The 144,179-nt window shown below is 40.5% G+C and overlaps 1 protein-coding gene across 1 annotated transcript; it reads right to left on the minus strand.

Annotated features, from left to right (window-relative positions):
• Window positions 1–2,671: 2,671 nt before the first annotated feature.
• On the minus strand, window positions 2,672–118,258 carry PCYT1B (phosphate cytidylyltransferase 1B, choline). The gene is made up of 8 exons (XM_070943324.1): window positions 118,142–118,258; window positions 40,329–40,428; window positions 31,264–31,380; window positions 30,089–30,240; window positions 27,548–27,626; window positions 4,886–5,028; window positions 4,385–4,573; window positions 2,672–2,929 (listed from the first exon to the last, which is right to left on the minus strand). Exons 1-8 carry the CDS (start codon window positions 118,256–118,258, stop codon window positions 2,717–2,719), a joined length of 1,110 nt encoding a protein of 369 aa, XP_070799425.1. The 3' UTR covers window positions 2,672–2,716.
• Between the last annotated feature and the right edge of the window lie 25,921 nt (window positions 118,259–144,179).

Genomic DNA, 144,179 nt, shown 5'->3' on the forward strand with positions numbered 1-144,179 from the left:
AATACCACTCTATAAAGCTTTAGTAAGACCACACCTAGAGTACTGCATCCAATTTTGGTCACCACACTATAAAAAAGTTGAGACTCTAGAAAGAGCGCAGAGAAGAGCAACCCAGAGGATTTTTTTTATTTATTTAATTTGATTTATATGCCGCCCTTCTCCAGAGACTCAGGGCGGCTTACAATGCGTTAAGCAATAGCCTTCATACTTGTGCATATTTATACAAAGTCAGTTTATTGCTCCCACAAACTGGGTCCTCAATTTACCCACCTAATCCAGGATTAGGGGACTGGAGGCTAAAACATATAAAGAACAGTTACAGGAACTGGGCATGGCTAGACTAGTGAAGAGAAGGACCAGGAGAGACATGACAGCAGTGTTCCAATATTTGAGAGGCTGCCACAGAGAGGAGGGGATCAAGCTATTTTCCAAAGCACCTGAAGGCCAGACAAGGAATAACGGATGGAACTGAACAAGGAGAGATTCAACCTGGAAATAAGGAGAAATTTTGCTGACAGAACAATCAACCAATGGAACAGCTTGCCTTCAGACGTTGTGGGAGCTTCATCACTGGAAGCTTTCAAGAAAAGACTGGGCTGCCATCTGTCAAAAATGGTGTAGGGTCTGCTGGACGGGAGGTTTTTTTTTTTTTTTTTTTAATTTGATTTATATGCCGCCCTTCTCCGGAGACTCAGGGCGGCTTACAATGCGTTGGACTAGATGACCTATAAAGTCCCTTCCAACTCTGTTAATCTGTATCTGTAACTCAAATATTTCAGAAGAAGGTGAGGGCAATCCACTTTGTATTTTTGCAACAACAACAAAATAAAAAGATGTTTCCATGCAGGCATGGGAATCAGTTTGATTTGAAGGGCACTTTAATAGCGATAACTAGTGGGCTTTATTAAGCTTGATAGGCATAAAATAGGCAGGTCTGCTATAATACCACAAATCATTTCTTTCACTTGGTAATCTTAATTGTCATTTAAAAAATTGAAAGGCTGATGGGAGACATTTCAACTGTTAGTTGATCAGTAAGAACTAGTATTTAAAGAAGATTTTAAAACACAATAGGACTATTAAAGAGATCCAATTCCCTTGCAAAAAAGAGAATAGGCTGCATAAGGAGTATTCTGAAGTTTCAATCATTTACTAAGTGTTATTTTGCAAGGTAAATTTCTCATGTCTGCTTTTGAATATTAACAGTAGTTGTGATGCCAGTGACACAGGCTACTAAAAAGGATCTGATTACTTACAACGTTTAGTTATATGCTGCATATGTGTGTTTCTAGACATGTTTTCCCCAATGCACCCTCAGATATGTTAAGGGTTATGGGAAATTGTCCAACATATCTAAAAGACACTAAGTTGGGAAAGGCTGTTCTAGAGCAGGGGTCCCCAACCTGTGGACCGGCAAGCACATACACATGCACATGTATCCTCACTTGCATGAGCAGCAGGTCAGCGCGCGCACTCCGTTTAAGGAGCAACAGATGCATATGCACCTTGCTTGTGCAAATGGAGCTGTGTGTGCTTGCCAGCCACTTGCATGGAGCCATCCCTTCCCCCTCCTGCCGGTTTGCAAAGTTGGAAATGTTGGGGAACTCTGTTCTAGAATATATAACAGCATATAATAACCAAAAAAATGTTTCATTAAATCCATATGCAGAAAACAAAGCTGCACTTGTAATTGCTAAAAAGTTGACTACTAAAATCTAATATGACATTTTGACAATAAAAAGTCAGTTGTTATATATTGCTTTGCTTCTATAGAAAAATTACATATGGATTCTCAATGGAATTACATACACATTACCAAACATTTTACCAAAATGGGACAACACTCATGCCACCCTTGATTTCTTCCAGGTTTATTATCTGAAATAATAAATGGTATGCATTATCCACTTGGGTTCTTCCCCTGTAATAATATGTTATATGGAAAAATTGTTTTAAATGATATATAGTGTGTGAAATAAACATTAATGAATAAATTGAACCATGCTCTGTGAGTTAATTTATCAAATTCACCAGATATAAAATCATGCTGAATAATAATTGCAAAAGAAAAAAAATAGCTTTGGAGGACAGATAGTAATAAAACTGAACCCACCAATTTTTCCCATTAAATAACTTTCTCTGGTGTGTACAAAAGCCTGCTCAATAAGCAATATTAATTAAATTCAGTAGAACTATATTGTGTCCACTGTGAAAGACAGAGATTAATTCTAATGGCATGATTTTATCTTAGTGTTTCCTGGCACTGTAGGAGCTTCTGCTGTTTCTAGGCAGTACTTCATTTTATTCTTGTGAGATCCAACTTTTTAGTAGAGTGCAGAGTTATTCAAATTTAAATGTGCCTTCTCTAACCAAAAAGAATCTTTCTTAACATCATTTGCCAAATTAACCTTTCAACAAACAATCCTCACAACAGTGCAATAGCTTAAAGCAGCAAAAGCTGCAATAGCATAAAAAGTATTCATAACTGTTGGGAAATAATGGCAAGTTGTTACATATTCTGTCATCATATGTGACTTTTTTGACAGGCTGTCCTTTGGCAAGTACTACTTTATAGTTGAGATCTTCAGTGTTCCAATAATATCAATAACTTTCTTTTTCAGAAACATCTCATGCATCATTTTCTTTCTTCTAGTTTGAACTGTATGGTGAGCCATTGGCATATTTCTTCTTTCTTTTACTACAAATTTTCCCTTTTTTACTTCTCATCCTCATCACCTTCACTCATGCTGCTAATGGATGCTGAGGCAACCTTTGGGAAGGAAGGTGGTGAAGCCTTTCTGAAGAGCCAAGGGGAAGGAGGAGATGGGGAACGTGATGGGGAACGTCCCCGTGTTGGACTGCTTGTGGGACTTTGCCTTGGAGATAAGGCTTGAAGCATGCGCCCACTCCTCTCTTGAAACATCTGCTTCTGGAAACAAAGAAATGTGGACATGTATGGATACAGTAATAGATATATCCTCAGCTCACTCTCTTAATTCTGTTTTTGCCCAATAATCTTTTTATCTTTATGTCTGTCTTTATGGCTGAGTGAGATGTCTTTCCCCAAAAAATTGATGTCGCCAAATGATGTAGCAAGGTAGGAGGGATTTCAATTGGCAATGAAGTGGCAGAGAGAAGGAAAGGGTCACAAGTGAGCTTGGAGCACTGTTCCTACATTATTTGAATGCCTTACTGTGTTTCTGAGAAGAGGAAAAATAAAACATCAAGCAAAAAATTTCCTTCATCACAATGTGATGAGGCTTAACAGGGGTTAGCCTTATATTATTTCTAGATGCTACTAAATTCTTGGGGAAACGAGGATTTTTAGGTAGGAAAACAGTGGTTTTTTTAAAATAAAAAATAATGAAAAAGGTAAAAAACTAATCAAACACTTATGAACCAGAATTGTGAATAAGCACAACATCCATCCTATGCAAGTTCACACACTTTTTAAAAAGAAATTAAAAAGTATAAACCCAACCAAAATAATGCAACATAGAGCATTGCCTATTTTATACACAAGAAACATATTTTATAAACCTTTTCACGCCAATACCAATTACTGTTGTGCAGAGCAATTGAACTTCCTACTCCTTAAGAAAACAAATAAGATTAAACTGTAATGGATTGATTTCTCCATTTTTAATATGTTATATATTCCTATTTCTATCTGCTTGAAAGTGAATAAGAGTTCAAATATATTATTTTTTCTAGTTATAATAGCATATTAATACATGCACATGTATGAATCGAGACATGAATTAATCTTCTATATTTAATGTCAGCACTGAAAGCAATGTTTGAAAAGAAAAATTAACAATATTGATAGACTTAATTTGCCCCACAGCAATATCATTTATTTTTCTAGAACAATGCTATCTCAAGTTGTACCCTTAAGCTGATTATTTTATGTGGCCTCTAACTACAAAGGCTTTCATGCAAATATTAACTTCAGTAGGTACTGCCATGCTGAATTGTAGAAAAAGACCAAAAGATTTTTTCACTGAAGATGGTTTACCAATACAGTTATTATGAAATCAAATCCATTATATGCATATATATCCATTAAAATCAATATTACTGATTACTACTGTATATAATAGAGTGCTTTTTTATAGCATGTATCATGCTTTTCATTACAAACTGAGGTAAGAAATCTTACATTACTACTTAATATATCTTGCATGAGAATGGCCTGAGATTTAATCCCTGACAGTTTAAGAGAGTTTGTTCAACCTGATTTTGAATGTTGAATGTTGTTGTATTTTTGTTATATTGCTTTGAGTAGATAAAGCATACTTGATTTCTTCAAGATATTTGGGGGTGTATACGTCATCAATAACGTATAAACTATATGTATGTGTGGAAAAAAATTAATAAATACCCAAGCTCCATCTGGTCCAAATAGTTCTAAGAAGTTGCCAATAAACTCCCTAGACTTTTCTTCCCATTTCTGAATGAGATCATGGCTTTTTTCTTCAACTCTATTCACAAATTCTTTAGATCTTTCTTCCACATTCTTCACTTTTTCTTTCATCTTGTCTACTTGATTTTGAAATCGATATTTCTTCTCCTAATAAAAAAATTAAGGTAACATGAGAGATGAAGAAATTTGGTCACTATATACTGAAGTTCATATGAGTAACATTATATTAAATATTTACATAAACATCTTTGAGTATTAAAGAATTTTTTAAAAATTTAATATCTCAAATTTAATTAATTATGGTAAATTTAATGTTAAATGTTAATTTAAGTTTTAAAATATGCTTAGAGAAATGCAGCAAAACAAACTTCACTGTCTTCCTAGCCATGCCACAATCATTGCATAATCAATTCCACATTTTTTCAAGTACAGTGTAACTGGAATGATTAATGCACTTACATTTATAAAGCTGACATTCAGCTCTTTAGCAGTATATCCTCTTTGTAAGTTGCGACGGGCATAGACATCATAATCACGTACAATTCTAGTGATAATATCTGAAGTTGAGATGCCTTCAGTTCTCTGAGTTGGTACAAACATACCTTTTGAAAGGAGAAAAAGAACTATGATAAAATCTTCAGCTTTCATATGATTAATTATTTGAAAGTGCTTGATGCTTTGTCTCCTCTCATTTGGGTTAGTGAAAAACACTTTACATCGGACTATCCTTGAAGAGCATTTAACTTCACTTTTGGCATTTAGAAAGTCTATACTGAAAGGGCCTGAGGCTGAAGTGGTATGATTGATCCCATTTCAAAGGGATAGTGTTTAGATTAGTTGATTGTCCATACTTGTGATTTTATGGAGTTACATATTTTTTTTTATCCTTCTTAATCTGAATTATAGTAGTGGGAATTGTACCTGGCTCAGAATTGATTCTGACTGAACCATCCTAGAAGCTCTGTAAAGTAATAATAAACCAATAATTTATTGTTTGATAACAGTGACTCTGGAGAATTTACTTCATAGTTCAGAATAATCAACTATAATGACAAATGCTTATCAGTAATTTATTTATTTATTTATTTATTTATTTATTTATTTATTTATTTATTTATTTATTTATTATATTATTTATATACCGTCCTATTCCTAAGGGACTCAGGGCGGTGAACAGCGAACGATAAAAATACATGTAATACAAACGTTAATAAAAAACCAATTAAAATATACTAAACACTCTGGTCCTAGATAATTCAAGACATCCCAGTTTAAAATAAAATCAAAAAAGCAATATAAAGGGAAAGTTAGGCCAGGCCGGCCTGCTGAAACAGGAATGTTTTGAGGGCACGGCGGAAAGTGCGCAGATCCGGAATCTTCTGTATCTCTGGGGGGAGCTCGTTCCAGATGGTGGGTGCCCTCACAGAAAAGGCTCTCCCCCTGGGGGCCGCCAGTCAACACTGTTTGGCTGACGGCACCCTGAGAAGCCCCTCTCTATGGGAGCGTACTGGGCGGTGAGAGGCTATTGGTGGCTCTCTCATAATTGACTTATTATGCAATTTATTTTCATAACTTATTTCAAAAAATTTATTTCACTAAATTTTCAAAATAATTTCAGGGAAGTGATTTTTGACAGAGAAAGGAATTCTTGCATAATTTAATTTGGGGGACAGAATTAGTTAATGAAATATGGATACTCTCTAAGAAAAAGTATTTGGTCAAGAGGCCAATGATTCTGGGAAGAATAAATTAATACCTAATATGATTGCAAGAAATCTGCATGTCTTACCTAACTTTGACTCTGGTGTTTAGGGACACCATATTGATGGAACTACAATGGGCCATAAAATAAGAAATGTTAATATCATAAATTCAGTGTCTAATTATTGCAGAGGCAGACCCTCAAAAAATGACAGAAAATTTGCATATATATTCTAGATATTGTGAGCATAATTTTATCTCTTTAAATTATTTTATAGCAGAACCGAGTTGGACTAAATTATTTCTCTAAATAGAAAAAAAATATGCATTGATATATATGTTTGATGCCAAGTTTATGATTGGAATGTTGTTTCAGGAAATAAAAAACTGTCAAAGTGTCAACTCGTAAAGCATTCCTGGCCTGCTCTTGAGTTGCATAGGCAGGAGGGGAGAAAACTGACGGAGCAACATGGCAGCAAACAGAAGCACATTCCACGCATACCTTTCTCAAGGCTGCAGCCTAGGTTACCAGACCCAGCCAGAGAGGCATGTTCTCTACAGCCTGTGAAAGTGCTCCGTTGGAGAATGTGATTTATGACACATCCTGGGAGGAGGGGGGAAACAGGGTCATAGTTGGGACATAAATTACATGGGGCAGAGCTGACTCCACTTGGGTATTTGCCGAAGTGTTACTCATAATAAATAACTGGATGTCTTTTGAAACTTGGCTCGAGTCTCATGAATTAATTAGGGTATCTATCGGAAACCTGACACAAAGATGAAATTGAACAATAATCTAAATACTCTACTAAGAAGACCGTAAGTGGAAATTAGTACTGAAGTCCCTTCGGTTGTCTAAGAATGACACCTGAATTACTTTTTATTTACTATTTCTTTTCCTTTCATTCAATCTTATCTGATTCTTGAATAATGCCTGGACAAGACCCTGCAATTTTCTTGGCAAGATTTTTCAGAAATGGTTTGCCATTGCCTACTTCCTAGGGCTGAGAGAGAGAGAGAGAGAGAGAGAGAGAGAGTGGCTCACAATCACCCAGCAGGCTTTGTGCCAAAAGCAGGACTACAATTCATGGTCTCCTGGTTTCTAGCCTGATACTTTAACTATGACAAACTCTCAGTTACTGGTCATATGAGATTGATTTTACATAATTCTTTACAAAATTTGATATAGAAATATGTATGTTACTTGATTACATAAATGATATGCTATGTATAATTCTTACCATCATAAATGTAGACAGAATTGCACAGTCAGCCTCTATGTTGCTTGCTTGCTATCGGCTGCCATAGTAACGGGGCGGGGGGGAAGACTGGTATTTGGGTGGGGGAATGTGAGCTGGAGAGAGATGTCCTGTGTGAACAAAAAGGGAGGATTGCTCCCATGAGCTACTGCGCAAGTGTATGGACTTTTTATTTTTCCAGGTCAACCGTCCTGGAATACCAGATGGGTGAAAACATCTGAAGATGCGGCCCACATTATACCAATTGGTTTGGGAATTTGACATTTACCCTGGATCCTTGGGGGAGGGATTTGGGGATACTTTCAATATGTAACTTTCCTGCCTTTTGCTTCAGATCTTGCTTTTCTTTCATTGCTATCATTTCAATCTCAATAAAAGTACCTCTTCTCTACAAATATGGAGTTAGGGGTTTTCTTTCTTGGGTTTTGAAGGAGGCATGTCTGACATGCACTTTACTAAAAAGATGGAAAGATGCTCTTGACTTTGAAATGATTTGAAGATTCTGAACACTTAAAAAATTAAAATCAAAGAAGATTGCCGTGCTAAAAAGGGACCCCAGGAACTGCATGTTTGAATCTCCTTTGCAAAGATTTTGTGTGTATGTTTTCTGAGAAACTTACCTAGGCAGTTAAAAAAGCCTTATTTTTTGCACAAAGCAAGTCGACTCATGGCTACGAGTGGTTTCCATGGAGATAGAATTTGCATGATACAAGCTGCTCTTCCAGCCTAGCCAGCTCAATCGGCATTTGAAAAGTAAGTTGCAAAGGCGTGTGTTTTGTAACAGAGAGCTCAAGTAGAAAGCTAGCTAATGAAAGTCAAGAAAGCTGCTTTTAACTCTTGTTTGAAAAAATAATTGAAAAAGCACTCCCCTACAGAGTTTTTGCATAGTATTCATAGTCCAAACTGTATTCCAATCTCGGGAATTTCCTTAGGAATCAGAAACAGACGCAAACACGTGACAAAATCCTAGAAAAGGGGAAGCTAACAACCTGTTTAGTCCAAGCATTAGTTGGCTTGCTCTCTGGTGGCTCATCTGCAAACTACAAACCAGAGTTAAAGCACGCAAGCAACACACCCTAGTGGCCAAAAGGTGTACTGCATCAACCACACTGCACGCAAGCAATACAACCTAGTGGTCAAAAAGCAAACTGCAATGAAAGTTTGCACTGCACCCCAGTGTCAAAAAGCGAACTACAACTATGTCTCCAAAAGTTTGCAACGCACCCCAGTGGTCAAAAAGCGAACTGCAACGCTGTTTCCTAAAGTTTGCAAGGCACCCCAGTGGTCAAAAAGCGAACTGCAACGCTGTCTCCTAAAGTTTGCAAGGCACCCCAGTGGTCAAAAAGCGAACTGCAATGAAAGTTTGCAATGCACCCCAGTGGTCAAAAAGCGAATTGCAACGATGTGTCCTAAAGTTTGCAAGGCACCCCAGTGGTCAAAAGCGAACTACAATGACGTCTCCAAAAGTTTGCAATGTACCACAGTGGTCAAAACACAAGCTGCAATGACGTCTCCGAAAGTTTGCAATGTATCCTAGTAGTCAAAAAGCAAACTACAACAACATCACTTAAAATTTGCAACACACTCTAGTGGTCCTAAAGTATCCAGAAAACCCCCTGAGTCTTCTCAGTCATGGCTGAGGCCTCCAATGTGTCAGCAGAACTGTTCCTCCCACCTAATCTTGACATGAATGAAGAATCTGATGTCATGGAGTCTTGTCCAATCATGGCGGAAACATCTGATTCACCAGGAATGCCGATCCTCCCCCCACCTAACCTCGATACAAACCCCAATTTTGATGTCCACATTTCAAAGGAGGCAGCAGCACCTCAGAAAACCTGTGATCTGAGGCAGCATAGAAAGCTCATCGATGCCATGTGAGCGAATCTGGAGGATGAATGGGATAAGAAATATTGAAACCATACCAAATCCTGGGAGAAATTGATACTTCTACATGATACACCCAGAGAAGGGCTCTTCCCCAGGTGCATCCACTCTATGGATAATAATATGGATTTGCTGTACCAACAATGGAAAGATTGTGAATGCCAACTCATCCACATCCAATCGAAGTTAGAAGATCCAGAGCGCAAAAAGGACATACAACACATCCAAAAGTTAAAGAAACAGCACAAGAACTTCCTTTCAAACAGGAAAGACTTCCTCCATGCCGATCTTCAGCCTCATGCTGATCTTCAGGTGGAAATGAGTGAGAAGGCCAAATGCAAGGTATCCCATCATTCTCATGCACCACTCCAGAGGCCACATGAGACCGCCGCTCACTCTTCTGAGAAAGCCTCCTCACCCCAATGCTCACACACATCTGCCGCTCATTCTTCCAAAAACATGACAAACAAGAAGGCCAAGTCCATAGCAACCCATCGTTCACATATGCTATCCCATCATTCACACATGGCCCCCCTTTACAAGTCATCCCGTTCTCAGACGGATAGCAGCGTCTCACAGCAAGCTTCCACCCAGATTCCTACCATTCTTCAAAAGCATCTTCTCGTTGTAGCCAGAGGTCTCGGACCTTGATGGCAGGAAGTCTAGCCACCGAAGCTGCAAAGGCACGAGTCGAAGCTGTGGCAGCCAATGCCTTGAGCATGGCAAAGGAAGAGCAATTGCAGAAAGAAGAAACGGCCAGAGTTCAGGCCAGACAAAGGGAGGAAATGGCCAAAGTTCAGGCCAGACTTGACTATTTGAAGTACGAATGGGAGACAAAGAGAAAGGTAGCATGGGCTGAAGCTTTACAGGCGGAAGCTAACCACGCTTCACTCAATTTCAATACTGGACTGATGGAGAAGGAGAACTCATATGAGCGTGTCAGGGCTTATGTGGATGGCCAGAACTCCATACAACAGGGACAAGGAGGAGAACTTCAACCACCGGGTCTACAAACTACCCATACAGCTGATATCGTATGACTCGAACCACGAGACTCCTCCCTAGGAAGTGGACAACCTACCCCAATTAACCAAGACACCAGAGTACTCCATCAGTAGCAGTGAAGGCTCCTCAGCAGGCAGGTACTCAAGCAGCCGCGATACACAACCTCAATGCTGAGGCTAAGGAGTTCCTGCCAGACCTTCAAGGCCTCTCGAATGAGGTAGCACGGTCCAATGAGCACGGTCAGCCTGCCTGTCAGCATGATATACGACCCTTTCTGTAGCATGGAAAGATAACTTCCTTATGAAGTACTCTACAGGAAAACACCATGCGTCTTTGGCACATGCCCCTATCACCTTCTTGGGGCGTAGGTCATACAATGATTCTGAAGCCTGGAGAGACTCTACGAGAAGAAACGTAGTTCGGTCACCCTGATGGGGAAAGTTGGATTTGGCAGCTAGTGGTGTGCAGAAATTCTCAGACAATCCAGGAAAAGACTACTTGCTATGGAAGCTCATTTTCACAAGTACCATTCACGATGAAGGGTTGCGGCCGGCTGAAGAGCTCAAGCATATGTTGGCATGGCTGGGACCAGACTCTGCAGAAACAGTAAGTGATGTCTACACAGCCCATCTAGAGAGCCCGGTCACTGCCCTTAAGCGAGCTTGGAGAATGCTCGACTGACAGTATGGCGTATCTACATTAACGGAGTCCTCGCTCTTGGCTCGCGTCAACAACTTCCCGGACATCAGCAGCAGAGATCCCCACAGGCTGTGGAAATTCTCTGTTCTCCTCTCACAATCGAGGACAACACAAGAGGTCCCCAAATTGCCAGGACTTACCTGCCTAGACGAGTACATGATGCAAAAGCCTATCATCCAAAAACTGCCACGGGAGCTATGTGTAGAATGGGTCCAACTAGCTGCTGCTTATAGGGCAATGAACTCTGGAAACCTCCACCCCACTTTTTGCTCTTCTTGAAGAATTTGTTGACTACCAAACAGAGTTATACACTGACCCTGAAAGCTTTGGCATTAGAGAGAAATGGTTCCGAGCTACCAAAAGAACCAGCCATAACTCCCATCCGACCAAGAGCCCAGAGCATATTGCAAAAGGGAAAACCTCTGTGCCTGTGCGTAAAACGCAGGTCGGCACCTTGCCCACAAGGAACTCAGATGAGGAACCTTTGAAGAGAGTTCAACATAAACCTCTGACAACAAATGGAAATCTATTATGTCCACTCCACAAGACCTCACACACTCTGAATAGGTGCAGAGGATTCCGCCAGAAGCCTCTGGATGAAAGAAAGGATTTGTTTTCTGGTAGTGTTGGGAGGTTTCTCTGCTGTAAATATCTTTTACATTAGACAGAAAAATAATGATGTTAGAACTAAAAACGGCAATCCAAAAACAAAAAAAGCAATAAAACACCAGGCCCAGATGGAATCCCAGCGGAATTTTACAAAGAATTACAAAGACCACTGGAGAATTTAATATTACAAACATATAACGAAGTACTAGAGCGAGCAATGATACCAAAATCTTGGATGGAGGCACTGATAACCTTAATTTCCAAAGACAATGTGGAAAAGAAAAAAATCCCAAATTATAGGGCAATCTTGCTGCTGAATGCTGATTATAAGATATTCATGACAATAATGGCAGAAAGGATGAAACATATAGTAAACGAAATCATACAACCAGACCAGAATGGATTCCTACCCACCAGATACATAAAGAATAATATAAGAACGATAATGAATACACTAGAATATTACGAAATACATCCAGAGAAACAGGCAGCTCTGATATTCCTCGACGCACAAAAAATATTTGACAATTTAAATTGGGATTTTTTAATTAACCAACTAGGAGTAATTAATTTTGGTGAGAAATTTATTAGAACAATTAAAGCAATATACTCAAACCAGAAAGCAAAAATACTATTAAATGGACGTTGCTTACCTGAACGTCCCTTTTGTCCTCGCTGCGAAGACACTCCTCAACAGAACATGGGTACTGCTCACTCCTATTTGCATGGCTGGGGGTCAATCATATCCCTCTGGAGCTGGATACGCCCTCCTTCCTGCTCCTTCCCCAGTCTTTTCACGAAGACATCTTGGCCCAAGGGCATCAGGACGGATACGAAGGAAAATCACCAGATTGCAGGACAGGAACAGAACAGCTACAGAGGGAAATAAGAAAAAAGACCCCCTCCAAGGCCAGACCCAGCGAAGATAAGGGAGGGACGGAGTGTCTTCGCAGCGAGGACAAAAGGGACGTTCAGGTAAGCAACGTCCATTTTCCTCCTCGCTGCTCAGACACTCCTCAACATGGGACATACCCAAGTTCAAGAAAGAGGGAGGGAACTAAGCCGAAACCTGGCCTTGGGGAGAGATTACAGACTGTAAAACCCTTCTGCCAAAGGCAGCATCTGCAGAGGCAAACCTATCTAAACGATAGTGACTTACAAAAGAAGAAAGAGAGGACCAGGTTGCCGCCCGGCAAATATCATCTACAGATGCCTGGGTCACCCAAACCGCCGATGTTGCGGCACTACGGGTAGAATGGGGCAGGATACCTCCCGGGACAGGAACCCCCCGCAACTCATATGCCTTAGAGATACAGGCTTTGAGCCACCTGCCTACTGTTGCTGAAGATACCTTCTGACCCAAGGAAGAGGGGAGAAATGACACCAACAACGCCTCAGTCCTGCGGAAAGAGGCAGTCCTCTTAAGATATCGTCTCAATGCCCTTCGCACATCCAAGGTATGCCAGCGTCTCTCAGAAGGATGGCGAGGGTCCAGGCAGAAATTTGGCAAGACGATTTCTTGGGCCCGCTGAAAGCGTGTTTTCACTTTTGGGATAAATGCCGGGTCAAGTCGCAAAACCACCCAGTCGGGATAGAAGATACAGAGATCACTTCTCATAGACAAGGCCGCAATCTCGGACACTCTGCGAGCCGAAGTAATTGCCAACAAAAATGCCATCTTCAAGGACAAATAGTGAAGGCTGATCGAAGCTAGAGGTTCGAACGGTGGTGCAGTCAAGACCTGCAATACTAATGTAAGGTCCCATGTAGGGTAGCGATGAATCGGCGGGGGCCGCAGGTTGGTGACCCCTTGGAGAAAGGAACGGATTCTGGGATCCTGAGACAAGGGAACTTGACTATCTCCAGACAAGACAGTGGCCAGAGCCGCCACCTGACGGCAAAGGGTCGCCGGAGCTAGTCCTTTAGAAAACCCCGCATGCAGGAATCGCAGAATGTCCGGAACAGCCGCAGTCGTGGGGTCAACGTGATGAGCACTGCACCATCTCGCAAAGGCAGTCCATGAAGCGTCATAAATGCGAACTGTCGATGGTCGCCTGGTGGCCTGAATGATAGAAATGACATCTTCCGATAAATGGTCCTTGAACAGCTTTATGCGCTCAAATGCCACACGGCTAATCGGAGCCATTTTGGCTCCGGATGGCGTATAGCACCTTGAGTCAAGACGACCTTGTCAGGTGGAAGCCTCCACGGTGGTTCGACAGACAGGTTCTTGAGGTCTGCGAACCACTCTCGACGAGGCCAATATGGCGCCACCAGCAGTAGATTCGCCCGCTCTTGAATTACCTTCCGAATCACTTTGGAAATGATAGGCCCTCCGCCGCTGGCGACGGGTAACGGGAATAGAATCTTGGTAATTGAGTGTTGAGGGCTGTCTCAAACATGTCCACTACCGGCAGGCCGAACCTCCTCGACAGGTCCTGGAACAAGCCGGGGTCCAACCGCCACTCGGCGTGATCTATCTGGTCTCTGCTGAGCCAATCTGCTTCCTGATTCACAGTCCCAGAAATGTGTTCGGCTCTTATCAATAAGAGATGGAGCTCCGCCCACAACAGAAGCCTCTCCGCCTCCTGCATTAGAGTCCAAGAGCGGGTCCCCCCCTGCTTGTTGATATGGGCCTTGGTGGCCACATTGTCCGTTAGGATCAAAAGGTCTTGGCGATACACAAGATATCGAACCTGACCGCTCTGAGCTCTAGCCAATTTATATTGTGCAGTTTTTCTGTTGACGACCAGACACCCTGGGCTAACTGGGAGTTGAGGTGGGCCCCCCAGCCCCGCAGACTCGCGTCCGTGGTTAAAACTATCCGATTCGGTTCCAGAAAGGGAGAGCCCCTGCTGAGAGCCGGAGACAGCTACCACCGCAGGGAAAGCCGAACTGGAGCCGGTACTGTCACTTTGAAGAGAGATTCCGCTCGACCTTGCTTCTGGAAAGGAAGCAGGAACCATTGTAGGCGACGAAGATGGAAACGTGCCCAAGGGAGAATGTCTATGCATGATATTAGTTTTCCCAGGAGCTGGGAAAGCATCAGTAATGGGACAGTCCAGTTTAGCAGGATGTGAGACACAAGTTGCTGAATGCTGGCTCGTCTGTCGGGGGACAGGAGGACCACACACTGACTCGAATCTATCGTTGCTCCGAGGTGCAGAATACGAGTCGTGGGGGAGAGATGACTTTTGGTGAGATTCAAAGTGAACCCGTGGTCCTGAAGAGTCTGAACTACCAACTCCCGGTCTCGAATTGCCAGTTCGATTGAAGATGACAGGATCAAAATGTCGTCGAGGTAGCATGCCAGACGGACAGGAACCTCTCTGAGCGATGACGCCACCGCTGCCAGCAACTTTGTAAAAGTCCTCGGGGCGGACGAAAGGCCGAATGGCATAGCCCGATACTGAAAATGGTGGTCTCCAAACGCAAACCTGAGGTACTTTCTGTGCAACTGGTGAATGGGAACGTGCAGGTACGCTTCCTTGAGATCCACAGATTGCATTAGATCTCCCCGCCAGATGCAGCCGAGCAATGATTTGAGAGAATGCATTTTGAACCGACGGTATAATATGTGTTGATTGAGACGTCGTAGATTCAAAATGCCTCTCCAATCTCCCGAGCTCTTCAGTACCAGGAATAGCATTGAATAAAAGCCGGTTCGGAGCTGGTTCGATGGAACATGTTCTATGGCTTGTATCTGCAACAGATGTTGAATCTCGAGAGATAGTAGAAGTTGCTTGTCCGGTTGGGCCGGCCAAGGGCAATGAACGTAAAAGTCCTGTGGTATGGTAGTGAATTCCAAACATAGACCGTTGGTGACAGTTTGGACAATCCAGGCATCCGAGGTGGTAAGCGGCCACAGGTGGGAAAAGGCCTGGAGTTTCCCACCGATCGGCACCAGGCACGGTGAGTCACTTACCGCACCTGGCGTAGTGGGCAGAAGAAGATCTGAAAGGGCGTCTGAAGTTGGCTTGTCGGCGACCGCGGTCACGAAAGGACGCCCGATCTGAAGCTGGCTGGTACTGGAACTGAGATGATCTGTGATAAGAGGCGCTGCCAGCGCCTTGCTCCTGACGAAAAGGCTGCCGGTTATAAGGCACGTAACGCCTATCCTGGCGTCGGAATGATGTGGGCAGCACCTTCTTCTTATCCCGGTTCTCAACCAGTACGGAATCCAGGGACGGGCCAAACAAGGCAGGCCCTTTGTAAGGAGCCGCAGTTAGACGCCACTTGGACTTAGCATCAGCTCTCCAGTTACGGAGCCACAACAGACGTCTTGAAGAAACTGTTGAAGCCAAGGCACGAGATGCAAATTTAGCAGGGTCCAAGGACGCGTCAGCCGAATATTCAGCCGCTGCGATCAGTTTAGCCAGGTCTTGCTGCAAACACGCGTCTTCAGGTGGAAGCCTGTCCCTCAATTGATGCAACCACACCAGCGATGCCCGGTTGAAAAATGATGAAGAAGTAGCGGCACGGATGGCCCATGCCGCTGCCTGGTGCGTCTTACGAAAGGCCATTTCGGCCCGTTTATCCTCAAACTTGAGGCCATCCCCTGCTTCACCTACCAGAATGGAGGAGGACGTAAGACTAGCCACCGGATCATCAATCGTAGGCAACTGCAGAAGGGCATCCAGCACAGGAGCCGAAGCCTAAAGTTTCCGATCAAATGAATTTGGGCCAGAAAGCGAGGCGGGGTGGTCCCATGGCTTCTGAATGACCTGGCAGAAAAGGTCAGGACACGGAACAAAGTCATAGTCAGGTTGAGGCAGATTAAACAAATCACTGCTAGGACCAGGTGGAACAGAGGCAGCACCCTGATTTTTGTCAGTATCCATATTAGTGGCAGCTTTCGCTTTGCGTAGAAGAGAACGAAACAAGGAAGGCTTAAACAACCCTGGGAAGGCTGGCTTGTCCTGAACCTCCTCCTCGTCCAGGAGGAAATCATCCTCCCGGGCAGGTTCAGCCACATGACCATAAGAAGCAGAATGTTGTTGTCCACAAGGAGGCTGCATATGACATGAAGTAGCAGGAACACAAACTGGAATCGGAAAAACACCAGTGGTCTGCTGTAACCCCACTTGAAAAATATGAGACATAGCCTGAGTAAATAGTGATTGAAAATCCACAGGCTGAACAAAGGCAGGACCCGCTTCAGGGCGGAGGCCGGCTGCAGTGGGAGTGAAGGTAGCTTCAGGGGCAGACCTAGAAGCCTGAGACAAGTGGCTAGCAGCACTAGACGACCTTGACCTAGCTCTAACACCGGTCTGGTTAGTCTGAACCGATGGTAACCCCTGGGAAGTGGATGGGCAATCCTTGCACAAGTCACTAGAGATGATACCCACATTATGGGAGACCCTTGGGTCACAAGACTCCTCATGGCCTACAACCTCATCCACTGGCTCATGACAAGTAAGCAAGTGAGCCTGTTGTTTTGCCTTAGCAAATTGTTTTTCTAGGGTGTTGGGCATCCTTATCTGACTTGGAAGACCTGCAGGATTTTGCAGGTTTGGAAGTTTTAGACTTCTTCCCCTTGACCTGTTTAGGGGAAGGTACTGGAGAAGGAGAAGGACTCCTGTCAAGGTCTGAGGAAAGGGCAACTGCCTCCATATCATCCATAAGACCAACCCATCAACAAATCCAAATAAGTATTAAGAATCAAATATCAATGAAATTAAAATTAATAATTTTTTTCTTTCTTTTTTTTTTTAAAAAGAAATTCCCACAAAAATATATACAGGGATAAAATTTCCTTCAAGGTGTAATTAGTCAACAGTAATTATTTGGGTTTTTTTTAAAAAAATATAAATAAAAGGTAAGTACTTCCCTGAACGACGTCAGGCACCTCTCTCCAGACGGGTGGTAAATGCAGGTAGAGTCTGGACAGCGTCCACACCTGCCAACAAGCCAACGACCCTGGAAACCAAAGCCCAGGTCGCGGTGACAACAGAGCAGCTAAAATCAGCGGGCGGCCGTCAGTCACAAAATGGCGGCCCGTGAGGGAATCCACAAATGAGTCTCAAGCCAGGCGAAACAAAGCGCCTACGGCTGGACTGAAGCTGCAATCAAATCAGTCAAAAACAAATGTAATTCAGCCAAAGAGTTTGCCAGCCGGCAGGGACTGAAGTCGAGAGGATCTGCGATCGATGTAAAGCTCCGCAGTCCCTCGGCAATCTAAATAGCGGCAAATGGCGGGAAAACAAGAATCGAATAAACCGCCAGTAAAGTCAAGCCGCTAACGGCGGCCGGAGCCCCGAACCGCCGTTACGAGCCTGCAAGCCTCACCAAAGTGAAGGCAGGCAAAGCGCAGCACTCCCAGACACAAATAAAAAGTAATTTTTATAAATGTTAATAATCAAATGAATTACAGAGAACAGACACCCAAATGCTCTTTGCAAATGGCTGAGTGAAAAGACTGGGGAAGGAGCAGGAAGGAGGGCGTATCCAGCTCCAGAGGGATATGATTGATACCCAGCCATGCAAATAGGAGTGAGCAGTACCCATGTTCTGTTGAGGAGTGTCTGAGCAGCGAGGAGGAAAATGGAGAAATAACAGAAGGCTTCAGTATAACAAAAGGAATTAGACAGGGATGCCCCCTATCTCCTCTGTTATTTATTTTTTCAATAGAAACACTGTTGCAACAAATTAGACAGAATCAGGAAATCAAAGGATTAAAAATTAGAGGAAAAGAATATAAAGTACAAGCCTTCACTGACGACTTGGCATTTATTATAGAAGAACCCTTAGAGACTGGATTAATACTATTACAGGATATAAACCAATTTGGCAAAGTGGCAGGGCTCAAAATAAATAAAGAGAAAACTAAAATAATAACCAAAAATTTAACCAAAAAACAAGATGAAGAACTAGAGGAGAAAATGGGAATTTTAAGAGCAAAAAAAAAATTAAATACCTGGGAATATGGCTGTCAGCAAAATGTAGTACGATAAAAGAGGATAATTATAATACACTGATAAAACAAATACAAAAAGATTTGGAAAATTGGAACAAATTACAGATATCACTAACTGGCAGAATTTCAACAATTAAAATGAACATATTACCCAAATTGCTATACCTTTTTCAAACGATACCGGTAAGATTAGAAAAGAATTTTTTTGAACATATAAACAAAATAATATCTAAATTTATATGGGCAGGTAAAAAAAACTCGCATTAAATTTAAGATGTTACAGGATAGCAGGAATCATGGGGGTTTCGGTCTCCCAGACTGGAAGTTCTACTACCAGGCAGCAGTGCTGACATGGTTAAGAGATTGGATTCAACTTAAAAACAAAAGAATATTAGCATTAGATCTCCAAGGTTGGCATGGGTTTCTATGGGAAGGTAAAAATAAAACACATTCATATTTTCAGAGGCATATAATAAGGAATTCTCTATACAATGTCTGGGTAAAGATTAAAAAACACCATTATATGAAAATCCCAAATTGGCTATCGACAATGGAGGCAATGACACACCCAAATACAATAGACCTCAGTAAAATGGTAAGATACTTAGAAATTTTAGATGAGAAAGAATTAAAATCAGTGCAAACACTGAAAACACAAGGAATAAATATAGAATGGTGGCCCTACCTACAAATCAAAACAAGACTAAAAAAAGATCAAGAACAATTCAGCATATATGAAAAACAATTGGAGTTGGATAAAATTTTATTGGGAACAGAAGGAAAAATTATTACAAAATTATATAAATTTCTACTAAGACATAAAATGGAGGAGGAAGTTGTAAAAGAAACGATGATTAGTTGGGGAAGGAATTTCGGCCACAGCATAGAATTAGAGCAGTGGGACAAACTATGGGAAAGGAACTACAAACTCATAACAGCAGTTACCTATAAAGAAAATGAAAGAAAATACCTATAAAATGTTTTATAGGTGGCATTTGCCACCGGCGAGATTGGCCAAGATGTATCCCAACTTATCACCTAATTGTTGGAGATGTAACTATAAATTTGGAACATTCTACCATATGTGGTGGACGTGCCCCATCACAAGGAAGTATTGGTGTCAAATTCAAAAATGGTTGGAAGAAATTACAAAGCAAAAAATAAGATTTGAAACCTGAATTGTTTTTATTAGGAATACTGGACCTGAAAATGAATAAAAACCTTCAATACATTATATTGCACATACTTACTGCAGCAAGAATCACATTCGCAAAAAATTGGAAACAAAAAAATATACCATCAGATGAAACTGTAATTAGGAAAATTCTAGAATGCGCAGAGATGGATAAAATGACTATGGAGTTAAAAGGGAGAGAGGATTCGGACTATTATGAAATATGGAATAAAATGTAAAGTTGACTCGAAAATAGAAATCAGAACAAGAAATGTTTAACTTAATATTGATGAAACTTAAAGTAACTGAACAACATTAAACAAAGAGACATAAATATAAATGAATATAAATGTGTAGATAAGAACAAATGAATATTATAATGTGTATATATATATATATGTCGGAGTAATGCGGAGTAATTCTACTATTGAGTAGTAAATAGAAATGATAGAATAGAGAACTACAAAAGCAAAGTATGTAACTTGATACTAAATGCTGTAAAATTACCATTAATGTTATGTAATGTTCAATATGTTATGTTTTGACATGTTTTGTTTTTATATATGTGTGATTGTTTTTTGTGTTGTTTTTAAAGACAAACTGTTTAATAAAAATTATTTAAAAAAAAAAGAAAGGAAGAAAGGATTTGATCAGAGACTACAGAGTTTGCTTCAAGTGCTGTGAATCTAAGGAGCACATGGCCAAAGGTGCATTGTTACCTGTGCCAAAGCAACCAGCACTCAACCGCCCTGCATCCAGACTATGAGCCCACACCACGGCCGACTCCTACTCCACGATCGACTCCTACCCCCCTCCAACTAATGAGTCCCAGCACAGCAACGAAGGGCACCCAGATACGACAACGAGTGTCAACTGCACATCAGTATACACTGACTCACCATCTCCTCGCTCATGCCACCAGATCTGCCTAGCTAAAATCTATCCAGCTGGATGCCCAGAAGAAGCCGTGAAGATGTATGTGATAGTGGACATGCAGAGCAATCAATCGTTATCCAGGTCAGCTTTCTTCGACCGCTTTGACATCCAAACCGAAGAAACGCACTTCACAATATCAACATGCACTGGGTTACAGCACACGGCGGGGAGGAAAGTCACTGGATTCTGCATAGAATCAATAGATGGGAGTGCTAAATTCACATTGCCGCCACTGCTAGAATGGGACGCTTTGCCAGATAATCGCAGTCAGATTGCAATGCCAGAGGTAGCAAGCAATATACCTCACCTGAGACACATTGCTAATCTCTTTCCTGCCCTACACCCTGAAACCGAAATCTTGCTCCTGTTGGACCCCCCCGAAGCCTTTCCTCACCAGGCAGTGGTCAAAGGCCCAGCAGGCTCTCCATTTGCCCTCAAGACAGAACTTGGATGGGCTATTTTAGGACCGGTTTGTGTCGACCGGCTACAGGCCCCCCCTGACTTCTACCAAGCAGCTCTACACCAGGCCAGTCACCGACCTGGAACTGCTTTGAAGGAAGACAGAATTTAAAGAACTCAAAGATTGAACCTCAAGCTCTGGATGCTTTGTGTCTACCTCATTTTTTGCATTGTTTGATGATATAACTTTGTTTACTTTAGTCAATTAGATAGTTAAATTTACATTGTTTTATGCTATGCCTTGTTTATCTCAGTTAATGTGTTAATTAATAGTGGGATTTTATAATTCCAGGTGGAGAGTGTGCTGTTTAGGTAGTAAACTACCGTGTTTCCCCGAAAATAAGACCCTGTCTTATGTTTTTTTGAACCCTGAAATAAGCACTTGGCCTTATTGCCATGCGCTCAAAAGCCCAATTGTGCTTATTATCAGGGGATGTCTTATTTTGGGGGAAACAGGGTAGTTACTTTAAGAATTAAGAGCTGTCTCCTTAAGAGATTGCATTGTGTGAGATGTAGACAGAGATTGCATTATGGGAAATGTAGTCCATGACATGTGACCACATCTGGGTGTCTGATTGGCCACTGAGGCTCTCTGCCTGGGTGTAGAACAAAGCCTTGGCCATTACGAATTGCTACAGAGGAGTGAAACATGCTTTCTGAACAGGGGGACAGATCTACCGTCCTTTTACACTAGGAAATGGGACAGATTATGAATATATGGATGAATCTCACCTTGACTATAAGTCTTTGTTTGAGGATACCCGAAAATAAACTTGATCTGTATGAAAACCTGTTTGCTAGAGTTTAACTGTCTGTTCCCAGTGGAGCCAGATGTCTGGGAACAGTACAACAGGTTTTTCCTGTGGGTGAGGAAACAAAGCAAGGGAATCCATTAATGCTTTTACTTAACTTGCCCCACATTAAAATAATAAAAGCAGCATTTGCTGGCCTTGTTTTTGAGGCAGAATGCAGATTGGCAGAGAGAAGCACAATTTATGCCAGCCTACATTCCTGTTGACTATCAGGCTCAAAGAAAATACTACATTGTGTGCACAATTATTAGGCAAGTTGTATTTTGGAGGATTAATGTTATCATTGAACAACTACAGTGCCCTTTTTCAATCCAAAATGTTATGAAACTGCAAACCTGAAAATGTAAGAAAGTAAAAGTGAGGTTTTGGCTTTCTCAGGAAAATATCAATGTGTGCACAATTATTGGGCAGCTATTAATGTGTATCTAAATAAAAAACAAAAATGTGCCCATCTCAGTCGTTTATTTGCATCTGTTAAAGTGAGAATAATATACAAACAACTCAAAATGTACAAATAAAAATTTCTGACATTTAAAAAAAAGTCAGTGACCAATATAGCCACCCTTCTTTTCAATAACAGTCATAAGCCTTCCATTCATGGAGTCTGTCAGTTTCTTGATCTGTTGACAATCAACTTTTGTGCAGCAGCAACGACAGTCTCTCAGACACTGTTCAGAGAGGTTGTACTGTTTTCCTCAGTGGTGAAATGTAAAATTTGTTACTACCAGTTCTGTGGGCGTGGCTTGGTGGTAGGGGGGTAATATGACTGAGTGGGCCTAGCCAACCTTTTTTTTTTTTACTTTTAAAACCATTTTTTCTACAACCTCTTCGGCTGAAAAGGTTGTAAAAAAAATGCTTTTAAAGCCTCTGATGATCCCAGCTGAGCTGCGTGATCATCAGAGGCTTTTTTTTACTTTTAAAAGCATTTTTTCGGCCAAAGAGGTTGTAGAAAAATGCTTTTTAAAATAATAATAAAAAAAAAGCCTCTGATGATTGTGCAGCTCAGCTGAGCAATGGGGGGGGGGCAGGTATTTTTGCTACCGGTTCTCCGAACCACCCGCCTCCATTGCTACCGGATCAGGAGATCTGGTCTGAACCGGGAGCATTTCACCCCTGGTTTTCCTTCACTGTAAGTCTCCCATTTAAGAAAGCCCCAATAGGATTTAGGTCAGGTGAGGAAGGAGGCCATGTCATTATTCTTTCATCTTTAAGGTCTTTACTGGAGTGGAGTGGAGTGGAGTACTTCAATGCATGTGATGGAGCATTGTCCTGCATAAAAATCATGGTCTTCTTGAAAGATGCACACTTTTTCCTGTACCACTGCTTGAAGAAAGTGTCTTCTAAAAACTGGCAGTAGGGTTGGGAGTTGACTTTGAATCCCTCTTCAACCCGAAAAGGTCCAACTAGTAATACCAACCCATACCAGTACCTCACCTCTGCCTTGCTGGCATCTGAGTCGAAGTGGAGCTCTGTGCCTGTTACTGATCCAGCCATGGGCCTATCCATCTGGTCCATCAAGAGTCACTCTCATCTCATCAGTCCATAAAACTTATGAAAAATCTGTCTTCAGATATTTCTTGACCCAGTCTTGCCATTTCAACATGTATCTTGTTCAGCGGTGGCCGGCTTCAGCCTTCCTTACCTTGGCTATGTCTCTGAGATCATGCCCCAATATCTTAGCAATTTCAAAATGCTACATCACTCTGAAAGACTTTGTACAGTTTTTGACTTTTCAAAGTCAGTTAAATATCTTTTTGGGTCCATTTTGCCTGAGGAAAAGAAGCTGCCTAATGATTATGCTCACCTTGATATGGGGTGTTGATCTCCTTAGGCCACACCCTCCCTCATTACACAAATACCCATCACCTGATATGCTTATATCCATTAATCATTTAAGTTTATACAGCTTGGAGGTGGAAAATATGCATAAAAATGATATGGTCAAAATACTTACTTGCCTAATAATTGTGCACATAGTGTATAAGATAATCACAATACATTTGGTATTGTTCTAGCAAGTAACTGAATTAAAATAATATGGTTGTTGGTGTTTTCTATTGCCCGTCCGCCAAAGGATCAACTGTCCTTGATTTGTAAGATTTAAGTGTGAAGCTTAAAGAACTTAGAATATTAGAAGACAATGAACGTGTAATTCTGGAATTCTTCATTTTAAGAAAAATTAAAGCTAAGTGTAGTGCCACAGGTGTCTTGGACAGTTTTGATGAGCCTATGACACATCTGTCAAAGATAGCACACCAGTGTTCACTAATTCCCGACAACTATTTCAAAACACATCATGTAATCACACTAATTTTGGTACCTGCTGAAGCTTTGTGAGAATTGGGTTTCTCTACTAGGAATCATAAAAATAAATTATAGCAAAGAATCAATATACTTAATGCTTCATGTGATAACAGCAGCAAGGGAGCACCTGCAACTTCTGAAGGCAAACAGTTCCACTGGTTAATTGTTCTAACTGTCAGGAAATTTTTCCTTAGTTCTAGGTTGGTTCTCTCCTTGATTAGTTTTCATCCATTGCTTCTAGTTCTGCCTTCAGCTGCATTGGAGAATAAGTTGATCCCCTTTTCTCTGTAGCAACCCCTTAGATATTGGAACACTGCTATCATGTCACCCCTAGTCCTTCTTTTCATTGAATTAGACATATCCAAGCAATGTTCTTCATATGTTTCAGCCTCTAGTTCCCCTAATCATCTTGCTCTTCTTTGTACTCTTTCTAGAGTCTCAACATCTCTTTTATATCGTGGCAATCAAAACTGGATGCAAACTTGCTAAATTGTCATCTCTCCCACATTGGTCCAAATAGCCCAAATTATTGTATAGAGAGAAACTTTACAAACTCTTATTTGCAAGCTGCCTTAGTATCTTTATTGTGGAATAAAAAACAAATAGACTGAACTTTGTTTTTCCTGGAGTCCTTTCTGTACACCTTATGATGTTTGCAGTTTAGCTACTTAAACTCTTTCTGGGATTATTTAAGTATAGCTGATTCTCTCTTAAAGTGGGCAATTGTCCTATGCAACACAATCACCTTGGGAGCATTTACAATAAGTAGGATACTGAGAAAACATTTCACATTTAAGTCATGTATAAGGAAAGTATTTTAAGGAAGTATTTTCTTGTAAACAAGAAATATTTTACTTATATTTTATAGTTCAATCCCCTGCTCAAGGCAGGAGTCCTTAAGTGCTATGGAGAATAAGTTGACCCTTCATCTCTGTGACTACCCCCAAGTACTGGAAGACAGTTATCATTTCTCCCTAATCATTCCCTTCATTAGGCAAGACAACCCTTAACTGTTCATGGTATGGTTTAGCCTCAAGACCTTTTATCGTCTTTGTTAGTCATACAGTGATTGCTAGGAAATTTCTAGTGATATTTGTAAGTTTTAGAAGTATCTTGGAAAAAATGCCATAATCACCAGAATTATTAGCAAGCATTTGTCAAGGGCATGTCTTGCCTAAATATTATGCTGTTAATATTGTTAACATCATGTTGTTCGCCATGCCATGTCATGTTTGCCATGCCATGGCATGCGGCTTTTGATACCATCGACCATGGTATCATGCTGCACCGGCTGGAAGAGTTGGGGGTGGGAGGCACTGTGTTGCAGTGGTTCTCCTCCTTTCTCTCCGACCGGTCGCAGTTTGTGTTAGCAGGGGGGCAGAGGTTGACCTCGAGGCCTCTCATTTGTGGAGTGCCGCAGGGATCAGTCCTCTCGCCCCTTCTGTTCAACATTTATGTGAAGCCGCTGGGTGAGATCATCCGTGGCTTTGGGGTGAGATACCATCAGTACGCTGATGACACCCAGCTGTACATCTCCACCCCAGGCCACCCCAACGATGCCCTTGAAGTGATGTCCCAGTGCCTGGAGGCTGTGCAGATCTGGATGGGGAGGAACAGGCTCAGGCTCAACCCTTCCAAGACTGAGTGGCTGTGGCTCCCGGCATCCCGATATAGACAGTTGACTCCATCACTGACTATTGGGGGCAAGTCTTTGGCCCCCACTGAAAGGGCTCGCAATCTGGGAGTCCTCCTGGATAGGCAGCTGTCTTTGGAGGAACATCTGACGGCTGTTACCAGGGGGACCTTTTATCAGGTTCGCCAGATTCGCCAGTTGTGGCCCTTTCTCGATCGGGATTCCCTGTGCACAGTCACTCACGCCCTCGTCACCTCTCGCCTTGACTACTGCAACGCTTTCTACATGGGGCTCCCCTTGAAGAATACCCGGAGGCTCCAGCTGGTCCAGAAGGCAGCAGCGCGGGTAGTGATGGGAGCAACATGGTGCTCCCATGTAACACCGCTCCGGCGCAAGCTGCACTGGCTCCCGGTGGTCTTCCAGGTGCGCTTCAAGGTGTTGGTTATCACCTTTAAAGCGCTCCATGGCAAAGGGCCTAGCTATCTGCGAGACCACCAGCTGCTACCGACGACCTCCCATCGACCCGTGTGCTCCCACAGAGAGGGCCTCCTCAGGGTGCCATCAGCCAAACAATGTAGGCTGGTGGCCCCCAGGGAGAGGGCCTTCTCTGTGGGGGCTCCCACCCTCTGGAATCAGTTGCCCCCAGAGATAAGGAGAATCCATGACCTCAATGCCTTCCGTCATTCCCTGAAAACCCATCTTTTCCAGCAAGTCGGGTTGGCTTAAGAAGAAATTTTTAAATTCTTTTAATTAGTCTGTGATTTTTTAACTTTCGGGCCAAAATTTATATATATTTTTAAATGTTTTAATATTTGTATTCTATGTTTTTTATCTTGGCTGTACACCGCCCTGAGTCCTCAGGGAGAAGGGCGGTATATAAATTGGAAATTAAATCTACTGCCAAGAAATCTGCATGGACTGTTATAGCCAATTGCCAAGAGTCAAGACTGAGTTGAAAGCACTCTCTCACACAATTTTAATAAATTGTGGAAATGTGATAGATCCGTCATACTTTGACATTAGCAAAACATTTGTTGAAGTATCTCATGACATTCTTAGTAAGTTAGTTAAGCATAGATTGGACAGTATGACATTTAGGAGAACTGATAATGAATCAGCAGTATAATGTATACTTGCTGCCAAACAAGCAAGTATAATTAAGTCTGAATCGTTTCCAAATCACAAGAAGTAATCATTTCACTTTTTCTACTTTGATCAGATCCTACTTTGAGTGTTGCATTCAATTCTGGGAACCACACAACAAGAAGGATTCAAAGAAATTAGAAGGGCAATAGGGAAGCTAAGGGAAAAAAACTCTGAAAAAGTTGGGCAGAAAAAGTTTGAGGAGACTGAAACTACAACATTCTTCAAATATGTGAGGATGTCACACAAAGAAAGTCAAGGCTGTTTTCTTTTATTCCAGAGTGCAAGTGCAGAATAATAGTTACAGAAAGGCATATTCCAACTGAATCTTAGAAATATATCCTATCATTAAAATTGACTCAGCAGTGGAACAATTACCTAGAGAGGTAATGGGTTCCTCTTCAGTGGCAGTATTCAATAGAAGGCTATTTTGCCACCTGTCAAGGATGCTTTTTAAAATCTTTATTGTGGTCTTAAAACTTAAGGTTTTAAAAAGTCCACTGAAGTAAACATTTTTTCAGTCTGATGGTTATCTGAGACAATAATGAGGTTAGCTACTTAAAGAAACAGCAAAGTGTACCTACCTGCCTCCTTTATATGCTTGTAAACATCGTCTGAACCAGCAGAAGAATATGGAATATCATCATGGGCTACAAAATCAATCTAAAAATACAGAATAAAAGGAAATTAAGTTGTCCCTTACTTTGAAAACCTATTTTCCTTACTTACTAAACAAATTTTAAGTAAAGATATTTTAAATGATTGTAATAGAATTTATATCACTGTACAGGTAATCCCTGGGTTACAAGCATTCCCTTAGCAAACGTTTGAAGTTACGTAATAAGCGCCCCCTAGCGTTTACAAACAAGTCCTGAAATTATGTATATTGCAGCACCATGGCAGTTGTTCGCTCTTACTGCAGAGGCTCTGCAACATTCACCCTGCCTATTCCCCCCACCCCAGCCGGGTCTTCACAGGCACTTCACCTGTGGAGACTCGCTTACCTTGCGAAGATCTCTCTCATGCTTTCTTTGCCTGCTTCATTGCTTCAGGCTTTCGGTGCATTTGCAGAGAACAGAGGTCTAATTTACCTCAAATCATGCGAGATCAGTAGCATGAGATCTTGTGCTACTGATCTCACATGATCTCACGGTGCGTTAGATCTTGTGCTACTGATCTTGTGCGATCTTTTAGGCTTCTATTCTCTGCTAATTGTGGCTTGGATGTTTGCAAACGGAGGGAAGGCTTCAATCCTTCAGGCCTTCCCTCCGTTTGCCATTTCCTTGCCAAAGCAAGCAAGGAGATTGCGTTCCTGTAGGCTTTGGCAAAAAGCTTTTGTTGGCACCAAAGAGCTTGGGAGGAGCGGGCATGTCCCTCCAAAGCTCTGTTCCTACTGGCAAAGGCTTTTTGAAAAGGGCTGCCGAAGCCTCAAAGGATGCAATCATCAAGTGCTTTGCTGATGAGAAAGGAGGCCTGGAGGGCTATGCATGGCCTTCCAGGCCTCCTTTCTCACCAGCGATCTGCTTGACGAGGCCTCCAGCGATGAAAAAGGAGGCCCAAAAGACCATGCAGCCCTCTGGGCCTCCTTTTTTGTTGTCGTAGACCTCGTCGAGCCCTTTGCTGATGAGAAAGGAGGAAACTGGCAAAGAAACAAACTGAAGAGGAGACAGGTCTTCATAAGGTAAGTCACCCGGTGTGGCAGGATGGAGGTGTGTGTGAAGCAATTGTGGGGAACCCAGGGCATGGAGAATGAAGTATCTGTGGGTCGGGGGAGGCCTTGGGTTACCTGAAGTAGGTGGCCTGTTCCATCACTAGCCCCCCCTCATGGCCTTCCCCACTGTGAGATAGTGAGATACCTCATGTGCACTTAACGTGTTGCGCATTCGATTATTGAATATATTGGCGAAAGCAGGAAGTGATCTTGTTCAAAGTATGAGAGTCACTCCCATTAATCCTTGGGTCCATTACATTCATAACCCGAGGACTACCTGTATAGCACATGAAAATACAAAACCTTTTAGTTATATATGTAATATCAGTTAAAGAATCTAAGCTGTTTACAATTATATTAAGTACCACATCAGTAATACAAAATAGTCACCATGCTGAAACCTAAAGAATCATGCTAACTTATCTCAGAATATTTTAATGACATTTTTACTATTATACTTCTTAATATAATACAACTTAATAAAGTTATTCCATATAAGTGGGAGATCAGTCATAGCTATTTATATACTTGAGCTTTGTATATTATTGAGAAATGGATGACATAAACTTGTAATAGTAAGTGAAGGGTAGCTAACCTTACAATTCAATGAACCAGTATGATTTTTTATGGATATATGCTTGCAGTTTCATCCAAAATATGTAAATAACTTCTATATACAGCTTATAATTATAAGCCTTTTGGAGAAAATCCAGTTTTCTGCAACTGTATTGTTAATTTGATTATTAGGAGCTCTGGTTGTGTAGTGGTTAAGTGCAGTATTGCAGGTAAACTCTGCCCATAATCTGGAGTTCAATCCTGATAGGGCTCAAGGTTGATTCAGCTTTCCATCCTTCCGAGGTCGGTAAATGAGGACCCAGATTGTTGGGGGAAATATGCAAATAATGCTTACATTATAAACCGCCGAGAGAGCACTGTAAAGTGTTATTGGGTAAGCTAAATGTTACGCTATTTTGGACATTTGAGGGCTTGGAATGCTACAAGAAAGGCCTATTAAAGTAACAGATAAATGGATGGAAAGAAGATTTTATACAGTATTTTAATCCAGTTGCGCTATCATTGTTATTACTGAAACGGAGTTGATGTTTGAAAAGATATTTTCCCTTCTTCCTCAAATCTTAATTACATTTTTTAAAATTCTGAATGCATAGCATTTAAAAGAAGACAAGAAAAGGAAAGGAGATGGTTGCTACCATCACAGCTAAAAACAAAAGGAAAGAATTATTACCACTGAATTACAACCTGAACTACAGAACTAATATACTAGGGATGGTGGCAAAGGACACCTCAGTTTAGAGTTCATCTATGCTTTATAAACATAACAAATATGTAGTATTTGGCACCATCGCTAGTATGAAACTGGCTTATGAGGTTAAAAAAAAGAAAAGAAAAATACCTTATGCTTTTCCAAAAACTCTGCTGTGAGTGTCCATGGAGCATCTCTGATTACTTCATCTACATAGCGGCAGTGTCTGAGGGCCTCATAACGTTCTTCTTCATTCATTACAGTGAAACCTTTAAACTTATGTGTTAGATCATCACTGCAAACTGACATACATGCAAGAAGATTTCAAAAAGAGTAACCCTGATTCTGTAAAATTCAGTGCATCTCTTTGGCTATAAATTATTCAAATCTATTTTCAGAGTTTTAAGCCAATAGTTGTCATACCAAATCACAAAAGTAGCAATCTAAAATTGGAAAACATTTTTCAGTCCCTTTATCACATTTTCACAATTTCATAATTGAAAACTTGCTTATATTGGATGGCCATTACATTAAAAGCTATCCTAAGTTGGATAGCTGTTTCTCTGATTTGTTGGTCAGAAAAATTGCTAGCTGAGTTTCTTTCAGACGTAAGTCCCAAAGCTTTTCAATTGTGGAATAGTGAATCTTTTCTTGCAGTTATCTTAGCAGTACTAGCTGGAAAGTCTGAGATTTGTCTCAAGACACAGAGATAGCAATGAAATTGAGGGAAGCTAGCCTGGCCATTGTTTTATTTCAGCATTTCCACATTCTTCATGGCATTTCTTTTTTTGGATATTATTATTGTTCTGATTTCTTATGGAAATATCAGAATATCAGTCATAGGGACATGTTGTTCAATTGTCTTCTCTTAATACAAACAAATGGAAAAAGCAATTATATTTCAGTGTATAAATTTGGATGAAATGACATTCAATAGGCTCCATTCCACATTCCATTCCTCCATTGTTTTTAATATCTGAGAAAGAAGAATCCAAAAATGATCTTGATCATATGTAATATTGAATTTATTTCTTTTCTTATCTCAATTTCATAGGTTCTACAAGTTCTACAGGTCAGCTTTACAAACAGAAAAAAGATCTTCTGGATCAGAGAAAAATTATTGATTAACAAACTGTTTATGTGATATTTGTAAGCACTTTAGTTCTTTCCTACTATTTCTTAGGAAAAGGTTACAGCTAAAAACTTGCTTTTCAGTAAATTAAAATTAGAAAACTCACAGAACCGGTGAACCTGGACTTGTTTAGCAAATTATATAAAAGAGAATATCAGTCTAAAAGTAATCTTTGTTCAAATATCAGGCTTACCTCCTACTAATAAGTAGCTATTAGGAAACAGAGTTTTGGCTTGCATGAGAGCTCTTGCATGACCAGAATGGAAGAGATCAAATATTCCATCTGCATAGACTCTGACAGGTCTGTCCACTATGAACATAAGAAACAATTTCCATGTTAAACCAGATATTTATCTCAAATCTAGTCAGATTATAATGATACATTTTCTACATCTATTCAGAAATACAAGGAAGAGATTCAGGTAGGGTTGAGCTGCTTAAAAAAGTCCATATTAGAAAAATTGTTTTCCATGAATGAAAAAACCCCCCAAAAAACAGTGACTGGGTGATCTTGGCTGGGCTCAAAAACTAACGAGAGTCAGACCCAGGTTGCTACTTGGATAGAAGATCACCAAGAAATTTCAGGGCCCTAGATCAGAGTGGGAATTTGATTTGCATCCCAGAAGAAAAGATTGCTCCATTGCTCTATTTCATGGAGTCTGTACAACATCATCACTAGAAGATGAGTTTAGCTCAAAGAGATTTTCCCTAAATTACCAGATGAAAAAATGTTTACAAATGATATTTACATAATTGGTTTGCTTCTATATAGCAGAGCTAAAACAGAAAGCGCTCTTCAAAAATGAGAAACATATGCACACGTTTGTAACTCAAATGTTTATTTCTTGGTACTTTTTCATCTATGTACTACTAAAACTTCCTTTCCTGTAACCTTTAACTGGGTGATATGGTGCACCACAGGACAACCTTTTTGGACCAAAGTATATCAACTGGGATAATTTACAGAATGTGCCCGAAATCTGGAACCCATGACTTCTATGCAGTTCAAATTTGGCAAATTTTATACAATATTTTATGACACAAAAATTATCTGAGGCCCTGTAACTTTAACAATTGAGGCATTGTGGAAATTGATCAGGAAATATATTTGAAAAGATGATCCAAGGGATCATGCCTTAAAAGGTGAGTGAGCCTTGATAGTACAGGGGTTTAGTGCACCCTGTTATTAACACAGCTGCCTGCAATTTCTGCTGGTTTGAATCTCTCCATGGCTCAAGGTTGACTCAGCCTTCCATCCTTTCTAAGGAAGGTGAAATGAGGACCCAATTTGTGGGGGCAATAAGCTGACTTTGTATAAAATATACAAAAGAATGAAGGCTATTGCTTAACGCATTGTAAGCCGCCCTGAGTCTCCGGAGAAGGGCGGCATATAAATCAAATTAAAAAAAAAAAAAAAAAAAGAGAGCTGAATTTGTTATGGGATAGGATTGTGAGGGCAGCAAGCTAATCTGGCTAATTGTGTGTAGAATACAGACCTCTGTCGTCCCCAAAGGGGAAGAGTGAGCAGGAGGACCCAGAAGGAATAGCAGAGCTATTTCTGCTACCCCTGTCACCCCAACATCTGTTTCTGAGGTGATTGTTTCAGTATGCCTATTGGCAGATCTGCTTTTAAATATGTTCAGAGTTTTAATTTACTTATTTATTTGGTATGGCTGTCAAAACTGCAAAAAGCAATTCCAAGTGGCTAACATAGAATTAAAAACAAAACGAACAATAAAAATAAAGTCAGAAGGTCACAGAATATGATCTCAGATCCCAGGACACTGCAACTGTCATAAATATGAACCAGTTGCCAAGCTTCCGAATTTTTGATGAAGTGATCATGGAGATGCTGCAACGGTTGTAAGTGTAAAAAATGATCATAAGTCACTTTTTTAGTGCCACTGTAACTTTGAACAGTCACTAAAACATTGTATGGCAAGGACTACCTTTACTTTATTCCAGTTTTCCCAACTGGTGCCCCTTAGATGAGGGAGAGTGCTTTAGAGTCCCTTGGGAGTTGGGTGGCATAGAAATGTGACAAAATAAATAAATAAATAAATAAATAAATAGGATTGCCAGGTCTGCTTCCAAAAAATAGCGGACAAACGGGGGTGGGGGTGTTAAGTAGTAAAAAAATAAAAAAAATTTACAATTAAATTATATATTTTCTTACAAACATTTTAACACGTATTAAAATAATCACTTCAAAACTTTACTTAAAATTCAAAACATCAAATATATTATAATAATATGTAAAATATTAAATTACATTTTACTTTGCTGTCGTGTGTATTTTTTATTTGACTGCGCAGCTTTGATCAATTCTTTGTGTTTAAGGAATAATTCTTTAATTTCAGTACAACGTTGAGAAATATTAAAAAATATACAAAGTTCACTTCGAACTGATACAAGCAGTCAGTTATGTTTGTCAGTCCACAAATTTCCCATGACGCTGAAAATTCGTTCAACATTTGCATTTGATACTGGAATTGATGCACAATACTGGAACAGTTTCAGTAAACTCGGAGCTGGCTCTTTCTTGAAAAAGTACGTCCACTTATCAAGGGATGAATCACCCTGCAGATGAACATAAACTTCTTCTAAGGCAGAAATTTCATCGAAGAGAGTGTTGGGTGGAAGTTCTTCTCTCCATGGTGATAATAACCAGATGTTCGTCATTTCTTCTAAAGTTGGAGGATTATTGCGATCAATTAGATTGAAACAACTTAGCGTCTCATATACTGAATCGGTGAAATTATACCACTTTTCTAGGTACGCAATGGCTCTTTGATACACGTTGATGGCTTCTTTCTTGAACTTTTGCATGGCATTCTCAGGCAAATGTTTTTTATGTAAGGCAAATAAAACTTTCATTCCAAAAAACTGCTCATTGTATTTTTTTTTGCAAAGAATCACGCAGCTTACACATGATAATGTGAAGATCACATGCAAGAATTTTCTTGCTTTCTTTCAGCGTTAACAAGCTGAGAGTGAGAGTGGATTTGTAAAGTTATTTTAACCAGCTACAAAGTTGCTCTGCCTGTAACAAGGAGGAATAGGAGAAGAGGAAAAAAAAATTTTTTTTTTAAATAAGTTTGAGCTTGCTTCAGTTTAGTTTCTATCCCCAATTTGATTAAACCTGGGGGATTTTTTTAGAGGACTTTGTGGTGGAGGAAAAGGAAAAAGGATCTCCTTTTTCAGAAAATCTAACTTACGTGGCAGAATGGCTTCAAAGAAACAGGAAGGAAAGGCAGCAGGGGGGGGGTCCCCCACACACAAACCGGAACAGCAGCTTCCTCCTGCTCAGCAGAGTCAGAAAAAAGATTTTGATTTTGAAAGTTTAAAAGAATTTATTACTCAGGCTCTGGATGATAGATTTCAAAAATCTCAACAGGAAATTATGCAGGAAATTAATGAAATTAAAAATGTGGTGAAAGAGAATTATGGCAAGGTGACTAATAAAATATCGAATGTGGTGTCTGGCCTGTCAGAAATTATTATTAAAGTGGATTCCAAATTGGAAGAATTTAAATCAGAAGTCAATGCCAAAATTAAGGATACTGACTATAAAATTTCTGATGTTGATAATAAAATGCAGAGAGTTGAAAATGAAATTACAATGATGCAATTCAGGGCGATGGAATTCGCTATAAGGCTTAGAGGTATTAAAGAGAATGATAGACAAGATTTGAGACAGATTTGTGCTGATGCTTTGGCTGTGCTATTAAAAATCAATCCTGAAGAGATTCTTTACAAAATAGACAAAATTTACAGAGTGAACTCTTGGGTGGCCAGACAAAGACAATTGCCTAGAGATGTGGTGATATATTTTACAGACAGAACAATAAGAAATGATATTTTGCAAAAATCTTTTCTTTCCTCTGTGCAAGTGGAGGGAGCCCAAATTGGAATTTATAAAGAACTACCACCTAAGATGTTAAAAGATAGAAAAGACTTTGGTTTCTTAGTGAATGAATTGAAAAAACAACAAATACCATTTCAGTGGGACGCCCCAACTGGTATAATTCTGAAGTACAATGGAGAAAGACATCGATTGAACACTGTTGAGAAGGCGGAACACTTCTATTTTACTGTTTTTAAAGAGAGATCACCATCTCCACGTACATCCACTGTGTTGGAGATAAAGGAGAGTGACAAGGAGAAGCAACCTCAGCAAGAGATGGAAGAGCAGTTTAAGCAGGTGGAGCCAGTGGAAATGCAGGGTGCTACAGGAGGTTTTCTGGAGGAGCACCTGTTAGAATCTTCCCCAATTTTGGACCTGGCTCGGATGGTTGAAGTCAAAGACCAGCGTATAACTCGTGCAATTTCTAAGCAACTTAAAGAAAAGCAACAACAGGAAAGACAATACAAAAAGGGAGCTAAGAGTACTACACAAGGAAGTGAAGCCATGGGGGGAGCAAAACCGAAGATTTCGGAAGATATTCGGCAATTCTGCTCATCGCTTCAAAAAGGTGAAGATGACAATTAAGTTTTTATCTTGGAATGTGAATGGACTGAATTCACCACAGAAAAGGAAGAAGTTATTTACATATTTGAGACAATTTAATAATGATATAATTTGTTTACAGGAAACTCATGTCAGAACTCAAGATCAAAAATACTTGATAAACTCAAAATTAGGAACACATTTTATAGCTTCAACTTTGGAAAAAAAGAATGGTGTGGTCATTTATGTAAATAAAAGACTGTCAGCTAAAATTATAGAAGCAGATGAAGGTGGCAGGTTCATAGCAATTGAATTGCATATGGTAAATGGCCAAATTCTTCTGATTGGAATTTATACTCCTAACCAACAACAGGATCATTTTTATAAAACTTTACACACTAAAATACTGCAATGGGATTATAGATCTATTTTAATTATGGGAGATTGGAATGGAGTAATCGATTCCAAATTAGATAAAAAGAGCCTGGCGAAATCAAGGATTAGATTACCACAGACTTTTTTCGACATGAAAGAAGATTTGGAATTAAAAGATATTTGGAGAATACATAATCCAAAAGAATTGGACTATACTTTTTTTTCTGACAAACATAGATCTTTCTCTAGGATTGATTTTATTTTGTTATCAGATGATTTACCTGTTAAGACAAAAAGAACAAAGATTTTTCCAAGAACCCTGACCGACCATAGCCCAGTATGGATAGAAATTGAGATGGGAAAGATTGAGAGAAGATCATGGAGATTAAATGAAAACTTGTTTAGATATGAAAAAAATATAATAGAATTTAAAAAGCAGATGAAAGAATTTTTTGAAATAAATTTGAATAAGGGTACCCCAATCGAAATTGTGTGGGATGCGAGTAAAGCATATATGAGAGGGGTACTCATTCATATGAATTCTAAACATAAACTGAATCGACAAAAGAAAAGATCTGAACTGGAAGTAGAAATAAAGAACAAAGAACAGTTACTTATTAAAAATCCAACAGATGAAAGAATACGTGGTGCTATAAAACTTTTGAAAGATCAATTTCAAATGCTTATGGCGGAACAAGCTGCAACAAATTTACAATATGCGAAGCATAATACATTTTGTAATGCCAATAAACCGGGCAGATGGTTGGCCTACACATTAAGGAAGAAGCAAAGCATATGGACTATTGATAGTATTGATATTGGAGGGAAAGAAATTTTTCAACAAAAATTAATTAAAGAAGCTTTTGTAGATTATTACACCAAATTATATGCTAAAGATGATATGCAGAATGGACTTATAGAAAAATATTTAGAAAATAAAAGAGTCACCAAAATTACTAACCAACAAAAGGAAAGAATGAATTATCCTATAACAGTTGAGGAGATAATTGCAGCAATTAAACAATTAAAAACAGCTAAAGCTCCTGGAACGGATGGCTTGACTGCAGTGTATTATAAAACTTTGCAAGCAGAAATGGTGGAACAACTTAGAGACTTATTTTGTAACATACAACAAGGGGGTAAAATACCCCCATCATGGAAAACAGCTTACATTTCTTTGATACCAAAAGAGCAAGTAGGTCCTAAAAAAATGGAGAATTATAGACCAATATCTCTTCTGAATAACGATTATAAAATTTACGCAAAAGTACTAGCCAACAGGTTGATTGCAGTAATTCAAGAGGTGATTCACGATGATCAAGCGGGATTTATAGAGGGCAGATATATGAAGGACAATATAAGGCAAGTTATAGATTTATTGGAATATCTTGAGAAGAATAAACAGATCCCTGCAGTGCTGGTCTTCCTGGATGCGGAGAAGGCCTTTGATAGAGTGGACTGGAATTTTCTACTAAACACTTTAAAAAAGATGGACTTTGGGGATCAATTTATACAGGCAGTTTCAGCAATTTACCAAGAGCAAAAGGCACAGATTATTATTAATGGAAGTTTGACAACAGATTTTAATATTGAAAAAGGAACAAGACAAGGTTGTCCGTTATCCCCATTGTTATTTATTTTAACACTAGAAGTCTTGTTGAATACAATACGGGACTCGAATATCTTGAAAGGTATAGTGATAAGGCAAGAGGACTACAGAATAAAGGCATTTGCAGATGATCTGGTTGTTACCCTAACACAGCCGATGGAATCAATAATCCAGATGAAAGACATTATACAAGACTATGGCACAGTATCAGGTTTTAGACTGAACCAGAAAAAAACTAAGATGATAGTTAAAAATATGACACAAGATCATAAACACGAACTTGAAAGGAGGGCAGGTTTTGAGATTGTACCAAAGGTTAAATATCTAGGAGTTCAGGTTGCAGAATCAAATATGAAATTGTTTCAAAATAATTATGAGGTGTTGTGGCGAGATGTACAGAAAGATATGGAGACTTGGAAAAAACTGCAGCTGTCTTTACTTGGAAGAATAGCAGCAGTTAAGATGAACATTTTGCCAAGATTTCTTTTTTTGTTTCAAATGATTCCGGTGCTTAAAAGTGATAAACAGCTGAGAGAATGGCAAAGAGGACTGAATAAGTTTGTCTGGAACGAGAAAAAACCGAGAGTTAAACTGAAAATTATGCAAGATGTTCCAGAAAGGGGAGGCCTTAAACTTCCAAACCTACAATTATATTATGAAGCAGTAGCTTTGACGCAAGCAAGTGATTGGTTTGGAAGGAAAAAGACTGGAATATTGAATATAGAAAGTTTTGATCTTGAATTTGGATGGCATGCTTACTTATTTTATGAAAATAAAGTGGATAAAGTATTTAAAAGCCACATACTTAGAGACTCTTTGATGAGAGTTTGGAAGAAGCACCGACTCAAATGGGATTATAAAATACCGCTATGGCTGGATCTTGGTCATATTATGTGGAATACAAATATAATGTCACTCGGGGGGGTTTTATATAAAGAAGTTCTTTTTACAGATGCGGGCAGATGGCAACTGAAGACATTAGAGACACTGTTGGACGAAGGGATTAACCTAACTTGGTTACAGTATAATCAACTTCAATTGAGATGGAAAGAGGACCAAAAAATTGGTATTATGTTGCATGAGGAAGAATTGGTTAGACATATAAAAGAGAAAGGTCCAATGCATATTAAAAGGCTTTATAATGTTTTGTTAGAAAGGGATTCAGAAACTGAACTGGTTAAAGATTGTATGATTAAGTGGGCACAAAATTTTGCAGAACCAGTGATGTTGGAAACATGGGAAAAAATCTGGCTTCAGAACGTTAAATTCACACAGTCGCAGAACTTGAGGGAAAATTTCTATAAAATGTTTTATAGATGGCATTTAGATCCTAAGAAATTGTCGTGTATGTACCCTAATGTTCAGTCAAAATGCTGGAGATGTGATTGTTTAGATGCTACATATTATCATGTTTGGTGGACTTGTAAGAAAGTTAAGGCTTTTTGGATAAAAATTTGGTGGGTTATGCAGAATGTTTTGAAGAAAAAAATTCAGTTTTCTCCACAATTGTCTTCATTGGGTATAGTTATGGGTTTTACATTGGGTGAAACTAAGTTTATATTGTATATGATAACAGCAGCGAGATTATTGATAGGTAAATACTGGAAAAATGAAGCTTTGCCCACTATCGAGGAATGGACTTTGAAGATGGCCAGTTTTGCAGAGATGGCGAAGATCTCAGCATACCTAAAAGATCATTCACAAGAGACTTATGAATGGGAATGGAAAAAGTGGATAGATTATGTGCAGAACAAATATCAAACTAGGAAGTATCAAATAGCTTTTCATTGATAGTATTATATTAAGATAGAAATACTTGAATTTTGTGAAGATGAAAAATTATATGGGGGATGGAGGGGTTCAAGTTTTATATAAAGGGGGTGTTTGACGGGAGCACATTCTGTAGAAGTCCAGGGGGGAGGGGAGGGTTAGGGGGGGTTAGGGAGGGTTAGGTCGGGGTGTTTGGGGTGAGTTGGGGGGGGGAAATGGGGTGAAAATGTAATTGTAAAACTTTTGCAATAAAAAAAAAAAAGAATTTTCTTGCTTTCCAGCTTCAGTAGGGTGTCTTGCATTATTGACATGAAGAAGTGCGTGAAATATAAATACAATTCTGAAATTGTTGGTTCATCGTCCTTTGCGAGTTCATTTTCCTGATTCGAAATAAGGTTCCAGATAACCTTATGGCACTCATTAGATCCAAGAGAAATAAAATACGATTTTAGAGGTATCCAGTTTAAAAGAAGTCTTTCGACCGCTTTAAACAAACTTAACCAATGTGTTGGAACATGGCGCAAAACTTCATGGAATTCTGACTCGCAAAACTCAAAAAATGATTTCAACTCTTCTCGTTTCTTCACAGAATTAGAAAATTTGGCAAAAACCTTCAGCACTACATTTTCAATATCAAAAGATAACTGCTTTAATGCATTTTTTGCGCTGTTGTATAAAATGTGATTATTGCAATGAGCATTCGATCTTTGTCTCATTCTAACTTATGAAAAAAAAAGACAAAATGTGATTTTCCTATCCTTATTTTCTTACACTGTACAGCTTTAGATTACGTACCATTTCATCATAAAGCTTTTGATTAAAAAAAATGTCCACTATTTTGTGAAAAAAAAATAGTGAATATAATGTGAAAAAAGTGGACTGTCCGCTCAAATAGTGGACACCTGGCAACCCTATAAATAAATAAATAAATAAATAAATAAATAAATAAATAAATAAATAAATTGGGACTACAAAGGCCAGTCTGCTGGGAAGTTGAGGCACTGGACTAATGTAGTTGAAATCCATTCCAAAATTAATTTAAAATGCATAATACCTGGTGTTCCAAGATGGGCCTGAGCAATGGTTAACTTCTCATGAGGAGCTTTGCACTGACAGCTTGTTTCACCTGCAAATGGAGCCGGTGCCGCCAAAGTCTAGAAGATGGGAAAGGTCAGATTATGAAAAAAGAGAGCAAAATAAATTGTCAGTTGTGGAAGTTATCACATATGAGTTTATTGCTACTTGATTCCACCAATATTACTTGATGATTTTTTTTAAAAAAGTTAAATCTTAAGGAGAATTAGAATTAGAATTAAAACTTTTTATTGGCCAAGTGTGATTGGACACATAAGGAATTTGTCTTGGTGCATATGCTCTCAGTGTACATAAAAGAAAAGATACGTTCATCAAGAATCATAAGGTACAACACTTAATGATAGTCATAGGGTACAAATAAGCAATCCGGAAACAATATCAATATAAATCGCAAGGATACAAGCAACAAAAGTCATACAGTCATAAATGGAAGGAGATGGGTGGTGGGAATGATGAGAAGATTAATAGTAGTGCAGACTTAGTAAATAGTTTGACAGTGTTGAGGGAATTATTTGTTTAGCAGAGTGATGGCATTTGGGAAAAAACTGCTCTTGTGTCTAGTTGTTCTGGTGTGCAGTGCTCTATAGTGTCGTTTTGAGGGTAGGAGTTGAAACTGTTTATGTCCAGGATGTGAGGGGTCTGTAAATATTTTCACAGCCCTCTTTTTGACTTGTGCAGTATACAGGTCCTCTATGGAAGGCAGGTTGGTAGCAATTGTTTTTTCTGCAGTGTCTTGTTGGGTTGCAGAGCCAAACCAGACAGTTATAGAGGTGCAGATGACAGACTCAATAATTCCTCTGTAGAACCATATCAGCAGCTCCTTGGGCAGTTTGAGCTTTCTGAGTTGGCGCAGAAAGAACATTCTTTATTGTGCTTTTTTGATGACGTTTTTGATGTTAGCTGTCCATTTTAGATCTTGCAATATGGTAGAACCTAGAAACAAGCCTGTAGTACAGTGGACTAAAAGCACTGTTATTAACTGTTATTAACATCTGCTGCTTGCAATTACTGCAAATTCAAATCTCACCAGGCTCAAGGCTGACTCAGCCTTCCATCCTTTCAAAGGTAGATGAAATGAGGACCCAGATTGTGGGGGCAATAAGCTGACTTTGTATAAATATACAAAAGTATGAAGGCTATTGCTTAACGCATTGTAAGCCGCCCTGAGTCTCCAGAGAAGGGCGGTATATAAATTAAAGCAAAATAATAATAATAAATAAATAAAATTGAAGATTTCTACTGTTGATACTGTGTTGTCTAGTATTGTGAGAGGTGGAAGTATGGAAGGGTTTCTCCTAAAGTCTACCAGCATTTCTACAGTTTTGAGTGTGTTCAGTTCCAGATTGTTCCGATGACATCACGAGGCTAGTTGTTCAACCTCCTGTCTGTAGGAGTGTGATATTACTTTATAATATCCTTCAAGTTTGTTTTCTTCCAGTGAAATATTTTAGAAGTGGATACAGGGATGTACATATTTCAACTATCTATTGATTTGAAGTGGTACTCTCACTGCTATTTATCCCAATTTCTAAAAAATTAATTTGAAATATCTATAATTTCCCCCATTAAATAAATTGCATTAACACATCCATTCATAGTATACAGTATGAGCTGGTATCAGAAAAAAATTAATTAAAAAGTCAAATAGAGATTATTTCCACTAATAATAAACAAGCTGGCTATTGTGCATATCATCTCTCTTCTTTTGGCTTATGTCATATTAAACAAAGAATAGAAAAATAAAAAGGAGTGATGTTTGGAGAGTTTCTCATGGTCAGCTCTCATATGAAACTAACATTGCAGATTCAACAGTTCTGGAAAGCTGGGGAAAAACTTGAAATATTCAATTTCAATTCCCACCTCCTTATTATAATGGCCAATATGTGTGCATAGGGGAATCAATAAAGTTTTCTGGGTCCAAAGATAAACCTCTCAAATGGAGCCCTCCATTGATGAGACAATGCAAATACAATCCTACTTTGGCTGCAACAGATAAGGATAGCAGGATAAAGAAAATAGGACAGTCACATAAAGAATTATTTACTGGCATTGCAACAATGGGCCTGAACCCCAAAAGATTTTCCTTCAATTCTTCAGCCACCATAAAATATCCTTTCCTCCTTCTGTTTTACCTTCTGCATTCAGACCCTAATCTCTCCCCTTTAGAACTCTTCCTCTAATATAACCTAGTAGTCACTTCTTTCTTCTGCCATATCTACATGACTTTGCTTTGATTCATCCCCAGCCCACATATGAGGTTGGGGATGAAGAGTCATCCATAGCTATTAATTTAAATATAGTTTTCCTTTCTTGTATCCATGGATACAATTTGGCATACTTCTCCAATAAATGTCAATACTGATGCTATCAGGGGATGGGAATATCCCAACTTTCCTATTAGCTATTTTAGGTTACTGTGGGTACTTTCTATGGATAACTGAGAACTCCCCTCCAAGGCCACTTTGTCTAAGGCTGCAGGAGAATGCCTAACCAGCATTTTTCATAATGCTTGTCAGATCTTTCATGGGTCCTTAAAAATACAGATTTCGTATTTTTTTCCAAGAGTGTTAAGACTGCTTTTTTGATCTGCACAGATTAGATTAGATAAACAAAGTCGAAAGGGACCTTATAGGTCATTTAGTCCAACCTCCTGCTCAAGCAGGAGACCCTACACCATTTCTGACAAATGGCAGTCCAATCTCTTCTCAAGTGATGAAGCTCCCACAACTTCCGAGGGGAAGCTGTTCCATTGGTTGATTGTTCTCACTGTCAGAAAGTTCCTCCTTATTTCTAGGTTGAATCTTTCCTTGGTCAGTTTCCATCCATTATTCCTTGTCTGGCCTTCAGGTGCTTTGGAAAATAGCTTGACCCACTCCTCTCTGTGGCAGTCCCTCAATTATTGGAATACTGCTATCATGTCTCCCCTGGTACTTCTCTTCACTAGACTAGCCATGCCCAGTTCCTGTAACCATTCTTCATATGTTTTAATCTCCAGTCCCCTAATCATCCTGGTTGCTCTCATCTGCACTTTTTCTAGAGTCTCAACATCTTTTCTATCATATGGTGACCAAAATTGGATGCAGTACTCTAGGTATGGTCTTACTAAGGGTTTATAGAGTGATGGTATTAGTACCTCACTTGATCTTTATTGTATCCCTCTGTTAATGCAATGTAGGATTGCATTGGCTTTTTTGGCTGCCGCTGCACACTGCTGGTTCATATTTAGCTGGTTGTCCACTAAGACTCCGAGATACCTCTCACAGTCACTGATATTAAGCCTGGTTTCACCCAGTTTATGTGTACTTTTAGTTTTTCTTACCTAAGTGTAGGACTTTACTTTTCTCTACACTGAATTTCATTTTGTTAGATAGGGCCCAGTGTTCAAGTCTGTCAAGATCCATCTGGATCTTGAGCCTATCTTCTAGGGCAGGGGTCCTCAAACTTTTTAAACAGGGGGCCACTTCACGGTCCCTCAGACTGTTGGGGAGCCAGAGTGGTTGGGTGGGTGTGGCTGTGTGGTCATGTGATGGGTAGGCATGGCTAGGTGGGTGTGGCCAATTTAGCACTCCGTTTTTCCAATTTAGCAGTCCATTAAATAATACACACAAATTAAACTTTAATTTGTCTTGCTCCTGGCGGTGTTTTATTTGCTTTTGTTTGACTTTTCTTTTTACTAGATCATTTTTTAAGTTGTTTATGTGTCTAGTGGTCCACTTCAGAAAACTCAGTTTTGCAGCAATTCTTCTCAGCCCCAAGGAGGTTACAAACAACATCTCTCTGTGTCTTTCTCTCTCTCCTCCCTCCCTCACTTTCTCTCTCCCTCTCTCCCTCCCTCTCTCCCCCTCCCTCCCTCCTTCTTCTTTCTCTCTCCTTTCTCTCTCCTCTTTCCCTCCCCCTCCCTCTCATCTCTCTCTCTCTCTTTCCCTCCCTCTCCCTCTGTCCCTGCGGGGGGGAGGGAAAGAACCCCTGAACTTGTGCTGGGTGGTGGGAATCTGACATCTGGAGGCTGCCAAGCCGTGCGCTGAAGACTAGCTGGCCGGCGGGGAGGCGGGGCACTCCTGCAGTGTCCCCAAAAGTAACACATTTACTTTTCAATGTAACAAACAGCCTCCTCGTTCGCAACATCTTTGCATGAGGGCATCACGGCAGCTGCTTCTTGCGGCTCAGGAGGTCCGCGCTCTCCCTGCTGCTGCTCGGCTTCCTCGATGTGCGCAGGCAGGAGGCAGCAGCAGCGGCGGCCATGACCCAGGTTTCGTTAGGTGTTCTGGGCAGTGAACAGCTGAGTGAGCAAGCCAGCAATCTGCCAGTGTCCTCTAATCTGCCTGCCCACGCCTGGCTCCTGCCCTCTCGACCGTGCTGCCCCCTCACCTTTCTCCCTGCCTGTCCCGGCCAACGGTGCTCACGAATACACTGCAGCTAGGAATGGAGGTGGTTTACAGCTCTGAACTCAAAGCAGCGGGAGACATGGGCTGTCTTGGCGCCAACACCCCTTGGGCTCTTAGCAGTCCGCGGAGGATGCATTCGAATCAGCGCCAAGACCAGGGCCCCAGGAGAGCGTGGGCAAAGACTTTCTTTTTGCCTCACAGAAGCAGACATGGGTGGGAGGCCTGAGAGCACACAGAGCCCCAGTACAGCACTATCCCATAGGAGGGGAGGAGGAGGAGGTGGTGGGGAGCAGATCAACCCGCAATCCTATAAATCCCAAAGCTAGCACCCCTTAAAAGAGAAAGCACATACATGCGTACATATATGCCAGCAAGCAAACAAATTCTCTACAATCAGTCCTATAAGGGAGCGTGCTTCGGAATCAGCCTGCATGGAAAATGCATCCGGCTGCCTACACGACTGCCTGCCCTTTGCTGCTGCTGCATAAATCACAACCATACCTATCAGATCGGGCTCCAGAGCAAAAAAACCCCGGGATAGCAACCATCCAGTTGCAGCACCCTGCGCCCCGGATACACACACACCACATGCGCGCAAGCGACGGCCCCAGCCTTTTGCATGGCCAACTACACTAAACGGTGCCAACAGACAACAAAGCAACCCACACGACTTCCGGTTTGCTTCCTGTCGCCGAAAGACGATCCCGTTTTTGGACTGCCAGCCCCGCTGCCTGTTAGAGCCGTTTCGATCCAGAGAAGCGGCTCGGAAGTTCCCGAATCCAAAAGATTAGTGGAAGAGAGTGGGCAAGAAGCAGGTTGAGTCCCTGTGAGCCCCCAGACAGCTACGGTTTGCTTCTGGGGAGGAAACAGGTGTGGCTCCCTTTCAGCTCGCCGAGATTCCGGACAGCGTGGGACGAGTCTGCCCAGCGCAGAGCAAGGCGGCAGGAGCAACCTTTCTCCTCAAAACAAAGTAAACTCAAACAACCAGGGTGGAATAACAACTTGAACCTCGAAACTGCAAGTATTACTAGCCCTGTGATTAAGTTTAAAGCAGAAGAGTGAATGTGTGAAAGTCGCTTGAAAATGGCGCCCGGCTTCAGCGTTAACAAGCTGAAAGCGAGAGTGGATTAGCAAAGTTATTTCAACTAGCTACAAAGTTGCGCTGTCTGTAACAAGTGGAGGAATAGAAAAGAAAAATCCTTTTTTAAAACAAGCCTGATCTTGCTTCAATCTCAATTTCACCCCTAATCTGACTAAACCTGGGGGAATTTTTTAGAAGATTTTGTGGTGGAGGAAAGGGAAAAAGGATCTCCTTTTTTGGAAAAGCTAGCCTACGTGGCAGGATGGCTTCTAAGCAGACCAAACAGGAAGGGAAGGCGGCAGGGGGGGGATCCCCCACACGTAAACCTGACTAGCAGCCTCCCAGCCAGCAGAGCCAGAAAAAAGAGATTGATCTTGAAAGCTTAAAGGATTTTATCACTCAGGCTTTGGATGAGAAATTTGAAAAGTCACAACAGGAAATTAAGCAGGAGATTAAAGAAATTAAAGAGGTGGTGCAAGAAAAGTATGATAAGGTGACTAAAAAATTAATGACAGTGGTGGCTGGATTGTCAGAAGCAATTATTAAAACGGATGCTAAGGTGGAAGAATTTAAATCAGAAATGGATGTCAAAATGAAGGAAACTGACTATAAAATCTTTGATGCTGATAATAAAATGCAGAGATTTGAAAATGAAATTACAATGATGCAGTTCAGGTCTATGGAATTCGCTATAAGGCTGAGAGGCATAAAAGAGAACGATAGACAAGACCTGAGACAGATTTGCGCTGATGCTCTAGCTGTGCTGTTAAAGATTAGCCCTGAAGAGATTTTTTGCAAAATGGATAAAATTTACAGAGTGAATTCATGGGTGGCCAGACAAAGACAATTGCCTAGAGATGTGGTGATATATTTCACAGACAGAAGAATGAGAAATGATATTTTGCAAAAGTCTTTTCTCTCTGCTGTGCAAGTGGAGGGAACGCAGATTGGAGTTTATAAAGAGCTACCACCTAAGATGTTAAAAGATAGAAAAGATTTTGGATTTCTAGTGAATGAATTAAAAAACCAACAAATTCCATTTCGGTGGGATGCTCCAACTGGCATAATCTTGAGGTATAATGGAGAAAGATACCGATTAAATACTGTTGAGAAGGCGGAATAATTTTACTCTAATGTTCTTAAAGAGAGTTCACCATCCCCACGTACATCTACTGTGTTGGAGATAAAGGAGAGTGATAAGGAGAAGCAACTCCAGCAAGAGATGGAAGAGCAGCTTAAGCAGGTGGAACCAGAGGTAATGGAAATGCAGGGAGCTACAGGAGGTTTTCTGGAGGAGCCCCTGCTAGACCTTCCTTCGAAAATTGTGATTGAACCACCTAAGACTACAAGAGAAGTGGCTTTGGACATAGCCCGGATGTGTGAAGCTAAAGATCAGCATATAACTCGAGCAATTTCTAAGCAACTCAAAGAAAAACAACAACAGGAAAGGCCCAAGCCACAACAATATAAGAAAGGAGTCAAGAGCAATATACAAGAATGTGAAGCCATGGGGGGAGCAAAGCCGAAGGCTACCATTTCGGAAGATCTTTGGCAATTCTGCTCGTCGCTTCAAAAAAGTGTACATGACGATTAAGTTTTTATCTTGGAATGTGAACGGGCTAAACTCACCACAGAAAAGGAAGAAATTATTTACATACTTGAGACAATTTAATAATGATATAATTTGTTTACAAGAAACTCATGCTAGAACACAAGATCAAAAATATCTGATAAATTCAAGATTAGGAACACATTTTATTGCTTCAAATTTGGAAAAAAAGAATGGAGTGGTTATTTATATAAATAAAAGACTGTCAGCTAAAATTATAGAAACAGATGAAGGTGGGAGGTTTATAGCAATTGAACTGCACACAGTAAGTGGTCTAATTCTTGTGATTGGAATTTATGCTCCTAATCAATAACAGGATAATTTTTACAAAACTTTGCATTCTAAAATATTGCAATGGGACTATAGATCTATTTTAATTATGGGAGATTGGAATGGAGTAATTGACTCTAAATTAGATAAAAAGAGTTCGGCAAAGTCAAGGATTAGATTACCACAGACTTTTTTTGACATGAAAGAAGATTTGGAATTAAAAGATATTTGGAGAATACATAACCCAAAAGAATTGGACTTTACTTTTTTTTCAGATAGACACAGATCCTTTTCTAGGATTGATTTTATTTTACTATCAGCTGACTTACTTGTAAAAACAAAAAGAACAAAGATTTTTCCAAGGACTTTAACTGACCATAGCCCGGTATGGATAGAAATTGAGATGGGAAAGAATGAGAGAAGATCATGGAGATTAAATGAAAATCTGTTTAGATATGAAAAGAATATAACAGAACTTAAAAAGCAGATGAAAGAATTTTTTGAAATGAATTTGAATAAGGGTACCCCTATTGAAATTGTGTGGGATGCGAGTAAAGCGTATATGAGAGGGGTACTCATCCATATGAACTCTAAACACAAATTAAACCGACAAAAGAAAAGAGTTGAAATGGAAGCAGAAATAAAGAATAAAGAACAGTTACTTATAAAAAACCCAACAGATAAAAGAATACGAGGAGCTATAAAACTTCTGAAAGATCAATTTCAAATGCTTTTGGCGGAGCAAACAGCAACAAATTTACAATTTGCGAAACACAACACATTTTGCAACGCTAATAAACCGGGCAGATGGTTGGCTTATACATTGAGGAAGAAACAGAGTACACAGATTATTGATAGTATTGATGTTGGAGGGAAGGAAATCTCTCAACAAAAATTAATTAAAGATGTTTTTGTAGATTATTATACTAAATTATATGCCAAAGACGATACACAGAATGGACTTATAGAGAAATATCTAGAAAATAAAAGAGTCACAAAAATTACTAGTCAACAAAAGGAGAGAATGAATCATCTTATAACAGCTGAGGAGATTATTGCCGCAATTAAACAACTGAAAACAGCTAAAGCTCCTGGGACGGATGGTTTAACTGCGGTGTATTATAAAACCTTACAAGCAGAAATTATTATTATTATTATTATTATTATTATTTATTATATTTCTATACCGCCTTTCTCCCGTAGGACTCAAGGCGGTGTACAGTCAAGAAAAATATAGAAATGATTGAACATCTTAAAGATCTATTTTGTAGTATACAACAAGGGGGTAAAATACCCCCATCATGGAAAACAGCTTATATTTCATTGATACCGAAAGAGCAAATAGGTCCTAAAAAACCTGAGAACTTTAGACCAATATCTCTTCTGAACAATGACTATAAAATATTTGCAAAAGTATTAGCCAACAGGTTGATGCCAGTTATTAAAGAGGTGATTCATTGTGATCAAGCGGGATTTATAGAGGGCAGATACATGAAGGATAATGTAAGGCAAGTTATAGATTTTTTGGAATATCTTGAGAAGAATAAACAGATCCCTGCAGTGCTGGTCTTCCTGGATGCGGAGAAGGCCTTTGATAGAGTGGACTGGAACTTTCTATTAAAGACTTTAAAAAATATGGACTTTGGGGATCAATTTATACAGGCGGTTTCAGCAATTTATCAAGAACAAAAGGCACAGATTATTATTAATGGAAGTTTGACAACAGACTTTAATATTGAAAAAGGAACAAGACAGGGTTGTCCGTTATCCCCATTGTTATTTATTTTAACGTTAGAAGTCTTGTTGAATATAATACGGGACTCGAGCACTTTGAAAGGAATAGTGATAAGGCAAGAGGATTACAGAATAAGGGCATTTGCAGATGATCTGGTTGTTACCCTAACACAGCCGATGGAATCAATAATCCAGATGAAAGACATTATCGAACAATATGGTACAGTATCAGGATTTATATTGAACCAGAAAAAAACTAAGATGATAGTTAAAAATATGACACAAGATCGAAAACAGGAACTTGAAAGCAAGGCAGATTTTGAGATAGTACCAAAGGTCAAATATCTAGGAGTTCAAGTTGCAGAATCAAATATGAATTTGTTCCAAAATAATTATGAGGTGTTGTGGCGAGACGTACAGAAAAATATGGAAACCTGGAAAAAACTGCAGCTGTCTTTACTTGGAAGAATAGCAGCAGTTAAGATGAACATTTTGCCAAGATTTCTTTTTTTGTTTCAAATGATTCCGGTGCTTAAAAGTGATAAACAACTGAGGGAATGGCAAAGAGGACTGAATAAGTTTGTATGGAATGAGAAAAAGCCGAGAGTTAAACTGAAAATTATGCAAGATGTTCCAGAAAGGGGAGGCCTTAAACTTCCAAACCTACAATTATATTATGAAGCAGTAGCTTTGACGCAAGCAAGTGATTGGTTTGGAAGGAAAAAGACTGGAATATTGAATATAGAAAGTTTTGATCTTGAATTTGGTTGGCATGCTTATTTATTTTATGAGAACAAAGTGGATAAAGTATTTAAAAGCCACATACTTAGAGACTCTTTGATGAGAGTTTGGAAGAAGCACCGACTCAAAAGGGATTACAAAATACCGTTATGGCTGGATCTTGGTCATATCATGTGGAATACAAATATAATGTCACTCGGGGGGGTTTTATATAAAGAAGTTCTTTTTGCAGATGCGGGCAGATGGCAACTGAAGACTTTAGAAACGCTGTTGGAAGAAGGGATTAATTTAACTTGGTTACAGTATAATCAACTTCAATTGAGATGGAAAGAGGACCAAAAAACTGGTATAATGATGCATGAGGAAGAATTGGTTAGACATATAAAAGAGAAAGGTCCAATGCATATTAAAAGGCTTTATAATGTTTTGTTAGAAAGGGATCAGAAACTGAATTGGTTAAAGATTGCATGATAAAGTGGGCACAAAATTTTGCAGAACCAGTGATATTGGAAACATGGGAAAAAATATGGGTTCAGAATGTTAAATTTACACAGTCGCAGAATTTGAGGGAAAATTTTTATAAAATGTTTTATAGATGGCATTTAGATCCTAAGAAATTGTCGTGCATGTACCCTAATGTTCAACCAAAATGCTGGAGATGTGATTGCCTAGATGCCACATATTATCATGTGTGGTGGACTTGTAAGAAAGTGAAGGCTTTTTGGATAAAAATTTGGTGGGTTATGTAGAATGTTTTGAAGAAAAAAATTCAGTTTTCTCCACAATTGTCTTCATTGGGTATAGTTATGGGTTTTACATTGGGTGAAACAAAGTTGATATTGTATATGATAACAGCAGCGAGATCACTGATAGGTCAATATTGGAAAAATGAAGCTATGCCTACTATTGATGAATGGACTTTGAAGATGGCCAGCTTTGCAGAGATGGCGAAGATTTCAGCATATTTAAAAGATTGCTCACAAGAGACTTATGTATGGGAGTGGAAAAAGTGGATAGATTATGTGCAGAATAAATATCAAACTAAGAAATATCAGATAGCTTTTAACTGAAAGTATTATATAGAGATAGAATATTTGAATTTTGTGAAGATGTGAAAAATATACAGGGGGTGGAGGGGGTTCAAGTTTTATAAAAAGGGGATTTTGATTTGGATTATATTTTGTGGAAGTCCGGGGGGAGGGGTGGGCTGGGGGGGTTAGGGAGGGTTAGGGAGGTCAGGGAGGGTTGGGGGGGGGAAACTGGGGAGAAAATGTAATTGTAAAACTTTTTCAATAAAAAAAAAAAAGCAACCCACACAATAGGCACATTTCCCGGCCCTTCCCTTCCCCCTCCCCACAGCCAAGTCTCCGGAATCCCCCATGCCAGCAAGATAATCTCCCCTAGTGGGGACGGGAATGCATCTCCCTGCTACGCCCCTTGCGCAGCCCCCACGCAAACCCGGCAGAATTTAGGATGAGGCTCCCTTCCTTATTGCAAGAGGGGAGATGGAAGAACAAAGCAAGGAAATGAATCTTTTTCCTGCCGGCTGGCGTCTTTATTCTCCCTCACTCTTGAGGGAGCCCTCTGGAACAGCAGCAGCAGCACATGTGGCTGCAAGAGCAAGACAGCCCTCTCCTTCCTCACTCCTGGGCAACCTCATGTGAAAAACAGGGCAGCTGCTAGCAAAGAGGGGAGAGTACAAGGTTGATGCTTCTGGGATGAGGGGAGCTGGAAAGCGTCTGGGTCTCACCTGGCCTCTCTTCCTCTTGCAGCCATGTGCTGCCGCTGCCATTCCAGCAGGCTTTCCTCGGGAGCAAAGCTGCCTCCACAAAGCATTGCGTGGTGTAATTACGCAGCAGGCACAGCCTCTCCCATTTGGACCCTTCGGTTTCCTCCTCCCCAATGGAGCGACGGCGGACTGAAGTCCCTGGCAAATCTTTGAGTTCTTTCCTTGGCTGGCAAAAGGCGCGGCCCATTTTTGGCCTTCCCCGTCCCCCTCAGAAGCACTCTAATGGCCAAAACCAAGGTGCATTGATGCTTTCTGGGGCCTCTGCCCACCCCTTTTTTGGCCTCCCCCACCCCCCAGAAGCACTCTACTGGCCCGCTGAAGCACTTTGCTGGCCCTTGCAAATGTAAGTCCTGCACTTGGCCAAAGGGTGGGGGCTGGATGTGTGTGTGGCAATGTGGGCAGGGCAGCCCCGTGATCCGCGTGGGCCAGATTAATGGTTTTGGTGGGCCAGATCCATCCCGCTGGCCGTAGTTTGAGGATGCCTGTTCTAGAGTGTTAGCTATTCCTGCCAACTTAGTATCATCTGCAAATTTGGTAAATTCCCCTTCTATTCCCTCATCTAAGTTGTTTATGAAGATATTGAAGAGTACAGGACCTAAGACGGAACCTTGTGATACCCCACTGCTTATGTCTCTCCATGTAGACTTAGACCCATTAAGGACTACTCGTTGAGTACGGTTTGTCAGCCAGTTGCAAATCTATCTGGAATCTATCTATTCCACTTTTTTCTAGCTTACGAAGAAGTAGGTTGTGGTCTACTTTGTCGAATGTCTTGCTGAAGTCTAAGTATATTATGTCCACAGTATTTCACTGGTCTACTAATTTAGTCACTATGTTGAAGAATGAGATAAGATTGATTTGGCATGATCTGTTTTAAACAAACCCATGCCGGCTGCTAGTTATTACTTTACTCATTTCTAGGTGTTGTCAGATCTGTTTTTTTATTATCTTTTCCAGTATCTTCCTGGGTATTGATGTTAGACTGATTGGTCTGCAATTTCCTGGGTCTGGTTTTTTTTTCTTTTTTGAAGATGGGAACCACATCAGCTCTTTTTCAGTTCTCTGGTAGTTCCCCGGTGTTCCAGGATTTTTGAAAGATGTGGTGCAGTGGTCCTGAGATGACATCTGCCAGCTCTTTTAGAACTCTGGAATGTAATCCATCAGGTCCTGGTGATTTGTATTCATCAAGATCAGACAGGTATTCTCTTATTATTATTATTTTTGCTTATTTTAACTTTTATTGCTAGTCTGTCTTTTACAGTTATGTTTCTGGTAGGTTGGGCTATAGTTTCTTTTTGTGTGAAGACTGATGCAAAGAATGAGTTAAGCAGCTCTGCTTTCTCTCTGTTACCTGTTACTTCCTTGTCATCTTCTCTCTTTAGTGGACAACTGTTTCCTTGATTTTTTTTCTTGTTATTTATATTTTGGAAGAAACTTTTTTTATTATCTTTGACTTTTGTTGCAAATCTTTGTTCATTCTGAACATTTGCTTTCCTGACTTCGTCTTTGCAGATTCTGGCTATGTGCTGATATTCTGCCTTAGTTATGTGTTCCTCTTTCCATTTTTTGTACTTGTCCTTGCTGGTTTCTTGGATTTCTTGTTTTTCTTTCTCAGCGGTATTGTGCTGGTCTGGGCTTTTATGATTGATTTCAATCAAAAAAGGATTCTGTCAGATGGGTACTGGTAGTTCTGTTACCAGAACTACTTTTTAAAGTAGCTATTTGAAAGATATCCTAGGTATACTATATTTGTGTTTGGGTTCTTTCTCTTTATTATATAGTGGTTATCTGGACCTCCACAGCCCAGATATGGCAGTTTTATTATCTTTATCTTTATAAGTAGGAAGGAGAAGTCAAGAAGAGACTAACAAGCAATTGCCAGGAAGACTTGCAGTGTGTGTTACTACTGTTGAGGCAATAATAAGTGGCTTATGAGCAGCAATGCTGGTAGCTCTTACTTTTCACTCCATTGGCCCTTCCTTTTTCTATGTTACTTTTATGTCATGACACCATTAGGGTCCCATTCTTGCACTTATGAATTTGGGCTGGAAAAAAATCAAGCTGGTTCTGCACAGCAGAATATCATGTAATCCACTAAGAGCAATTACATTCTGTTCTTTTACCTTTATATTCACTTTGGGCAGTTATTTTATGCCCATCCTGTCTTCTCCCCCCCTTCACCCACCCATTCCAATTTAAATCCTATACCTCTTTAACCACTCCATTGCACTGATAAAGAGAATTATAGCTCAGAAAAGTTTATACCTTTTAATAAAAATTGTTAGTCTAAAATAGTATTACCAGACTCCTTTGTTTTTTGGACTACTATAGGTCTCAATTAGAGAGGATTTTTTTTTATCATGGAAAAATCTATTACATAATGACCTCTGCCATTGGAATAGATTTCATGTTCCCTGTGAAATCACTTCTGTTCCAGCAAATTTTAGAGAAGGGTATTAATTTTTGGTTACAAAGAAGAAGTCACATTACATGGTTAGCTCTCAACTCACATAATGTTAGATGTAGCATATTGGACCTAGACAGAAATAAATTAGACATCTTTTGACAATGAAGGAATGGAATGGAATGGAATTGAGTGCTAAACTGCCTTTTTGTTTCTAAGTAAGGCTAAGTTATACAACAACCAATGTTGTATAAAAAACCGATCCAAATGATTGATGCTGAGTTAAATAGCAAAGAACAAATGTTAAAACAATCATGGCTATAGACTGAGCCTACAAGTGCTAATCCTGATCTATCTAGGAAAAGGCAATTTCCTGGGAGTTTATTTGAAGGAAATAGCAGAGTTTTGCAATCCCTCCCCACAAGTGCCACAGGAAAATCTTTTAACAATGCTAGTCCAAGTATTCTATAGTGCTTTCCATTACCTAGTCAACCTCATTGTTTGAAGGCAGGAACAAAGCCTTCAACTGAGGAGGCACCGTGGGGGCAGGCACCTCACACCTGCGTCCAGCCCACCGGAGCTTGCCATGCCAGGGGAGGAATGAGACCTCATTGTCCATGGAGCCCTCTACTGTTTGAGGAGGAGGAGGAGGGTGGTGAGGTTATGTGTCAGCCAGCTGACCAGGTAGGGAGTAGGTCAGGTGTCAACCCTGAAGCTGGCCTGAGGCCATTTTGAGACTTTAGCGCTGACACACTGGAGCTGAGGGATAGAGAGGGGGGGGAGTAGAAATAGTTGGGGCTTTGTAGTCAAAACAAGATTCTTTCTCTTGGGAACCAAGAACATTCCTGCAAGAGTGTCTGGAAGGAGGGGACTGAGGTCACCTAGCAACTGGACTGCATCCTGATTGAACCATGTAACTGGTTGTTTTGGGAAAGTGACAGATGTAGAAGTAAAAGGTCATGGTGTTGGGCTGTGAGCAGCACACTGCCTTGCCTCAGATGCTATGTATCTTGCCTGCTTGTATGATCTCATTCTGGTTCTGATTTGCATTATCTCACCTTGCCTTTACCATCAGGAGGATGGCATCTTAATGAGGGTGAATAGTATCTACCAATTAAAACACTGTTGCTGGTTTGCCTTTTCTGCTTGTGAAAAACTGTATAAAAAGTAATAAACACTGCGAAGGAGGGAGACATCTTCGCACAGAGCAAATGACTGGACCCTGATTTCTACATCTGGCGCCCGGAACAGGGACACCCACCGTGGGAAGCAACACTCAACATACTTATCATCGTCTGGTATAGACTTCTGGTGCACCTTCATCCTACGGGATCCCTCAGTGGTAAGTATGGGTTGCAATCTATCTCAACATCAGCAAACGCATGTGCAGGAACTCAGATTCCTTTTGCACAAGTCTGGTGTTATGACGTCCAAGGCTGACATAAGGAAAATGGTGACACATATAGGGAAACATTGTCCCTGGTATCCGGAACAGGGGATGCTCCGTTTATGTGATTGGACAAAGATAGGCCATACTTTACATCTTGAACCCCGGACTCCAGTGCAAATATTACATTGATGGTATCAATGTCGTCAAGCAATAGAAAAATTTGGCTCTGATGCTTCAGCAGGGCAACAGTTAACTATAAGCCCTCCACCTGATTATGATCAAGTTAAAATTGTCACCCCGAAACCATCTCCAATTGAACCATCAGCTCCTCCTGAAGGAGCTAGTTCTATTGCTGCACCCCCTTTAGGCAGGTTTTAGAGGAACAGTTAGACAAAAGGGGTGGAAATATAGAAGAAATTGCTGATACTGTATGCTGTTTGTCCAGTACACGTTATGGGACAAGTAGATTAGAATGGGGCTCAAATAGTGGAATATTGTCCTTTGTCTTATGCAATTTTAATAGAACTTAGAAAAGGAATTAGAAATATGGGGTTGGGAAGTACATATATGTAGGGCATGTTGGAAGCCACTATGAGAAATCATATCCTAGTACCTGAGGATTAGAAAACTACCTTTCACATGTTGCTTACTCCAGTGCAATATGTAGTTTGGGACAATGAATTTAAACTTCAGTGTGCCATGCGTGCCCTTCACTCGGGGGGAGCATTTATTCCTGATCAATTGTATGGATCTGGTCCTTTTGCCCCAGTTGATGCTCAGATTATTCTACCAGCTGCCACTTTACAAGTTTCTATCGAGCCTTTGGAAAAGTGCCTGTTTCTGGCAAGCCTCAACAAGCCTTCTCTAATATCAGGCAGAAGGCTAATGAGCCGTATCCTGATTTTATTATCAGATTGCAGGATGCTTTACGGTGACAGATAGACAATTCCGAAGCTCAGAATGAGTTGCTGGTGAGGCTGGCAAAAGACAACGCCACTTCTGAGTGCCAAAGGGCAATTGTTGGGCTGGGAAAAGATCCTGATTTGGCAAATATGATTAATGCGTGTCAAGATATAGGAACATCCTCTTACTAAAACAATTTGTTAGCAGCTGCTTTATCACAAGGCAGCAAACCTCAAGGAAAGTGTTACAATTGTGGCAAACCTGGTCATTTTAAAAGGGAGTGTCGAAATCCTGGGGGGGGGGGGGGTTACGTCTGCAACATCTCGCCCTCCCTTCCATCAGGGATCAAAACCAAAAACGAAATACCCAAAGTGTCAGAAAGGTTATCATTGGGCAAGCGAATGTCGTTTGGGAAACGGCTGGCCAGGCCGGTCTCTGGCCCCAGTCCAAACCCAGTCCAACAAACGAACAATAGAAAATACTCCTGCAGCTACAAAAGGTAGTACTGGTATTGATTTGATACTGCAGGAGGAAGTGAATTTTAAATTTCCTGGGAAGGTTCAAGTAATTCCATCCCAATTATCAGGCCCCCTAACAGGAAATTATGTAGGGCTTGTCCTTCCGCGGTCAAGCATAGGTAAATATGGTATTTTTGTCATTCCTGGAATGATAGATTTGGACTACACTAGGATTATTTATGTTCAATTGTGGACCAATTTGCCCCAAACTTTGCCCATTTATACTAGCCCTGCTCAACTCCTGCTTTTGCCTTATTTTGTCCCGGCAGGGGGAGAGCAAAAGGAGAGAGATGAAGGTGGCCTTGGTTCTACTGACCCAGCTACTTCGATCATAGATGCCATCACTACCCCAATAACATCCCAATGGCTCCGTCAGATCATTGTGTTGCAAGGTAAGCCCTTTGAGGGGATTTTGGACACTGGAGCAGATGTTTCAGTGATCTCTGCCAAGCAGTGGCCTGCTGCCTGGCCAACTGAGCCCTGCCCAAGTGTGTGGGGTGTGTGGGGTCATCAAAGTGCAAGATTTATTTCAGTTCACTTGCCTAATTCAGATTTGGTCATTCAGGTCCACCCTTTTATATTAGATATTCATGTTAGCCTTTGGGGGCGCGACCTGCTCAGTAAATTGGGGGACTCCCCAATTCCTCAATAAATTGGGGAACTCCCCTCCCCACTTTGGAGGACTGAAACTACTCCCCTCCCGCTGACTTGGATGGTTAAAGAGCCAGTGTGGATTGATCAATGGTCCATGTCACATGAAAAATTAACGGCTCTCCACCAATTAGTACACGATCAGCTGCTTGCTGGTCATGTTGTGCTGTCCACTAGTCCATGGAATACACCTGTGTTTGTGATAAAAAAGAAAAGTGGCAAATGGCGTTTTTACATGATCTTCACACCATGAATGCATGTATTCAACCTATGGGCCCCTTGCAGTGCGAGACACCAAAGCCTAATTTGATTCCCCAAGATCATGAGGTGATGGTAATCGACTTAAAGGATTGTTTTTTTTCCATTCCTTTATGTCCCTCTGATCAGGAAAAGTTTGCATTTACGGTGCCTGTGGTGAACCATTCAGAACCCAATAAATGTTATCATTGGACGGTTTTACCACAGGGAATGTTGAATAGTCCCACATTATGTCAATTTTATGTAGCTGAGGCACTAGCCCCTTTTCACAAACGTCATCCATTGGTTTTGATATATCATTATATGGATGACATTTTAATTGGAGTTCCAAAAATACAATCTAACTGGCTTTCTGAAATATAAAATGATTTATGTGTCTATGGATTGCAAATTGCCCTGGAAAAAATATAGCTGAATGCTCTTTATCTGTATTTAGGACATAAAATGTTGCAGTCTTTTTCTGCTCCGGCTTTTCCTCGTTTAAGTCTACCCAAAGTTATTTCCTTGGTTAATTTGCAACAATTGCTGGGCACCATTAATTGGGTTCGCCCATATTTTTCTTTGCCTACACATTTACTTAGTCCCTTATTTGATTTATTGACTAAAGGAAAACAGCCTGGAGACCTCATTATAGTTCTGTCTGCAGCACTTGCTACAGTCGAGCAAATTAATGACATCTTGAGTACTCAGTCTGTGGATCAAATTCCTCATAGAGATTGTCAGTTAACTCTTTTGATATTCTCTACTAGTAAGCTACTCACGGGAGTATTGGCTGTTTTAGAAAAGCAAAAAGTATATTGTATTGAATGGCTTTATTTGCCCCATACACCATCCCAAAATGTTTTGCCATTTATCCAAGCCATTGCTGAAATTATAACCTTGAGGTGCACTCGAGCTTGTCATAGAAATGGGACTGATTTAATAAATATTGTTCTTCCTATCTGACTTTCACTTTAATTTTCAGAATAACTTATCTCTTCAGTGTGCTCTAACTGACTATGTTGGTTGTATTTCATATCATTTGCCTAAAGATCCTCGGCTTACTTGTTTAATGACTTCCTTCTTTCCTGTCCGCCCATTGCTTTCTCCTTCTCCATTATCGCAAGCTCTTATTGTTTTCTCTGATGGAGGATGAACGAGAGGAGCGATTGCTTACAAGGATCCTCATGATGATATCTGGAAAGTATCTTACACTGCAGTGCAATCTTCACCTCAACGCTCAGAATTGTCTGCTGCTATCTTGGCTTTCCACACTTTTTCTCAACAGCCTTTTAATTTGATCTCTGATTCTCAGTATGTGTGTCAACTTATTTTTAATCTTCCAGGTGCTTATATCACACCTAGGATTGACTCCAATCTTATGGCCTTATTTCTCATTTTGCAGCAACTGCTACAAGACCGGACACATTTGTACTTTGTCTCTCACATATGCAGTCATTTGTCCCTTCCTGGTCCTCTTTCTGAAGGCAACAGTCACGCTGATGCTGCTGTTCATGTTTTACCCACTTTGTTCACAGATCCGTTTTTTAGTCATTCTTTTTTCCATCAAAATGCCAGGGGGCTGGCACAAGTTTGCCATAGTCCACTAGATCAAGCCAAGCAAATTATTTTATCCTGTCCCCAATGTTCTGTGGCATCCTCCTCGGGGGACACGGGAGTTAATCCCTGTGGTTTCACCTCTAATCAATTATGGCAAATGGATGTTACCCATTTCCCTCTTTGGCTCCCTGGAAATATATTCATTTATCTTTTTTTTTTATTATTATTATTAAAAAGTTTTCAAGAATTTTACACATATTTTCCTTTCCCTCCTCCCCCCTCCTGCCCCAACCCTCCCCCCCCTGGACTTCCCAGAGCAAATACAGGATATAGCATTTAACAAACATATAAAAAAAACATAAGCTAACTATCTATAGATTTATCTCCCTTTTGCACTTTAACATCTGAATATAACTATTTAAACCAGTTATTGCTTGAAAATAATCAATCCAACTTCGTTCTTGTCCGTTCTTCAATAATAAACAAGACTTCTTTCTTCCAGCATTACACAATCAGAGCCCAATTACAATTAACCATCACATCTCCAACCCTTACATATATTAACACATTAACAAAATATTTTAACCAATCTCGAATAAATTATATTGTAAAAACCTTATTTTTACTTTTTACCCCATAAACTTATATTGATTCTTCCTGGAAACATTCCTTACTTGATAGCTTTGCATAAACTTATTCATCTTATTCTCTACAAATCCACTGCGTATAATCAAATTACATCTTCACTATTTGATAGCACCACTTATATTTTCCTTATAACCCACAAGTTTATATTTATTCTTCAACAAAACATTCTTTAATATAATATTAATGTAATTTAAAACAAAGTATAAATGTGTAAGTAATATCCTTCTTCTAACCTATAAACTTATATTAAATGATCTGCGCTGTCCATAACTTTAACATCCCCAATATTTTTCTTTCTTTCTTTCTTTCTTTCTTTCTTTCTTTCTTTCTTTCTTTCTTTCTTTCTTTTTTTCTTTCTTTCTTTCTTTCTTTCTTTCTTTCTTTTTTTTTAACCCATAAGCTTATATAAATTCTTCAACAAAGCATTCCTTGAAATATAACTTTAGTGTTAATATACTTCAAGACAAAAGTGAAAGTTTGGTCAATGGCCCATAACAATTCAAACATAACATTACTTAATATAACTTTTCAAGACAAATCATGTCCCTAAATATAAATAAATCATTCATTTTCACTATAACATAACTTTTCAAAACAAATCATATCCCTAAATACAGGTATAGTTATTCATTTTCACTATTAGTATCCTCCCCAGGCCAAAGGATTGTAATTTTTCCATCTCCATTTTTTCCTGACTTTTTTGCGAACCTTCTTCTTCAGCCTTATTCCTCCGCCTTCTTTTATTTTTATAAGTTCTTGAATTTTCAACTGAAGTTGCTGTGCCTTACAATCTTGTTCTCTTCACAAAGTAATTCCTTTCAGTAAACACACCTCTTTCACTGCGATTGGTTACGCTCCTTCGAACCTCTCAGCCTTTCCTTCTTAATTTGAAAAACATCCATTCCATTTTCAAAAGGCACATTAAACTGGATTATTTATTCCACCTCTTCATTCAGCAACTCACTATTATTTGGCAACTGAAATACCGATACAGTATCTTCACTTGTATCTTTGTTTCGAACTTGAGTAAAATCCTTCTTGAAGGATCCATTCTTTCCACTAACACGGAGGTAAATGATTCTAAAATTTCTTTAAAGAGATCCTCAATCAGTATTTGTGTATTTATTGATGTTTGTAATAGTGAGCCTCCATCACTTTCAAAAAAGCCAGCCATTTTTTTTTTATCCAACCACCTTGAACAATGCTGAGTGTTAACAGCTTTAAGGAGAGTTAACTTTCACTTTCACACCCTATTAAGCACAAGCGCCATTTTCTTCACTCCTTTAATCAACTTCAAAAGGTGGCAATTTAAGCGTGGAATTAAGGATTTGTTACTTGCAATTGTCTGCTCTCCTGTCTTCACTCCGTCTGCATAGAATCAACTTAGATCTCAGTAAAGATCGCAGAAGTGGTTGCGACGTTTTTTTCTGCTTAAAGCAGAAGCGCCCTGGATCTTGGAGTTTCACTGGACTTCCTGGGGAGCTCTTACCCTCCAAGCCCCCAAAACTATTTCAGGGGCTTTCGGGGAGCTCTATCCCCGTCCTTCACAAAAAAATAAAAAAAGAGGGCTCTCGGGTACCAAATTTGTCATGTTGTCATAACAACAGGTTACAAAAGTATTGTTTATCTTAAATCAATTGAATTTTTCAATTTCTAATTCGACTGCCTATCAGAGGCATTTTCAACAAAAAACAAGCTTGCCTCCTCCTCTGGTATATTATCGGGCATTACCAGATAAAACATGGTTGGGACCAGTCCCTCTGATTACTTGGGGGCAAGGTTATGCTGCTGTGCTTGCCCCTACAGGACCTTTGTGGATTCCAGCGTGTTGTGTTCGCCCAGCCAAGGATGTCGTGGCACCAATCCCTGAATCCTATCCCAGAGATGGCAAAGGTGACTCTACAGATGGTGCAGCGACCAATCCGATCCCGTCATGCCAGTCGTCCAGTGACATGGGGAGATGTGAAGAATTTGACTACCAAAGCGCAGGCAGTACTGCAGCAGCAACAAGTCAAACAAACGCCTGAGAATTTATGTGCTGCCATTTTTGTGGTTTTAACTGCCAATTCCTTAGCCATAACTTGTTTGTGCTTGATTGTTAATAGCTGTACTTTGGCAACAGCAGCTGTCATCCCATCCAAACATTTGCTCGAACAATGAATGAAACAAAACCTATGGGTGCAGCTTGCAAACATCACAAAAACTGATGCCTTTGTTTGTCTGAAGCTTATGATATGGAAAATTTGCTTTCTACATGTTTAATCCCTGTCTGCCCATGTTTGGCTACCGCAAGGGTGGTTTTTACATGTGGCCAAGAAACCTTTAATTATATTCCTGCTAATATTAGTGAAGCGTAGTGTTATCTTAGCCAGTTGATTCCTGTTTGGTTTCTAAACAACAACTTCACTCGAGCCCTATTCGGCGTGAGGTCACCCTAGATGACACTTGTGATTCTGAAACAGATTTACTTAATCAAGCAGAGTACATAGCATTGGCAGTATCTATGATGGGTGTGCCAGCACTTGCTGTTCGCGCACATCTTAATATTAATGCTATTAATAATGCATGTAATCTAGCAAAAACCATTAATGCCACTTCTTCAGCGATCTCAGCAATCAACCTTGAACTGCAAGCTTTTAGAAAAGCTATTCTTCAAAATCGTGCTGCTGTTGCTTCTATGCCAGCATTTGGATTGTGAAAGTTTTGAAGGACTTTGTTGCTTTTCAGATGAGTCACGGAACATTCAGCATCAACTTAATATTTTATATAATTTGGCCTCTGATTTAAAAATTGACACTTTAGGATCTTGGTGGGAAAGCCTTTGGTCTTGGCTACCTACAGGCTTATTGGGAAACATCCTACGTTATTCAGTCATCATTTGTGCCATTTTGATTGGTAAGTGCTGTTTTGTTCAGTGTCTTCCCTCTTTTTGTAACATATGTATCACTGCATTTCGCCCCAAACCCCCTCTCACACTGCCTCAGGGTCAGGTTTATATCTTGTATAAGCAACTGCAGGGATATTCCTCTCCTGATTACGATGCCCTGACAAACAAAACAAAACAAAACAAAACAAAACAAAACAAAACAAAACAAAACAAAACAAAACAAAACAAAACAAAACAAAACAAAACAAAACAAGAGTGAGATGTAAAAGTAAAATGTCATGGTGTCAGGCTGTGAGCAGCACATTACCTTGCCTCAGATGCTATGTATCTTGCCTGCTTGTATGATCTCATTTTGGCTCTGATTTGCATTATCTCACCTTGCCTTCACCATCAGGAGGATGGCATCTTAAGGGTGGGGAATAGTATCTACCAATTAAAACGCTGTTGCTGGTTTGCCTTTTCTGCTTGTAAAAAACTGTACAAAAAGCAATAAACGCTGCAAAGGAGGGAGACATCTTCGCACAGAGCAAATGACTGGACCCTGATTTCTACAGACACACTTTTAGTTTTAATTAGGTAAAAACCATGGGAACCGTTAGAGTCCGCTGCTTCTGTCTGCTCAATCCAGCCCAAGACTGGTTCCTTGCAGGCAGGACCAGTCAACCACAGTGGGGACCTTTGCCGCCAGTCCTTTGCTGCTTCCCTTGGCTCAGTTGAGCCCGGGACCACAGCGGAGCCCACAATGGAGGAGGCTGGCATGTGCCACCCAGTTGGGCTTACTACCTGGGGCAAGTCTGGGTCCAAGCCCAATGGGCTGCAGCCCCTGCCCATCCACCTCGAATGGCTACTCTACCACATTTCAGAGCAGCCTTTGATGGAAGCCCGGACAAACTGGCTTTCTACCTAAACTGGGTGTGGGCCCACATCGATCATTATGGGGACAACTACCCTAATGACCAGGCAATCATCCAGGCCATCACAGAAAACCTAGATGGGTAGGCTGTGGAGTGGGTGACTAAAAATTTAAGAACACCTTGAACCTTCGCTGAAGTAGGATCACTTTGATGATCCAAAGCCCATCTGGCGAATTTTTTCCATGACGCATTATAAATCCGTATGGTTGCTGGTCGTCTGGCAGCTTGAATGACATAAATTACTTCATCTGGTATTTGGTCTTTTTTTAAACGAATCCTTTCAAGCGCCAGACGGTCAACTGGAACCATTCTGGATCTGGATGATAAATTGCTCCTTGACTCAGTGACATTTTGTTTACTGCAACTTCCATGGTTGTTGGATCGAACAATCCCTCAGGTCTGCAAACCACTCTCTGCGCGGCCAATATGGTGCTATTAAAATCAGATCCGCTCTCTCCTCTAACATTTTCCTGATGACATGTGGAATGATGGGAATTGGAGGAAATGCATAAAGTAGCCCCCGTGACCATTGAACTCTCAGTGCATCCAGAGCTTCTGCTCCTGGAACTTGAAATTGGGAAAAAAATCTCGGAAGCTGGGCATTCTTTTCCGTTGCAAATAGATCTACCTTTGGTTTTCCGAATCTCTTGACAATCTCCTGAAACAAACTCGGATGCAACTTCCACTCCGATTGGTCGATGATACCCCTGCTCAACCAATCTGCTTGTTGATTCAGTAATTCTGATATGTGTTCCGCCTTTATGGAAAGTATGTATTTTTCTGCCCACTCCATTAGTTCTTCTGTTTCGTCCATGAGGACTTTTGATCTTGTACCTCCTTGTCTGTTCAGATGCGCCTTCGTAGTCATATTGTCTGTTAGAACTAACACATGTTTTTGTGTTAGTTGTTTCTGAAATTTCTTTAACACCAATCTGACCGCTCTCAATTCCAACAAATTTATGCTTTGTTGTTTCTCCACATGAGACCAAGTCCCTAGTGCTATTTGAGATCCCAGATGGGCCCCCCATCCAGTTAAACTCGCATCTGTGGTCAACTTGATTCTGACTGGCTCTAGAAAAAGAGTTCCCGCACTTATTGCAGAAGACATCCACCATTCTAGTGATAGCCTCACTGTGTGAGGTACTGCAATTTTGGTTTGAGAATCCGCTATGCCCTGCTTTTGGAAAGGCAACATTAGCCACTGTAGTTGTCGAGAATGACGTCTCACCCAAGGCACTATGTTTATACATGAGATTAGTTTTCCTAGCAGTTGAGACAACAGGATCAATGAAACTGTCTTTTGTGATAGAACCTGAACTATCAGACTCCGAATGCTGGATTGGCGCTCTGGCGATAGATATACTAAGCCCTGCCTGGAGTCTATTACTGCTCCCAGATGTAGAATCCTTGTTGCTGGTACAAGGTGACTCTTGTCCCAATTGATAGTTAATCCATGATCCTCCAATGTTTTGAGAACTACAGATCTGTCTTCGTTCACCCGGTCTATTGAAGACGACAGGATCAATATGTCGTCCAGATAACAGACAATCCTTACTGACTTTTCCCGAAGTGTTGCGGCAACCGCTGCCATCAGCTTCGTGAAAGTCCGTGGGGCCGATGAAAGGCCAAAAGACATAGAACGGTATTGGAAATGTCGATTCGCATAAGCGAATCTTAGATATTGTCTGTGCCCCGGATATATCGGTACATGTAGATATGCCTCCTTCAGGTCGATGGATTGCATCAGATCATTGGAGCGGATACAAGCCAAGACCGACCTGAGGGAGTGCATCTTGAATCGGCGATATCTCACATGAAGATTCAACCGCTTTAAATTGAGGATGGCTCTCCATCCTCCCGAGCTCTTGGGCACAAGAAATAATATCGAATAAAATCCTTTTTGTATCTGGTCCTGTGGAACTGATTCTATGGCTTCTATTTGTAACAAATGTTGAATTTCCAGATTCATGAGCTTTTGTTTGTCTAAATACTTTGGAAAGGGGCATTGTATAAAACAATGTGGAGGAGTTGACGTGAACTCCAGTTGTAGTCCGTCCGATACTGTGCGAATAATCCAGTTGTCCTTTGTTGAAATTTCCCACTGGTGGTAAAACAACTGGATTTTCCCCCCAATGGGACGAGGAGTCAATGAGTCATTTGCCCCTGCGGAATGAGCGAAAGCCCGTTCCTCTAAATGGACGTTTGAAACCTGTCTGGCGTCTTCCTCTATCACGGAATGTTGTTCTTTCCGAAAAATTTAAATATTGTTGAAAAGATGATCTAGGTAAATAGATCATCAGGGACCACCAGGTCCCTGCTCTTGCCGAAAGGGCTGCCTTGGATATGGTGAGAAACGACGATCTGGACATCTATATGATGACGGTAGCACCTTCTTTTTATCACGTCCTTCTACCAATATTGCATCCAAAGAAGAACCAAATAAAGACTGGCCTTGATATGGCGCAGCTGTAAGACGCTATTTTGATTTCATATTGGCTTTCCACTGTTTCAACCAGAGGAGTCTACGAGATGTTATTGCGGAAGCCAACGCTCTGGATGCAAATTTTGCTGCATCCAAAGCTGCATCAGCCGAATACTCTGCTGTAGCAATCAGCTTGGCTAGATCATGTTGGGTTCTTGCATCTTGTGGAGACACCCTCTCTTTCAACTGACGAAGCCAAGTTAACGAAGCTCTACTAAAAAATGACGCAGACATTGCTGCCTTAATAGCCCATGCGGCTGCCTGATGAGTTTTTTTGAAAGTCATGTCTGCACGTTTGTCTTCTAATTTCAGACCTTCTCCTGCATCACTAACCAACACTGAAGGTGAGGTAAGGCTGGCCACTGGTTCATCAACAGAAGGTAACTGAAGAAGAGTCTCCAATTCAGGGGAACTACAATAAAGCTTCTTATCAAAAGAATTAGGACCTGATATAGATCCAGGTCTGTCCCAGGGTTTCTTAATGACTTGAGAAAACAATTCTGGTAAAGGAACATAATCACAGTCCTTAGACGGAACTGGAAATAAACTGCTAGAAGTTCCGGTATGTGAATTTAAATCCAAAGACTTATCACTACTCAGTTCCATATTTGTTGCTATCCTTGCCTTACGCAGGAGAGATTTAAACAGTGAAGGTTTAAATAGACCTTGAAAAGCAGGTTTATCGACATCCATCTCCTCATCGTCTGACAACACAAATTCTTCTAAACAATCTAACTCTGGATGTTCCTCCTCAATATGTCCACACTCAGCCACCGAATGGTGATTTGGATTTTGATGTACATTATAGGATGTCGATGGTATTGGTTCTGTTAAGAACCCAGACTGTTGCAGCCCCGCTTGAAATATGCGAGTAAAGGTTTGTGAAAGTAAGGTCTGGAAATCTAAATTTTGGCCTTGAATTGACCCTTCTCCCATACGCAGGCCAGCGGCCGTAGGGGTGAAAGTAGCCTCAGGAGCATGCTGAATTAAAGGTTGTTTCCTAGGCTCCACAGTTACCCTGCTATGGGTATTTGAACACAAATCTTTAGCTGACAAGGGCATGTCTTGAGTAACTGAAATAAACTCATCTTGCTGCCAAACATTCTCTTCCTCCTCTACCAAAGGAGAGATTAAAGATTCACTAGTTTGAGGTAACACTAGCTCCTCTTCCTCTCTTTGGGGTCTAATTTGAGCGGCCATTCTGGCCTTATTAAATTGTTTTTCGAGGGCATTATGCCTACGTTAGTCTTCTTTTGAAAGCTTTTCCACCTGTCTAGGCATAGAATGAACAACAATCTCCCTAGCCCTAGCCTTTCCTTTTTTTGATTTATTACACTTAGGTGAAGGCATTCTTGGAGGTGAGACAGCTTGTTCTAGCTCTGAAGAAACCTCCTCCGCCATTATTTAAATTATAAACACAAACCCCACAATAATAAATACGAATAATGATAAATAGATAGTTACTTTCCTTTGAAGAATGTATTCAGGAGAGTAGATAATGACACACAATGTCTGTGGTCGTTACTTAGTAACGTCGTTAATAGCCTGAAACAGCTCCTGCAGAAAGCACTCCTCCAGACCGCTCTGTCAATTGGCGGCTGGGCGCTTCAATCGGCAGATAAATGACGGCGTGATACCGGAGCCTCAGTCAACGCCCCTTACTGCAGCCTCTTTTTATTGCCGGTAACTCTCCTGATAGTCGGAGTTTGCTACAGCGCAGGGACTCCCAAGCCGCTTACCAATAGATTGAATTAGATTTATGATGTGGAGGGTTTTAAAAGCGAGGGCGGTTATGCCGGCGCGCCAGTTAACCAGCTCCCTGCTCGCGGCTCCAATGGCTGCTTTGGGACCGTTACAAGGTCTGCTTTCTAATGCGCTGACAAGATCTTATCCCAAAAGCGATTAGCGCCCCAGCCGGGAAACGCCAATACCGCTCAGTGCTAAATCCTCTTGTTCTTTTAAAAACGTAACCCTCCTAATCACAATGAAGCCTAAAATCTTCACTCTAACGCCAAATCTGACAGTTTAAACTGAACGCAATAGGCACACCAGTCTAATCACCTAAGCCTGAGTGAAAAGACTGGATATGCGCAGGAGGTGTGGGCGTGACCTGGCTGTAGAGGAAGTTTGAGTGGCACCCAGGCTGTCCAGTAAGACTGAGAATATCCCAATCGGTGGAATGTCGGAGCAGCGAGGTGGAAAACTTAGTATCCTGGGAAGATAAGAAACATAAAATTGACACTCTAGAGAAAGCGCAGGATTTCTTTCTTTTATGTTATTTTATACTAGAAGAAGAGCAGGAAACCAGACAAGATCCAGAAAACAAAAACCAAGAACATTTTACAGAGGAAAGAGAACAAGAAGAAAAGAGACGGACTGAAAGGGAGAAGATGGAGCGAGAAGGAGCCAGTGGGAAAACACAAATGATAACAAGGAACACAAAAAGACTTAGGATAACAAACAGATAAGTAAGAAAAATGGGACAAGAAATAAAGTTGATTTCAATCAACATAAACGGACTAAATTTACCAACTAAAAGAACACACACATTTAAAAAATTACAAAAATTAAATATGGATATCATAAATCTACAAGAAGTGCATATTAAAAGGCAACACCAACAGTTATTAGAAAATAGAAGATTAGGAACACTATTCACTTCATTAACAGAACAAAAAAAAAGAGGTATCGCAGTATATATCAAAAATCAAATACAAGCAAAACAAATCTATACAGACGGAGAAGGCAGGATATTGATGATCGATATTAAGATGGAAACCAAAAATATATTACTAATATCAATTTACGCACCGAACGGAAGCCAAAAAGAATATTATAAAAAAATACACAATATAATTAAAGAATTGGATTATGAGCATATATGCATTGTAGGAGACTACAATGCGATTGTAGATATAGAAAATGATTACCAAAGTACCAAAAAGAATAAATTCAGGAAAAAGACACTCCCAGATACCTTTAAAGATATGGCTCAAGAACTACAACTGCAGGACATATGGAGAGAACTGAACAAAACTAAGAAACAATACACATTTTACTTGAACCCGCACAAATCCTGGTCTAGGATTGACATGGCCTGGATGACAACAGAGTTAAGGAAGGACATAAAAGAAATTGAAATCGCACCGAATATATGCGCAGATCATAACCTAATAACAGTAGTTTGGAAAGGCCAACAAAAACAAAAAAGATGGATGATGGACAGAGAGATTATTAAAGATAAGGAATACATAGAGATGATTAAGAAAGAGATGGATATATTTTTTCAAATAAATAAGAGAGAACAAACATCATTGCAAATTTTATGGGACACTACCAAAGCTTACATAAGAGGATTAACAATTTCCTATAAAGCGAATAAAAACAGAGACAAACAGCAAAGGAAAGACAATCTACTGACAGAAGTTGGAAAATATGAAGAGGAATTACAGAAAGAACCACACAGGAAAATGATTAAAGAAAAGATAAACCTTACCAAACACAAAATAAATTTAATAACAACAGAAATAGCGAGGAAAATCAAAATGGCCAAACAAAATCAATTTGAATATGCAAACAAAACAGGATGTTGGCTGGCCTATAAATTAAAAAAGGAAAAGGAAAAAAGAACAATATACCAACTACAAGATGAACAAGGACAAATACAACACAGGAATAAGGAAAAAAAAAAGAATCGCAAAGAACTATTACCAAAACCTATACACACAGGAAGAAATTCAAGCAGAAGAAATTAAAGATTATTTAAGTAAAATCAATATCCAAGAAATAAACAAAACTCAAAGAGAATTACTGAATAGACCAATCTCGATGTTTGAACTCGATGTTTAACAGAGGCAAGAAAAAAACAGAACAACAACAAAACCTCAGGTCCGGATGGTATACCATCGGAATTTTATAAAATTGGACACCACTCAATAGACAACATCTTACTACAGGTCTTCAATAAAGCACTTTCAGAAGCCAAAATCCCACAATCATGGACAGAGACAACCATTACACTAATACCAAAAGAAGATTTCGATCTCACTCAAATAAAAAACTATAGACCTATATCACTTCTGAATGTGGACTATAAACTATTTACTCTAATTATTTCGCAGAGAATGAAAAAATTACATGATTACATTCATCCAGACCAAAACGGATTTATCCCCAAAAGACAAATTAAAAACAATACAAGAACGATAATCAATACCCTCTAATATTATGAGCAGAAACCGGACGAACAAATGGCATTACTTTTCCTTGATGCACAAAAGGCGTTCGACAATCTCGTTCAAAGTATTATTGAACGAAATTAGGAAAGACAAAGAAATAAAAGGATTAAAAGTAAAGAATCAGGAATATGATTACAGGCGTTCGCCGATGACATGGTATTTATCCTAGAGCGACCAAAACAATCAGGAATGAAATTATTAAAGAAAATAGAACAATATGGAAAAGTAGCAGGATTGAAAATTAATAAACAAAAAACAAAACTACTAACGAAAAATTTGATGAAAACTCAGGAGAAAAAATTGGAAGACATATTAGAAATACAGACAACAACAATAATAAAATACCTAGGAATCTGGCTCACCAACAAAGTATCAACACTCAAAGAAGACAACTATAATAAATTGACCAAACAAATTCAAAAGGACCTAGAGATACGGAGTAAACTACGATTATCATTTTTAGGTAAAATTGCCTCCATCAAAATGAATATTCTGTCGAAAATATTGTATCTATTTCAAGTAATACCAATAAACCCAGGGAAATCATACTTTAAAGATCTTGATGAAATGATATCAAAATACATCTGGCAAAAATATAAGAAGAAGGAAATTGTACTATTAAAAGTTCTGAAGAAAGTGATAGATATAATACAAGTTCTTAACAAAGCAACTAATGAAGCATGGAGTAAATTTTAGATGGCTGATCCCGGATGGAATATTGGTGACCTGGATGGAACAAAGACACAGGCTGGACTCTATAGAAAAAGCAGATCAATTTTATGAACAATATTTTGGACTGCCAGAGGAAATGATTATAAGCCACAAAGGAGAGACAAAATGACAAGAAGAAGAGACGGAAGAGAGATATAAGCATCAGGAAGAAGATAAAAGAGATTGAGAGGAAATAGCGAAGAGAGAGGGGGCAAGATTGAAAAAACCAAGAGAAATAAGAACGACTAGAATGATAAATCCCATCTAAAAATAATCATGGAGGAAGAAGTTAAATTAATATCAATCAACATAAATGGACTGAATTTGGCAATAAAAAGAAAACGGACCTTTCATAGTCTAGAAAAATTAAAATTAGATATAATCTGTCTGCAAGAAGTTCACATAAAAAAACAAAATTTAAAAGTATTGGGATATACCAAATTTGGGAAGTTATACACTTCTTTATCAATGCAAAAGAAAAGAGGGATAGCTTTATATATAAAAGAAACAATAAATGCTGAACAAATCTTTATGGATGAGGAAGGGAGAATTTTGATGGTGGAAATAATGATGAATAAAAAACTGACACTTTTGGTAGCAATATATGCACCAAATGTTAATCAAGAGGATTTTTACAGGAAACTTCACAAAAAAGTAATAGACTTGGAGTATGATAACATATGTATCTTGGGAGATTTTAATGCAATAATGGATGCGGAAATGGACTATAAAACTAGAAAGATAAAGAAAAAAGTAAGGAAAATACTCCCTAAGACCTTTTTTAGAATGGCAGAAGAAGTAGATACCCAAGACGTTTGGCAAAAAATGCATCCCAAAGAAAATCAATATTTATTTTATTCAAATAGACACATGTCCTGGTCAAGAATAGATATGATATGGATGACAGCGAAACTGGAAGCTAATGTTCAAGAAATAAGTATAGAAATAGGTAACTGGGTGGATCACAACCCAATAAAAGTTATATGGAAAGGACAAAAGAGAATACCAAAATGGACATTGAAGCAAGAAATATTAAAAGGAAAAGAATGCATTCAATTCATGAAAAGAGAACTAGACTTTTTCTTTAAAGAGAATAGAAAAGAAAAAACAAACTATATGGGACACAGCCAAGGCATATATTAGAGGTTTAGCTGTAGCATACACTGCAAAGCTAAACTGAAAGAGGAAACAAAACCAGAGAACATTAGAAGAAGAATATAAGAGATTAGAGATAGAATTACAAAAAGATCCACAAAAAAAAAAAGGATATAAAGAATCAAATGGACTTAGAAAAACATAAACTGAGCTTGATGGATAAAGAAGATTTAGTAAGGAAAATTAAAAGTGCTAAACAAAACTTTTTTGAAAATGTGAATAAACCAGGAAGATGGTTGGCGTATAAACTGAAAAAAGAGAAAGAAAAGAAATTGATAGATAAGTTAATGGATAATGATGGGAAAATTTACTACCAAAATGAGAAAAAGAAGAAAGTGATCCAAAGTTACTATAAGAATTTATACGATCAGGAGTTAATATCAGAAGAGAAAATAAAACAATATTTAGAAAAAGAGGAGCTACCCAAAATATCTGAATCAGTCAAAGCAATGTTAGATGACCGTGTATCAATGATGGAGTTAACAGAAGCAATTAAGAGGGAAAAGAATGGGAAGACACCAGGACCGGATGGCCTACCAGCAGAATTTTATAAAGAGCTGCAAGAAACTTTGTGTAATTCAATGTTGGAAGTATTTAATGAACTTTTGCTAGAGGCAAATGTACCAATTCATGGATGGAAGCATATACTGTATTACCCTTATACCGAAAGAACATCAAAAACGTCATCAAAAGACTTCCGGCGGCTCCGCAGGACGTTGCAGACGCTTCTTTGTGGAGCACTAGCCCCGTGACTTTGTTAGCTGCTAGAACAGCGAAAAAACAGCTGTCTAGCAGCGAAGAACTTTCCCCCCCGGGAGAAGAGGGGGAAGAGAGCAGCCAGGTGTAAGGTAGAGCTCCCTAAGAGCCCTAGAATTAATTCTGGGGCTCGAAAGGTGAGAGCTCCCCAGGAGCCTGGGAAAGCTCCAAAGCCGAGATGCCTCTGCCAAAAGGCAGAGCAAAACGCCGCGACCGCCCCTGCTATGAAATTGAAACAAATTGAGAATTGAAGCAGGCAGAACAGAGACAGGAGGCTACATAATTGCAAGTATTTATACCTCAATTCCATTGAACATTGCTTCTTTCTGAGCCTACAAGAGCGGAGCTGAAGCGGAAAGGGGGGGGGAGATGGCACTGGCTTGTTAACACAAAGAGACGAAAGTGAAAGTTAAGAAGAAAGTTTTTACTGACTCGTTAACTCATTAGCGCCTTTCAGCTACCAGCCCCGGTCAAAATTTTTTGGACTTAATTCTGTATTTTAGACTTTGGGATTAAAAATTTAAATTTTTCTGGATTTTCTTCACTGGCTTTATGAACTGATTCTGAGACTGTGATTTATAAATGGCTTCAAAGCAGATAAAATCTGGGTTGCCTAAAGCAGGGAGTGCGGGAAGTTCCCCCGCCCAGACTACTAACCTGCAAGCTTTATTGCCCCCAGCAGATACACAAGCTCAATCACAACCACAACCACAACCATTAACACTCGAGATGTTTCAGGAAGCCATGAAAGAAATTAAAAAAGGATTTAAAGAAGATATTGCATGTGCATTTAAAGGAGTCTCAGATCAAATGGAAGAAATGAAGGACATAATTAAGACAAGAAATAAACATATAAGGGAAGACATAGTTATTGCACTCCAGGGACTGGTAAAGCATGTTAATTATGTAGAGGATAGAGTTGAAGAGGTTGCTCAAACTAATGGATGGTAAATTTGAGGAAACACAAATCAAGATTGATAAAACAGAAGCTGAAGTGATGTTGACACAATATAAGATGATGGAATTTGCTGTAAGAATTAAGAGGCTTGAAAGAAGATCCCAAAGAGAACTTGAAAGAGATCTTTGTGGAAGCCCTGGCACAGTTTACAGGAGAGTCCAGAGGAGAACTTGAATGGCAAATTGATTGGACCTATCGCGTTAACTCATGGATAGCCAGACAAAGGAAATTACCAAGAAATGCTGTAATCTACTTTGTTACCAGAAGGATTAGAAATGAGATTTTACAAGCCTCTTACAAAAACAAGTTGCAAGTGGCAGGACAAGAAGTGGCAGTATTCAAAGAAATACCACCTAAAATATTGAAATCCAAGAAAGAGTATGCATTTCTGGCAGATGAACTTAGAAATCGACAGATACAATACAGATGGGAAGTCCCAGTCGGATTAGTGGTGAACTATGAAGGAGAGTCAATTTTCAATTTTATTTATTGATTAGCCCTTTGGGCCATATCAAGTGCAGAATTACAAAGACAAATCATTACAAAGGTTTGGTAAAACAAATTAAGTAAGATTGGAATAACTCACAATTAAAATACAATTAGAATAAAATACGATCTAAAATAAAATCGGGATAAAATACAATAATTTAAAGTACCATTTAAATATAATTAAATTTATATTATAATGTCGCCCCTGCATCTACCCAATCAGTGTTAACTGCTCTTAAAATTACATTGTTAGATCAAGTGATCATTCTTACAATCTACCGCATTTTGCTGCACCAACTTTGTCCTCCTTCCCATCAACTTTACCACAAATTTAGCAATCCATTTTACCAACTGCAAGTTGGAACCTAACAAACAATATCGCAAAAAGTGCTCTTTAGACTTGGGGGTGCTGGTATAAAAGATCCTGCCCAGTTGATGTCCCCTCAGGTCTGAATATAGGGGGCAATCAAAAATTACGTGGGACGTTGTTTCGACTTCCCCTGTCCCACATAGACAGACCCTTTCCCTTACAGGAATACCCTTATATCTACCCCAGAGCATATTTGTTCCAAGTTGGTCCAACCTCAGTTTTGTAAAGAATCTTCTCAGGATGGGAAACAAAGGCACAGCTAAATATTTTTCTATTTTGAAGATTTGTTTATTGGCTGATAACCAGGGGCAAACTTTTACTGCTGTCACCTGTGCAATATCCGATTGGGCACTTATGTCCTTAAATCTCTGTGCAATCCAATTTCGGATCTGCCTATAGTTGTACTGCTGCCAATTTAAAGGGATACCAGAGCTAGATACCTGCTTCAGAACTCTTGATAACCAGTTATTTTTATTACTTGAGATAATCTGCTCCATTAGCGCTAATTTTGGTAACCTCCCTTCCTCCATCTCGATTATTCTCAACCAATAATAAACAGTCTTCAACAAGGCCCTAGTGCCAGTCGCATGGACTCCTGTTTCTGCCCTTACTACACATGCTGGGGTTCCGGGGGACACTGCCAAAATTCTCCTAAGGAACTTATTTTGAGGGGTTTCCAGCCCATGCAGCTTAACTGACCCCCATATTTCTGCCCCATAGGTAAGTACTGGTTCGATTTTCGCCTGGAAGACCTTTAGCACTGGGATTAATGAAGATGGAGTTTTCTCTAAAATAAGTTTGTTTAATTGAGCCATCCGAGCCATGGCCTTCCGAGCTCCGGCTTTTACCTGCTTATTCCATTTGCCATTTGTCTGAAATACTAGCCCTAAATAGGTAAATGACTGAACTTGTTCTATTCTTCTGTCATTTAAAACCCATCTCCTTATATTTTGTTGCCTGCTAAATATCATTACCTTTGATTTCTCTATATTAATTGTCAGGCGATTTTTTATACAATATGCTGCCAACCTCCCAAGTGACCTTCGTAGCCCCACCTGTGAGGCCGACAACAAAATTATATCATCGGCATATAACAAGCAATTGACCTGTCTTGTTCCTATACTAGGCCCATGTATCTTCCAGACATTTTGGGAGGTCATTTAAATATAAGTTAAAAAGTGTTGGGGCTAAAATGCAACCTTGTCTGACGCCCTTTTTTAATGGGATTGCATTTGTTACCGATCCTGACCTATTCACTCGAACTCTTACTTGGGTTTCCGTGTATAACAGTCGAATTAAATATAACAATTTCTTTTCTATTCCCATAGCCTCTAATTTATCCCATAAAATTTTTCTATCAATTGTATCAAAGGCTGCCTTCAAATCTATGAATGCCACATACAGAGGTTTTTTCCAAGACTTAAACTTTGTTATTAGATGGTCCAGCACAAAACAATTATCCATAGTAGATCTTCCGCTCCTGAAACCTGACTGTTCTTCAGCTAAGATGTTATTTCTCATTATCCAGTCCTCTAATTTATGAAGCAAGTGCTTAGCATAAATTTTTGCTGAAATATCGATTAGACTAATTAATCGAAAATTATCAGGATTATCTCTAGAACCTTTTTTATGTAAGGGGATAATTATTGATGAACGCCAACTGGCAGGAATTTGCCCTGTTCTATTGATAAAAGTAAAGAGACCCGCCAAGACAGGCGCCCACCAGGCTATGTTATCTTTAAATAAGGATGCCGGGAGCGCATCCTGTCCTGGAGCTTTGTTTGTCTTCAGGGAGATTAAACGCCTCACCTCCGTGATTGACACTTCTTCCCACCGCGGTAAGGCTTCATATTCCTGTATCAAGCTCGGAGAGGATATAAGCTCATCAGAGTTTTCCACTGCTGCTGGCGTGGCCAAATGCTTCTCCCATCTTTCTGCACTAATGTTTGGGTCACTTATTGGTTTTCTATCTCTAATAATTTTTGAGACCTCCAACCAGAATAGTGTGGGGGAGGCCAGCTTTGCTGCCTGTTCTAGACCAGCCCATAGGTTGTCGGTATAGGAGGCCTTTTTTTTCTTCAGTAGCTGCTTATATTTCTGCCTTATGGTAATATACTCCTTCTGTAGTTCCATGTTTGGGCTGCTTAAGTATCTCCTAAGTGATTTCCTAAGCTGTTTTTTCTTTTCCTTACAGTCACTGTCAAACCATGATGAGTTACTAGAATCAGACGGGCCCATTGGCTTGGTAGTCATGGAAAAATGCTTCAATTTATGGCATATTTCCGCAAAACAAACTATAGGCTCTTGTTCACCCGTACTGTTTGCGCATATATGCGCTAAGGCTTCCATACATGGTGAATTCATAAATTCAGTCACTGCTTTGCTATCAACCCTCTTCCATGTTAATCTTTTCTCTTGGGCTATTTCTAAGTTGAGGCCTATTTGTTGGATTGATTGATTCCTTTTCCTTAAATCTGAAGGGATTGCCAGGGACGTCGCAATAGGAAGGTGATCACTTTCTGACCTTGGTAACGTCAAGACCGAAGTTGCCCCTGCTACTAGGCTGTGAGAGACACAAAAATAATCAATAGAACTACATGCCTTGGGGCCAAAAAAAGTTATGGGGTACCTTCTGAGCTCCGAGTACTGGCCTACAATTTGGAGGTTACAGTTATATATCATAGTTAGAAATTTCCCCCCATCTTTGTTCTTTTTCCTGTCTTGGGAGACCCATGATTGTTGGTTATGTAAATATCCCTCAGGAATTGTACCATTTTCAACAAAAGGTTCCAACGAGGGACCCACACGCGCATTAAAGTCTCCTGCCAAAATTAGAGGTGTTTTTGTGAATTTTTTCCGTATTTCTAATATTTTTACCTCTAGAGCCTCCCACAAATCCCCCATTGCTGGGTTGACGTACACATTTGCAAATATCATTGACTTCCCTTCATATTCCAAATGGATTGCTTGAAAAAATAGAGGGCCATCCTCCAAGCATATCTCATTTCCCTTCCATCCTAGTTCGGCTTTCACCAAAATGCCCAATCCTCCAGAGGCTCTTCCTTTTTTAGCTACTCTCTTTGCTGGCAGCTGCCAAATATTAAACCCGGGGAGCTCAATTGGGGTCTCATCGTTGCTAACCCATGTCTCCTGCAAGGCAATTACATGGTACCTATTTAAAAATTTAATACAATCATCTGTGCACCAACTTCCTCTCCATCCTGCCACATTCCAAGAGAGGAAGTGCACTCTTGAAGGACGTAGTTGCTCACTATTTCCTAGTCAGGCTTCTTGGATAATCTCTCCTACCCCTCCTCGTTTACACACACACACCCATTTAATCGCCTGAGTTCAATAGAAGTCTGTTTGGGCATCATTGCACTGCCTGTTACTTTCGGACTTGCAGGTCCATGGGCTCTATTAATTTCTGCCTCCACGGTAAATGATTTTGCATGAGGCACCGCGTTTGTGTCGTTTCTTGGTATCATCTTTGCCGCTAAGGGGGATTGGGGGATTCCTTCCTGGGTGCCTTCCATCTCCGATGTTTGTCCCACAACACTTTGTGTTATAAAATCTACTGTCTCTGGTACCTTGTGCTGTATAGACGTGGGCATCAGGCTTCCTGGGTTTATAGGCTGCTGGCTCTCCGGAGCTGCCTCGTGCCTTGAAGGGGGTAGAGCTATCGACGCTAAAGGAGCGGCAGAAGAAATAGTCTGCTTCAGCAGCTTCCTCGTCTCTTTAAGTTTTTTAAGTACTTCTTGCTGCTCCATTTGTGAAAGTGAGGAAAAAGTTTCCAAACAGGCAGAATCAAATGTCTCATCTTGTACCAAGCCAATTGAAGGAAGTTTCACTTCAGCTGGGTCCAACACCCTAACCGACATTTCCTCTGTAACGCTAAATCTCCTCCCTACATTGGCCAGCCTGCTTTCCCTATTCAGTCCACTTTCCCAAACAGCTGTCCCATGCACTGCCACACTCTCCCTAGGGGGTCTCTGAATTAGCGGAATGGCCTCACCACTGGAAAAAACTCGGGTAGGTAAAATTTGATAATAAGCCAAGAATCCTCTCATTCGCATAAGCAGGCTTGGGAAGAGCTGTTGTTTGAACTTAAAAAGAATTCTGATATAATTATCACGTTGTGGAAGATGTTCATATGCTGCCAAATCTACTGCCCCCTTGTCACACCGAGTAAGCTGTGACAAAGAGGTCACTATCTGTTTTTTTGAAGACCATCTACCCACATTTATCTCAGAATTATATATATTCAATACAATCTGCTCCTTCAATAATCGCCTGTTTCCCCCCCCACTCTTGTACCGTGGGATTTCAGGTCCAACCAGCTCACCATCTCTTGCTTTTTTTCCATGCTTACAGTCAATATATTGTCCGCTTGTTCTTTCCCTCGGTTGCACCATCTGGCCAGGTCGTTCTGTCTGACAGCCAGTTGAACGTACCTGCGGCTTTTTCGTCTGTGCCGCAGAAATAAGATTGATCACAGAGTCCAACTTTAAACGCACCTCTGCAAATTGGTCAAAAATGGCCAAGACTGTCTGAGAAGTGAGCATACTGTGTCGGCTAATGAAATCCCTTGTACTAACATTTAGCTGGTTTTCAAGTCCTAAAGCTAATTCACTATGGTTGTAAAACTCCGACTCTAAGCCCTTGTCCCGGCCTGGAGCCGATTCACCCAAAGTTGCTGAGTCATTTGTCGTCAAATTACGCAGAGGGGTTCGCAAGCTTCCCAGCTGACTTCCTGATTGATTCTCCTCTGCCTGCAATTCCCACTCCAGGGGGGAATCCCCAAACAATGCCAAAACATCACGGCTAACCGGCAGGGAAAGGGGGGAGGATGCACGACCCACTGTTGAGTGCAAAGGCTGGCAAAATCCGTCAATCTTCTGTTGCTTTTGAGGATTGGTTCCTACTTCCTTACTGTTTGGTGAGCAATATGCCGTCTTTCTTTTCTTCCCCTTGGGAGAGGCCATCTGGACTCCAGTCAAACACGGCTGCAAAGGTTCTTCCCGGGAGCGTCTGCAGCCAGCCAGTTCCTTACTGTACTCGTTCCAAAAACAAACAGCTCAAAATCCCCTCCGAGGTTAGGGGCCTCCACTGAGGTTTGTCAACAAGTCCGGTAATCCGAATTTCAGGCCTTGCAAGGAGAAGTCGCAGGAGTAGCCTAAGCCAGGAATGCAGGTTGTAGTATTGTTAAAATATGTCTAAAACAAACAGTAGCCACACTATATGTGCTTTGTAAAAGTCCAGTATAAATTAAAAATAGATTAAAAATGAATTAAAAATATAAAAATACTTTAAAAACGTTAAAAAAGAAAAACCTAATTTGCTTTTGGGAGAGCTCCTTACAGCCGTTATTTCTATGAAAGTCCTGGAGATCACTTCTTTGGTCAGGAAATAGTTAGTCACAATCAGAGCATGCAAAGGAGAGCGATATCGCCTTAATACAATTTGGAAAGCAAGAGATTTCTACACTAACATACTAAAGGCTGGATACCCACCATCTGTGGGAGTTAAAAAAGTAAGAGATGTAACAGAGGGGAGGAAAGAGGATCTGCAGAAGCAAGCAGAAGGTGGAGCTATGAGTAAGCAGGATGAATTACTGCAACTTTCAAGTGCTGTCAAAGCATGGGATTTAGTTGAAAAACAAGAAGTTAAAGATCAAAGACAAACCAGAGCAGTTACTAAATGTAAAGAACAAGAATTAAAAATGTTACAACTGCAGGCTTTATTACAAGAAAATGTGAATACATTTTATTACAAGAAGCTGTGGGAGGGGCAAGACCGAAAAAGAAATTCCTAGAGGATTACCAAGCGGTTCTTGCCAAGCTTCGAGACTCTGAAGATGGCTTCTAGGTTTTTAACCTGGAATGTCAATGGTTTAAATTCACCACAAAAAAGGAAGAAAATATTTCACCATCTGAGACAATTTAAAAATGATATAATATGCCTGCAGGAAACACATATAAGGATAACTGATCAAAAATATTTAATAAATGCAAAACTGGGAACACATTTTGTTGCATCTGCCCCGGAAAAAAAAATGGAATAGTGATCTATCTGAAAAGAGACTTGACAGCTAAATTAGTTGAAGCAGATCAACAAGGAAGATATTTGGCAATTGAGTTACTGATAGAAGGGAAGAAAACACTTTTAATGGGGATATATGCACCCAACCAACAACAAGAAAAGTTTTATAAATTGATTCATACAAAATTATTACACTGGGACTATAATTCATGCATGCTTATGGGGGATTGGAATGGAGTAATAGACCCCAATATTTATAAGAAAAGACTTTTACAATCTACTAACTTGCGAGCGAGACTGTCTAAATCTTTTTTCGATATGATGGAGGATATGGAATTAAGAGATATTTGGCATGAACGGAATTACAAAGAACAAGATTTTACATTTTTTTCAGATAGACATCAATCTTTTTCGAGAATTGATTTTATATTAATTACAAATGATTTTTTTCCAGGGTAAAGAAGACAAAGATTTGCCCCAGAATTTTAACGGATCATAGTCCAGTTTGGATGGAACTGGAGTGTGGGGAAAGGTCTAGGAGATCTTGGCGGTTAAATGAAAATCTTTTTAGATATGAGAAAAACGTAATAGAATGTAAAAAATTAATGAAGGAATTTTTTCTTTTCAATATGAATAAGGGAACATCTGTGGATATGTATGCTAGTAAAGCATACATGAGAGGAGTTTTGATAAATATGAATAATGCATATAGGCGTAGACAGACGGAAAAAAGGAGGGAATTAGAAGAAGAGATTAAGAAAAAAGAAAAGGTGCTAATACATAACCCAGGGGATAAGAAAACTAAAGAAGAGATTACCCTATTACGAGGGCAGTTTAATATGATGCTCTCAGATCAAGTGGCAACTAATTTACAATATGCTAAACATAATACCTTTTGTAATGCAAATAAACCAGGTAGATGGTTGGCATACATGTTGAGGAAAAAACAAAAATCTCGTACTATAGAGAAAATAGAGTATAAAGGTAAAGAGGTTTATCACCAAAATATGATTTAAAAGGCATTTTTAGAATTTTACATAAGATTGTATACTGCAGATAAAATACAAGGTGTAGATATAGAGAGATAGTTGGATAGACAGAATATTCCTATAGTCACAGAGGAACAAAGAGAATAGTTGAACCAATTAATAACAGAGGAGGAGATCCTCTCAGCAATTAAACAGTTAAAAATTGGCAAGGCTCCTGGTACAGATGGATTAACGACTGTGTATTATAAATATCTACAACTGGAAATGGTTGTACCTCTTAAAGAATTATTTAACAGAATACAGTTGGGAGAAGGGGTACCACCTTCATGGAAAACAGCCTTTATTTCATTAATTCCAAAAGAAGATCAAGATTTGACACACCCAAAGAATTATAGACCTATATCATTATTGAATACAGATTATAAGATATTTGCTAAGATATTGGCAAATAGGTTAATGTCAGTAATGCAAAAAATGATTCATGCTGACCAATCTGGTTTTATACAAGGGAGGCAAATGAAAAATAATGTAAGACAAATTGTTGATATATTGGAATATTTGGAAAGGAACAACCAAATCCCTGCGGTGCTTATATTTTTAGATGCGGAAAAAGCTTTTGATCGATTGGATCGGCAATTTTTATTGAGAGTAGTTTACAGGATGCAATTTGGGAATTGCTTTATGCAATCTATAAAAGCAATATATCAAGAACAGACAGCTCAGATAATTGTTAATGGCAGTTTAACAGAAACTTTCAAAATTGAAAAAGGTACGAGGCAGGGATGCCCCTTATCGCCATTATTATTTATATTAACTTTAGAACTGTTGTTGAATAGAATACGTAATATAGATGAGATAGAGGGAATTAAAGTTAGAGATTATGAATATAAGGTACAGGCATTTGCAGACGATTTGGTTGTGACCTTAACTCAACCAGTGGAATCAGCAAAGGTTCTGATGGAAATAATTAAACAGTATGGTCAAGTGTCTGGGTTTAAAATAAACTTGGAAAAACAAAGATGATAGTTAAAAATATGACAATAAATCAAAAAGAGGAGTTACAAAGGGTAACGGGATGTGAAATAATTAAAAAAGTTAAATACCTAGATGTTCATATTGCACCGTCTAATGGGAAACTGTATAAATATAATTATGAGTTGTTATGGCATAAAATACAAATTGAAATGGATAAATGGAAAAAATTACAATTGTCCTTGTTAGGTAGAATAGCAGTTATAAAAATGAATGTTTTACCTAGATATTTATTCCTCTTTCAAATGATACCAATACTAAAAAAGGATGCCAAACTGGAAGAATGGCAGAAAGGTATTAATAAGTTTGTATGGCAAGTTAAGAAACCAAGGATAAAATTGAAAATAATGCAGGATATACGAGAAAGAGGGGGGCTGAAAATGCCCAATTTAAAATTATATTATTGTTGTGGCTCCGTCCTCCGAGCCTATTTTATCGGAGGAAGAAGGCTCCGAACATGAAGGAGAGAAGACGGCCAGGCCTCCCTCTCCAGGACCCTCCTCTCTGACAATGCCTCAGGTGTTTCCCGAAGGAGAAGAGATTGGCCAGGAGCCAGGTGTTTCCGAGCCATCGGATAGTGACGAAGAAACATTGTGGTTGGACCCACGCCAGTGTTGGAGAGACAAGCAGGCACAGCAGAAAAGGAGGCGTGCCAGAGATTAAGCTGAGTCACTGAACCACACCCCACAGGCTATAAAAGGGAGTGTGGTGGCCATTCGGACTCTGTGACGGACAAAGCTAATCTCTGGCGAGGCACTTTGCACCTTCGGACACAACACCTATTTGCTGTGGATTTAATTACAAACTGGACTATTCAAACTGTGTGTATTTTTGTCTGTGTTATCGGAGTAAAAGTTCTTGGCAGGCAGCCATGGAGTTGCTGCCAAGTTCCTTATCACTGACGTTGAGTGTTTGAAGAGTTTATTTAACCCTCGGCTGGCTGGTTGGGTGTGTGTGTGGTACGGGGACAGAACAATTATGAAGCAGCTGTCTTATCAGCAATTAGTGATTGGATTAACTTAATAAATGGAAGGATTCTGAATATTGAAGGGCATGATTTGGTTTACGGTTGGCATGCCTACTTAGTGTATGATAAAAGGTGGATAAAGCATTTAAGAGCCATATATTGAGGAATGCTTTACTGAGTGTCTGGAAGAAATATAAATATAAGTTAAATGAAAAGATATCTATATGGACAGTACCCAGGCACGCAATAGAGAACACAAGTATAGAAAGCAGACAGGATGTAATTACATATACAGATATTCTTAATATGGAGGGAGGTATATTAAAATTAAAACCTTTGAACCTTTGAAACCTTTATCTTGTATGTATCCGAATGTACAACCAAAATGTTGGAGATGTGATTGTGAGGATGCTACATACTTTCATATTTGGTGGACATGTAAAAAGGTTAAAGCATTCTGGATAAAAATTTGGTGGATTTTACAAAATATTCTTAAAAAAGAGGTTAAAATTTACACCACAGTTGTTTCTGCTGGGTATAGTTACGGATTGTACGGTTATAGAGACTAATTTGATTTTGAATTTCATAACTGCAGCAAGATTGTTGGTGGCACAATATTGGAAGAAGCAAGATTTACCTACAATCCAAGAATGGACAATGAAAGTAACAAACCTAGCAGAGATGGCAAAAATCTCGGCATACTTGAAGGAACATTCAAATGAAAGATACTTAAGGGACTGGAGAAGATGGATAGATTATATCCAAAGGAAACACTGGAACAAGAAGTTGCAGATAGGTTATGAATAAATATGTAGATATTTGGTGTGTTTTTAGGTAATTAAGTTAGCAGGGTAATTAGGGAATTGAAGGAATAAGAGATGCTGAATGTTATAATTACTTAGATTAGGATGGATTATGTTTGTTGAATGTTATACCCTGTAATTTATTCTGGGAAGGGGGGGAGGGGGAGGATGGAAAGGGGAAGGGGGGAGGGGTGGTGGGGGTAAGGGAGGGGAGGGGGTGGGGTGGTAGGGAAGGGGGGGAATAAATATGTAAACCTTCTGTAAAACTTTTTAATAATAAAAAAAAGTCATCAAAAAAGCACAACAAAGAATGTTCTTTCTGCGCCAACTCAGAGAGCTCAAACTGCCCGATACAGAGCCTAATTCGAACTAAATGGCCACATCCTCTAGGAGTGGAACCTAAGCGTGATTTGAAAGTTGATTTAGGATCGGTGGCCAGTGTTGCAGCAGTACTACGGGTTCTTTGAGGTCTCTTGAAGACCCGTCGATATCTCTGCTGACCTGAGGTCCCAAGTGACCTAAGTCATTCTGTAGGGACGACAAACAAGAGGAGCATGGACTGGTCAGCATAGGGGGATCGCAAACTCCCTAGCTGAACTAGAAGCAGCTCCTCAAACCGGACAGCAGAGAAAGCGACCATAGAAGTCACTAGGAAGCTGGGGCAGCCGCAACGAAGGAGGAAGAAAGGAGACGTCAGGGGTGAAATCTAAAATTTGTTACTACTGGTTCTGTGGACATGGCTTGGTGGAGGGTGTAATGTGACTAGATGGGCGTGGCCAACTTTTTAAAAAAAACTTTTAAAAGCATTTTTTCTACAGCCTCTTCGGCCGAAGAGGTTGCAGAAAAAAATGCTTTCAGGAGCCTCTGATGATCAGGCAACTCAGCTGGGATCGCCAGAGGCTTTTTTTTTTTTATTGAAAAGTTTTATGAGAAATACAAACATTTTCTCCCACCCACCCTTTCCCCCTCCTCTCCTTCCCCCCCCACCCCCCTCCCTAGACTTCCCAGAACAGGCACAGGGTATAGCATTCACAAACATAAAGCTAAAATATGCTAACAAATTATTGCCTTCATATTCTCCCTAAATCTTTAACTCCTTATAACTCAAAAACTATAAACATAAACTACTTAAAAATATTTCATTCATAAGCTATATGAATCTTCTTGTTCGGATACTCTTTTTGCATATAGTCAATCCATCTTCTCCATTCTGATATGTATCTTTCATTTGAATGATCTTTAAGATATGATGAAATTTTTGCCATCTCTGCCAGATGCACAACTTTTAAAGTCCATTCCTCAATGGTAGGTGGATCTTCCGTCTTCCAGTACTGTGCCACCAGTAATCTGGCAGCTGTTATTAAATTCAAAACCAACTTAGTCTCTATTACAGTACAATCTGTGACTATTCCCAACAAAAAAAACTGTGGCGTAAATTTAATTTTTTTCCTTAAAATATTTTGAATAATCCACCATATTTTTATCCAAAAAGCCTTAATTTTTTTACATGTCCACCATATATGAAAATATGTAGCATCTTCACACTCACATCTCCAACACTTAGGTTGTAAATTTGGATACATACAAGATAAAGGTTTCAAAGGTTATACAACCTTTTAATATGCATTTGACCTTTATCTCTTATTTGCTTTATCAAATTTTCATCCTGCTGCAAAATACCAATTTTTTGATCCTCTCTCCATCTGGCCTGCAGCTGACCATATTGAAACCAAGTCTTAATAATTCCTTCTTCTCTTAATTGCTCCATAGATTTTAATTGTAATCTAACTCCTTCCTTATAAAGGAGTTCCTTATATGTAAACTTATCTTGCTTTTACTCCAAATTTATATTCTCTATCGCGTGTCTGGGTACTATCCATATTGGTAACTTATCCTTTAGTTTATATTTATACTTTTTCCAGTCACGCAGTAGAGCATTTCTTAATATGTGACTTTTAAAAGTCTTATCTACTTTCTTGTCATACAATAGATAAGCATGCCAGCCGTAGACCAGACCATATCCTTCAATATTCAATATCTTTTCCTCCGTTAAATTTATCCAATCTGTAATTGCTGAGAGGGTAGCAGCTTTGTAATACAGTCTTAAATTGGGCATTTTAAGACCACCTCTTTCTTGGGTGTCTTGCATTATCTTTTGATTAACTCGTGGTTTCTTCCCTGCCCACACAAACTTCTGCCATTCCTTCAAATTTTCATCTTTTTTGAGTATAGGTATCATTTGAAAAAGAAATAAAAATCTTGGTAAGATATTCATTTTTACAGCTGCTATCCTACCCAGCAAAGACAGTTGCAATTTCTTCCAATATTCCATCTCTTTCTGTATTTTTTGCCATAATGGTTCATAATTATGTTGATATAATTTCATATTTGCAGTCATAATATAAACCCCTAAATATTTAACCTTCTTAACTATTTCAAATCCTGTTAACCTTTCTGTCTCTTCTTTCTGGCTTCTGTCCATGTTTTTAGCTATTATCTTTGTTTTAGCTGTATTTATTTTAAAACCAGATACTTGTCCATATGAGCGGATTATATCCATCAAGGCTGTAATCGATTGTACCGGTTGGGCTAAGGTAACCACCAGATCATCCGCAAATGCTCGTAGTTTATATTCATACTGTCTAATTCTAATTCCCTTTATTATATCAATCTCACGTATTTTATTTAATAAAATTTCCAGCGTCAAAATAAACAATAACGGAGACAAGGGACAGCCTTGCCTTGTTCCTTTTTCTATATTAAAATTATCTGTTAAACCACCATTGATTATTATTTGCGCTGTTTGTTTTTGATATATTGCCTTAATAGATTGTATAAAATGTTCTCCAAATTGCATCCTTTCTATTAATTTTAATAAAAATTGCCAATTCAATCTATCAAAAGCTTTTTCAGCATCCAAAAAAACTAGCACTGCGGGGAGCTGGTTATTCCTTCCCAAATACTCTAATAAATTAACTATTTGCCTTACAATACTTTTCATTTGTCTTCCATTTATAAAACCAGTTTGATCATGATGAATCATTTGCTGCATAACTGTCATTAATCTGTTTGCTAAAATTTTAGCAAAAATCTTATAGTCTGTATTTAAAAGTGAAATCGGCCTATAATTTTTAGGATCTGTATAGTCTTGCCCTTCTTTGGGAATCAGCGAAATAAATGCTGTCTTCCAAGTTGGAGGTACCTCTCCTCCCTGTTGTATATTATTGAATAATTCCTTCAGTGGTTCCACCATTTCCTCCTGTAAACTTTTATAATAGATAGCTGTCAAACCATCCGTTCCAGGAGCTTTACCCACTTTCAACTGCTTGATTGCAAACATAATTTCCTCAGAAGTTATCAATTGATTTAAGCTATCCCTCTGCTCTTTTGAAGTTATACAAATATTCTCTTTCTGCAGATATCTATCTATATCTATATTTTGAATTTTATCACCAGTATACAGCCTTGAATAAAACTCTAAAAAAGCTTTTTTAATCAGTTCTTGCTGATAAACCTCCTTACCCTTGTATTTTATTTTCTCTATTGTCCTTGCTTTCTGCTTTTTCCTTAACAAATATGCCAACCACCTGCCTGGTTTATTGGCGTTACAAAAAGTATTATGTTTTGCATATTGTAAATTGGTTGTCACTTGATCTGCTATTAACATATTAAACTGACCCTTCAATAAATTGATTGCCTCTTTAATTTTCTTATCTGTTGGGTTGGCTATTAAAGCCCGTTCCTGTTTATTAATCTCCTCTTCTAATCCTTTTCTTTTTGCCCCCTGTTTCTTTCTATATTTATTATTCAAATATATCAAAATTCCTCGCATGTAGGCTTTACTTGCATCCCATACCATTTCCATAGATGTACCCTTTTGCATATTCATAGCAAAAAACTCTTTCATAAACTTTTTACACTTTTTTACATTTTCTTTGTATCTAAACAAATTATCATTTAACCTCCAGGACCTCCTAGGCCCTTTCCCATACTCCAATTCCATCCAGACTGGACTATGGTCTGTCAATGTTCTTGAACAGATCTTCGTGTTCTTCACCCTAGATAATAAATCATTAGTAATTAATATAAAATCAATCCTTGAAAAAGATTGATGTCTATCTGAGAAAAAAGTAAAGTCTTTTTCTTCTGAGTTTCTTTCATGCCAAATATCCCTCAACTCCCAGTCATCCATCATCTCCCAGAACGGTTTGGGCAATTTTGCTCTTGTTAGAACATTTTGTTTAGGTCCCTTCTTGTCTTTTTTTACATCCAAAACACCATTCCAATCCCCCAGTAGCATGCAAGTTTTATATCTCCATTGTGTCAACTTTGAGTGTAGTAAATTATAAAATTTTTCTTGTTGTTGGTTCAGGGCATATACTCCAATTACAAGTGTTTTTCCTCCTTTTATTAAAAGTTCAATCGCTAAAAATCTTCCTTGATCATCCACTTCAACTAATTTTGCAATTAAGTCTCTTTTCACATATATAACTATACCATTTTTCTTTTCTGATGCTGCTGCAACATAGTGTGTACCTAATCTTGCATTGATCAAATATTTTTGATCTTGTATCCTAATATGAGTCTCTTGTAAACAAATTACTTCATTCTTAAATTGTTTAAGATAATGAAATATTTTCCTTCTCTTCTGTGGGGAATTCAAACCATTAACATTCCAGGTCAAAAATTTAGTTCCCATCTCTGGGCCTCTGAAGCGTCTGGAGCAATTTCTGATGATCTTGCCTCATTTAACCGTTAGGTCTTGCTCCTCCCACAGCTTCTGTTTTGGTAGTTTCTTGGGTTGCTATCTGCAGTTGTTGTTGTTGTTGTTGTTGTTGTCTTAATTCTTCCTTACACTTAGCTGTTGCGGCTCTGGTTTGTCTTTGATCCTTCGGTTCTGCAAATAAATCAATTAAATCCACATCTTGAACAGCCATCTGAATTTGTAGTGGTTCTTCTTGACCAGTCAAAACTCTCCCCCTGAACTACTGTCAGTAGCTCTTCTCTCTCTCCTTGCATTACTTCCTTCTTTCTTTTTCCTTCTCGTGATTTGGGCGATTTGGGTGTCCCAGCCTTTAATACATTGATGTAAAAATCTCTTTGAAATGTAGTGGGTTCCAATGAGCCAGGCAACTCCAAGTGACTTCAGCATCTCTTTATTACATGATAAAAGCAAGTAGTAAAAGGCTAGAACAAGCTTGCTTAACCAGAAACAAACCAAGAATATATACTGTTAAGGCTGCTGCTACAGGCTGGCCACTGGGTGGAGTAATTGACCAGCAAAGCTGATTGGGCCTAAAACCCTGGCCAGCTGTTAGTAGAACAAATAACCACAGGGCGGGGCCGTTGCAACCCGGAAGTACAGGCAAGCCGATCCCAAGACACAACACTCTTGCTTTCCATATTGTATTAAGCCGATATCTCTCTCCAGAATATGTCACCACTAAACCGGCTGGGACCTCCCATCTGCACTGTAATTGACGTTTTTTCAGCTCATCCACCAGAAAAGCATACTCCCTTCTAGCTCTCAACATCTTGGGGGGGGGGATTTCTTTCATTGTCATCACCTCCTGGCCTTCAACCTGAAGCTTGTTTTTAAAAGTAGCCTGTAAAATTTCATTGCGTACTCTCCTTGTAGTAAAATATATTACAATGTCTCTTGGTAAGTGTTTCTGTCTGGCCACCCAAGAATTAACACGATATGCCTTGTCAATCTGCCAGCCCAGCTCAGTTTTCGTCTCCCCCAGCAACTGTGCCAATGCCTCCGACATCATTTCTTTCAAGTTCTCTTGTTTATTCTCCTTCACCCCTCTGAATCTTAAAGCAAATTCCATATCTCTATATTGTAACATTGTTACATCAACTTCAGCTCTCAAGTCTGCTGTGAGTCTCTCCCAATTTATTGTCCAAAATTTCCATAGATTTCTTAATTTCTTCAACTTTATCATCCACCATTTCAATATCACCTGCCAAACATTTAAATGCCAATAATATATCATCTCTGATTTGCTGATTCTGAATTAAAATCTCATCTGAAACAGCCTGTATTTTTTCATTAGTTTCACTAATTTTTTCATTAGTTTCATTAATTTTTTCATTAATCACAGTAGCAATTTTATTTTTGTGTGGCTTGTAGGGCTTCTTGTATCATCTCAAATGTTACAGTCTGTGGGTCTGTTAGAGGAGCAGAGGCTGGCAATGTAGGAGTATGAGCTGGGGAGCTTCCAGCGCTCCCAGTTAATAGGAACGGTCTTTACAGATTTTGAGGCCATTTTCAGTTTAAATTGATTGTTGTATTTTATTCAGAAGCCAAAAAGAAAAGTTCATCAAAGTCAAAGAATTTTCCCAATCGTAAATTAACGTTTAAAATCCTCCTTCTCTCAACACAACAGTTCTTTCCAGGCAAGAGGCTACCAGGGAAACGAAACTTTCTGTAACTTTCCCTTTCTCCGCCCTTCCCTTTCAAGTTTCAATCGCCATTTTGTTGCAAATTGCTAACTTGTTACTTCCGAAGGAGGCTATAAACTTTGGAGTTAAGTGTAAATATTTGCAGTCTGACTTCTCCTGGCTTGTTCTGCCTGCAGCAATTAAAGATGTTAAAAATCCCCTCATTGTTGTCAGCAGAGATGGTCGCGGCTTCTAGCTCCACTAAATAGCGGAGTCTTCCCAGGTCCGGAGCAGATTGGCAGACTTCAAGGGAACCCTCGCCCTTCACGCCCCAAGATCTCTCCTAGGGCACTTGGGGGGCTTTACCTCCACTTGCCGGCTCTTCTCTCTCCCCTTTACCCGGGGAGAGGGTTTCCAAGCCCCAGACAGCTGTTTTTTGGCTGTTCTGGGGCTTTTACAGTACTGGGGATCGGGCGCCCATGAAGGAGCGTCAGTGAAGTTCGCGGAGCCAACTGGAAGTCGCCAGAGGCTTTTAAATGCATTTTTTTCCTACAACCTCTTCAGCCAAAGAGGTTGTAGAAAAAAATGCTTTTAAAAGCCTCTGATGATCCCAGCTGAACCGCGCAATCATCAGAGGCTTTTTTTTTTTACTTTTAAAAACATTTTTTTGGCTGAAGAGGTTGTAGAAAAAATTGTTTTAAAAGTAAAAAACCAGCCTCTGATGATCACGTGGCTCAGCTGGGCATGGGGGCGGGGCACAGGGATTTTTGCTACCAGTTCTCTGAACCACCCGCCGCCATTTCTACCAGATCAGGCGATCCGGTCCGAACCGGGAGCATTACACCCCTGGACAACGTGTGACATCGAGGTGAGAGAGACTTTGATTTTTACAAAAAATGTTTCCCTTCAAATCCACCTGGGAAGTAAATAAGGTGAAAAAGACTGGCTGAGAGTGAGGAGTGAGAGCGGGTGTGTATTCACTCTCACATCCGGTAATTTGGTGGCAGGAGAAGCGAAAGTAAAAGCCTTTTTCTTTTTTTTTTTACTTTTGTTTTTGACTGAGAAAAGAAAAGCTGGGGAACCCTTTAAAAAATAAGAATTTGGATTAATGAATTAATGAAATCATGAAGACTGAATCCCATTCTATTGAAATGTTGGAATGGTGGTAACTGATAAGAGGAAACTTTGAATATTTTACTAAAGACTTCAAAGCATTGAAAGAACTGTGTTCTATTGAAAGTTAGTGTGCAGTGCCATCTAGTGGCAGAAGGGAAAAGATTTTGACTTGGAAGAAATTTTGACTATAGCTGACCTTGACATTCAGGCTGAGTGATAAATAAAACAGATGTGCAAGAGAGAACACTGGATTTTGAACTCTTTTTTTGGCTTTTAATCTTTTATTATTATCTCTTTTTTGGGTGACTAGGTTTTTTTATTTACTTACTTGTGAATGCTTTGAAGTGCTTTGCTTGTGGATAAGTGAAAGGCATTCCATTCTGAGTTTTACTTTTTCTATTTTTTTGTGGGACTTTCTCTTTTCTAATATGCCTTATTGTCATTTGACCATAAATAACTAGATTGATAAGAATTTGAATTAAGACTGGACGAGTCAGAAGAAACATTTTTCTTTTTGGCTGTTTGGATTTTTATCTCTCATTTTTTATTTTTTTTATTTTCTTGCAGCTGAATTTTTTCTTTTTCTTCTTCTGTTGGGACATTTGGAGCTTTGATTTTTGAGGCAGGTGGTTGATTGGAATTTTTCTTCTTTAATTTTTATACTTTATTTTTATATCTTTTTTTATTGCTAATCCAACCATCGGGGAGGATTAGACACTTGGATTATAAATATACCATAAGTGGATTACAAATTTATTTCAAAAGAAAAATGGAAATGAAGAAATTTACATCACATTTACATCCAACAGCAAGTCCTCATCGACAAAAACACAGAAAACCTCAGAGATGATGGAGTTAAAAAGTTTTATGCAATTGCTTCATGATGATCTGAAACAAGATTTAAAAGAAATGAAAGCTATGATTGGGAAAAATGAAGAGAGAATTCAGAAAGTAGAAGAAAAAGTGGAAATGACAGACAAGAAAGTTGAGGAACTAGAAGAAAAACTTGTGTCAACTGACAAATTGCAAGGAAAAAACAATTATCCTGTTGGAAATGGAGCGCTCTGATTTTTATCTAAGATTCCAAAATATAGATGAAGAAAAAGAGAAAATTTACCTGAGGTGATTGCTGAAATACTTACAGAAGTCTTGGAACAACCCAAGGAAAAGATCTTAAATGAGATTGACGAAGCCTTTAGAATATACACAAGATATGCAATGAGAAATAAATTATAGAGAGAAGTACATGTAAGATTTACAAAGAAGGCAGTGAAAACAGAGATACTGCAAGCAGCAAGAGACACAGCACTGAAATATAAAGATAAAGAAATTGCGGTAGTGAGGCAAATACTTAGAAGAGTTAGAGAACTGAGGAAAGAATACCAGTTCCTAACAAATTTTTTAATATTCAAAGTAGTGAGTTTCAGATGGTTAATACCTGAAGGAATTTTGGTGACATGGCAAGAACAAAGACATAGACGTGACACTATTGAAAAAGCAAAACTATTTTATGAACGATTCTGTGGACCATTAGAAGAGGACTTGGGAGTAATAGAAGAGGAACCTCGAGAGTAAGGCTAGAGGATAATTGGCCACTCCCTTAGCCTATTTAAGTCACACGCCATTAGTAAGTTTCTTGCTGGAAACAACTTGTAATTATCATCAGAGCATTTTTGGAAAAGTCTTATCGTATCTTGTGTTCTGGGCTGGTTGCCAACCTTTGCCGGACTTTGGTTTATTCTTGCTACTTAATAAATTTGATAAGGACTGTTGGTGTGTGTCAATATCCTCGGAAATCAGAAGCTGGGGCAGAACACAATGGAACATAGAGAGACAAGGGCGATGAAATCAAAAACTAGTAACAAGTAAAACATGAAAGAAAAAATAAAAGCAATATCAATAAATGTAAATGGATTGAACATGGCGATAAAAAGAAACAGATCTTTGAATAAATTAAATAGTTTGAAGATGGACATTATATGTTTACAAGAAGTACATATTAGAAAACAACATATAAAATTACTAGAATACCCAAAATTAGGAGTTTTATTTACCTCATTGATACAACAAAGGAAAAGAGGAGTAGCCCTATATATTAAAGAAAAATTAGAACCTAAGCTACTTTTCAAGGATGAAGAAGGCTGGATTCTGATGGTGGAAATAAGAATGAATTTTAAACAAATACTTTTGATAGCAGTATACGCACCAAATGAAAAACAATAAGAATTTTATGGGAGATTACACAAGAAAATTCTAGAAATCGACTATGAATATATATGTATAATGGGTGATTTTAATGCTGTAATAGATGTGGATTTGGACTATAAAACAATGAAGATAAACAAAAAATCTAGAAAAATATTGCTGAAACCCTTTTTTACAATGATAGAAGAATTGAGCATTCAAGATATTTGGAGACAAAAACACTTAAAGAAAAACAATATACTTTCTATTCAAATAGACATTTATCGTGGTCAAGGATAGATATGATGTGGATGTCAACAGATAGAAAATATACAAGAAGTAAATATTGGTTCAAACATTTGGGTGGATCATAACCCAAAGACAATAATATGGAAAGGAAAGAAGAAAAAGGCAAGATGGACATTGAATGCAACAATACTAAATGAAAAAGGCTTTTAACAGTTTATGGAAAAAGAATTAGAGTTTTTCTTTAAAATAAATAAAAATGGAGATACATCACTTCAGAATGTATGGGATACAATGAAAGCCTATATTAGGGGTTTGGCAATAACATATTTGGGAAAAAAGAATAAAAGGAAAAGACAAAAACAGAAAAAATTGGAAGAGGATTATAAGAGTTTAGAGAAAGAGTTCCAAAAAGATATTCAAAATTAAATAACTAAGAAGTGAATGGAACTGAAAAAGCATGAAATAAACTTAAATGAACAAGAATCTTTAGCAAATAAATTAAGAACATCTAAATAGAATTTCTTTGAAAATGCAAATAAACCGGGAAGATGGTTAGCATATACAATAAAAAAAGAGAAGGAGAGGAAAATAATAAAACATTTACAAGATGAAGAGGGGAAATTACACTGTAGAAATGAAGAAAAGAAGATAATAATTCAAAAATATTATGAAAAACTTTATTATCAAGAGGAAATCTTGGAGGAAGAGATAATAAAATATTTAGAAAAATCAGATTTACCTAAAATAACTGAACAATACAAGGGAATGTTAGAAGAAAGTATAACAATGATGGAATTAACAGAAGCAATCCAAAGACAAAAAAATGGGAAAGCACCAGGACCGGATGGCCTACCAGTGGAACTATACAAAACATTTCAAGAAGTGATGAGTAATGTAATGTTGGAACTATTTAATGAACTTCTAATGAAGGCAAGAATGCCAGACCCATGGAGTGTGGCCTATATAACACTCATACCTAAAGAAGATGCTGATTTACAATTGATAAAAAATTATAGACCAATTTCACTATTAAATGTGGCCTATAAGATATTTGCTTCAATAATGGCGAATAGGCTAAAAAGACTATTAAATGAATTTATCCATATGGACCAAAATGGTTTTTTACCTAGGAGACAAATCAAAGACAATATGAGGATAATTCTAAACACACTGGAATATTATGAGACACACTCAGAAAAACAAATAGCAATGATGTTTTTAAATGCCCAAAAAGCTTTTGACAATGTGAACTGGCAATTCATGATAGAACAATTGCAGATAATGGATTTTGGGGAGAGATTTGCAAATACAAAAAAATAATTTATGACAGACAATTTGCTAAGATAATGATAAATGGAGAAATGACAGAAAATATTACTATTACAAAGGGTACAAGACAAGGATGTCCCTTACCCCGTTGTTGTTTATTTTGACTTTAGAAATCCTAAATGTCTTACCTGATACGCCCTATCTGTAGAAGGTAGGCACGCCAGTCACATGTGAGTTATTGGCTTGGACTTCATCCAACGAGACCGGGTCTGCTAAAGTTAAAAGCCTCGCCTTCTGCTGCTTGCTTCAGTTTTGAGATGAGGTAGAAACAGCAGACTATTGTGACTGTAGGAAAATCAAGAAGAAAGTGAAACAACCACCCCTCCCCCAAAACAGAGCCCGGGAACGGCCCTAAGAAGGGAGGGAATGACTGGCGTGCCTACCTTCTACAGTAGGGCGTATCAGGTAAGACCAACGCCCAAATCTATTATTGGTAGGCACGCCAGTCACATGTGGGACATACCAAAGCTGATGTCCTATAGGGAGGGACCAGGCCGGAACCGGGTATCACTTGCCGAATGCACCGCCTGCAACACCCTTCACCCAAAGGAAGCTTCTGCCGAAGCATAGATGTCCAGCTTGTAATGAAGAATGAAGGGCGATGGTGATGTCCAGGTTGCCGCCCGGCAAACCTCTTCCAAGGAAGCCTGAGTGGACCAGGCTGCAGATGTGGCCGCACTCCTAGTGGAATGAGACGTGATATTACTAGGTATTGGTAACCTCAGAGCTGAGTAGGCCGAAGCAATAGTTGCTCTGATCCAGCGACCAATGGCTGTGGCTGTCAGTTTAGAGCCCATGGCTGACGGTTGAAAGGCCACGAAGAGCGATTCCGTTCGATGAAAGGACGAGGTGCATGCAATGTAAATCTTGAGTGCCCTCCTGACATCCAGAGTATGCCAAACTTTTTCCAGACAATGCCGGGGAGAAGGACAGAAGTTGGGAAGCACCAGCTCCTGAGTCCTATGGAAGACTGAGTTAATCTTAGGCAGGAAGGTAGGATCCAGACGAAGAACAACCCTGTCAGGGTGGAAGATGCAGAGGTCCTGTCGGATAGACAAGGCGGCCAATTCAGAGATATGATGGGCAGATGTGATAACCACAAGGAAGGAGACTTTAAATGAGAAGAACTTAAGATCCACCTCACGCAGAGGTTCAAAGGGAGGTTTAGTGAGAGCTGACAATACTTTGTTGAGATCCCAGGTGGGAAACCTATGAATCACTGGCGGTCAAAGATTGGAAGCCCCTCTCAAGAAACTGCAAATCAGAGGCTCCTTGGCTAGAGAAGAACTCGAACCACAGGTGAGAATGGAAGAAATGGCCGCCACTTGCCGTCTGAGCGTGTTGGGCGTGAGGCTGGAGACGAATCCCTCGTGAAGAAATTCAACAAGCTGAATGACAGACACAGAGGTGGGAACTATGTTATGCCATCTGCACCAGCTGGAGAAAGAATTCCATGTGGCATCATAAATGTGGTTCGTGGATTGGCATCGAGAGGCCTGAATAATCGAAATAGCCTCTGGGGATAACATGGCCTCCGTTAGGATGCTCCACTCAACCTCCAAATGGCCAGTTGGAATGATTGAGGGTCGGGATGAACCAGGCAACCCTGGAGGAGAGATATTTGGTTGTTGGGAATCCTCCAATGGGGAGTGACGGACAATGAGATCAGATCCGCGAACCATGGCCTCCTTGGCCAGTGAGGAGCTATGAGCAGAAGCTTGGCTCTCTCCTCTAAGAGCTTCCGTATCACTCTGGGTATTAACGGCAGGGGAGGAAAGGCGTAGAGAAAAACATCCAGTGGCCAAGGGCTGCGCAAGGCGTCCACTGCTTCCACCCCCGGAGATGGGAACCGGGAAAAGAATCGAGGAAGTTGATGGTTGGCACTGGAAGCGAAGAGATCCACCGATGGGAGACCGAAACGACCCACTAGTTCCTGGAACAGCAGGGGGTGCAGGCTCCATTCTGCCTGATCTACGAGAGAGCAACTGAGGAAGTCCACCCGAACATTGCTCCTTCCCGAGATGTGTTCCTACCGAAGTGACAGAAGATGGGCCTCCGCCCAAAGGCCTACCTAAAGCATATCCTGCATGAGGGCTTTCGATCGAGTGCCTCCCTGACGGTTGATATGCGCCTTGGCTGTGGTGTTGTCTGTGAGGATCAGGACATCTGTCCCGTCGATGTGGGGGTGCAGAGATAGAAGGGCAAGGTGAATAGCCTGAAGCTCCAGAAGGTTGATGTTGAGTGAACGCTCCTGCTGCGACCAAGAGTCCTGAACCATGTGAGATCCCAGGTGAGCTCCCCAGCCTGACAGGCTCGCATCCATGGTGATGATCAATCTGCGAGGCTCGCGGAAACTGCTTCCCATGGAGATTGCCTCCGACGTCCACCAATCCAGAGACCTGAGAACCCCCGGAGGAATAGAAAGATGGATCCTTGAAGATGCTGCGAGGTTCCTTTTGTAGGGCAGGAGGAACCACTGTAAAGATCTGCTATGGAGGCGAGACCAAGGGACAATGCCATAAGCAGAAACCATCTTCCCCAGTAAACTGGATAAATCTAGGATGGAAGCTGACTTATGCCTCCTAAAAAGATTAGCTAGATCTGAAATACTGCGCTGCCTGTCAGGTGACAGGAAAACTTTGGAGGAAACTGTATCTAATACCGCGCCTAGGTGTTGAAGGTGGGTAGAAGGGACAAGGTGACTCTTTTTCCAATTAATAGAAAAACCATGATCTCGCAAGATCGAAATGGCTGTAGCTATCTCCCCTCGAGCCCTAGCCTCTGACTTGGAAAGGATGAGGATGTCATCCAAATAAAACAGAATCCTAATGGGAATAGTGGAAATGTGAGCCACAAGGGAGGCCATTATTTTGGTGAACGCCCGAGGGGCAGACGACAGACCAAATGGAAGGGCCCTTTATTGATAGTGTCTATCCCTATAACAGAAACGAAGGAATTTACGATGGGAGGAAAGGATAGGGATATGTAAATATGCCTCCGTGAGATCAATGGAAGCCATGAAATCACCTGACTTGATAGCTAGTAAAATAGTTTGCAAAGATTGCATTTTGAACCGGCGGTAAATTACATGCCGGTTCAGGGATTTAAGGTCAAGAATAGCTCTCCAATCCCCAGAGGACTTAGGGACTAAAAATAAACGAGAGTAGAAACCTTGCCCCTGTTGATCCTTGGGAACAGGTTGGATGGCATTAATTTGTAAGAGATGCTCAATGGCCAATTCAACTTCAGCTCTCTTTACTCTATCCGTAGATAGAGGACAATGCAGGAAGAACTCGGGGGGATTGGAGCGAAATTCCAGGGATAAGCCAAATCGAATGGTGTTCCGAACCCAAGAATCAGAAATGGTGGAGTCCCATTGATCAGCGAAAAATGCTAATCTACCACCTATTGGGAGATCAGAAGAGGAATTAACGTGATCTCCTGAAGGGACGGTCCCTGCCTCCCCTAAAGGGCCTCCTGGCGGAAGCCCTGTAATGATGCCTGAACTGACTGTCTTGCTGAGGGAAACCCCTGGGTTGAAAGGAATGCTGGAAACGTTGCTGGTAAAATCCTGAATCTTGGCCACGAAAGGAACCCGATCAAAAGGAACCTGGAGCACGTGCCTCCGAACGTCTGTAAAGAGAAGGTTTTACCTTACAATAGTCCTTGGTTTCAATCAGCAGGGGTTCCAGAGGAGCTCCAAACAACTTCTCTCCTGCATACGGGGAAGAGGCCAAACACCATTTGGCCCGGACATCAGCCTGCCAGTTCCTGAGCCACAGAAGACGGCGAGACATGACAGAAGTACCTATGACTTTTGCCAAGAATCTAGCAGCATTGAGGGTAGCATCCGCCAAAAACTCTACAGCCGCTAGAATTTTATTTAAATCTTGGTGAGATCTGGAATCAGAAGCAGGAAGTCTTTTCTGGAGCTGTTTAATCCAAAGAATAGTAGCCCTATTAAAGAAGGAAGCCGCCCAAGAGGCTTGAACAGCCCACCCAGAGGCTTGATGACCCTTAATGAGAGACCTTTCTGCTCGCTTGTCCTCTGGCTTTAAGGATTCCTCCGCAGGCCCTGTAACTAGGGAAGAAGATGCTAAAGCCACCACTGGTAAATCTACCGATGGCACCTGTAAAATAGATGAGAATTTGTCAGCCACATTGTAAAATCGTTTATCCAGAGAATTGGGAACAGGCCCAGTGTTGGGAAAAGACCATTGCTTTTGAATAATATCAGTGAACAATTTGGGAGCAGGAATGGATTCCGAGCGGACCGTATGCTGCTGGAAAACTGTTGAAGATGGATCTGCAAGATCGGAAATAGGATCAGGTCTGGGGGAAGGAACACCAAGATGGGTAGTGTTTTGAGCCTTAAACAATAAGGAATGAAACATTTGAGGTCTAAATAAACCTACAAAGGCAGGTTGATCCGGCTCCAGATCTTCATCCTCTGAAAGATCCTGGTCTGGAAGAATTTCACCTTCAGAGAGAGATTCCTGAGAAACAGAGTGAGATGAATCTGCTCTTTCACGATGAGAAATGTTCTGTTCAGAAGATTGAGGCCTGTGTGAATGACCATGGTGGCTTACTGAAACAGAAACCTCAGAAGAAGCTCATTGAGAAAGACCATCAGCTATCCCTTGACGAATTGCAGCAGAAATCAAATTAGCTAAGGCAGACGAAATCTCAGGCAGAGCCTGATCACTCCTAATATTGCTTTCAGCTCCAGAAACAGAAGCAGTTTCAACCATGATCTCCTGAGGAGTGTCCTAAATTACCACTCAAGGCTGGGCGGGGCCCATTGGAGAGATAGGGAACACAGAAGCAGCCTCTGCTGAATATAAACCTCCGTGCAAGCACCTATCCGGGGACAATGAAGGAGAAATAGAAGGCCTGGCCACAGAGGCTTGATCTCCTGGGTCAAAAACAGAAACAGTGGAAGGGGCATCCACATGGACTTGAGCAGGGACCACTACTGTCCCTGACTGAGCCTTTTGAAAAACCTTTTCCAGGGCTTTATGGCGCTTTGCTTCCTCTCTAGGAATCTTGGAACCCCTAGGGTCAGCTTGGCGAGGTGCCTTAGAAGGTCTGGGAGGGGCCTCAGGCACAATCTTGTCAGGATCTGCCTGTTGTTGCCTCTTTCGTTTAGATGCAGCTTTGGAAGGAGCCATTTTATTAGTACCCAAGCTTTAGAATTTAAATGCTGGGATTTAAAAACAATCTCTCAACAAAGACCACTTGTGCTCAGGCTTAATTGAGTGCTGGGATTTCACAATAAGGAGAGGCCCAGAAAAAACTTCCAGAAAGAGAAAAAAAACCCAAATACTTGCGCTTTGCAGCCTCCACGTGGAGAAAACCTTAACTGCTAGCCTGCTGGTTTAGCGCGATCAGAATGGGAGTGGTAAGGCTTTGGCGCCAAATACAGGAACTCACAACCAGTTGTCATCCGCCCACGCAGTAGAGAGAAAAGGGCGAGGAGGTTCCTGCAGACGCGGCGGAGCAAGCTCGTGTGTGCTGCAATATCAGAATGCCGGCTGGCAGATCGAAGCTGCTCTGGTGGCTAGCAAACTCGTAGGCAAAGCCCACTGACAATTTTACAATCCCCAAAACAATAAAATAAAATAAATAAAAATCTAACTCCTACAGGTACGACTGTCTCAATGAAGACCGAGTCGAAAAACTGAAGCAAGCAGCAGAAGGCTTTTAACTTTAGCAGACCCGGTCTCATTGGATGAAGTCCAAACCAATAACCCACATGTGACTGGTGTGCCTACCAATAATAGATTATTAGGCGAAATGAAGAGATAAGAGTACATTAAAAAAGAGTACAAATTACAAGCTTTTGCTGATGATTTAGTATTCATATTAGAAGAACCTCAAACAACAGGCCCTAAATTATTAAAAGAAATAGAAAGTTATGGGAAGGTCTCTGGTCTAAAAATAAATTTTTAAAAAACGAAAATGTTGGTGAAATTACAGAAAAACAAAAAAGAGAGATAAAAGACAAATTAGATATACAAGTTGTGAAAAAAGTAAAATATTTGGGAGTCTATTTAACATCAAGATGTGCAACGATAAAAGTGGATAATTATTATAAATTAAAAGAACAAATTGAGAAAGATTTGGAAAAGTGGAAAAATCTTCAACTGTCATTTATGGGAAGAGTCGCAATAATAAAGATGAACATTTTACCAAGATTATTATTTTTATTCCAGACAATACCGATAAAAATTGAGAAGGCTTATTTTCAATATTTTAATAAAGTAACAAGGGAATTCATATGACAAGGGAAAAAAGCAAGAATAAGTATCAAAATGTTACAGGATACGAGACTATATGGAGGATTTGGACTGCCGAAGTGGAAATTATATTACCAGGCAGCAGCATTGATTTGGATGAAGGAATGGGTTGAATTAAGAAATATAAGACTATTAACACTAGAAGGTCACAATTTACAATTGGGATGGCATGCATTTCTATGGTATGGTAGAAGCAAGATACATATGGACTTTCATAGACATTATGCAAGGAACATATTGTTATTGGCATGGGAGAAGGTTAAAGACAAATATTATGTGAAAATACCAGTATGGGTATCAACAATTAAAGCATTAATACACCCAAATATTTTTAATTTTAGAAATATTGTTAGATATAAGGAGTTATTAACAGATAAGGGGGAATTGAAAGGGAAACGAGAATTGGAAGAACAGGATATTGAGATGGATTAGTATATGTATATGCAAATACAAACAAGATATGAAAAAGATGCTAAATTACATGGTTTTTATTTAGAAAAGACAGAGTTGGATAGGACACTCACAGAAACAGAGGATAAATTAATTTAAAAAATTTATAATTTTTTACTTGGCATTGAGCTAGAGGAAGAACAAGTAAAAGAAACAATGATAGCTTGGGCAAAGAATTTTGGATACTCAATTGATTTAGACAAATGGCAACAGTTATGGGAAAGGAATTACAAACTAATAATGTCCACTGCATATAAAGAAAATCAATATAAAATGTTTTACAGATGGCATATGCCTCCTGAGAAGCTGGCAAAAATGTTTAAAGATAAATCAGCTAAATGTTGGAAATGTCACCAGTTACCAGGATCTTATTATCATATGTGGTGGACATGCCCAGAAGCTAAAAACTATTGGAATAAAATTAACACATGGTTGGAAGAAATGACACAACAACGTATTGATTTAAAACCACAGCTGTTCCTACTGGGACAGAGAAAACTAGCAAAGAAAATACTTATTTGATTATACATGTAATAATAGCTACAAGGATTGTTTTTGCACAAAATTGGAAAGCAGAGAAAATACTCTTGGAAGCAGAAGTAATTAAAAAAAATTAGACTACGCAGAAATGAATAGATTAACTTTGATGATGATTAAAGAAAGAGAGGATTCAGAATATTTTAAGATCAATTTTACCAATGGTTAGAAAAGAAATACAGACACGTAAATTAATAGCTATGTAAGAAAATGCTTTAATTAGAATACTTTTGGAAAAATGTTGTAATAGATTTGGTGAAAATGAAGACAAAAGAAGTAACAAAAAAAGAAGTCATGGAGAAAACGCCAAGATGTCGCACAGAAGGGATGATGTATTAAATGTTTGTTTGTGTATAAAATAATAAAAAACTTTTATATAAAAAAAAGAAAGCTCAAATTGCCCAGGGAGCTGCTGATACAGTTCTACAGAGGAATTATTGAGTCTATCATCTGCACCTCTATAACAGTCTGGTTTGGTTCTGCAAACCAATATGACAGACACAGACTTCAGAGGATAATTAGAACTGCAGAAAAAACAATTGCTACCAACCTGCCTTCCATTGAGGATCTGTATGCTGCACGAGTCAAAAAGAGGGCTGTGAAAATATTTATAGACCCCTTGCATCCTGAACATAAACTGTTTCAACTCCTACCCTCAAAATGACGCTATAGAGCACTGCACACCAGGACCACACCTTTTCTGAATAGTTTTTCTCCCAGAGCTATACTGCACTGCAGCTATATATGCACTCAATAATGAACTAAAGGGCCACCATCAGTGAGCTGTTGGACAGTATTACTTGGTTTGTTGTGTGGATGTTTGGGTGGTTTAGGGGTGGGGAATTGTGGTGGGTGGGAGTGTGTTTGGGGATTGTTATGTGTGTTGGACCTGGTCTTTGGGTGCTAAGTGAATTTTGTTGTATGGGTATACTGTGTATACACAATAAATGGGTATACCGTGTATACACGTACAATGACAATAAAGTTATTATTATAACAACTAGACACAAGAACAGTTTTTTCCCGAAGGCCATCACTCTGCTAAACAAATAATTCCCTCAACACTGTCAAACTAGTTACTAAATCTGCATTACTATTAATCTTCTCATCATTCCTATCACCCATCTTCTCCCACTTTTGACTGTATGACTGTAACCTTGTTGTTGGTATCCTTAAGGTTTACATTGACCGTTTCCCTATGACTATCATTAAGTGTTGTACCTTATGATTCTTGACAAATGTATCTTTTCTTTTATGTACACTGAGAGCGTATGCACCAAGACAAATTCCTTGTGTGTCCAATCATACTTGGCCAATATAGAATTCTATTCTATTCTAATCTATTCTAATCTATTCTATTCTATTCTATTCTATTCTATTCTATTCTATTCTATTCTATTCTATTCTATTCTATTCTATGCTATGCTATGCTATGCTATGCTATGCTATGCTATGCTATGCTATGCTATTCTATTCTATTCTATTCTATTCTATTCTATTCTATTCTATTCTATTCTATTCTATTCTTTCCAACAAATAAAAAACTACAGACCAATATCCCTATTGAATGCGGATTATAAAATATTTGCTTCAATAATGGCAGAAAGACTAAAACTATTTCTAAACCAATTTGTACATCCAGATCAAAATGGTTTTTTACCTAAGAGACAAATTAAGGATAATATGAGAATAATCTTGAATACTTTGGAGTATTATGAAGCACATCCAGAGAAATAAATGGTGCTGATTTTCTTAGATGCACAGAAAGCATTTGACAATATGAACTGGCAATTTATGTTAATTCAGTTAAAAAAGATGGACTTTGGGGAGAGATTTGTCAATATGATCAAGGCGATAAACCATAAACAAAAAGCAAAAATAATGGTAAATGGAGGTATGACTGAGAAAGTTAGCATTAAGAAAGGTACAAGACAAGGATGCCCCCTGTCCCCATTATTGTTTATATTGACACTGGAAGTATTAAACAGGAACATTAGACAAGAAACGGAGATAAAAGGTATGGAGATTAAAAGGGAACAGTACAAGTTACAGGTGTTTGCAGGTGATCTATGTTTATGTTTATGTTTATTATATTTGTATACCGCCCTTCTCCCGAAGGACTGGGGGCGGTGAACAGCCAGTAGATAAAATACAAAAAATACAAAATTTAAAACAATATTAAAATCCAATTAAATTAATTTGGCCCACAGTTAAAACACCCCTATATTAAAACCCATAATTTAATAATTTAAAATTAAAACAATTTAAAAAAGTTAGGTCAGGTCAGCCCGGCTTGATGAAACAGAAACGTCTTTAGGGCATGGCGGAAAATGTGCAGATCCGGGATCCGCCGTATCTCCGGGGGCAGCTCGTTCCAGAGGGTAGGTGCCCCCACAGAGAAGGCTCTCCCCCTGGGGGCTGCCAGCCGGCATTGTTTGGCCGACAGCATCCTGAGGAGCCCCTCTCTGTGGGAGCATACTGGTTGGTGGGAGGCTATTGGTGGCAGAAGGCGGTCTCGTAAATACCTGGGTCCTAAACCATGGAGTGCTCTAAAGGTGGTAACCAATACCTTGAAGTGCACCCGGAAGACCACTGGGAGCCAGTGCAGCTCGCGCAGGAGAGGTGTTACATGGGAGCGCCGAATCGCCCCCATAACCACCCGCACGGCCGCATTCTGGACCAGTTGGAGCCTCCGGGTGCTCCTCAAGGGGAGCCCCATGTAGAGAGCATTACAGTAGTCCAAGCAGGACATGACGAGGGCATGAGTGACCGTGTGTAAGGCATCCCGATCCAGAAAGGGCCGCAACTGGTGGATCAGGCGAACCTGATAAAAAGCCCCCCTGGCCACAGCCATCATATGCTCTTCCAAAGACAGTCTTGTATCCAGGAGGACACCCAAGTTGTGAGCCCTTTCTGTGGGGCCAACGACTCGCCCCCAAAAGTCAGCGATGGTACCAACTGACTATATTGGGATGCCGGAAGCCACAGCCACTGGACGGGTTGAGCCTGAGCCTGTTTCTCCCCATCCAGATCCGCACGGCCTCCAGGCACCGGGACATCACATCAAGGGCATCGTTGAGGTGATCCGGGGTGGAAATGTACAGCTGAGTATCATCAGCGTACAGGTGATACTGCACCCCGAAACCATGGATGATCTCACCCAGCAGCTTCACATAAATGTTGAACAAAAGGGGTGAGAGAACCGACCCTTGCGGCACCCCACACACAAGGTGCCTCGAGGTCGATCTCTGTCCCCCCGTCAACACAAACTGTGACCGATTGGAGAGGAAGGAGGAGAACCACCGCAGCACGGTGCCCCCTATCCCTAACCCCTCCAGTTGGTGCAGCATGATGCCATGGTCGATGGTATCAAAAGCTGAGAGATTTAATAGGACCAGGACAGAGGAACAGCCCCTGTCCCGAGTCCTCCAGAGATCATCCACCAACGCGACCAATGCCATTTCCGTGCTGTGCTCAGGCCTGAAACCCGACTGGAACAGATCTAGATAAACCGTTTCCTCCAGGTACCAGGGAAACTGTCGCGCCACCATACTCTCAACAACTTTTACCACAAAGCGGAGGTTGGAGACAGGATGATAATTTGCTAATACAGCCGGGTCCAGGGAAGGCTTCTTAAGGAGGGGCCTCACCACCGCCTTCTTCAAGGCAGCGGGGAAGTTACCCTCACTCAAAGAAGCATTAATAATCCCCTGGAGCCAGTCTCGTGTAACCTCCCAGGAGGCCAGTACCAACCAGGAGGGACACGGGTCCAGTAAACATGTGGCAGCGCTAAGCCTGCCCAGAATCCTGTCCATGTCCTCGGGAGCCACAGGGTCAAACTCCTCCCAAATAACATTCTCATCTAGCTTTTATTGTGGAAGATCCACTAATAATAGGGGCTAAATTAATTTCAAAAATAGAAGAATATGGAGAAGTGGTAGGTCTGAAAATAAATAAAGAGAAAACTAAGATTTTATTTAAAAACATTATGAACAAGCAAAAAATAGAGTTAATGAAGAGAATAGATATTCAAATTGTAAAGAAAGTTAAATATCTAGGGATTCAGTTGACAGCAAGATGTGTAACAATTAAAGAAGATAATTATTATAAGTGGCTGAAACAAATTCAAATAGACCTTGAAAACTGGAAGAACCTACAATTGTCATTGGTAGGAAGAGTAGCAACAATTAAAATGAACATATTATCAAGATTATTGTACTTATTTCAAACAATTCCGATAAAACTGAAAAAAAAATATTTGAGGAACTAAATAAAATAATACACAAATATATTTGGCAAGGGAAAAAAGCAAGAAGTGGCCTGAAAATGATGCAAGATATAAGAAGTAGAGGTGATTTTGGACTTCCAGACTGGGAGCTATATTACCAGGCTGCAGTATTGACATGGATGAAAGGGTGGATTATATTGAGGAACACAAAATTTTTGACTCTGGAAGGACATGATTTACAACTGAGGTGGCATGCTTTTTTGTGGTATGGGAAAAATAAGATACATGGATATTTTCAGATACATTATATAAGAAATGCACTAATGATGGTATGGGAGCAGGGGTGGGTTCTACTTACCTTTGCTACCGGTTCACATTGTGCCCGCTCGCGCGCACACCCGCTCTTCTGCGCATGCACAGAAGCTTCTGCGCATGTGCAGAGCAACTTTGATGATGTTCGGGTTAGTGGGCGGAGCCTCCTGCCGGTTTTACTACCGGTTCTTGTGAACCGGTCCAAACCGGGGGCAACCCACCACTATATGGGAGAAAATTAAAGAACAACATTATTTGAGGATACTGATCTGGCTTTCAACAATGGAATCATTGATTCACCCAAATGTTATTAATATGGGAAATATTTTTAGGTACAAAGACATTTTGAATGAAAAGGGGGAACTGAAAACAAAAAAGGAATTGAGTGAGCAAGGGATCAATTTATCATGGTATGCACAAGTGCAGATACATTCTAAATATGAGAAAGATGTAAAATCACAAGGTTTTTATAAAGAATCAACAGAATTGGATAAAATTTTAACAGGAACAGAAGAAAGATTAATAAAGAAACTGTATAATTATTTATTGAGCAAAAAGCTAGCAGAGGAACAAGTAAAGGAGACAATGATAGCATGGGCGAAAAATTTTGGTTATACGATAGAACTAGATAAATGGCAGAAACTGTGGGACAGGAATTATAAATTAACGATGTCAACTGCATATAAAGAGAATTTATATAAGATGTTTTATAGAGGCATCTTCCACCGGCGAGGTTGGCAAAGATGTTTAAAGACAAATCAGGTAAATGTTGGAAGTGCCATCAGATAACTGAATCTTATTATCATATGTGGTGGACATGTGGAGAAGCAAAGAAGTGTTGGACAAAAATAAAGATATGGTTGGAAAAGATGATAAAACAACGTATTGAGTTCAAACCAGGAATATTTTTGTTGGGGATCTTGCCTGAAACTTATAACAAAGAAAATATATATTTAATTATTCATGTATTAACAGCAGCTAGAATTGTATTTGCACAATATTGGAACAGTGAAGAGATTCCTACTGAAGAGAAAGTGATTAGGAAAATATTAAAATGTGCAGAAATGAATAGACTAATACTAGCAATTAAAGAGAAAGAACAAACTGATTATTATATGATATGGGAAGTATTTTACCAATGGTTAGAGGGGAAAAAGGGAAATTGGAAATAAAAGAAGACAATAAGAATAGAAAATATATTAAAATAGAGATAAGAAAAAATGGCAATTGATAATATGAGAATGATGAGAATAACTATGCTTAGTGTTATTATTGTATTTGTACTAGATGATAAGTTATGAAGGAAATGAAGAATTACACAAGGTATAATTGTTTAGTATATATAATTTGTGGAAGGATGTTGCACAGAAATATTTGTACTCACACAACACATGTTTAAGGAGAGATGGATTGTTTATATATGTTCTTAATAGAAAACAAATAAAAAACTTATTAAAAAAAGGAAATGGAGCCAGTTAAAGTTAAAGTTTATCTGGCAACCCCCTCGCACGTGAAAACAGCTCCAGAGCTTTCTGGGGTTCGCCAACTTCTACAGACAGTTCATCCCCCCTTTCACTGAAATCACCCTGCCCATCTTCGAACTTTTAGACTGGGGGGGCCGGTGTCCTCAGAAACCACGGCCCAGACAGCCCCTAAACTGGACCTTAGAGTGTCAGCGGGTTTTTGAGGCACTAAAAAGGCTGTTCGCTGAGGATCCCATCCTCAAACACCCTGATCCCAAACAACCTTTCATGGTCCAAGCTGACACCAGTGATGTAGTAGTTGCTGCAGTCCTCCTACAGAAGAACGCAGATGACAACTTACATCCACGCAGCTACACCTCTAAAAAACTCACAAAGGAGGTAGGTGTTGTGGCAGCAGAGTCAGAAAGTGAGGAGATAGGGGAGGAACATGGGCCAGTCCTGGGGGCTGGGGAAAGCTCGGACAAGGGCTCTGCATCGGAGGCAGAGAGGGAGATAGACAGCAGCGGGGCAGAGGAACCTGTTCCCAGTGTGCACATGTGCAGAGCTGCCAGAAGACAAGAACAACTCAGAAAGCAGGGTCAACTTGGGAGTAAAGCCGCACCTTGGAGATGATTGGCCCAGGGGTGGTTTCTAAATTTTTTTACTACTGGTTCTGTGGGCGTGGCTTATTTTGTGGGTGTGGCTTGATGGTCATGTGACAATTTTTTAGGATTTAGCAGAGGTACTGGTCTACCAGGCTTTTAACTGCTTGTAGAGCTGTTCCGGTCTACTCATTTGTTTTTGGAGGCACCAGTCTACCCATTTGTTTTTGGAGGCACCGGTCTACTCATTTGTTTTTGGAGGCACTGGTCTATTCATTTGTTTTTGGAGGCACCGGTCTACTCATTTGTTTTTGGAGGCACCGGTCTACTCATTTGTTTTTGGAGGCACCGGTCTATTCATTTGTTTTTGGAGGCACCGGTCTACTCATTTGTTTTTGGAGGCACTGGTCTACCCATTTGTTTTTCGAGCGCACTAGTCTACCACCACACTGCCTTTTAACACTGATCAGCTGTAGGGCGGCCCTTTGAAGCCCAGCGCCAAGAGTTTAAACAGCTTTTTCCTTCTAGCCGATCAGCTGGGACTCGGGAATCAGCGAATAGATTGGGGGTGGGGCCAAATAAAAGGTAAGAATAATGTGGGGGGGAGGGGGGAGGGGGGAGGGGGGGCAGGAGGGCCCAGCTCCCAAACAAAGAGAACAGGTTTGGTGATGTCATATCGTCACTGCTACTGGCTTGGCTGAACTGGGCCGAACCGGGAGGAACCCACTACTGGATTGGCCCCTCCCATAGGAAACAAAAGAGGAGAGAACGGGGAGGGGGCTTTTGCAGGAAACAATTTGTCCATTAGGTAGTTTCAAGAGTGGAAAGTTCTGTTTGTGACTCTAATAGACTCTGTGCCACGTTTTGCCTTACTCTGCATTTGGAAACAAGTTACATGGCAGCTTGCCAAACAAGATAAGGTGTGTTGAGGAATATTCTTTTGAAAAACTGTTTGGACAAACCTTGCTGACTGTGAATGAAAGTAATTCAGTCATGTAAATAAAAGAGGTTTTGCCGGGACCAATTCCTGCTTCCTGCTTTTTAAGGGAGCCTAGGTCCAAATGGTAGGCAGTATGGAAGAAGGGGGGTGATGGGCCTTACTAACCTGAAGGCACTTCCTTGAGGGTAACCTAGTGGCGTCTGAGGTATGGACTGATCATAAGAACCTAGAGGGATTAAAAATCCCAAGAAAACTCTTCCCGAAGCAGGTTCATTGGGCACAGTACTTTAAGTATTGTAACTTTGAGATGAAATTCATCCCTGGGGGGGAAGAACCTCTTAGCAGATGCTCTGTCCAGAAAACCACAGTTCAACAGTAAATGACAGCAGGTGATCTCCCCTCCCAACCTGCTTCGCAAGCCACAACGAGAGGCCAAGCCAGGGGATGGAGGACCGCAGAGGAAGGGGGGATGACTCAAAGGCTAAAGGATGAGCTGCCAACTGACCTGTGGTATAATGACAAAAAAGAAGCATTGACTATCAAAGATGGACTGGCCTGGAAGGGGTCCAAATTGTACGTGCCTAATAGCCTGTGATTTCAAGTGCTTCAAAAGAGCCACGATTCTAAACCGCTTCTGTGGGGCAAGCTTGACGGAGAGAAGGGGATAGGATTAGGTGGCTTCTGTGGGGCAAGGCTGAGGGAGAGAAGGGGATAGGATAGGGGATGCTTCTGTGGGGCAAGGCCAATGGTAAAGGGGATAGGATAAGGGAGGCTTCTGTGGGGCAAGACTGAGGGAGAGAAGGGGATTGGAGAGGGGCAAGGCCAAGGGTAAAGGGGATAGGATAGGGGAGGCTTCTGTGGGGCAAGGCTGAGGGAGATAAAGGGATAGGAGAGTCTTCTTTGGTGCAAGGCTGAGGGAGAGAAGGGGATAGGATAGGAGAGGCATCTATAAGGCAAGGCTGAGGGAGAGGGGATAGGATAGGCGAGGTTCCTGTGGAGCAAGGCTGAGGGAATGAAGGAGATAGCATAGGCTTCTGTGGGGCAAGGCTTAGGGAGAGAAGGAGAGGATAGGAAGGCTTCTGTGGGGAAAGGCCGAGGGAGAAGGGGATAGGATAGGGGAGGCTTCTCAGGGCAAGGCTGAGGGAGAGGATAGGATAGGAGAGGCTTCTGTGGGGCAAGGCTGATGGTGAAGGGGACAGGATAAGGGAGGCTTCTGTGGGGCGGCTGAGGGAGAGAAGGAGATAGCATAAGCTTCTGTGGGGTAAGGCTTAGGGACAGAAGGATAAGATAAGGAGGCTCCTGTGGGGCAAGGCCGAGGGAGAAGGGGATAGGATAGGGGAGACTTCTCAGCAGCAAGGCTGAGGGAGAGGATAGGATAGGAGAGGCTTCTGTGGGGCAAGGCTGAGGGAAAGAAGGTGATAGGATAGGCTTCAGTGGGGCATGCCTGAGGGAGAGAAGGGGAAAGGATAGGAGAGGCTGCTGTGGGACAAGGCTGAGGGAGAGGGGATAGGATGGGGGGGGGCTTCTCTGGGGCAAGGCTGAGGGACAGAAGGGGATAGGACAGGATAGGCTTCTGTGGGGCAAGACTTAGGGAGAGAAAGGGGATAGGATAGGGGACGCTTCTGTGGGGCAAGGGTGAGGGAAAGAAGGAGGTAGCATAGGCTTCTGTGGGGCAAGGTTTAGGGAGAGAAGGATAGGATAGGGGAGGCTTCTCAGGGCAAGGCTGAGGGAGAGGATAGGATAGGATAGGCTTCTGTGGGGCAAGGCTGAGGGAAAGAAGGCGATAGGATAGGCTTCAGTGGGGCATGTCTGAGGGAGAGAAGGGGAAAGGATAGGAGAGGCTGCTGTGGGACAAGGCTGAGGGAGAGGGGATTGGATGGGGGGGGCTTCTGTGGGGCAAGGCTGAGGGACAGAAGGGGATAGGACAGGATAGGCTTCTGTGGGGCAAGGCTTAGGGAGAGAAAGGGGATAGGATAGGGGACGCTTCTGTGGGGCAAGGCTGAGGGAAAGAAGGAGATGGCATAGGCTTCTGTGGGGCAAGCCTTGGGAGAGAAGGATAGGATAGGGAGGCTTCTGTGGCCTGAGGGAGAGAAGGGGAGAGGATAGGGGAGGCTTCTGTGAGGCAAGGCCGAAGGAGAAGGGGATAGGATAAGGGAGGCTTCTGTGGGGCAAGCTTGAGGGAGAGATGGGGATAGGATAGGAGAGAGTTCTGTGGGGCAAAGCTGAGAGAGGGAAGAGGATAGGATAGGGGAGGCTTCTGTGGGGCAAGGCTGACGGTGAAGGGGATAGGACAGCGGTTCTTAACCTGGGGGTCGCAACCCCTTTGGGGGTCGAACGGCCATTTCACAGGGGTCGCCAAAACCCTCTCTGCCCCCCCCACGCCTTCACTCACCCTCACTCTCTGCCTCTGTTGGATCGCTGGCCATTCACTTACCCCGCCTACTCCCAATCTATTGCTGCCTCCTGAGTCCCAGCTGATGGCTAGAGGGAAAAAAACTGTCTAAATTCTTGCCACGGGGCTTCAAAGGGTCGCCCTACAGCTGATCAGTGTTAAAAGAAAACAAATGAGTAGACCGGTGCCTGCAAAAATAGAAAAAACAGCCCCTTTCAGCTTCAGGATAGGTTAATTAGCACAAGTTGATTAGATCAGCCTCGACTCTCAGCTGATTTGCTCTCAGCTGTTTTGTGGAGGACTCTGTTGCTAGCTGCAAAAAAATTTCCAGCAGATTTTTCCCCCTAGCTATGCTGAAAAAACGAAACTGAAAGTAAAGCAGGGTCTTTGCTGCAACGTGACAAAATGAGGCAGAGAGAAATTTCTTTTTCTTTTTCCTCACCAAAAAAAGGTAGGTGCAAAACTGCAAACAATGGGAAATTTAGGGCAAAAAAGGAGGTTCAAGATTTTAAAACACAAAAGAAAAAAAGCTCTATTTAACTAGGGTATTGTAATAATTGAGATACTATTAATTGTATATTGTGTTGAAAGCAGAAATGGTTAAGTTGTGGTTTGGAGGAATATATGGGGGAAATTATTTGGTTTATTATTATTGGTAAATATAATTAATTGAGTTGTAAGAAATTGGATTGCATGGAAATAATTGGAATATTCATGTTCATATTGATTAATATACAAAAAAGATAGTTAAATAACTAATTGATTTATATTAAAATGTTGAATTTGTATTAAACAACTGTATTACATAATTACATAATTAACCAATGTGAGGATGGATATAAAAATAGATGACAATGCGAAGGGGTATAATATAGAATAGAAGGGAAAAATTGAATTTGATTAAGATTAGAGATGAGGATGAAGGGTAATATTGTTTTTTTAAAAAAATAGATGAGGAATAGATATGGCAAAAAGGAAATATAGAAATTGTAAATTTAATTGAAATGACTAAACACTGTTTAAATTTGTGAACCGGCCAAATACTCTGTTCAAAGAAAATACATTGTATGTTTGTATGTGTGTTTCTAATTATTGCTATTTATTCATATTTGTTCTTTTTTATTCTTTAAAGTTTAACAATTCATTCTTTATCTTAATATCTTCATATTTGTTTGGGGTTGGTTTTCTTCCCTTTCATCTTTTTTATTGTACAGCAATCTTTCTCCTCAAACCTACCACCTCTCTCTTTTCTTTCCTTCTTACTTTCTCTTCCCCCCCTCTTCTCCTCCCTACTTCCTCTTCCTTTCTCCTTCTCCTCCTCTCTTCCTCCCTCTCTTACCCTCACTCCTACTCTAATTTCCCTTCCCTTCCTTCATCCCTCTCTATGTATCCTTTTATGCATATGGACTACTCAGAGGTCTGAAAAAGTTATTTTTGACTGGTCCTCGCACTTTTGCCCAGTCCTCGAACTTACGACTGTCCTCACATTTTACGTTTTTGCCCTATCTTGTCACCATGGTGAAGAGAAGCAGTTGTGAAATGAGTGACACGGTTGTTAAGAATGCTACAATGGGCATAAATGATGACCTGTCATAAGTGCGAAGACCGGTCAAAAGTGCGAGGACCTGTCAGAAATCACTTTTTTCAGCCCTCTGGGTAGTCCTTTTGTGCACATGGACTACTCAGAGGGCTGAAAAAGTTATTTTTGACTGGTCCTCGCACTTTTGATCAGTTCTCGAATTTACGACTGTCCTCACATTTTACGTTTTTTGCCCTATCTTATCCCCATGGTGAAAAGAAGCAGTTGTGAAATGAGTAACATGGTTGTTAAGAATGCTGCACGGGCATAAATGTGAGGATGGTCATAAGTGTGAGGACCAGTCAAAAGTGTGAGGACCTGTCAGAAATGACTTTTTTCAGCCCTGAGTAGTCCCTATACACATAGCCATGGCCACCCGGTCACATGACCAGCTAGCCACGCCCACCCAGTCACATGACCTCCAAGCCACGCCCACAAAATAAGCCACGCCCACAGAACCGGTAATAAAAAAATTTAGAACCCACCCCTGGTTGGGGGTCACCACAACATGAGGAACTGGGTCGCGGCATTAGGAAGGTTGAGAACCACTGGGATAGGATAAGGAAGGCTTCTGTGGGGAAAGCCTTAGGGAGAGAATGGGATAAGAGATGCTTCTGTGGGGCAAGCCTGAGGAAGAGAAGGGGATAGGATAAGAGAGGATTCTGTGTGGCAAGGCTGAGGGAGAGAAGGGGAAAGGACAGGGGAGGCTTCTGTGGGGAAGGCCGAGGGTGAAGGGGGTAGGATAGGATAGGCATCTATAGGGCAAGGCTGAGGGAGAGGGGATAAGATAGGGGAAGCTTCTGTGGGGCAAGGCCAAGGGTGAAGGGGATGGGATAGGGGAGGCTTCTGTGGGGCAAGGCCAAGGGTGAAGGGGATGGGATAGGGGAGGCTTCTGTGGGGCAAGCCTGAGGGAGAGAAGTGGATAGAATAGGGAGGCTTCTGTGGGGCAAGCCTGAGGGAGAGAAGAGGGTAGGATAGAGGAGGCTTCTGTGGGGCAAGGCTGAGGGAGAGAAGGGGATAGGATAGAGGAAGCTTCTCTGGGGTAAGGCCGATGGTGAAGGAATAAGGATAGGGGGGTTTCTGTGGGGCAAGGCTGAGGGAGAGAAGGAGATAGGACAGGGGACGCTTCTGTGGGGCAAGCCCAAGGGTGAAGGGGATAGGATAGGGGAGGCTTCTGTGGGGCAAGGCTGAGGGAGAGAAGGCGATTGGATAGGAGAGGCTTCTGTGAGACAAGGCTGAGGGAGAAAAGGGGATAGGAGAGGAGAGGCATCTGTAGGGCAAGTTTGAGGGAAAGAAGGAGATAGCATAGGCTTCTGTGGGGCAAGGCTGAGGGAGAGAAGGGGATTGGATAGGAGAGCTTCTGTGGGGCAAGGCCAAGGGAGAAGGGGATAGGATAGGGAGGCTTCTCAGGGGCAAGGCTGAGGGAGAGAAGGGAATAGGATAGGATATGCTTCTGTGGGGCAAGGCCGACGGTGAAGGGGATAGGATAAGGAAGGCTTCTGTGGGGAAAGCCTGAGGGAGAGAAGTGGATAGGATAGGAGAGGCTTCTGTAGAGTAAGCCCGAAGGAGAGGAGGTGATAGGAGAGGCTAATTGTACTACTGATTAATTTTCAAGTTGTGTCGATTTATCAAGCCCGACCACATAGTTTCCTAGCAGAGCACGACTATTCGGCTAGTAATAAGACATATGGAAACTTATTACTACCATCTATGTATTAACTATAATATACTATGAGCCCCTAATGGTTTTTAAAATGTATTAAAATTGATTTTAATATTTAAAAATGCCCCAAAGTAAGTTACTTGCTCAATTCACTGTTTATTTTTGAGCAAGAAAACATTAACTACCTCCTATTTACAGAAAACTCTTCTGAGATTTGCTTTCTCAGTTAGCCACTACCCAGAATACATCAAAAGTTTTTCCTACAATGGAGAAAATGATATATTTTTGCTTTTTGTTATTTTCTTTTTTGTAACTTCTGTTATTACAGAGAGTGCAGTTACTGGGCCATTGTGGATAGACAAGGTTAGGTGCTCTGGCCTAATCTTAATTACATTTACTTTCAGAGAAGTAAGCTTAGCACTTCTTTCTTTTAGAGATAATGTTCTCATCCCAGACATATAAATCAGGAAAAACTATGTTCGTTTTCCAAATCTCATTATCTCCTAAAATGATTGCTTCCTTCCATGCAAATTCTTAATAAATTCTTATGGAAGCTCACACAAAGCTAATAGAACAAAGAACAGAACAAACTCTTATCGTTTCTACTTTTTAGAAAATGCCGTTTCCTTTAATTAAAAATTTATATGCAAGATTATGCCAATGAAAATGAATTAAATCTACTTTTAAGACATGTTAGGCCGTGAGGAAAGGTTGCTATATTCTATACCCAACTGGCTTCTTTATATGCACTGCTTCAATAGGTAAATTACTGAGGAAATGCAGATTTTCTCCTAAAATAACTCTCCCAACTCATATGTGCTGAACTACTTGAAAGTGACATACAATTTCAGATGATTTATATATACAATTTAACTGCATCTCTGGAAAAAAGAGAGTGAACTGTGATATTGTTTCCCAATGTTCTCTGAGTAGACTTTTTAAAAATTAATGTGAAAATCTGTTTCTAAGCAAATTTGTTTTAATAAGTAAAAATACAAATTAACAGACAAGGATTAAGTTTTGTGGCAAATCTAACAAAGGCTAGAGGAAAAGCCTATTGTAGAGCTGGATGGACTTTTTGTTGAAAAAAGCCAGGTTGCAGAAACATACTATAATCCCAGATTCTCTCTCTGAATGCAGCAGGCACAATAATTGCTTTGTAACCCACATTCTTGTAATAAAGAAAGCAAACACAGACCTAACACAAATCAGGTCCCTTTTTCTATTTCTATTCAGATTACAAAGCAGGATTAGTCTATAACCTCATAATGCACCAAACTCAAGAAGGCAAAAAAGAAAAAAAGAAAGTATCCTTTGTCTTTTACTTACCAGTTGAGGCTGAGGACATGTGTGCTCTATCTCCTCCATGATTTCTGAAGGAAGCTCATTAGAAAAGGATTTTGGGATACCTGTTTCTGACTCAGCATTTGTTGCAAGTACTGGCATGGCCAGTGAATGCTTCTTGCGATGATGCCCTTTCTGCTATTCTCTTCTCAGCCAGATAATGTTTTCTCATGTAATTCTTTCTCTCCCTCACCTTTTTCCCCTTCTCTTCATTTCATTCCCTTGAGAAATTAAAGGTTTTTCTTTCGAGAAGAAGCCAAGAGGCAAGGCCTCAGTTTATCACTATAACAACCAGCCAGCAGCAGAGCAGTTGGTACATGATATAGTATTCTAATTTGCATGACACATTCTGGTTGGTTACTGTCATCATAGTACCACTTTGACTGAAGTAGCTGATATATGCTGGGAGGCAGGTTGATATGAATGCCTTCTTCCCTTTATTTAGGGCTTTCCTGCTTAAGTGTCACATGACTTTAAACGTTTGATAATATTTTTCACATTTATTATTATACATTTATTTCATTTTGCATTTTTCTTCCTATTCTTTTAAACAAAAAGGCACATACTGGATTTTTGATGACTGAATTGCTCTAAATTTAAAATTCTATTTCTGTATTTAAAAATAAATGTATGATTTAGAAAAAGAGTGAGACGAGCATGATAGGAAGTCATAGACTGAGAAGAACAATAGAGCAAAATATTGAGCTAATTTAGCCGTGGATTTAACAATGCTGAGTGAGTTGAGAACTCATAAATTCCTCTCAAACTTGTCAAAATAATATATACTTTCCACACTATTATTTCAACCTTGCATTCCAGTTCTTACACCGCTGCATTCTGGTGCTGAAGGGACAGCTCCTCTTAGTAATAACTATCTATGTAAGTCAGTGATCAAATAATGCTGACTTATGTTAACTAGAGATAAACATAACTGATATAATTTTAAGTGAAGATTTTTTGAAAGGAATATAAAACTAATTCAAAATAATATGAAGTTTAAAAAAGAAAAGAAAATGAAAGAAAAAATTAAAGCGAAAGCTAAAAGTGGAACAAAGGGGGGAAAGTAAAAAAAATAGAAAGAAAAACATACAAAGAAGTAGTTTACTACTGTAGAGCAGTTATAAATACCAATATAGAGTTATATCCTACTTTATGAGTCACTACAGAACTCTCTTGTTTTTATAATTTATCCCAGTGTTTGTCAATCTTGACAGCTTTAAGATGTGCGGGCTTCAACACTCTGAATTTCCCATCCAGCATGCTGGCTGGAGAATTCTGGGAATTGCCACACATTTTAAAGCTGTCAAGGTTGAGAAATACTGGTCTATCTTGTCTAATAATCAAAGCCATATATCATAAGTTCATTTTTTCTGTTTCATACAAAAAAATCTATACAATGTTTCCAATCAGCAATAAACATAGATATTGTCTTTTCTCTGATCAAAGAAGCCAGTTCAGCCAGTTCCAACATCTTCACTAATTGTGGGTAATGCAAAAGCTTTCTATTTTTGTGCAACTTGCTGCAGTTGTCATGTATAAAACAAAATTTTATGACTTGTTCCAACTGTTTGTTCATCAATCCCAAAAGAAAAACCTTTAATCTTAATTGTTTATTAATCTTTAATATCCTCTGAAACAGTATATTTATTTGAATCCAGAATTTTCTAGCTATTTAACCGATAAATCAAACAAAAGTCCCTTCTTGCTGTTCATGTTTCTAACGTAAATTTGAAGTGCTTTAATACATTCTAGACAATTTCTTTGGTGACATATACAATCAATAATTTTATTTAAAAATCTCTTTAATATTATAATATAATTTATATTTCAATCCTTCCAGATACATATTTTTCCATTGTTCCATCCATATAACAAATTTTAGACCATTTTATCAAACATTTCTTCACATGCTCATCTTTTGTTTCAAATTAAAATAAAAGTTTATATGTTTTCCTCTGATGATTAAGTCTATAAATAATGCTTGTTAAAAATTCAGGGTTTCAATTAAACATTTAGATGTTTAAAAATCCTATTTTTCTTTCAATATACTCTTATTACCTGATCAAATTAATATTTGTATACTTATATAGTGAAATTCACTAGAAATGGGGGTAGGAAGGGAAGAAGCAAAAAATAGCAATAGTAAAATAAAAAAAAAAAGAAAACAGGCAGAGAGGAAAAAATCACTTTCCTCTGGTTATTAAGTCTATAAATAATGCTTGTTAAAAATTCAGATTCAATTAATCATTTAGGCGTTCAAACAAAATCATATTTTCCTTTCAATCATTTTCTTATTACCTAACCAAATTAATATTCATATATTTATGTAGTCAAATTCAATAAAAATGGAAGTAGGAAGAGAAAAAACAAAAAATAATAATAGTAATTAAAAAAAATAAAAAAACAAAGAAAGAGAGAGAGAGGAGAAAAGAATAGAAATGTAGCTGAAAAAGAATAAAAAGGATAATAATAAAAAGAAAAAAGAAAAAGCAAAGGGGAAAGAAGGAGAGAGCAAAGGGAAGAGGAGAAAAACACCTCCTAACAACATTCAAACTTCTAATAGACAGAAAGCATTACATCCATTTTAATCAAACTGTATTATTTTTTCTTGTTTTGCTACCCAGTATATTCCATTTTTTTTCTTTCTCCCAACTGTCCAAAAATGTTTTTCCATTTCAATATTATCGAAGTTATAAGCTCTTTAAAGTTTTAGTTCTTTTTTTGCAATTATTCCATATATGGTATCATCTTCTTCTGTTGCCACGCCTTTTCCCTTTGTTACTATGCTCACTACTTTTTTTTATATAAAATTTTATTATAAATTGGAAACATAAAACAGAATAAAGACTATAACGAAACACAATCACATACATACGACTGAGGTTGATTCAACCCTCATATATATATAGTTTCTAAATAACATTACATATCATCATACTACAGCTTCAATTTGGTTTATCATACTGCATCTTGCATTTGTTAATCTTCTTATATCTAATATTCCCTTATTTATATTTAGCTGGCTATTTATATATCTATGCTACATGCTTCCCTAACATCTGCTTCATGACATTTTTACTTCTATCCATTGGTACCATTTATCCCAGCTTTGACTGAAAATTTATTCTTGTCTATCTTTAAGTATATATGTTAATCTATCACATTCTGCACACCACAAAATTTTGTTGGTAATCATCTGATCCGATGGTACTTCCTTCCCTTTCCAAAGTTGCACATATCCATTTCTAGCCGCAGTGGTAATGTGTATGAAAAGGTACCAGTCTGCTTTCCTTATGCCCCCAGGGTTTATTCCTAGCAAGTAGACCTCTGATCTCAGTTGAAAACTGACTCCTGTAATCTCTATGAGCCAAACTTTTATCTTACTCCAATAGTTTTGGGCTTGTAGACATGTCCACCATTGGTGGTAAAATGTACCCCTGGCTGACCCACATTTCCAACATTCTGCTGAGGTTCCAGGGAACATCTTTGTGATTCTTGCTGGTGGTATATACCATCTATATAACATTTTAAATATATTTTCTTTGAAAGACACGGCCATCATCATTTTCGCATTTCTATTCCATATTTGTTGCCATTTTTCCAGATCTAATGAATATCCAAAATTCCTCCCCCAGGCTATCATCGAGTCTTTAACTATTTCCTCAGCTACAAATCGGGACAGGAGGAGGTTATATACCTTAGTGATACGTTTCTTATCATCTTCCAGGAGGGCCTTATTGAACTCTTGTGGTGAAGTGAAAACCCCTCCATTGGCTTTATCTTTTTGATATCTTGCTTGAATTTGTGCATATGCCCACCAGTCCAAATTGATTCCCCGTATTTGTAGTTCCGCTTTAGATCTAAGATTTCCCCCACCGTCCAACAATTCCCTTTATATCACAGGCTTATCCAAGTTGTATAGAGGTGGGTATATAGTCGCTTCAAGGGTCACAAACCAATATGGAATCTTACTATACATCATTCCTTTGATCTTATTCCATACCTTAATCAGATATCCCCTTACATAGTGATTTGTAAAATATTTATGCTGTCCTGCTTTGATTGGCCAGAGAAAATAATGCCACCCCTGCTGTAGATTATACCCTTCAATTTTTAATATACGCTTTCTCTTCAGTATTATCCAATCTTTTATCCAATCTCTTACCCAGGCAAGAAGCTTGATAGTACCACTCCCAGTTGGGGAGTCCTAAGCCTCCCCTTGTTTTATGCTCCTGCATCATTTTCCTTTTAATACGTGGCTTTTTCCCTTGCCATATGAATTTTCCAATTATCTGATCCATTTTTCTAAAGAAACTTTTCTCTAATCTTGCTGGGGCCATTTGGAAAAGATATATCCATTTTGGCAGCACGTGTGCCTTTATCACTGCCACTCTTCCTAACAGGGATAGCTGTACTTTCCTCCACCAATCTAAATCCTGTTCCATTTGCAAGATGAGTTTATCATAATTATTTTTTTTTATTGAGGAACATTTTGGGGTCAGCCATATGCCCAAGTATTTTACCTTTTTAGCTATTTGTATTCCCATCACATTCTCTATCTCCAATTTCCGTGTCCCCTTAAGATTTTTAACAAGTAATTTGGTTTTGTCCCTGTTAATTTGTAGACCCGCTACTGTGCCAAATTCCTCAATACTTCTTAACAAATTTGGCCCCGAGGTCATTGGCTCCTCCAATATAAAGACGAGATCGTCTGCAAATGCTTGTATTTTAAACTCCTCTTTCCTAACATTAAGTCCTTTTATTTCTTTGTTTTGTCTGATTTGATTTAGTAAAGGTTCCAGAGTCAAAATAAATAATAGCAGGGACAGTGGGCATCCTTGCCTAGTTCCCTGACGTATTTGTATCTCCTCTGTTGTTTCACCTTCAATTGACACTCTTGCGTATTGCGCCATATAAAGTGCCCGGATAGCTTGTGTAAAGCTAGATCCAAAATCCATCTCCTCAATTTGTAATAAAATAAAGTCCCAATTAACCCTATCAAACGCCTTTTGCGCGTCGAGGAACATTAGAACCATTTCTTTGTCTGTATGTGTTTCATAATATTCCAGTGTATCAATGATGGTTCTAACGTTGTCTCGTTACTTCAATTTCAATTTTTCCATTCCACTTTTTCTCTCCAACCAACAATAAGTTCTCCATTAGACAAGTTAAATATCTCCAAAATCAAGCCTCCTTAAATTTTCCAAAAATAACCCAGTTAGGGTAACAAGACACAAAGTTTCTCCTTTCAATCGCTGGCAATACACAATTTGTCACTTTCACTTCGGCTGGTGTCCATTTTGTCTATCACCGCTTGTCTTTTCTCCTTGTTTTAAAAAGTTAAAAAAAAAGTTAATCATCAGAGGAAAGTGATTTTTAAAACGGGAGATCTCTATAGAAAAACCAGAAAAAATATCAAAGAAAAATATAATTTGTTAAATGTTTAGATCTTTAATTGAACTCTGAATTTTTAATATTACTTACAGACTTAACAATTAGAGGAAAGTAATTTTCTAGGCGGGGAAAAGTGTGATCTCTATATAAAAAAATGGAATAATTTAGAAGAAAATATACAAGAAGTTAGTTGTTGAAATATGTGTCTAACTAAAAGTTGGAGAGTAAGAGGAGATTATATTGGAAATTAGCCAAATAACAGTGGGAGTTCTGGAGGAGATTATGCTGGAAATCAGCCAAATATATTATGCTGGAAATCAGCCAAATAATAGTGGGAGGTTAGGAGGAGATTAAGCTATAAATTAGCCAAACAATAGTGGGTGTTCTAGAGGAGACTATGCTGGAAATCAGCCAAATATAATATGCTGGAAATCAGCCAAATAATAAGTGGAGGTATGGAGGAAAATATGCTGGAAAACAGCCAGAATACAAATGCTGAAAATCAGCCAAACAATTGATGGAGGTATGTAGGAGAATATGCTGGAAATCAGCCTAAATACTATGCTGGACATCAACCAAACAATAATGGGCGATACGGAAGAGGATATGGATTTTGAGATAAATCTGTGTAAAATTAAATGAGTAGTAGATGATTTAAGGGGAAAAAATTTAAAGGTAAATTGATAAAGTTCAAGATTTTAAGATTTGATGAAATGGGCCTAGAGATTGAGAATTATGGCTAGAATTTTGTTCTATGAACTGAAATAAAAATAGAGCTGTATGGAATTTGAATTTTTTTTTTTAAATTTGATTTATATGCCGCCCTTCTCCGGAGACTCAGGACGGCTTACAATGCGCTAAGCAATAGCCTTCATTCTTTTGTATATTTATACAAAGTCAGCTTATTGCCCCCACAACTGGGTCCTCAATTTACCTACCTTAGAAAGGATGGAAGGCTGAGTCAACCTTGAGCCTTGGCGAGATTCGAACCTGCAGTAATTGCAGGCATCTGGTCTTAATAACCAGCTTAATAACAGGGTGCCTTAGACCACTGTACTACCAAGGCTCTTTTATTAAGATTAAGATTTGTGGTGATGAAATTGTAAGGTAAGATTTGTGGTGATGAAATTGTAAGGTAAATAATTAGATTAAGAGGCTAGAATATTTTTAAAATTTATATTTTGATATTGATGTTAAAAGATGTAATGAAAGCAATTTGGAGAAGAACCAGATATAATTTGAATTAATACATGGATATAAATGAGTTAAGTTTAGCTGAAATTAAATCTTTGGTGATATAATAGAATTGTTTAGTTTAAGATGCTAGAATTTATGTTAAAAATTTCTTTTTCTTCAATGTTTTGATTGTTACTTAAAAAAAAATGTACTGGGAAATTGTGATTGAAGCCTGTTAAAGAAATGTAAGCGGTGTACCTACCCATGACCGGATCGAGATTTCACTCTGGAAAGATATATTTTATGTTTATGTTTGAAAAAATAAAAAAATATTTACAAAAAAAAAATTATATGTTTTAGCAATTACATGTTCAATTACAATTCTATTTCAAAATCAGTCTTACAGTTTTCAAAATCATAAGTTCATTTGTCTACTTTAAATCCTTCTAATAATTGTAAATAAGAGACCATTGACAGCTATAGCCCTCAGCCATAAAGCTATTTTTTGGCACAATCTGAGTTTGCATCTATTCCATATTCGCAATATAGCATGTCTTAACTTTATTGTATCACAAATACCCAATTTCAGGTTATGTTGTACTAACACCAGAAGCTTTCTATTTCTCAGCAATACCCACTCTTCCATCAAAACCAAATAGCAACTGCAAAATACAATTTCAAATCAGGTAATCCCTATTCTCTTCTTTTCTTTACATCTTGTAACACCTTCTATTTAACTCATGTTTCCCCTGCCACAGATAGATATATGTCACTGTTTAAATGGTTCAGCAGTTGTTAAAACAACTATTATCTAAAACAAAAATATCATTCTAGGCAACACATTCATTTTTATCATAGAAATTCTCCCCAATAATAACATGTCTTTTTAAACTTCATTTAAACGTCATAAAGAATAACATGTCTTTTTAAACTTCATTTCATGTTTTAACATACTGTATTTTTCGGAGTATAAGACGCACCTTTCCCCCCCCCAAAGGGAGTGAAAATTTAGGTGCGTCTTATACACCGAATGTAGCCCCACCCATCCACTGGCCCCCACCCTTTGGCATCTGCCTTGCAGCAGTTACCTCCTTGCAAGCAAACAGCAAGAAAAAACAGCTCCTTTCAGCTTCAGTACAGCCTAATTAGCACAAGTTGATTGGATCAGCCTCCCGATTCTCAGCTGATTTGCTCTCAGCTGTTTTGCGCAGGTCTCTGCTGCTTGCTGCAAAGAGGTAAATTGCTGGAACACTATTCCATGGTTCAACAAGGGTTAACATCACCACACAACCCATAACTCCCACAATCCCACCTTACCTTAACTCCTCCCCCTGGGTACAAAAGCACCAGCCACATGGGCATCGGACAGTTCCAGATATACACCTGAAAGGAAAGGACATAGATCAGTTACTTTATATGTTTAAGCCTGTGATATATTTAAACTGTAAATAAATATATTTCAACAAATACTAATCTGCATCGAGAGTTACTGGGCTAGATCCTCCCTATTCAACAAAAATATCACTAATCTGTTTCAGAACTTTCCACTGAAAACCCATCATGGCCTCCCTAAAAGAGTGGATAGTTACAGAACACCTGGCCAGTAGTAAGGAAAGCTTTAGAGGAGGTGAAAGCGGCTTACAAAACACAAGCAGACAAAAAGAGGGTACAGGCAAAACCTTTTAAAGTAGGAGACAGGGTGTATCTGTCTACCCGATTTTTGCAATCTTTACAACCCTCAAAGAAGTTAGGACCCAAGTTCATAGGTCCATTCCCCATTATACGCATTATAAACCCAGTTACAGTAGAGCTCCAGCTGCCAAAACCATTAAGACAAGTAAACCCGGCATTCCACTGTAGCCTTCTAAAACCAGTAAACACCTCCTCTCTTAGACCTAAGATGGCTACACCACAACAACCCATTATGGTGGAGGGTGAACAACATTTTGATTACAGAAATACATGATTCAGGGAAACATCACAGGGCAACCCAGTACCTAGTAGCCTGGAAGACTGTCTCCTCGTCTGAAAACAAATGGGTGCATAAGAAATACATTAGGGCTCCCAGGTTGCTGCAACGTTTCCATGCCCAATAACCTGATAAACCTAATTAACTGCTGTATTTCTTCTATTCTGTTCTTTTCCAGGTAAAGTTCTCATTTTCCTAGGGGGCAGCATGTCAGGTCCCCATAGATCCCTATCAGAACGCTGCCATTCTGGTGTGGAGGGCCAGGATTCTCCTTTACAACCTTTTCCTATTTCTGTCACTTTGATGTACCTCCTTGGGAAAGGGAGGGGGAGGGATAAGCCTGGGGCCATCTCTTTTGTCTCAGCTCCAAAGGAATAGGCAAAGCGGTGCCTAAGAACAACTTCTTATCACCTTCTCAGCTTGAGTTCTCACAATTTCGCACCTGTGGATTGGTTCGCCTTGGACTGGACATAGGGGAGGGGTTACTGCAATGTTTAATCTAATGGTTCTGAGTGGGAATTTCAGATCCTGCCTTATTCTTCTTGCTATCACTATATCCCAATAAAAGTTTCCTTTTGAAATGTTACTTGTCTCAAGAATTCTGCTTTCTTGAGGAGAGAGGAGAGGGAAGTCCTTACACAATTCATATTTGTTATAGTGATACTCAGATATTATGTTCTTCTCAATCTTAAAACCCATTTTATTCATCAATTCTTTGATATTCTATTTTCTCATTTTTGTTAGCATTATTCTGTTTAAATTCTGTTTATTAATTTTAAAACTGCTAATGCACAAAATTATTTACATTTGCCCATTATTTCAATTCCTTTAAAGAGCTTCTAGAACCAGCACCAAATGATCTGCAAAATGCCTTAACTTATGTTTCTCTTTTAATCTGTATTCCCACAAACTCGTTTTATATCTCTATTCAGTGCTTCAAAATAAACAGGAAAGAAAAAGAAGACTGCCTTATTCCTTTTTCTATCTCCCAGAATTCCATTAGATCTCCATTAAAAATTATTTGTATTTTCTGTGAAGTGTAAATCAATCTTTTCCATTTTATAAAGTTCTACCCAAAGTTTATATCTTACAAAACCTTGAACAAGAAAGTTGAGTTCAAACTGTCAAAGGCCTTCTCTGAATCTAAAAGACCAATGTGGTATGTTTTTCATTATGTATTCCAAATATTCCAAAGTCTCCAATACGTTTGTAACAGAGGTGGGTTGCTACCGGTTCGGATCGGATCGGGAGAACCGTTAGTAGAAATGTGGTGTGGTTCCTTAAACCGATAGTGACTTCTGGCTGGCCATGCCCCCAAACTGGTCCCCAGTTGCTCACCCCGCCTGCCCAATGCTCGCTTGCCCTGCTTACTTGCCCTCCCAGCCACTACTTGCAGAATCTAGCCATGTAGTTCTTCTCACCACTGTTGGCAAAGGTAAGGCCAAAGGACACGGGCCAGTGGGTGGGTGGGGGAGGGAGGGAGAGCTGGTGGAGGGGTGATACCAGCAGTGGGTGGTGGACCAATGCGGGCAGGGAGGGAGGGGAACAGGTGGGAGATTGCAGCACTGGAGCTCTTCCCATGCATTTCCCCCAGCCGGCTTGGCCTGCGAGGGAAGCACGTTGGAGATCCTAGCTGCAGTTTACTCATGAGCAACATTGGCTGGGAGAAGCAGGGAAAAAGGCCAATAGTGCTCATGAGTAAACTGAGGCTCCTAAGGGGGGGGGTTCAATCCTCCCCGCCCACAACACCTTCACCTGAGGGCATCACTGGCAGCCACTTCCTGTGCCTCCTGTCCCATGCCCTTCCCTCTGCTGCTTGGCCTCTTCGATTCATGGAGGCAGGAGGTGGCGGTTTCTTTCACTGCCTGCGAGCTGCTGGCTGCGAGCAGATCGAGTAGCCAGCGATCTGCCGGCTGCCTCTAATTTGCAGTTTACTCGTGAGCAGGTTTACTCGTGAGCATGGTTCTCATGAGTAAACTGCAGATTACAGGAAGCCGGCAGATCGCTGGCTTACTTGCTCTGCTGCTCACCTGGCAGAGCACAGACTGGCAGCTCCGGGTCTCTCCATTGTTGTGTACAGGGAAAAACCTTGCACAGTAAAGAAAAACTTCTCCTGAGTGCGAGAAGTTAATTGCCTTGCACTCAAGAGAAGTTTTTCTTTACTTTGCAAAGTTTTTGTCTGCACGCAACGGCTGAGAGACATTCTGGAGCTGCTACTCTTTGGTAAAATGCATGTCTTGCAGTGGGGCACAATTTGGGTGGCAGGTGGGGCAGGGGATGGGGGGAGCTCGGCAAGCTTTGCAGCTGCATGGCTACGAAGGTTGCCGGGCTGCTCTCCCTGCCAGCCAGCGCCTTCCGAAGCTGCTGGCATTGCATGCAGCCACTGCACTGGGACTGATAGGGCAGCAACAACCCTCTCCTGTCTTTCTCCAGCTGGGCGGGGGAAAAAAGGAGAGGGACTTCACAAACAAAAGAAAATTGTCTCTTTTGGCACTGGAGCCAAAGCTAAAAGAAACTGGTGGGGAGAAAAAAAGGGAGGGTAGGAACAGGGGAAGGGCAATTTTTTCATTGTTTTAACTCTGTAGCAACATCCTTCCCAGCTACTGCTTTCTCTGCTCAGCAGCAGAACTTTTTTTTTTTAAGGTTAGTCCCCTTCTTCCCAGGAGAGAGAAGAGTGGGGCAGGGAGAGAAAAAGGTGGCGCAGGATGGTGGGGGGTGGGTGGGAGCAGGGATCGTATTAGTCCCGGCCGTTTGCTGCTTCTTTGGGTCCCCTCAACTTTTCAGTCCCAGAAAGCAGCTGAAAAATGTCCTCCTCCTGTTTTGCAGCCATGCACCATTTTCTGTCCTTGCTTCCTTCCCATTTTTATTTGGTTTTCCCTCCCACCCTGAAAGGAGTTTCAAGCAAAAGGAAGCGGGGGGAGGGGAAGGGGGAAGAAGGATCCAGGAGCGGGAAGGGAAAGGATTGGGAAGAATGAGAATGAGGAGGGCTTCCCAACTCAGGGAAGGCTCAGTCCACAATCCAGAGTGGGCCTTTCCCCTTTTCTCTTGCTGCACTTTTATTTCCAAAGAACACCCCCCCCCCCAGTCCACTCACTTTCCCTAAAAATGGAGCTCTTGGTCTGAAGCGGGTGGTGTGTAATGAAAGCAAAATTTAAAGGAAACAAAGTTGAGCTAGTTTGTAAGGAAAACAAGTAAGGTATAAATTTTGTTAATGTACAAATTTTACTTACAACCTATTAAACAATGGAGCTAGCTGTCTGCCTGCAATCATGTGTATCTATTAGGAATAAATCCCACTGAAAGAGAGCCTTACTGCCAAGTAAACATGCATAGGCTTTACGTAGTTGAGATATAGGGTATTGATTAGTATTGGGTGTATTATAGAGAGAAATGAGAACTTCCGTAACAACAGATACTTTGTGCCCAGACCAGGTGTGTGTGTGTGTGAGAGAGAGAGGGGGGGGAGGAAGGGAGGGAGGAAGAGAGGGAGAAGAAAGAGACAAAGAGAGAAAGAAAGAGAAAGAAAAAGAAAGGAAGGGAGAGAGAGAGAGACAAGAAAAAGAGAGAAAGAGAAAGAAAGAAAGAGGGAAGGAGAGAGAGGTAGAAGAGAAAGAAAGAGGGAGAGAGAGAAAAAAAACTGTGCTCTTATTTTTAATTGTTCCATTATTTATCATGTATTAATATTTTACACTGTCCCTACACGCCCACCCAGTCACATGATCAAGCCATGCCCACTGTCACATGACCATCAAGCCATGCCCACAAAATAAGCCACGCCCACAGAACCAGTAGTAAAAAAATTTAGAACCCACCCCTGGTTTGTAACATTGTTTTTTAACTGTCTTTTAGGTAAAAACCCACATTGATCCTCATGAATAAATCATTGCAAAATCATTTTCTTTTTCAATTTTTTTTTATTAATATAGATAAAAAGAGCAACATGTTTAAAATCCATATAAACAGTTTGTTGTCTGGTTACAATTCGTTTGAGTAACATTAATCATAGTAACAATAATAGCATTCTCCAATAGTAATCTCATAATAACAGTGCTTTTTCCTCATTTATTTTATTTTATTTTATCATATTTATATATCGCCCTACTCCCAGGGGACTCAGGGCGGTGAACAGCCAAGATAAAAATACAAATAACATACAAAAGTTAAAAGCTATTAAAAATAGATTAAATAATTTGGGCTCAAAAACAAATTTAAAAACATCCAATTTATGTAAAACATTTAAAACCCAATTTAAAAGGGAGAGTTAGGCCAGACCAGCCTGTTGGAATAAAAACGTTTTTAGGGCGCGGTGGAAAGTGCGTAAATCTTGGATCCTCTGTATCTCCGGGGGGAGCTTGTTCCAGATGGCAGGTGCCCCCACGGAGAAGGCTCTCCCCCTGGGGGCCGCCATCGACATTGTTTGGCCGACGGCACCCTGAGGAGCCCCTCTCTATGGGAGCGAATTGGTCGGTGAGAGGCTACTGGTGGCAGAAGGCGGTCTCGTAAGTACCCTGGTCCTGAGCCATGGAGCGCTCTAAAGGTGGTAACCAAAACCTTGAAGTGCACCCAGAAGACCACTGGGAGCCAGTGCAGCTCGCGCAGGAGGGGGGTCACATGGGAGCGCCACGTCGCTCCCATCACCACCCACGCGGCCGCATTCTGGACCAGTTGGAGCCTCCGGGTGTTCCGCAAGGGGAGCCCCATGTAGAGAGCATTGCAGTAGTCCAGGCGTGAGGTGACAAGGGCGTGAGTGACCGTGTGTAATGAGTCTGGATCCAGAAAGGGACGCAACTGGCGAATCAGGCGAACCTGATAAAAAGTCCTCCCGGCCACGGCCGTCATATGCTCTTCTAAAGACAGCCGTGAGTCCAGGAGGACGCCCAAGTTGCGAACCCCATCCATGGGGGCCAACGACTTGCCCCCAATAGTCAGTGATGGCGTCAATTGACTATATCGGGACGTCGGAAACCACAGCCACTTGGTCTTGGATGGGTTGAGCCTGAGTCTGTTCCTCCCCATCCAGATCCGTATGGCTTCCAGGCACCGGGACATCACTTTGAGGGCATCATTGGGGTGGTCTGGGGTGGAGATGTATAGCTGGGTGTCATCATAATATTAATACATATTAATTATTAATACTAATCAAAATTAATCAAAATTAATGTTGCAGTAAACAACCCTAATAATAAAATTAATCTTTCTCTTGTAATTTTCAAAGTCCTAACTCCTCTCATCCAATCATCAATAGAACAGATCCCATACCTCAAAATAATCAGTGTCTTCCTTTTCTTTAATTTCAAATGTTAGTTTATTCATTTCTGAATTAGTTTATATATTTCTTTGCTTACTTATATAAACATTATCTTCATTTGCCCTCAAATTCTAATTTTCCTGCTTATTCATATTTATTCTTTTTTATTTTTTAACCATTCATTCTTTATCTTAGTATATTTATATATGTTCGGGGTTGCCTTTCTTCCATTTCATCTTTTTTGTTGTACAGCAATCTTTCTTCTCAATCCTGCCATCTCCCTCTCTTCTTTCCTTCTTACTTCCGTTTTCCCTCCTCTCCTGCTCCTTTCTACTTCCTCTTCCTCTCTCCTTCTCCTTTCTTCCTCCCTGTCTAGCCCTCTCCAATTTCCCCTCTCTTCCTTCCTCCTCTCTCTTCCATCCCTCTCTCTTCTCCCCTTCTCTTCCATCTCTCTACTCTTTACTCCTCTTTCATCTCTATTGCTGTATTCATTTTCAATTTAATATTTTCCACTATGGTGTCCAGGCAACCCTGATCTTTCTCATTTATTAAAAATATTACTCGAAATTCCCCTCTTTTTTTAAATTATTAACAAATATTTCAATTTATTGCATTTTTTCCTTGAAACCTTTGTTAAAATAATCTTCCAACCCTTGCTTTTTTTCCCTTTAACAATGTATTTCTTCCGTTTTACTTAGTACAAGTCTGTCATTTACATCATTTACTAACATTTCATTTTCATTCAATTTTACATTTTAATTTCAATTCCCATCTTAATTTCAATTAATTCTTTTGTTGCTTTTATTTCTCTCCACTTAGTGCTTCCTCCAACATCAAAAACATAGTTCATTTTTTCCACATTTCATCTACTGATCTATTTTACATTAAACAGTATTTTCACATAAAATTTCTACAACTAACATTCTTCTCTTTATTAACATATTAATATTTTCACTGACTCTTAACCACTTTCTTTTAAACTCTCCACAATCCCATTTCTTGATGCTTTCCTCCTTTCTCCCATTCCCTTACCTTCTTCTTCCTTTTCTTATATCTCCCTTTCTGCCTCTTTTCTTTAATTTTCTCTCTGTTAATTTTCCCTCTCAATATTTCCCCATTTATTTCTCTTCTTTTCAGTTTTGAGATGTATTCTCTCTTATGCATTTTTATTCTATCACTGTTAATCCCAGTGTAATCATCTTTATCTTTATTTTCATTTATTTCCTTTTCAATATTTTCTCCTTGTTTCTCTTGCTTCTCATTCACCTTTTCTCTTTCTTTTTTCTTGCATTATAACCAATCCTCTGCTTCCTTATTTCCCTTAAATGCTTCTCTTATTTTTTCAAACATCTCCTTTAATATCTCATATTCATCCTCCCAATTCTCCATATTGTCACTTTAGAAGGCTAGAATTTTTCAATTTATTATTTTCATTTACTTATACTTCTAGTTTCAAAGTCCATACGATATTTCCTTTTTCTTTCCAGATAGTGTCCAGTTCAAATGCTCACTTGAGCCATCACAATCTCAGTCCTCGTCCTCTCTGCTTCTCTTAATCTTTTCAGCTATACACTCCTATGGCTCTTTCCCACGATCTCTCCTCCAGCAGATGTCTCTCTTCAATTCATAACTCTTTCAGCAACAAAGTATTTTATAACTCCACGGGAACACCTGTTTCCTTTCTTCCGAGTAAAATCTTTTCATTGTTTAAAAAATGTTCCTCTGTCTCCTTTTCCCTTGTCTTGTTTTTATTTCTTTCAAAATCCAATTTTAAATCCAGGTGGAAGATTCCTTTTAGGGCTTTCGTTTTAACTTTAAAGTTCCTCTTTTTTCCCCCCTCCACTTAAATTCCCAAGTGCAAATTAGCCGCCAATTACTCGTTGGGACTTCTTTCAAGCTTTTAAAAGTTTTTTCTTCTTACCTGTGAGTTGGCCAATCACTCATCCGGTAACAATACTCTGTTCAATCACCACTCCTGCACTTCCTCTTTCTGATCGTGGCCGCTCCAGCTTTTGACAGCTCCATGGCTGTCTTCCTTTGCTGATGGGTCAAAGACTAATGCCGGCACTTCAGGAAACTTGCTCTTTCCCTATCTGTGCCAGCCTGTGTCTTCTTTCTTCACTGTCCCTACAAGACAGCTATGATCCCTAGGGATCCCCAAAATCGGCTGGGATATCGGTGCTCTTCTGGAGCTCCAGAATCCACACTGTATTGCCCGATGCCAGCCATGCCTATTATCTTTCTTCTGTGGGGATCTCCTTGCTCTTCCAATGTTGTGTGAACATTGTTAAGGTTATTGTTGTTGTGTTACCAACCAGCAGAGTAGATTGCACAGTGAAACGTTGCTGAGAGCAATGAATAAGAGATATGCAAACTGGTTTATCAAAAGCTTACTTTATAGTGGAAAAACAGTCTCATAGTCTTTAAACAAATTCCAAGTCTTTGCCAGTAAATCAGTCCAGTAGTTACAGAATCTTCTTACCCAACAAACAGTAGTTGGTTAGAATAACAAACTCACTCTGGTTCACAAACCACGATGGTTGCAGATCCATCAAACAATGATTACAGATAGCAACTCCTCTCAATGGTAGCTTATCATCACAGCTTTATCATTAACAGCAGCATAGCATTGCAGCTTCCTCTTCAACAGCAGACCATAGCAGCTACTGAACACGTTGCAGTACCTTGCTTAAATATTCTTACAACCAGTAATTATGTGATTACAGCATGACTCAGCATTAAAGCCACATAATACAGTTACAGCTTAAAGTTACAGTATACTTATATTGCCTGTACAACATAGTTAGGCTCAAACCATATCCTAACAAACATCATTCTGGCTGCTGTTAACACATGTATTATTAAGTATGCATTTCTTTTACTGTATTTGTCTGGTATGATGCCCAACAGAAATATTTCTGGTTTTAGATCTATATGTTCCTTTATCATCTTTTCTAGCCAGGTGTGTATTCTGGTCCAGTATTTTTTTTTTGCTTTCGGACATGTCCACCACATGTGATAATACTAGCCCGGAATTTGGTTGCACTTCCAACACTTGGCAGACATATTCTTAAACATTAGCTAATCTTGCTGGGGGGAAGTACTATCTATAAAACTTTTTGTATAAATTTTCTTTGTCAGACCTAGAATAGAATAGAATTTTTTATTGGCCAAGTGTGATTGGACACACAAGGAATTTGTCTTGGTGTATATGCTCTCAGTGTACATAAAATAAAAGATATGTTCATCAAGAATCATAAGGTACAACACTTAATGATAGTCATAGGTTACAAATAAGCAATCAGAAAACAATATCAATATAAATCGTAAGAATACCAGCAACAAGGTTACAGTCATACAGTCATAAGTGGGAGGAGATGGGTGATGGGAACGATGAGAAGATGAGAAGTTAATAGGAGTGCAGACTTAGTAAATAGTTTGACAGTGTTGAGGGAATTATTTGTTTAGCAGAGTGATGGCGTTCGGGAAAAAACAGTTCTTGTGTCTAGTTATTCGGTGTGCAGTGCTCTATAGCGTCGTTTTGAGGATAGGAGTTGAAACAGTTTATGTCCAGGATGCGAGGGGTCTGTAAATATTTTCACAGCCCTCTTTTTGACTTGTGCACTATACAGGTCCTCAATGGAAGGCAGGTTGGTAGCAATTGTTTTTTCTGCAGTTCTAATTATCCTCTGAAGTCTGTGTCTGTCTTGTTGGGTTGCAGAACCAAACCAGACACTTATAGAGGTGCAGATGACAAACTCAATAATTCCTCTGTAGAACTGTATCAGCAGCTTCTTGGGCAGTTTGAGTTTTCTGAATTGGTGCAGAAAGAACATTCTTTGTGCATTTTTGATGACATTTTTGATGTTAGCTATCCATTTTAGATCTTGCAATATGGTAGAACCTAGAAACTTGAAGGTCTCTACTGTTGATACTGTGTTGTCTAGTATTGTGAGAGGTGGAAATATGGAAGGATTTCTCCTAAAGTCTACCACCATTTCTATGGTTTTGAGTGTGTTCAGTTCCAGATTGTTCCGGTCCCACCACGAGGCTAGTTGTTCAACCTCCTGTCTGTATGCGGATACATCATTGTCTCGAATGAGACTGATCACTGTTGTGTCATCTGCGAACTTCAATAGTTTAACAGATGGATCATTAGAGATGCAGTCATTGGTATACAGAGAGAAGTGGGGTGAGCACACAGCCTGGGGGGGGGGGCTGTGCTAATTATACAGGTATCTGATAGAAGCCATCTTTCTACCTTTATGCCTTCAGGCTTCAGGCCTGCCACATGCCTACCATGGGAAGTTGGGAGGGGGGATAGTATAGAGTGAAGAAGATATGTAGCCAAATTAAAATTCTTTATAGAAAATCAAGGCCAAGGTGCCTTGCAGTTGTGCTGAGAAGAAAAGGAGGATATCTTCTGTTCCGGGCTGTATATGATTGCATGTGTGGTGGACATGTGGGTGAGGGGCAAGGTCTTGAACTTTCTTTTGAGTGTGGAAAACCCGGAAGCTCTCAGATTTGGGTTTTTCCAGATGTGCCAATATGACATCTCTAATAAAAGTTAGCTTTGAGGAATTTCAAGCCTTGGAGTTTGATTTCATTGGGGGTGTTACTTGGAACCCTAACATTAACTCAAATCCCCTTTCAAACTAAAGCAACTTCCCCAAATCTTGGGGTGCTGTTCAGGGTCCTGAACCCCAAGTGTCAACCTGATACCAGGCAGCGCAAAGACTCAGGGAAGGTGGAGGAAGAAGAGAAGTCCATGGAGGGAGCAGCGGGCATGGGCTCAGCAATTGTTTCTGAGATCCTCTATTCTCCCTCCCCAGCAATGGAGGAAGCCATGAAGGCTGTGGACATCTACTGCCAGCTGGGCGCCTAAGGAGTAAGGAGTGTAAGGAGCTGATGCCAGAGCGGAGATCGCAGCCAGACCTGGCTATGCAGAACGAAGCTGCAGGAGTTACCCCGATTCAGGAAATGCTGTGGGAACCATGCTGGGAAGTGCCACTGCAGCCACGCCACCGGTGCTCCGAAGAATGGGGATTCCCATCACCTTCACGCAGCCAGTTGCTGGCCGGTCTCCCAGAGAATTTGAGCCACCTCAGCGTGAGAGTGGCGACCCAGCCTTTCGGCACCGGCCAGCCTAGGTGGACTTTGGCACAGCCAACCTTTCTGAGCCAGGGAGCTGCAGCACAATGGACCCAAGGGTCAACCTCTTTTTACTCAGTCCCAAGCTGCTCGACTCCCAGCCTGACGCTTCAGGCCACCCTGGCTGTGGATTCCCTCCACCCCGGGGCACAAGCAATCCAGAGACCAGCCCTACTTGGCCATGCCGGCCATGGAGTGCATGTCCAGCCACAGGGATTCTGGAGTCTACCTGCCCCGCAGCAACCACCCAGGATAAGATTGCCATCAGTAAGCCAAATCCCTCCCGGATGGGCTTTTTACCCAGGCCAAGGATGAGTGCAGTGCCAGTAGAATACCAGCCTCAATTCCACTGCCAATGCAGTTCCAGCAGCAAGCTATCCAGCTGCAGCCGCTCCTGCAACCCCAAGCTGTGATCCCTCAACAGGTGTCAGTGATCCCACAACAACCTCTGGTCCAGCAGCAAGCGCCTGGTCAGCCACCCATGGAAGCCTAGCCACCAGTCCCGCTGGCTGCCACCCCCCTACGATTTCGGGTGCCTTTCGATGGCACCCCGGGAAAGTTGGCATACTTCCTTAACTGGGCCTGGGTCCACATTGACCAATATGGGACTCTATACCCATCCGATTGGGAACTGATCTCAGCCATCTCAGATGGCATGAACGAAGGAGAGGCGGCAGAATGGATAGCTGAGCTTCATGAGGAGGCGGCTCCTGAACTTCATGAGTTCGTCCAATTGATGTGGGTCAGATTCAGCAATGTCGCCCAGCAAGTGGAAGCTGAGACCCGATTTAAAATGCTGAAGCAAGCTGGAAGACCCACCAAGGAGTTGGTGTGGGAGTTCCAAAGACTGGCTGAAAAACTACGAGACTGGCCAGAGCACTTGATGGTGCACACCTTCAAGGAAGCTCTGGACCCAGACCTCAGGCAGGCCTGCAGCATAAGGGGGATACCGAACCGGATACAGTCATGGTATGAGACTGCTGCAATTCTGGACCAGGACCTTAACCCCCACAAAAAACCGACAACAGGAAAACCAGCCAGGAGACCACTAGGGTGCAGGTCAGAGACAAAAAAAGCCGAGGAGCCTCCCTCCATACTATCCGGGACTATCAAATGCTATAGGTGTGGTCAGCACAGGCACTAGGCTTCAGAATGCCTGGCTCTGGCACCAATTCCCCAGACCAAGTCGCCTGCTTGAGCTGGAGCAAAGAAAGCGCCACAGAAACTGCCTGACAAGGGATGGAGCATCAAGCAAGCTGCAGAGCTCCCACTCCTGCCCATCAAAGCAGAGGGAACTCTGGCCAGCAGATCTCCCCCCTCCCCGGGGGAGAGCAGCAGTGATGACGATCCGATGGTAAATGGAGTCATCCGTCCCTTTGCCCTCAAGATTACACTAGTGGTCCCAGAGACAGGGTCCCAGGGGGAAGTGGAAGCTGTCATAGATACCAGTTGCATGCAGTGCCTAATCAGCCTCCACATAGTGGAGCAGTTGCTCATACACACTAAGCCCCTGCTACACCCTATCAGTTTCGAGCAAGTTGATGGGTTGCTAATTGTTGGGGCTCCAGCCACCTCGGTCACTGAACTGGTCAGGTTGGAGATGGGGTGCCATAAGGAACTCCTTCGGTTCGTGGTTGGCCCGATAATGACAGATTCGGTCATATTGGGACTCTCACGGCTCAATAAGTGGGGAACCCAATCTCCTGGGATGGTAGTCATAGGAAGCTAGTCATTGGTGTCAGACGGTTGCCATCGGCGAGGCAAGACCGTCCTCTAGAAGTCATCACCGCAAAGGAAACAGCCCTGGCCGAACCCGCAGCCCCGGCCCGTGACATACTCCTTGGGCAGCCAACAAGCGCCCAAGGAGTATTTGAGACTTATGGGGGTGTTTAAGGACTGCAATTTTCTCCCCCACATCTGTCAGCATTCCAGAAAAACCCCCACTCCAAGTAAAGATGCGGAAGCAAGCATTTCAAAGTCCTCTTTACTAAAATAGGCAAACTGGCACATCTGGGAAAACCCAAATCTGAAAAGCCCGGGTTTTCCTTCAGTAAGTCAAAGCTCCCAAAACCATCCCCTTTTTCACCCAGTCGGTCACATGCTCCAATCAACGTCCGTTCCATCCTGATCCAGCCCTCTGACCACTCCTTCTCCAGATGCGGGATCGCCCTGACCTTGATCAACAGGAAGAATGCTATTATGTCTACTAACCCCTTCTCTACTTTCCCACACATGAGAAGGTGGCAGCATTGAAGCTTCCGGCCTAACATGGCTTCCAAAGCTGACCCCCTGCAAAAAGAAACCCTCCTCCAGACAAAACACAAAAGAAAGGGTTAATGCCTAGCAACAACCCCTTTAACCCCCTCTCCCTCCCCCCCGGAGGACCTTTCGGTTTGTCAGGAAATTTGTCAGGAAACTGTTTCACAAGCGCATCAGCATTCACATCCCTACTCTTATCCAAGTAGCTTCAGCCAAAGGGTAGCCTTTCCAGTGCACCAAATATTGTAATCGACCCCTGTAGAGTCTAGAGTCCAGGATTTTCTTCACCTCATAATGAGTCTCCCCTTGTATTACTAAAGGAGGGGGCAGAGCAGCTGGCAAAGGTCTGAGGGTAGATTCTCTGACCAGTTTCAATAAGCTACTGTGGAAAATGGGGTGTACTTTCCCTAAGATGCGAGGGAGTCTAAGTTGGACAGTCACTGGGTTAATCACTTTCACTATAGGAAAGGGACTATGAATTTGAGTCCAAACTTCTTGCTGGGTACCCTCAATCTTAGGTACTTGGTTGACAAATATACCTTATCACCTATTCGGAAAGGTGCTTGGAGACCCCCGTGTTTGTCGGCCTGGGCCTTATATTTTTCCGCTGACTCTGCTAAAGCTCTTTTAGTATTCTCCCAACCCTTTTTCAACGAGGTCATCCATTCCGCTAGGGACATAGAAGTAGGTGGTTCTCTAAGCAACTCAGGCATCGGCACAAAATCCATGCCTATAGTTATCTGAAAAGGAGTCACCCAGTACTGGTGTGTACTGCATTATTATAAGCCACTTCTCCAAATGGTAGCAAGTCTGCCCAGTTCTCCTGTTGATAGTTTACATAATACCTAATGTACTGCTCCACCATTGAGTTCAATTTTTCAGCCAATCCGTTAGTCGACGGGTGAAAAGCTGAGCTAAGTCCCTGGGACGACCCAATGGATCGCAGAAACTCCCTCCAGAACTTAGCAGTAAACTGGACCCTGCGGTCCGATATTATTCTCTTAGGGACTCCATGTAGCCCGTAGATATGTTTCACAAACACCTTCGCCAGTTTCTTGGCCGGTGGTAGTCCGTTGCAGGCAGTGACGTGTGCTTCCTTGGAGAATAAATCAATGACAGTCCAAATAACCCTGTAACCCCCGCTGTAGGGGAGTTCAACTATGAAGTTCATTGCAATCTCCTCCCAGGGCCTGGTGGGTTCAGCCACAGCCTGGAGAAGTCCAGGGGGCTTCTCTGGTCAGGACTTCATGGTGGCACAGGTGGCGCAGCTCCTCACGTAGTCTTCCACATCAGCTTTCATCTTTGGCCACTAGAATTGCCTCCTCGTCAAATGGAGGGTTTTTAAAAATACCAAAGTGGCCCCCTAGTCGACAATCATGACTTCTCTTCAACACCAGGAGCCGCAGGCTGCGGGGCATGTAAAGTTTACTCCCCTTATGCCAACCCGTCCCTTAGGGTTAGGTCTGCCTGGATTTCCTTGAACCAGGAATCAGTGGAGAGTGCCGCTTTTGGCTCTGCTGTCAACTTGTCTTCGGGGAGGTTGGAACCCTGGCGCGTTTGCACTTTGGTGTGGGCCTGGGCAGCTGGCTGAGTCTCTGAGATCATGGCGTGAACTATCTCTTCCTGTTGGCTGTCAAACTGGGGCTTACGGGAAAAAGAGTCAGCCAGAAGGTTTTTACCCCCCCGGAATGTATTTCTGGTTAAAGTTAAAGCGTTTGAAATATTGAGCCCAACAGACCTGCTTGGGAGAAAGTTTCCTCGGGGTCTTCAGCGCCTCGAGATTCTTGTGGGCAGTCCAAATCTCAAAAAGCTCCTCCACCCGCTCCAGGAAGTGTCTCTAGGACAGGAGAGCCCAACGCACCACAAACGCCTCTTTCTCCCTACTGCCCATCTGCGCTCAGTGTCCATTAACTTCCTTGATATATAAGCACACGGCATTAGATTGTTTCGGGAGTTCATTTGCAGTAGAACAGCAGCCACCGCCACATCACTTGCATCTGCCTGAACCACGAAGGACTTATTTGGGTCAGGATGCTGTAGGATTGGCTCCACCGCAAATAGGCGTTTTAACCATTCAAAGGATTTTTGGCAGTCCATTGTCCAAGCTAAGGGCTGGCTAGGTTTTGGCTTGGTGGGAGATGGGCCAATTTTTAGCAATTCTGTCAAAGGGAGTGCGACCTCAGCGAAGGAAGGGATGAATTATTTGTAGAAGTTTGCAAATCCCAGGAAGCTCTGGAGTTGCTTATGGGTGCGTGGGGGTTGCCAGTCCAGCACTGCTCTCACCTTCCCTGGGTCCATTTTGATCCCCTGACTCGACACCCTGTATCCCAGGTAGTCCAAGGCCTCCTTATGGAACTTGCACTTGGACAACTTTGCATAAAGTTTGGCTGCTAGGAGCTTTTTCAGTACTTGTCTGACCAACTTGACTTGGTCTTCCATATTTTCGCTGAATATAAGAATGTCATCAAGATAAACAAGAACCCCCTGATATAAATGCTCATGCAAAATTTTGTTGATCAGCTGCATTAAGACCGCTGGGGCCCCCTGGAGCCCAAATGGCATGATCTGGAATTGGAAGCTGCCCAAGGGGCAGTTAAAAGCAGCCTTCCATTCATCTCCCTCCTTTATGCGAACTCGGTAGTAGGTTTCTCTTAGATCTAGTGTGGTGAAATTTTTTCCTTTCGATAGGTGGTTCAGCAAGTCCTTCATTAGTGGGAGGGGGTAGGTATTTTGTATGCAAATCGCGTTGACCAATCGAAAATCAACACATAATCTTAAGTAACCATCTTTTTTTTTCTTTAAACAGTACTAGGGTGGCCATGCTGGATTTGCAGGCTCGATGAACCCTCTGGCTGCCGTTATGAGTAGGTTGTTGTTTGGGAGGAGGGGTAGGGGGTGATGGGCCAACCGCTATCCTGATTTTCCGGTATCCATCATCTCATGTGATGGTGGGGCCCCATTTGTCCAGCCAAGCCAGGCCCAGTATGATAGATTCTGACATTTTTGGGGTTACTATAAATTGTATAAGTTCATGATGTTTCCCCATCTCTAATTTAATCAGTTTAGTAATATGGGTGGCAGGGACTCCCCCAATTAACATTCCATCCACCTGGTGAAATTTAATTGGGTGCTTTAAGGGTGTTGTCTTGATCCCCAATTGTTCCACCACTTTTAGCCCGATTAAACATCTGGTGCGGCCGGTATCTATTAATGCTGGCAGTTCTGCTTGTTTCCCTGTGTCTGGCAGCACCAGTTTTACTTTAATTGAGAAGGGGGGGGATGGGTGCACTCACCATTGGGTCTTCATCCCCGTTAGCCATGCTGGGAGGGGCTTCTTTAGCCGGAGGGTGATCCCTCTCTTCAGTGGGGAGGGGAATTTCCACGGCTTGTTTGGCAAAGCGGCTGGTGTCTGGGGCTTTCCTTGGAGCCTTCCTGCCTCGTGTAGCTGGGGTGGGGCATTGTTGTGGAACCGAGGCAGGGGCCAGGCACTCAGAAGCTCAATGTCCTGTTTGTCCACACTGATAGCAATTAATTGCCCCTTCCGGTTGGGGGGGTGAATTTTGTAGCCTTTGAAATGGGCTTCCTAGATAACGCTTTCCAAGGCAGCTGCTCCGCTGGGGTTTGGCCATGGGGGTGGACTTCTCTGTCTAGAGCAATGGACATGATATACCAGTCGTGGAGATGGTCAGGCATCCTCCGGATCCCACAGGCTTTCCTGACTTCTGGGTCAATAGCTTCTTTAAAGTAGTGTAGAAGTATGCGGTCAGGCCAATGGCCTAGATTCCCTGTGACTCATCTAAAGTCCCATATAAAGTCTTTTATAGGTTGATTACCTTGCTTCATGACCTTTAGCATGGCTTCGTTTTCATTTACGCGGTCTGGGTCCTCAAATTGGGACCGGAGCAGTGTGATAAACCCATCGGCATCATTCAGTTTTGCAGTGCCCTCATTGTGCAGCTGAATTATCCATTCAGAAGCCTCCCCCTCATTCATTCCATCTGAGATTGCCGACACTAAGTCCTGTTCTGATTCATATTGGTCCCTATACTGATCCACGTGAGCCCAGACCCTACTGAGGAAATAAGCTAACTTGCCTGGCGTCCTGTCAAAGGTTGCTCTGAAATGGGGAGGGGGGGCACTGGCCTCATGGTTGGTTGGGATAGAACTTGCTGTGGGGCTGCTCTTGGTTGCTGCATTCCAACAGGCTACTGTGAGAGTTGCTGGGCTGGAAAGGACGGGTCAGCTGCTGGGGGAGGGGGCCTGGCTGCTGAGCTGTTTGCTGCATTGGAGGGGGGTGGGGCACTCTAGCCGGCTCCTGGATTAGTCCCCCATGGTGCCAGGATCGTTTGGCCATAGGAGAGGGGCCAGGGGGAATCTCTGGAAGCTTGGAACAGACGGTGCAGGATACCACTGGCACTGGATCCATCCTTGGCTGGGACAGAAACCCCATCCAGGTTTTATATTCTCAGCAGGAGTAACACGAAGGCAGGCTGGCAAGGGGCCCTGAAAGGGGGGGTTTGCATTCCATATGCTGGCTGAGCCTGATGCCCCACTGCTGCAGGATTGAAATGCTGTGATAATCCTGATGTTTGGCCCCTGGGTGGGTAAGGGGGGTCTGCATCCTACTAATCCCCCCTCCATGTCTCGGATCAGGGAGGGTGAATGTTGGTTTCGCTAGCCTCCAGCTCACCTCCAGGGGTTGGGAAGGGGGTTGGTGAAGCTCCCCACTTCCATCCGCTCAAAACTCTCAGGGAGCCCAGTTAAGGGCTGGCTCTGCGTCGGGTGCAGCTGGTCCCAGCCCCGGGAGTTCCTGGATTCCACAGCAG

Source organism: Pituophis catenifer, unplaced genomic scaffold (assembly GCF_029215685.1).
Source record: "Pituophis catenifer annectens isolate HBS135680 unplaced genomic scaffold, rPitCat1.0.hap2 SCAF_4, whole genome shotgun sequence".
In the NCBI taxonomy this organism is placed as follows: domain Eukaryota; kingdom Metazoa; phylum Chordata; class Lepidosauria; order Squamata; family Colubridae; genus Pituophis; species Pituophis catenifer.

What these genes read in the sequence shown, in the direction of transcription:
- PCYT1B (XM_070943324.1), bottom strand. Translation starts at nt 118,258, where the DNA reads ATGCCAGTACTTGCAACAAATGCTGAGTCAGAAACAGGTATCCCAAAA. An exon ending in AGTTTTTGGAAAAGCATAAG is followed by an intron (nt 27,627 to 30,088) that starts GTATTTTTCTTT and finishes CTGTATTTTTAG; the next exon opens with ATTGATTTTGTAGCCCATGA. An exon ending in TGAATGTCAGCTTTATAAAT is followed by an intron (nt 4,574 to 4,885) that starts GTAAGTGCATTA and finishes TTTTTTTATTAG; the next exon opens with GAGAAGAAATATCGATTTCA.